At 62.0% G+C, this 137,995-nt stretch overlaps 9 protein-coding genes across 9 annotated transcripts; all 9 read right to left on the bottom strand.

The window, feature by feature from the left end:
* Nucleotides 1-35,167: 35,167 nt before the first annotated feature.
* On the bottom strand, nt 35,168-59,575 carry LOC139241002 (gametocyte-specific factor 1-like). The gene is made up of 8 exons (XM_070869674.1): nt 59,502-59,575; nt 58,891-58,993; nt 48,300-48,426; nt 45,730-45,810; nt 44,265-44,334; nt 43,196-43,323; nt 39,090-39,136; nt 35,168-35,642 (listed from the first exon to the last, which is right to left on the bottom strand). The coding sequence occupies exons 2-8, from the start codon at nt 58,990-58,992 to the stop codon at nt 35,604-35,606; spliced, it is 594 nt and encodes a 197-aa protein (XP_070725775.1). The 5' UTR covers nt 58,993; nt 59,502-59,575; the 3' UTR covers nt 35,168-35,603.
* Nucleotides 59,576-68,577: 9,002 nt separating this feature from the next.
* Nucleotides 68,578-79,005, bottom strand: LOC139240798 (uncharacterized). The gene is made up of 9 exons (XM_070869276.1): nt 78,858-79,005; nt 77,051-77,203; nt 76,614-77,003; nt 76,282-76,307; nt 74,984-75,151; nt 70,542-71,049; nt 70,259-70,484; nt 68,818-69,050; nt 68,578-68,753 (listed from the first exon to the last, which is right to left on the bottom strand). Exons 1-9 carry the CDS (start codon nt 79,003-79,005, stop codon nt 68,578-68,580), a joined length of 2,028 nt encoding a protein of 675 aa, XP_070725377.1.
* Nucleotides 79,006-90,829: 11,824 nt separating this feature from the next.
* On the bottom strand, nt 90,830-91,267 carry LOC139240797 (isoniazid-induced protein IniB-like). Its single transcript, XM_070869275.1, has one exon. It carries the CDS (start codon nt 91,265-91,267, stop codon nt 90,830-90,832), a length of 438 nt encoding a protein of 145 aa, XP_070725376.1.
* Nucleotides 91,268-92,787: 1,520 nt separating this feature from the next.
* On the bottom strand, nt 92,788-93,225 carry LOC139240796 (isoniazid-induced protein IniB-like). The gene has a single exon (XM_070869274.1). It carries the CDS (start codon nt 93,223-93,225, stop codon nt 92,788-92,790), a length of 438 nt encoding a protein of 145 aa, XP_070725375.1.
* Nucleotides 93,226-96,288: 3,063 nt separating this feature from the next.
* Nucleotides 96,289-96,726, bottom strand: LOC139240795 (isoniazid-induced protein IniB-like). Its single transcript, XM_070869273.1, has one exon. It carries the CDS (start codon nt 96,724-96,726, stop codon nt 96,289-96,291), a length of 438 nt encoding a protein of 145 aa, XP_070725374.1.
* Nucleotides 96,727-98,666: 1,940 nt separating this feature from the next.
* On the bottom strand, nt 98,667-99,080 carry LOC139240794 (uncharacterized). The gene has a single exon (XM_070869271.1). The coding sequence runs from the start codon at nt 99,078-99,080 to the stop codon at nt 98,667-98,669; it is 414 nt and encodes a 137-aa protein (XP_070725372.1).
* Nucleotides 99,081-107,752: 8,672 nt separating this feature from the next.
* LOC139240793 (uncharacterized) lies at nt 107,753-108,166 on the bottom strand. Its single transcript, XM_070869270.1, has one exon. It carries the CDS (start codon nt 108,164-108,166, stop codon nt 107,753-107,755), a length of 414 nt encoding a protein of 137 aa, XP_070725371.1.
* Nucleotides 108,167-115,174: 7,008 nt separating this feature from the next.
* LOC139240792 (isoniazid-induced protein IniB-like) lies at nt 115,175-115,660 on the bottom strand. Its single transcript, XM_070869269.1, has one exon. It carries the CDS (start codon nt 115,658-115,660, stop codon nt 115,175-115,177), a length of 486 nt encoding a protein of 161 aa, XP_070725370.1.
* A 3,834-nt stretch (nt 115,661-119,494) lies between these two features.
* Nucleotides 119,495-120,004, bottom strand: LOC139240791 (uncharacterized). The gene has a single exon (XM_070869268.1). It carries the CDS (start codon nt 120,002-120,004, stop codon nt 119,495-119,497), a length of 510 nt encoding a protein of 169 aa, XP_070725369.1.
* Nucleotides 120,005-137,995: the final 17,991 nt, after the last annotated feature.

Raw genomic sequence — 137,995 nt, 5'->3', positions numbered from 1 at the left:
GAGCGGGGCAGTGGGATCAGTTTGGGGATTGATACAGGGCTGTGGGCAGGGAGTGGGGCAGTGGAATTAGTTTGGGGATTGATACAGGACTATGGGGAGAGAGTGGGGCAGTGGGATTAGTTTGCGATTGATACAGGACCAAAGGGAGAGAGTGGGGCTGTGGGATTAGTTTGGGATTGATACAGGTCTATGGGAAGAGAGCGGGGCAGTGGGATTAGTTTGGGGATTGATACAGGGCTATGGGGAGAGAGCGGGGCGGTGGGATTAGTTTGGGGATTGATACAGGGCTATGGGGAGTGCGGGGATTGATACAACTATTTTAGTTGAACCTATAAATCAAATGCCCCCTTATTAAAGGCGCAGTAAAACCGACAAATTAAAGAAATTAAACTTTTGACTTTTGCAGAGAGCAAAATTTACAAGAAACCCCCCCCCCTCCCCCTCCTTCTCTCCCACCCCCCCTCCTCCCCCTCCCCCCCCCCCTTCCCCCGCCCTGCTGTGTTTGGGCTCATTCAAAAGGAAATTTAATTTGGGACTATCTACTGAAAAGTTTGGAACTATAAAGTGCTTATGGAAGAAACTATGAACTTTAATAGAATTATGAACTTGTACAAGACAAAATCAAGCCTGTGGGCGGACCTAGGGAACAAAAGAAGCCCATTTGATTATTGGAACTGTCTGGGTGTGAGGACTGAGTTAACCTCTCTGGAAGATTGAGTATTTGGAAATCTTCCTCCACAAGAGACATTACCATCACAAATCACCCAGAGATAGCTCCCCATCAACATGGGTCTGGACAAACCATTTTCAGCATATACATCACAAAGAGGCCCAATCCAGCCTGTATGCGAAAGACTAAGCACAAAAGGACATTGCAATTACCAAACTAATATTTCCATCAGGAAACAGTTTTTCGAAGATCAACCCACCCAAGACATATCAACTTTAACGAGTCCGACAAAATATTACAAAGAAGAACCAAGCCCGCCAAAATTATACAAAGGATTGTGAACAGATTGGGCGGCAAGATTAGAACACTGAAATCATATAACTGGCCACTGTTTTCAACAGAGGTTTGACGAGGTTAGACGAGAAGACAAAGAGAGACAAGGAGAGAAACCAACGTGACAGTTGTAAAACTAACTTCTCCAGCCTCGAAGTCCTGAAGGAAGGAAGAACATCACCATCTACCATTAACTATCAAAAGGATTGGTAAGCAGAAGTCCCTGCCTGCCCTGGAGCCTAACTTAGCTAGAATTAGGTATTGGGAGGTGCAACCCCCTTTGAATGTGTAGTGTATGGTACTTTATTAGAGTGATTATAAGTTTGACCTTGTGCCTTTCCTTGTCTTATTCTTTATTAGAGTGATTGTAAGTTTGGCCGTGTATTTTCTTACTAGAGTAATACGCCTGTATTTCCTTGACTGTAATAAAACCAAAGTTCTTTGCATCAAACCTGTGTCCTCTGCACTTTTGTCACACCCCCCCAAATAAATCTAGAGTACAGAATCCAAGGGAGGGGGAGCGATTCAAAACCGCTCAAGTTGGTCAGAAAGGAACCTGACCCCCTCATAGAGACCACACAAACACCACTAACACCCCCCCTTACAAAATGATGACCGTGGCACGACTCTGGTACATGGCGTGTGATGTAAAGAGTGCTGGTTTGTGGCAAAGAATCAAAATGGAAGAGAGGATTTCCTCCGATGTGTATAACATAGAAACATAGAAACATAGAAAATAGGTGCAGGAGTAGGCCATTCAGCCCTTCTAGCCTGCACCGCCATTCAATGAGTTCATGGCTGAACATGCAACTTCAGTACCCCATTCCTGCTTTCTCGCCATACCCCTTGATCCCCCTATTAGTAAGGACTACATCTAACTCCTTTTTGAATATATTTAGTGAATTGGCCTCAACAACTTTCTGTGGTCGAGAATTCCACAGGTTCACCACTCTCTGGGTGAAGAAGTTTCTCCTCATCTCGGTCCTAAATGGCTTACCCCTTAGCCTTAGACTGTGACCCCTGGTTCTGGACTTCCCCAACATTGGGAACATTCTTCCTGCATCTAACCTGTCTAAACCCGTCAGAATTTTAAATGTTTCTATGAGGTCCCCTCTCATTCTTCTTAACTCCAGTGAATACAAGCCCAGTTGATCCAATCTTTCTTGATATGTCAGTCCCGCAATCCCGGGAATCAGTCCGGTGAACCTTCGCTGCACTCCCTCAATAGCAAGAATGTCCTTCCTCAAGTTAGGAGATCATAACTGTACACAATACTCCAGGTGTGGCCTCACCAATGCCCTGTACAACTGTAGCAACACCTCCCTGCCCCTGTACTCAAATCCCCTCGCTATGAAGGCTAACATGCCATTTGCTTTCTTAACCGCCTGCTGCACCTGCATGCCAACCTTCAATGACTGATGTACCATGACACCCAGGTCTCGTTGCACCTCCCCTTTTCCTAATCTGTCACCATTCAGATAATAGTCTGTCTCTCTGTTTTTACCACCAAAGTGGATAACCTCACATTTATCCACATTATACTTCATCTGCCATGCATTTGCCCACTCACCTAACCTATCCAAGTCGCTCTGCAGCCTCATAGCATCCTCCTCGCAGCTCACACTGCCACCCAACTTAGTGTCATCCGCAAATTTGGAGATACTACATTTAATCCCCTCGTCTAAATCATTAATGTACAATGTAAACAGCTGGGGCCCCAGCACAGAACCTTGCGGTACCCCACTAGTCACTGCCTGCCATTCTGAAAAGTACCCATTTACTCCTACTCTTTGCTTCCTGTCTGACAACCATTCTCAATCCATGTCAGCACACTACCCCCAATCCCATGTGCTTTAATTTTGCACATTAATCTCTTGTGTGGGACCTTGTCGAAAGCCTTCTGAAAGTCCAAATATACCACATCAACTGGTTCTCCCTTGTCCACTCTACTGGAAACATCCTCAAAAAATTCCAGAAGATTTGTCAAGCATGATTTCCCTTTCACAAATCCATGCTGACTTTGACCTATCATGTCACCTCTTTCCAAATGCGCTGCTATGACATCCTTAATAATTGATTCCATCATTTTACCCACTACTGAGGTCAGGCTGACCGGTCTATAATTCCCTGTTTTCTCTCTCCCTCCTTTTTTAAAAAGTGGGGTTACATTGGCTACCCTCCACTCGATAGGAACTGATCCAGAGTCTATGGAATGTTGGAAAATGACTGTCAATGCATCCGCTATTTCGAAGGCCACCTCCTTAAGTACTCTGGGATGCAGTCCATCAGGCCCTGGGGATTTATTGGCCTTCAATCCCATCAATTTACCCAACACAATTTCCCGACCAATAAGGATTTCCCTCAGTTCCTCCTTCTTACTAGACCCTCTGATCCCTTTTATATCCGGAAGGTTGTTTGTGTCCTCCTTAGTGAATACCAAACTTGTTCAATTGGTCTGCCATTTCTTTGTTCCCCATTATGACTTCCCCTGATTCTGACTGCAGAGGACCTATGTTTGTCTTTACTAACCTTTTTCTCTTTACATATCTATAGAAACTTTTGCAGTCTGTCTTAATGTTACCTACAAGCTTCCTCTCGTACTCGATTTTCCCTGCCCTAATCAAACCCTTTGTCCTTCTCTGCTGAGTTCTAAATTTCTCCCAGTCCCCAGGTTCACTGCTATTTCTGGCCAATTTGTATGCCACTTCCTTGGCTTTAATAATATCCCTGATTTCCCTTGATAGCCACGGTTGAGCCATCTTCCCTTTTTTATTTTTACGCCAGACACGGATGTACAATTGTTGTAGTTCATCCATGCGGTCTTTAAATGTCTACCATTGCCCATCCACAGTCAACCCCTTCACTATCATTCGCCAATCTGTCCTAGCCAATTCACGCCTCATACCTTCAAAGTTACCCTTCTTTAAGTTCTGGACCATGGTCTCTGAATTAACTGTTTCATTCTCCATCCTAATGTAGAATTCCACCATATTATGGTCACTCTGCCCCAAGGGGCCTCGCACAACGAGATTACTAATTAATCCTCTCTCATTACACAGCATCCAGTCTAAGATGGCCTCCCCCCTAGTTGGTTCCTCGACATATTGGTCTAGAAAACCATCCCTTATGCACTCCAGGAAATCCTCCTACACCGTATTGCTTCCAATTTGGTTAGCCTAATCTATATGCATATTAAAGTCACCCATTATAACTGCTGCACCTTTATTGCATGCACCCGTAATTTCCTGTTTGATGCCCTCCCCAACATCGCTACTACTGTTTGGAGGTCTGTACACAACTCCCACTAACGTTTTTTGCCCTTTGGTGCTCTGCAGCTCTACCCATATGGATTCCACATCATCCAAGCTAATGTCCTTCCTAACTATTGCATTAATCTCCTCTTTAACCAGCAATGCTACCCCACCTCCTTTTCCTTTTATTCTATCCTTCCTGAATATTGAATACCCATGGATGTTGAGTTCCCAGCCCTGATCATCCTGGAGCCACGTCTCCGTAATCCCAATCACATCATATCCGTTAACATCTATTTGCACAGTTAATTTATCCACCTTATTACGGATACTCCTTGTATTAAGACACAAAGCCTTCAGGCTTGTTTTTTTAACACCCTTTGTCCGTTTAGAATTATGATGTAGTGTGGCCCTTTTTGTTTCTTGCCTTTGTTTATTCAGCCTTCCACTGTTGCTTTTTACCTTTCTACCATCTGTTTCTGACTCCATATTACTTCGCCCTATCTCGCTGCATAGATTCCCATCCCCCTGCCATATTAGTTTAAACACTCCCGAACTGCATTAGCAAATGTTACCCCGAGGACATCAGTTCCAGTCCTGCCCAAGTGCAGACCGTCCCTTTTGTACAGGTCCCACTTCCCCCAGAACTGGTTCCAATGTCCCAGAAATTTGAATAAGAATAAGAAAGTGAATGTAACTAAGGAATGGGTGCTTCGTCTATTGCGCGCTGAGCATCCGGCTGACGCTGCAGCCCAGTGGACAGCAAGTAAAGATCACAAAGAAGCAGTAGAGAAAGCAATTTGGTTGGTCCGTCTACAGCGACAGGTCCAACTGCTGGACAGAATGAATGAAACATTGTAGGCAGAGTTATGGGAATGCGCAGAGAACTATCAGGAAAGGGTTATGTCAGAAGAAAGATTATCAGGAGAACTCCGTAAGCTAAAACAGGAAAGGACCCAAATAATGGAAAGGTTTAAAACCAGTCAGGACTATTTTCAATGTCAGGTTACCGAGGCCAAAAGTAATGCAAAGTCACTGAGGGAGGAAAGCACTCGCCTGACCCGACAAGTAAAAGAGCTCCAGGAAAGATTAAAAGATGTGCAAGCAGCGTATAAAGTAGCTAGCACTAATGGGTTTGAATCGGGAGACCACGGTACCTGCCAGCAACAAATCAAAAGTTTAAACCTTGCTCTGTCCAAGGCAAAAGGCATGGTACGCCTAATAAGCCCGGGTACGCCCCAGGTAAACCTGCAAAAGAAGGAGGAAACTACCTAGCCACTACCTGTGGCACCGGTGACTGCACCGGTTCAGAACCAGGAGGGGCAAATCAGTTGCGGGACGGACAGGGATAGTGAACCATCACCACCTGTAGCACCGAGTTTCAGCTCGGCTTGGCCGCAGGGAGGAGAGGGAGGCGAGCCAGGACAGGGAGAGCCAGAACCAGGGGCAATGTGCCCGGTACGGCAACAGAAGTTTGGCCCGCCCACCCTTAACGGGGGTCCAGGGCCCCTGGAAAGTCAGTTTGTGGTCCCCCACACTCCCCACCAGCTTAGGGCTATGATAAGCCACCTGGGAAAGCTAACTCCAAAGGAAGACTCCTCGGTTCACTTAGTGGAGGTGGAACAGGCAGGGGATATTAATGGGTGCGATGATGCAGAAATGGCAAAGATGCTTCTCCTATCCCTGGACTGCAAACTGTACCAGTGCCTCTCTACTGAGAGCAAAAGAGGACAGAAAACACTTGCTGCCGTCCAGAAAGACATTTTAGAAGCTATGGGCTGCAATGGCGGGAGTCCCTTCTCTAGAGTAGAGAAAACGGTGCAGCTCACAGGAGAAACCCCACAGGCTTTCGCAGACCGACTATGGCCGATGTACAAAAGTGTCTGTAGTGGGAACATAGACAGAGATCAATTAAACCCTGACGAGTTCGCACACTGGCTCCGAAGCCTAGTAGCTAACAGTTTACCCAGAATAAGAACCAAGGCTGAGGCCTGGTTCGACCCCAGAGATCCCCAAGCCACAGAACAGGGACTGCTTAGGCAGCTGACCCTAGCTTACAGAAAGGGCAGAGGGACAGAAGAGCACCCACAAAAGGGAAGGGTTCACGAAATCCGACCTAACCAAGACAAGAGGGAATAGCGCCACGAGGGGGGCAACTCCTCCGATACAAAACATACCTGCTTCGGGTGCGGAAAGAGTGGGCACTGGAGAAGGGATTGTAAAAATCCTTGGAAGAATAGCGCAGGAAAGAATTCTCCAGCCCCTGCCCAAAAGACCGAGACAGATAAGCCAGTCCCTCTCCACTCGTTTGATACCTTTTTAACTGCCCTCCGAACCATGTTAGATGGCCCTGAGAAGGTAGCCACCGCCATTGGTACCGAGATCCCATCTGCCCCCTCCCAACCAAAACTGTGACTCGGACAAGCGCAGCCTGTCCACCTGTATTCCCTCGAGTATGATGCGTGGGGGAGACCGACCGTACAGGGGGAAGTGGAAAAGGTGAAAGGGACTTACCTGCTGGACACCGGTGCCTCAAGCACCCTTGTCTATGCAGCTAACCCCGCCGCCTCACCTCTGTCTAACGGGGTCCCCTACAGATTGGTGGGTTTCACAGGCACTGAACAGACTGGCTCATTCTCCGTTCCGCTATCCATTCATTTAGGTACACTCCACACTAAGTGGACTTGTGTCCTGATGAAGTGGGAGCAGGAAGGGAGAGGGATCCTGGGGGCTGACTTCATCCTAGGCCACGGGATCCGAGTGGATTTAAGAAACCACTGCCTTTGGGGATCAGTCTGTATGGGACAGGAGAGTGAGGTGATGGTTATTCCGGGGAAACAGCGAAAAGGGATGGTGTGCACCATGAAATCAAAGGAGTGTTACAACTAATATGTCCTCACTATACAGTATAAATGCACACAAGGCCCATACTTGAGAGAAGGTCACTCTGTGACCAGTAATCTTTATTAGCCAGCACTGAAGTGGAGAAGGTGGGTGGAGTTTCCCCTTTTAGACCTGAAAGTCCAGGTTAGGAGTATCTCCCACAAGTTCACCCCTTGTGGTCAATGTTCTCAAGGTGTACAACTTAGGTCAGCTTATACATGGGTTGCAATGACAGTAGAATACATGACATCACCTCCCCCCCAAAGTCTTATTGGGATCACAGTTTAAGTCTCTCTGGTGGTTTATGCTCCCTTGTAGAGCGCCTGAGTTGGGGCTCTGGTTGTTGGGTGCTGGCCTGAGTATCTGCTGTTTGCGGTGCCTCAGGCCTGTCCGGACTGCCCACAGTGACTGGGCTCTCCTCCACTTGGTTCCGGTGTTCGGTCACCAGTGGTGGAGTGAACTCTACATCGTGTTCTTCCTCTGCTTCTTCTATGGGGTTGCTGAACCTCCTTTTAGTTTGATCCACGTGTTTGCAGCAGATTTGTCCATTGGTAAGTTTAACTACCAGAATCCTATTCCCCTCTTTGGCAATCACAGTGTCTGCGAGCCATTTCGGCCCTGCAGCGTAGTTGAGGACAAAGACAGGGTCATTTACATCAATACATCGTGCCCTCGCATTCCTGTCATGGTAGTCATATTGTGACTGGCGCCTGCTCTCGGACAATTTCTTTCATGGTGGGGTGTATAAGGGATAACCTAATTTTGAGCATCCTTTTCATTAGCAGCTCTGCGGGTGGAACCCCTGTGAGCGAGTGTGGTCGGGATCTGTAGGCCAACAGGAGGCGTGATAAGCGGCTTTGTAGGGAACCCCCTTGGATTCTGAGCATCCCCTGTTTGATTATCTGCACTGCTCGTTCCGCCTGGCCGTTTGAGGCCGGCTTGAACGGTGCCGTTCTGACATGGTTAATTCCATTGCCTGCCATGATGTCCTGAAATTCAATGCTTGTAAAGCACGGGCCATTGTCGCTGACCAAGACATCCGGTAGACCATTGCCCATAGACTTTCTACCGTGGCAGAGGATGTGCTTGAATTGAGAATGTCATCCTCGATCCATTTGGAGTAGGCGTCTACTACAACCAAAAACATTTTTCCCATGAAAGGACCTGCATAGTCCACATGGATGCGTGACCATGGGTTGGCGGGCCAGGACCAGGGGCAAAGAGGGGCTTCCCTGGGCGCATTGCCCACCTGGGCACATGTGTTGCACCTGCGAACACAAAGTTCCAGGTCTGCATCTATCCCTGGCCACCAAACGTGTGACCTGGCAATTGTCTTCATCATGACAATGCCCGGGTGCTCATTGTGGAGATCTCGGATGAACATCTCTCTGCCCATCTGGGGCATGACTACTCAGTTTCCCCACAGTAGGCAATCGGCCTGAATCGAGAGTTCATCCTTGCGCCTGTGAAATGGTTTAAATTCCTCAGGGCATGCCCCATACGTGGCTGCCCAGTCCCCATTCAGGACACATTTCTTGACTAAAGACAGTAGCGGGTCTTTATTTGTCCAGACTTTGATCTGAACGGGCTGTCACAGGTGAGCCTTTACTTTCAAAAGCTTCAACAGCCATGACCATCTCAGCATCATGCTCAGTTGTCCCCTCAGTGGTGGCTAGTGGGAGCCTGCTGAGTACATCGGCGCAGTTTTCGCTGCCCGGTCTGTGCCGAATTGTGTAGTCATAGGCAGCTAACGTGAGTGCCCACCTCTGTATGCGGGCCGATGCGTTTGCATTTATGGCCTTGTTGTCGGCCAAAAGGGACGTGAGGGGTTTGTGATCTGTCTCCAGCTCAAATTTCCTGCCAAACAGGTACTGGTGCATTTTTTTTTTACTGCATATACACATGCAAGCGCTTCCTTTTCTACCATCCCGTAGCCCCTTTCTGCCTGGGACAGACTTCTGGAGGCATAAGCTACCGGCTGTAACTGACCCTTGACATTGACATGCTGCAACACACACCCGACACCATAGGACGACGCATCACATGTTAACACAAGTTTCTTACATGGGTCATATAGCGTTAACAGAGTGTTGGAACATAACAAATTGCGTGCTCTATCAAAAGCCCTTTCCTGGCTGTCCCCCCAGACCCATTCGTGACCTTTGCGCAGGAGCACGTGTAGCAGCTCTAACAGCGTGCTCAATTTGGGAAGAAAGTTACCAAAATAGTTCAGGAGCCCGAGGAACGAACGCAGCTCCGTCGTGTTATGGGGTCTGGGTGCTCTCTGGATCGCTTCCGTTTTGGACACAGTAGGTCTGATCCCGTCTGCTACTACCCTCATCCCCAGGAATTCTACCTCTGGAGCTAGGAAGACGCACTTCGCCTTTTTCAGTCGCAGACCTACCCGGTCCAGTCTGCGTAGCACCTCCTCCATGTTGTGGAGGTGTTCTTCAGTATCGCGACCCGTGATGAGGATGTCGTCTTGAAAAACCACCGTCCTTGGAATCGACTTGAGGAGACTTTCCATATTTCGCTGAAAGATCGTGGTGGCCGAACAAATCCCGAATGGACATCTGTTGTACTCAAACAACCCCTTGTGTGTCGTGATGGTAGTCAGCTTCTTCAACTCACTCGCCAGCTCCTGAGTCATGTAAGCTGAGGTCAGGTCTAATTTTGAAAAAAGTTTGCCACCGGATAGTGTTGCAAAGAGGTCCTCCGCTCTCGGTAATGGGTACTGGTCTTGGAGTGACACCCAATTGATGGTGGCCTTGTAATCGCCACATATCCTGACTGACCCATCCGCCTTGAGCACCGGCACAATCGGGCTCGCCCAGTCACTGAATTCGACTGGCAAGATGACGCCTTCCCTCAGCAGGCAGTCCAATTCGCCTTCTATCTTTTCCCGCAGCACGTACGGCACTGATCTGGCCTTTTGGTGTACTGGCCTGGCATCCGGGTTTATGTGAATCATTACCTTGGTCCCCATGAAAGTGCCAATGCCGGGTTGAAATAGTGAGTCAAATTTGTCCAGGACCTGTGAGCATGATGTTCGCTCCACAGAAGAAATTGTATTGACATCGCCCCATTTCCAGTTCATGACAGCAAGCCAACTCCTCCCCAGTAGTGCGGGACTGTCCCCCGGGATAATCCAGAGTGGCAACCTGTTCTTCGAATCTTTGTGAGTCAAGACTACCGTGGCGCTGCCTAGCACCGGAATGATCTCCTTTGTATATGTCCGTACCTGTGCGTCAATCGGCAATAATTTTGGCCTCCTGCCCTTGGACGCCCACAACCTTTCGAACTGTTTGATACTCATCAGGGACTGGCTAGCCCCCGTGTCTAGCTCCATTAATACTGGGGTGCCATTGAGGAGCACTTTCATCATTATCTGTGGCGTCCTGGTGTATGAACTGTATACGTGCTTCACATGAACTCGCTGAACTTCAGCTTCCAGTGATTTCCCCCAGTATTCATTTGGCCTCGTAGGGCTTACATCGGGCCCGTCCTCCTCGTACATCAACCTGGCTGCAGGCTTCCTGCACATACGCGCCAAGTGACCACTGACGTTGTAGTTTCTGCAGGTATATTGCTGATACCTGCAAGCTCTGGCTGTGTGTTTGCCTCCACACCTCCAGCATGAGCCGTTGTTGGAAACAAAAGGTCCATTACCAGTCAATCGTCTCTGACTGTCTCTGTAACTGTCCTTAAATGCACTATTGACAGGTGTTGATGGCCCCATTACTGGCCGCATTGTCCATTGCGATGGCATGAATCGCCATTCAGTTAGCCATTGTCTCTGTTGAATTCCCCCTTTGGGTTCAACTACATGCTCGGGCAGATCCGATTGCCCTTGTCGGCCTGGAGAACTGTGTGCCGCGTTAACAATGTTGACTCCCTGTCCATTTGTTGCAGTTAAACCAAGATTTTTGTCAAACATCATTCTGGTCTCTTCCTCCCCTGAGATAAATTGTTAGATCTCTTAATTTCCAATGAAATACGAACTCCGATTGTAGTTTTAATGTCACTTTATTTTTTGGCAGCACGAAGAAGCTCTTGGCTTTAAGCCAGGTCTTTGTCCTTCTGAGACCACATGGTCAAAATGGCTGTACTTATACCTGGATCAATTTACAGAAAAGAACTCGCCTTCTTTGACCTTATTGGCTCAATTAATCGTCTTTTAACCTTTGAATTGGCTCGTTACCCAAAGGTCCTAAAATGTCAAGGTGATTGATGACTTAATGCAACATGCTCCCACTCACGTAGCATCTCTGACTTGGTTTCTGTGAATTTTCACAGCCTGTCTAAATGCAGCCTGTTTGAATTCTCTATCAATCCCCACTTTGATTCTTTCACAAACTGAATCATAAAACATCAGGTATCACTGGTTAAACATTCTACAAAATAATTTCATACATGTTAATAGAGTTTCCTTCGAAAATTTGTTGATGTGTTTCGCCACATGTCCGGACTCGTAGCTTCCACACAAATTTACACCAACCCGAGTTCCATCGTGGCCACAATGGAAGTCTGGTTTTAGTAGGTTAATTAACCTTATTCCAATTTAATCCAAATCAATATCTTAATTCAACCAGAAAACAACCTTCCCTTTAGCATAACATACCCCTGTGCCACGTACAGACGGTCTGCTGGGACCTGCAAGGTGTCTCACCTGCGGGACAGCAGCTACAGCCGCCTGATCGCAACAACATTTAATCAACATAAACAAACAATATAAAAGTAAAATAATTACAACAAATAGAATTAAACCTTCCACCAATGAAGTTCCTATTGAACCTAGCCATTCAGTGGCTCCGCTCCACAAAGTGAATGATGGGGGTTGCTTAAGTTTTTCTACCTCCTTTTGGATATGGGTAATTTCTTCGGAGCTATCTGGGATATACGTGCAACACTCAGTTCCGAGTAGGGTGCAAGTACCTCCCTTTTCAGCCAGATGTAATCAAGGGCCAGTCTATTCTACAGGGCTACTGTGCGGATTGCTACCATTTCTGCATTGATTTTAACTAGGGTCTCTGAGGTATCATTGGCTACCCGTTCCACAACGGATGCCATGTTAATCGATTCCCTTGCCAGTCTGGCGGTCCCATACCTGGGGATCAGAATGGCAAAGAACCTCTCTGTTTCTGTGATAGCTCTCTTAGGACGGTGTAAATGTTCCGACAGTGACTTTATATGATACATATAAGGCACAATGTAGGTTAAATAGCAGGATCCTGTCCAATTCTGGGGCAGCCAAGGGTAGGCCTTGTGGCCACACACCCAATAGGTGCCATTATAGGCAATGAAGGTTAGCTGTTTCTTTGTCAGCAACACTCCGGGGCCTGTCCAGGCTTTTCCATCTGTTTTATTCAGAATCCCCGTTACGTTAAGAATTCCCACATCGGCCCAGTTTGGACGGTTCCGTGGCTTGATTATATTATAATTCCGGGAGCAGTTACTATACCCCATATTTTGGCCTCCTTTGATGATTTCCCCCGGTCTTCCTATTCCCGTTGTATTAGTGATAACAAAAAATGGGGGCCGTTTGGAATTATTGTTGCACGATTGGTATCCCCCTTCAAAGGTAGTCAGATTGTAACCTGCTGACTTCCATTTACGTGCCCAGTTTTCCGTATCCTGAAACGCATTGCCTGTTTTGTTTTGATTAATTATCCACTCAGCCATTTCCGAGATATTCAAGGGAACTGGCCTCAAGGGAATCCCTCCCTTTGAGTGAATAGGAATATGCGCACACCCCCAACAACTGGAAATGTTACCTTGTTTGGCATAAATGTATGACATATATAAAAAGGTATTTACATGTAATTCTCTTGCTACCCTACTATTTCCCTTTGGTGCTAGTAAGAAGTAGGCAAATACCTAGAATACCTACAGTCAGTAATACAGTAAATTTATACATTTTGGCAAAAAGTAATTGTCCTTATTAGATTTCAGCTTTAGTTATGGGTGCTCGTTTAACGTGTGAAGCGTGGATCCAGGCTTTCTTTCCTTGGACTTTAACAGCTGCCTGGGTGGTCAATAACACTTGATAAGGTCCCTCCCACTTGGCACCCAAAGGTTTTTTATGCAACTTTTTCACATACACCCAGACTCCCGGGATGATGTCATGTCCTCCTTCGGGTGGATTACCCGAAGCTGCCGATACCTGTCTGGAAACAGAACTAATAGCATTGGCTAAGTTCTGACAGTATGGTAACAAAGTGTCACTCATTAAGTGAACATCAGCTTTCCGTAAATCGATAGTTCCTGGCAGCGACATGGGTCTTCCTGTCATAATTTCAAATGGGCTAAGACCTGTAGTTCTGTTCGGGGTTGCCCTAATGCTACATTGGTAGTGCCTGGGGCCATGGTGTTCCTTCTTGGTGATATTTGGCAAGCTGTTGTTTCAGAGTTCGATTCATTCGTTCTACTTGTCCTGATGATTGTGGATGATAAGGACAATGTAAATCCCACGTAATGTTCAGTAACCTACAGACTTCTTGGCAGACAGCACCTGTGAAGTGTGTTCCCTGATCTGAGTCAATGCTACTCGGGACTCCCCATCGGGGAATGTAATCCTTACACAAGACCTTTGCAGTGTGATTGGCTGTGGCTCTTTTAGTTGGGACAGCTTCTACCCATCTGGAGAATCTGTCGACCATGACAAGAATGTTAGTGTATCCTTGGCATGAAGGAAGAGATATATAATCAACCTGCAGATGCTGGAATGGTCCGACAGGGGCAGGGGGCTTCAGTTGGGGCATTAGCGTGATGAGTCCAGAATTATTTTTCTGGCAGACCACACAGCAGTCTGTTACCAGCTGGGCATGTTTTTTTAAATCCCCGACCCCACCAGCTTTTCTGGAACCGTGCCGTCATCTGTTGTGAGGCCAAGTGTCCCCACGAGTGGATCTGTTGGGCTAAAAAAGGCATAAGCGCTTGTGGCGCGACTGGCTTGTCGGTAACTCTTTGTCTCCAGACACCATCTTCACATAGCTTAATTCCTGCCTCAATCCATGTCCATTTTTCCTCTCGGGAGCACTCGCCTTGCATTGTTTGAAGGTCTCGTGTCAGAGCCTGAGTGCTTTCAATCTGCACATCTGTGTTGGTTCTTCTGGAGGAATGCCCTGTGAGGCGGCATCTTTAGCTGCCTGGTCGGCTAGGGCATTTCCCTGAGCTTCCGTGGTATTTTCCTTGATATGGGCCTTACACTTCAGGATGGACACTTCCTGAGGTAATTGTATGGCCTCCAGTAAGTCTCGGACTTCTTTTCCATTTCGGATAGGTGTACCAGCAGCAGTGAGGAATCCTCTTTTACGCCATAACATACCAAAGTCGTGAACGACTCCAAAAGCATAACGTGAATCTGTGTAGACATTGGCTGTCTGTCCTTCTGCTATTCGACATGCTTCTGACAGGGCCCGTAACTCGGCCTGTTGTGCTGACGTTCCTGAGGGTAAACATCCTTTTGCCACTACCTCATCTAAGGTTGTAACTGCCCATCCTGCTTTTCTGGTACCATTGTCAACAAAGGAGGAACCATCTGTAAACAGGATGAGGTCTGGGTTGTGCAGAGGCTCCTCTGCTGCTAAGGCTGCTTCTTCTGTTTCTTTTAAAATCTCCACGCAGTCATGCTCTTCACATTCTCCCCCCTCTTGCTCCCTCGATTCTGACATCGGGAGAATAGTTGCGGGATTAACCGGGCTGGCCCGGACGATATGGAGATGAGGAGCTTCCAAAACTGCTGTTCAGCAGGTCCATCTTGCTGCCGTCACCTGAGACATTCTATTCATAGACAGCAAAGCGTATACGGTATGGGGACACTTGACAATCAGCTTTTGGTCGAAGACTAGACCCGCAGTGATCATTACCGCTCGACATGTAACTTCCATGGCCCTTAGGCAACTTCCCCATCCGAGGGCTACCGCATCCAGTTTTGCCAAATAATAGCCAATAGGTCTTTGCCGATCCCCATGTTCTTGTGTCAGTATAGCTGTCATATATCCTTCTTTCTCATGGACAAACAGGGTAAATGGCTTACCACTGTCGGGGATTCCCAGAGCCGGTGCCGAACACAAAGCCTTTTTCAAACTCAGGAAGGCCTCTTGCTGTTCCTTAGTGAGGGTGATGGCTTCTTTAGAGGCACGTTTCCCCTTTAAAATATCATTCAGTTGCTGAGCAAGCTGTGTGAAGGAGTCAATCCAATTTCTGTTAAAGTTACACAATCCCAAAAAAGACCTTAGTTCCTGAATAGTGGTGGGGTTTTTAGCAGCCCGAATGGCTGCAGTTCTATCCTGGGTAAGTTCTCTCTTTCCTTGTGAAATCTTTTGTCCCAGGTATACAACCTCTTCTTGGGACATTTGTGCTTTGTCGATGCTGGCTTTATGTCCTTTCAGCCGAAGGTGGTCCAGCAAAGCTCGTAAATCTTGTTCATGCTGTTCTTCCGTGTTTGAAGCTAGCAGGATATCGTCTACATATTGGATGACTGTGGATGACAGGGGAGGTAATTCTCGCAAATGGCTTTGTAAAGCCATGTGGAATACCGTAGGGCTGTTGTGGAAACCCTGCGGTAACCGGGTCCAAGTATACTGTTGTCCTTGGACAGTGAAAGCAAACCACTGTCGAACCTCCGGTGCCAGAGGCACCGACCAAAATCCGTTGGCCATATCTATAACCGAGAAATATTTATGTTCCGGTTTGAGGGCATTAAAAATGGTGGAGGGATCTGCGACCAAAGGAGCTTGTGGATCAATACACTGGTTAGCTTTCCTATAATCGACAGTCAAACGCCAAGTCTCATTAGATTTCTGTACCGGCCACACGGGGCTATTGGAGGAGCTATGTGTTTTAATAAGCACCCCTTGTTTATCCAATTGCTGAATAACCGGTAAGATTCCCGCGATGGCAGTTGGACTGATGGGATACTGTTTAGTGCATGGAGGCTTGGTCCCGGTAAATGACGCAGGCTCCATCCGGAGTCGGCCACAATCGTTCTTATCTTTAGCCCATATCGGGTGTTCCTTCAATTCTTCTTTCTTCAAAGTTCTAATTGACCATGTCACCCGACCATTCTCGAAATGCAATGATGAATCTATTTGGATTAGAACGTCCATTCCCAAAAGGGATTGATCTACTGGGCCTATCCAGACCAGCGTGGTTAGTTCATGTGGACCCAGCCCTATAAGTACCGGTGTTGTCCTTTTAATTTCCATTTTATGGCCCCCAACTCCATAGGCTGTATGTGCCCTACCATCCAACGACAAAAAGTCTCCATATTGTAGGGGTAAGCATGTTAATTCCGCCCCTGTGTCTAAAAGACAGTCCACATCCTTATCGCCCACCCTCACAGTTATATATAGCCCATCTCCCCTTTGTTATATTAGTGCGAGGAGGGGGGCCAGGGAGGGCTCTAATCGTTTTTTGCTATCCCAAGTAACTCCTTCTGTTGTTGTATTGTCAGTCGCTTAAATGCTTCTATGAGGTCGTTATCTTGTGACAAGCCTGGCTTGTTGGCTGAATTGTATCCCTGGCTGCGTCCTCTTCCCCAGCCACGACCTTGCTGTTTTGCCCTGCACGTCTTGGCCCAGTGACCTTCTTTCCCACAATAATGACATTTTCCGGGTAATTTTCCTAATAACTGTTTATCGGAATCCTGGGATTTCCATCCCATAGCCTGTACAGCTCGGACTTTAGCTCCCATATCCCGATCTAATTGGTTACATCGATCCTCCAATGCTGCAAAGGTAGTTCCTCTACCTTCCCAGTCCGGTAACACTACCTTTAGCATTTTGGACAGTTCTGGCTTTAGACCTGCCACGAAAGCTGCTTTCAGGGATCCAAACACTTGTTCATCCATTTCCTCATCCGTATTATTCATACCCGAATGTTCTAGCCACGTGCATCTAAACCGCTCGTCATACTCCAGGACCTCATCTGTTCCTTTCTGTTGGCAGGCTGCAATTTTTCCCCAGTCTGTCTTAGCTGGACTGAAGGCTTGCAGCCAGTGTTTAATCGTCTCCCATCCTGCGTCTAATTCTTGCTCGTCCTGCCCCAAAGCTTCTTCTACCTTGTCGTACAATTTTCTTCCTTGTGTTTTTGGCACCATTATGGTCAAAATTTGCACTCCGTCCCAGGGATGAAGTTGATATATATTTCTAAAGCGGTCCAATTGGTCCCACGTTTTCACTCCCCCTTTCTTTGGATTGGGCAATTCCTTGGACCATTTATCAATTTTCTCTGGGTCTGCCAGATCATGAAATAAGTTTTCTGCATACACCCTTTTCCTCATTTTTTTGGTTCCGCCCTCATCCGCAGTCTCTTCTGATTTGACTACAACTCGTCTTTTTTTTTTTAAACCGGGGCAAAGCGCACCCCTAATTCATCATCCTCCGACCCTGTATTGTCAGAGGATTCAAAATTCGTATCTATTCCTCAGCCGTGTCTTCGGGTTTGCGCTTTTAATTTATCCAAACATGGGTACCCTGGGATTTGACCGATACATTTTCCTTTTCCTATTACTGTCTCTTGAACTAATGATTTTTTCCTTTCTTTAATTTCACCTTTAAGATCTTTAACTTCCGCTTCCAGCTTTTCAAGTTCAAGTTTTTTCTGTCGCAGCTGTGCACAAACAGCTTGCAATTGATCCTTTGTACTGGTCAGTTCTCGATCATGTTGGGAACGCATTATAATTTCATTCCGCTTTCGAATCTGTCCCATAACGGCTAGGGACCATCTGGTTCGCTCTTTATTTTTCATACGGGTCGTTTTTCCCCAGACCCTTTTAATCTCGTCCAAGGACCATTGTCCTTTGGAGGTTCCGTACTTTTGTTCGATCTTAATACAGGTTTTAGATAAGTTGAATTGTTGCTCTATGTATTCTTTCAACTGTTCGAGAATTTCATCTATCGAAACCTCAGGTGGTGCCTGCCCGCCTTTAACAGTTGTCGGCAATTCTTTGCTCTTATCTCCTGCTGCCATAATACTGATTTCTTTACTGGGGTCTCGAGTTGTAGGCTTTCTAGCTGATCAATAGGTCGGTGATTAATTAATTAACACACTGCCGAAGTTTAGACGTCTATGGGACCTTGAGCCGACTACCAACCGGAGGCTTTCGGAATCGTGTCGAAGGAGAGGCGAATTTAGACTTTTGACCGAGGACCTTTATAAAGAGGAATCCTTACCTCAATATGTAGGTCCAATGTCCAAAATTCAGTTTCTTTCCTCAGCGATCGTGTTCGTGGTGCCAAAATTGTTGATCTCTTAATTTCCAATGAAATACGAACTGCGATTGTAGTTTTAATGTCACTTTATTTTTTGGCAGCAGTAAGAAGCTCTTGGCTTTAAGCCAGGTCTTTGTCCTTCTGAGACCACATGGTCAAAATGGCTGTACTTCTACCTGGATCAATTTACAGAAAAGAACTCTCCTTCTTTGACCTTATTGGCTCAATTAATCGTCTTTTAATCTTTTAATTGGCTCGCTACCCAAAGGTCCTAAAATGTCAAGTTGATTGATGACTTAATGCAACATGCTCCCACTCACGTAGTATCTCTCACTTGGTGTCTGTGAATTTTCACAGCCTGTCTAAATGCAGCCTGTTTGAATTCTCTATTCTAAATGTCTGGGCCATCAAAGCCGCCGTTTCCAGGGTCAAGTCTTTGGTCTCAATCAGTTTCCTGAAAACCCCAGCGTGCCCGATGCCCTCAATAAAAAAGTCTCGCAGCATCTCCGCTCTGCATGCATCTGGGAACTCGCTAGTCGCCGGAGGTCTGCCACAAAATCGGAAACGCTTTGCCCTTCTCGCCGTGCCTGCTGCTCGCCGGTTTAAAGTGTTCCCCGATCAACATACTGAGCTCTTCAAAAGTCTTGTCCGCCGGCTTCTCTGGCACTAGAAGGTCCTTCATCAGGGAGTACATCCTGGATCCACAAACCGTCAGGAGATGAGCCCTGCGTTTGTCGGCCGAATCCTGTCCCAGCCATTCCTTAGTGACGAAACTTTGCTGTAGTCTCTCAATAAAATGATCCCAATCATCACCAACACAGTACCTCTCGTCTGTGCTGCTAGTGGCCATGCTCGCGTGGTTTAAATCCCAGTTCCTCGTCGCCAATAATATATCCTTACTATACAGTACAGATGCACACGAGGCCCATACTAGAGAGAAGGTCACTCTGTGACCAGTAACCTTTATTAGCCAGCACTGAAGTGGAGAAGATGGGTGGAGCTTCCCCTTTTATACCTGAAAGTCCAGGTTAGGAGTGTCTCCCACAAGTTCACCACCTAGTGGTCAGTGTTCTCACGGTGTACAACTTAGGTCAGTTTGTACATGGGTTACAATGACAGTCGAATACATGACAATGACTGGTCAGTAACACCTCGATAGAATACCAAGATTATGTGAGGAAAAACTTTGCAGCTTTTGCCACTCACAAACACGACTGTGGGAGAATAAACGGGGTAGAGGTTAGTATAGATGGGGACCCCATGACCCGACCACAGAAACAGTACAACTTCCCCAGGGAGGCGGAGGCAGACATGGAAACAGCCTTGGGTTCTCTGGTTAAACAGGGGGCATTGAGACCAATAGCTACCCATGTGAACTCTCCATTGTGGCCGGTTAAGAAACCAGACAACTCCTGGAGAGCCACTGTGGACTATCGAGTGCTTAACCTTAACATCCCCGCCTGTGCACCCACTGTTGCTGCTGTCGCAGAGCCTCATTGGAAGTATCCCAGCCTCCGCGACCACCTTCACGGTGCTGGATATTTCCAACGGGTTCTGGTCCATGCCTTTAAGAAGGGAAGATCAGTACAAGTTTGCTTTTACCTTTAAAGGACAGCAATACACTTGGAACGGTCTCCCTCAGGGCTTCCACAACAGCCCCAGTATTTTCCATCAGTGTCTGGCCGACTGTTTAAAGAGTTTCAGCAGACCCCAGCAGCTCGTACAGTATGTGGATGACCTGCTCCTGTTCACCGATGATGGGGAGGAGCATGGCCCACTGCTGGCTGAACTGCTGGAGCTGCTAAAAGAAGAAGGATTTAAAGTAAACCCCTAGAAGGCACAGATCAGCCTGAAGGAAGTAAAATTCCTGGGGCTGGCTGTGCGCACTGGGGAGAGAGCCATAGACAAAGCTAGAAGGGAAGCAGTGCAGAAGTTACCTGCCCCCAACACTGTGACAGGAGTAAGGGGCTAGACTTTCCACTTCGCATCGCCCATCTAAGGCCCATCTATGGCCCAAAACGGACCTCTATCGCCCATTTTGAGCAAAAAGTGGTAACTAGGCCCAAAATATCGCCCGAAAAACAGGCCCCTAAGTTTCCACTTTGATTGCCAAGATGATCACCCAAATGATCGCCCACACAAGGCCCATCCAAAGTTTCAGCACCTAGCATCACTTTGCTGGGCCGATGCAAGGCCCAAAAGAGTGCTCAAAAATAGTTGCTTTTTCAGGGCCTTACAGAGGGAAATGGGCACTACGGACGCCATGTTTAACTTCGGAGGAAGGGTGGAGAATTAATTCTGAGTTATTTAGAGAGTAAAATTGAAGAAAATTGTACTCAGAAATTTTGGACAGGGAATATAAATAGGTATTATCAACTTATTTATTCTAAATAGATTTCATATATTGGAATAATTTAGTAAATAGCTTTTACATAGTGAAGTTATTTAATGATATTGTTGGGGCCTATCAAACTGACGAGTACAGAGAGGGCAGAGTACAGTGATTAGAGAGTATAGAGTAGAGAGATTATTAAAATTAGTGAAAGTAATTATTGATAGTGATTATGGGGCCCATGCTTTCCCTGCGTTTAATTGCAACTGCTCACACACTGGTTACTGAAAGGATCAATCGAAGAGGTGGCACAGTAATGCGTAGACAGAGACGAAGACAGAGGAGGAGACCGTACAGCTAACAAAGGTATTTGGAGAAGCAATCCTACCTGAACTTGTCTGAAAATGCTTGTCTTAGGAGGCTGCGATTCCAGAAGGAGGTCATCGATGAGATATGTCAACTCGTCAAGGATGATCTGGAGCCTTCCAGCACCATCAGAACCGCACTGTCCGTTGAGGTGAAGGTTACTGCTGCCCTAGCCTTCTACGCATCGGGATCTATTCAGGCTTCAGCTGGCGACATCTGCCATATCTCTCAGCACGCTACACACTGCTGCATTCGACAAGTGACTGAAGCACTTTATGCTCGCAGGATGGACTTCATAAGCTTCCCAATGACCAGGGAGGCACAGACCGAGAGGGCTTTGGGTTTCTCGAGAATAGCAGACTTCCCCAAGGTGCAGGGAACAATAGACTGCACACACATTGCCCTGAAAGCACCCTTAAAGAACGTGGAGGTGTTTCGTAACAGAAAGGGGTTCCACTCACTAAATGTACAGCTTGTTGTCAACCACAATCAAACAATTCTGACAGTAAATCCATGATGCGCACATTCCATGTGAAACTGTTATCCCTGACCTGTTTGCCAATCAGCCAGAAGGTCACGGTTGGATGCTGGGGGATAAAGGATAGGGCCTTGCCAGTTGGCTCATGACCCCTCTGCGTAACCTTATCACTGAAGCACAGAGACAGTATAATGAAAGTCACATAGCGACTCGCAACATCGTTGAAAAGACAATTGGAGTCCTAAAGCAGTGCTTCAGATGCCTGGATCATTCGGGAGGCAGCCTCCAGTAGCACCCTGTCGCAGAATTTATTGTGGTGTGTTGTATGCTGCATAACCTAGCTATAAGGAGAGGGCAAGTAATGCCAGATCATGCTGCAGGTCCGCCTCCAGAAGGAGATGAGACAGAAGAGGCAGCCAGTGAGGATGAAGAGGAGAAACAGGTGGGAGAGGATGCGGGCGAGGACATAGGGGAGCTTAATCAGCCTGGCGATCGAGCACCGGTACCACCATACCTCTCCCGAAGACCAGTAGCCAGTGGCAGTTACATGGCTGCTAAGCTGTTGCGTCAGCAGCTCATTAATGAACGCTTCGCATGAACTATTATTGTTGATATTCAAACATTCAATTACAGTTAGTTAATCAAAAGTTTCATTTGCGTGGGGAAACTGAATAAACAAACAAATATGCATGAAAAACTGTACATTGTAAAATTTATCTAACTAAGAGAAGGTACAAAAGTTGTAGAACTTTTTTTTTATTAAGAAACAACATTTTTTTTAAAGAACGATGTGACCACATCGGCAATCTCTGCCCAAATCCTGCGATATGCACGGGGTGGAGGTTTCCCATGTCCACCCCGTGTCAGACCCTCCCACCTGGTGCTCACTACATTCACCAGGGCCTCATTGGCCTCCTCGCTGAAAGGCTTGGCCCAACTCCTTTCAAATGATGCCTCCATTATCGATTAATACCACCAGATTAGTTCGAACAATAAATGCTTTCTCCTCTCTCTCTCTCCCCGACCCTCACAGAGCTTCTAAGCATGTGTGACGACCCCTGACCTCCCAAAACATGGGAAAGAACATCAACGTAAAAAAAAAAAATCAACCTGCACATGCGCAGTAATGCGTTGCTAGGGAAGCTTTTTTTTTTCATTCACTTCCGTTTTCTTTGAGTGATCGTGAGATCGCCGAGAAATCACATCGCCCATTTGAATCGCTGGGGTAAGGCCGAGTGGAAAATCGCAAAAAAAAAAAATGGGCCTTGAGCCGGCGATCAGCACGGGCGATAGGGCCCACATCGCTGAAACAAGGCCCATTTTTTTCGGCCTTAGCCTGAAAGTGGAAAGTCTAGCCCAAGATCTTTTCTAGGGCTGACCGGGTACTGCAGAGATTTCATTGAGGATTATGCAGCCACAGCAGCCCCTCTGCTCCGACTCCTACACAAGGGAGTGGAGTGGGAATGGGACAAAGTTTGCAAGGCAGCATTTATCCAACTCAAGAAAGACCTACAGACCGCGCCAGCTCTAGGGGCCATAGATGGGGGTAAAGAGTTTTTCCTGGAGGTAGCAGCCAGTGGGGACAGCCTGAGCGCAGTACTGCTCCAAGAGCGGCACGGCCGGCTGAGGCCAATGGTCTACTCCTCCAGGATACTCACGGATGTGGAGAAGGAATACTCCAACTGTGAGCGGCACCTCCTAGCCACTCACTGGGCTGTGAAAAGATCACTAATCTTCACAGGGGGGGTCCCCTATTGTCGAGGAAATTTAGCTTAAATTAACTCAGGCGGAGACTTTCAGAATTTGCTTCGAGAGAAGTTTATTACTAAAGCTAACAAGATACCTTGGAGAGCTTGCTTGGACCGTACCAAGGCAAAAACTCTGCCGTACAGGCAAATTGTCCCTATCTTTATACAGAAATTGAATACAGAAATATAAAAGGAATCTTATTCATTAGTCCCGCGAGTACAAAGGTCGTCTCGGGAGGTACACACTCTATCTTTCCTTGCATAGTTTCTCTCTGTTCACAGTCTGATAAGCAGAATAAAAGGAGACTCCCTTTTAATACCAGATGGTCATTTAATTGCATCTCTAAGTTTCAAGTCTAAAAAAGCGTGGCTATTTTTCTAGTCCTATTATTTCTTTAAGCATAGCAAAAACAGAATTTAACCCTTCCATCTAAATTAAGCCAGTTGTTCATAGATTCTTTCTTCCACACCTATCACACTCCTTACCCACCATACGCCCACCCAAATGCTCCTGGATGGGAGAATCAAGGACGGGACAGTGAGCACTGCCCGCATTGCTCGCTGGACCCTGCTCCTCTCCCAAATGGACCTCAGAGTAAAGGGTCTCTGCAAAGCCAAGACTCGCAGCCAACATGATTTATCCAGGGACAACCCACCGATGTTCCGTAAAAAGGGTATGGGAAATTAACATAGGGTTTCGGGCCGGGTTACACCCCAGAGGCCGAGAGATCTATGTGGACGGTTCAAACACGGTATCTGCGGGTGAACGACTCACAGGCTGCGGAGTTTATGACCCCGAGGCAGGCATTTCTCTGGCGATTAAACTCCCCAGTACTATGAGCACCCAGCACACTGAACTGTCTGCAGTGGTGTACGTGGTCTCACACCCCGAAGAATTCCCGATCTCATACACGATTTGCTCGGACAGTATGTTCACATGCAATTCATGTACGGAGTACCTGGCTATCTGGTCCCGCCGCGGATACACATCCGCAGACGGGAAACCCCTGGCAATTAAGTCCCAACTGGAAAAGATCATGAAAGCCGTAGGGGAGGAAGGGAATATTTACATACATAAGGTGAAGGCACATTCCACCACCAAGCCCCATAGCGAGGGAAACCAGCAGGCTGACATGTTGGCCAAGCAGGGGGCTCGCACGGGCAAGCTCTGGGATCCGTACAACCCAGGACCCATCGCAGAAGTCAGGGGCAGGATAGGGACGGCAGGGAAGGCAGGGATAGCTTTGCCTCCGGACCTAAAAACGGTTCAGACCCAAGACCCTGTCCTGAACACGCTAGCAAAAGGGGAAAGGATAGACGGCCCGTACGGCACCGCAGCAATTGCCATTAAAGAAGGCATGCTGTTCAGGGGGGAGCAATGGGTAGTACTGCAACAACACCGGAGAGAATTCCTCCAGCTGGCCCACGAGGGTCCAGGAGCAGGACACCCCGGACCTGAGACCACTTGGCAACGAGTGGAACAGGCAGGGTGGTGGCCAGGACTCAGGGAAGATGTCCGCGAGTTCTGCGCCAGTTGTCTGGTGTGCGCGGCCAACAACCCCGACCCCCAGAAAAGAAAGGTGTCTATGGGACATATCAGGGGGGCAGAGGGACCCTGGCAGTCGATCCAAATCGATTACATCGGGCCCCTACCCACTGCCCAGGGATGCTACAAGTACTGCCTAGTATTGGTGGATGTATTCACCAAATGGGTGGAAGCCTTCCCATGCCGAACAGCCACTGCCCTGCGAACAGCTAGGATCCTGGTCAGGGAGGTGTTCTCTCGATGGGGACTACTGCAATACGTGGAGTCCGACCAAGGGAGTCACTTCACCGGGCAGGTGATGCAGGGGACCCTTAAGGTACTCGGCATCAAAGGGAAATGGCATGTCGCCCACAAACCGCAGTCATCCGGGCCTGTGGAGCGTTTAAACCGCACCAAAGAAAAGCTGCGCAAAGAGACAGGGGACTCACCCAAAGGGTGGGTAGAGGTCCTACCACTGGTCCTCGTGGGGATCCGGGCCAGCCAGTCAAAGAGCACGGGGTACTCCCGGTACGAGCTCATGACCGGCAGAGCCATGCGAACCCCCACACATGTGTTAGCCCCGGTACTCACGGAAGGTCAGGTTAGGGAAGCGAACTGGGACAGCTTTGTCAGGAGTCTGTTTGAACACCTGAGACAGATTCACTGGCAGGCTGCTAACAACATGGGAAAACAGCATCGGAGCAACCGACTGCTGCTAGAACCCCACAAACACGAGTGGGAGATGGGGGACTAGGTTATAGTGAGGAACTACGCTAGAGTAGGGGTCTTTGAGGCACTGTACATGGGACCATACCACATTGTCGATAAGGCAAGCCCCATGGTCTATGCCATAAAACTGCCCCGCCGAACAAAGTGGTTCCACATAAACCAGTGCAAACTTTTCAACCCAGGGGCAGCAGCTAAACGCAAGGGACAGCCAAAAACTGTAAACTGTACTAAAGACAGGGATCCTCAGCCAGCAGCCCCCGACTGTGGAAATCCCACAGGGGACGTGACAGACCCACAGACTGTACCTCGAGGGGCGATGGACTGTGTTACTGGAGGGGCTATCCCCGCAATCATTTGGGACTCGGACATGCCCCCAGCAGCCGGAGCCTTAAGAAGGACTCCCCGCACACCACGGCCAAAGACACCGTGGTCACCAGTGCTCCAATTTAAATGGTTCAGCCCCGGGAAAGGGACCAGCCGCAAAAGGGCACCTAAGGGCAGAGACCAGCCCGCGAGCAGGGACACCCAGCCGGTAGCCTCGGGCAACAAGGGACCCCCAGAAGAGATAGCAGTGGAACAGCCACCAAGTGAGAGTCCCCAGCCCATAGCCCTCGACCAGGCAGAACAACTCCCAGGGGAAGAATTTTTTTTTTTTTTTTTAATTTTTCGTTGCCAATCTTTCCAATTCTTTGTCAAATCACAAACACCAGAGGTCACCTTGCACACATCAAGGATCACTCTGCGCCAATGCTCTTAGCCAAAAGGCCTAGAGCCACTGCACCGTTCCTGGAAGTACTGCAATACCAGGTTCGTGCCATGGAGGTGGATGGGTCAGGCCCCCCACACACCTCCGTGGAGGTGGATGGGTCAATCCACCCCACCCACCTAACAGGCAGCCACCCCCAGATGAGCGGTGTGCTGCAGCACCGGAGAGGACGTTTCCCCGATAGTGTTGGACTCAAACCCACGTCCGGTCAGGGTACTTAGGGTTAGACGGTGCAGACTGACCTATCATCTACCTCGCTGGACACCCAGCGGGAGAAGAAGAAAGAGAGAAGGCAGGAATTAACCTGGCCACCCGGAGACGGGTGGCAGATGTACATATATAGCGATGTGAATTTAAGGATGTTTAGTGAATAAGTTTAGAGTAGTGTAAGATTTATCTGTATAATGATAAGTATATATGTATTAGTTAACTGAGGTAAGGAAAAGAATCTACCTGTGCAGATGTTAAAAGAAGCACAGGCCGGGTAATACCCGGGAGTAAGAAGAATCTACCGGTATGGCTATTAAGGAAGCACCGGGGAGATAACAAGCAAAACGACTGTGAGATAAAGTTAAAAGCAAACATCAATGCACAAGGAACTGAATAAGACAGCCAGTCAATTAGACACTATGAGCCCAACTTGGAACCTCAGTCACCTTTGTCAAGCCAGAGAGCTTTCTCAGGGCTAGACAATCTGTTTTATGTGCCCTGACAGAAAAGAGAGCAGTATGAGAAGGATCCTGTTCCTGCTCGCCCTGATAAGGATGAGCAGCAGCGACCGAGGAGATGTGGAAGAATCCCTCATTTACGGGTGTTCAGGAGGGAGAGCACCGATCGTAACCGCCGGGGGTGGCCCCCGAGACGTGGAAGAACTCGCCGTTCACGCCCACGAGGGAAGGTGGCCAGGATGGCTGGGATCTAATTCTACCCGCTACTCCAGGAAGGTTTTACCTATGGGGAGGCCTCACTTCCATGCCCCTGGATACGGATCATCGCTGCCCGAGTCAGTGTTATAGAAGGAAAACGTGTATGTTTGACTTGCAACGGGAACACTCCCCTGGGAAGATGGTGGTGGCTCAGAAAACTCAGCAAGGACACATGGGACCAAGAATCGGACTGAGAAAGACTCGGTAATGATACGTACCACACCATCACGGGGAGGAGTAAAAGTGTGTTGGGACAAATGGTGGGAATCCGAACAAGGAATTTATGTTTACATGTGGGGATCAGAGAGTATTTGTCCCGCAGGCATATCGATCGCCTTCGCCAGGCAATGGCAAGATGAAGGGGAAGGGATGGGGTGGGATTCTCGCCTACACGGATGCGCGGTCCCGACTCCCCACTCCCAATTAACGCCACTGAACTAAGATCACACATCAAGAAACCCCTGCCCACAACCCCGCCAATACGCACGGTAATAGAAAGGTGTTCTACCACCACCAAGGGACCAGGGAATGGATAAGTATTGGTACCGACCGAAAAGGTGTTATATCAGGAGGTACATTATGCAGTAGCTTCAGTAATATTAAACCTTACCGAGGTACACCTGCCTGCATGGTGTCCGAAGGAAACAGAGGTGCTATACCAGGCCCTACTTAGAGACATGTTCAAGAAATGTTATGAGTTAGACTTTGTGAATGTAGACAAAGCAGACCTATACACCCTAAATGCTAGGGACACCGTGAGCTCGGGGAGACCTAGAAGGGGAATCATAAACGACGTTTTAATTACCTACAGTACAGCATCCTCTGTAATAAATAGCCTAGATGACATAGAGCTGCAAACACAGATAAACAGTTTAAAGACCCAATTGAGAAAAATCCTGAAACAGGAGAATACCGTCGTAGGTTCAGAACTACACGAGGATCAGGCTATGACTGTTCATTTAAAAGAAATAGTGGCAGAGCTGGAAAAACATGCACAGACAGTGAATGCATTCATACAGGAGGATAGAAACGCTTCGGACCAGGCTGCACACTAAGCCCGTGCCAGCTCCGCTAGTCTCTGAAGCCTACCCTGTCCCAGTAGACAGTGGGAAATCTAACCACACTATTATGGGAATAGTATTAAGGATGCCGGTCATGGATGGGACAGCCCGACCCGCACCGGTATACCGGGTGGAGAACACTGGCGTTATTCAGAGAGGTGCACACATTCATTTCGCAGCGGTCCCACCCTATGTCATAAAGTGGGAGCACGCTGTAACGGGTACTGACCTCTCCGGGTGCCGGAGCTGGGGTGCACACGTAATACTGTGTCCCCAGTACTTGAGTGCCCATTAAAAGTCACAGTGTGGGTTTAAAGCTGCTGCAGCACAGCCTATTAACTGCACCATGGAGGTAATGGCACAAGACTATGTCCCTCCACAGGTAGCATACATAGGGGCTGGGACATAGTGTGTCATCACCAGTGCACCCCACTACCAACATGGACACTTCTGGTGTCCGGTAAGTGACAGCAGTTTTTGCTTCAAACCTGAGGCATCAGTTCAAGTGGCCCAGGAACAGATTGTTCCCATTCCTGAACCCTCCATTGTCCACCTCAATGTGAAGGAAAACATTACAAACCTGCAGGATTATGTTGTACATTTTGGCTATGCAATTCCCCCTCTACCCAAACATCTTACCGCTCTGCTAAAAGCAGTAATTATCTCATAAAAACACTCCTATACTCTAGAACAGAAAACCATCGAGATAGAGAAAAAGATTCTTGAGATCACCATTCCGCCTTGGTGCGACCTTTTCAGAAATATTGAGGTCCTATTCTGGATCCGAATCGCTTCCCACACTTTAGTTATTTGTCAACTCGCGATTATACTTTACTTATGGTGTCTCACTTGCCGAGTGAAATGCAAAGGCCGTCAGGTCAGGCACCAAAGGGTGCTGTACGCTCCTTGACCGAATTTGGGAATCACGCAGGGAGGGGTGACACCATACTACCATGTTTAATTTGTGTTTGATTTTACCTGCCGTAAACCGCAACATCGCGAGTGTTGTAAGAGTGTTACTTAAATGTTTTGACTATGTACCTTTATTTTACTGAACTTAAAACGTGTTTGACTATGGACCTTTATGCTATTTGAGAATGTGTTACTGTGTGTTTTTATTTTACTTTACTTAAAGTTGCGTATGACTGCATACCGTCATTTTACTGTGAAAACCGAGTAAAAGAGGGACATCATACTCCCTCTATGCTATAACCGAATTGTAATGACTGTATTCGCCTGTATATTGCATTGCCTTTCAACAGGGAATGCAGGGTAATGTTTAGCTAGTATAAATGCAGGGAAGGTTGACTCTCGGGAGCAGGAATTTTGCTTACCTTGATTGACACTCAAGGAGTGTAGAGTGTCAACAGGGGGGACTGCAGAGAGCAAAATTCACAAGAACCCCCACCCCCCCCCCCGCCCGCCCTGTGTTTGGGCTCATTCGAAAGGAAATTTAATTTGGGACTATCTACCGAAAAGTTTGGAACTCTAAAGTGCTTATGGAAGAAACTATGAACTTGTACAAGACAAACTCAAGCCTGTGGGCAGACCTAGGGAACAAAAGAAGCCCATTTGATTATTGGAACTGTCTGGGTGTGAGGACTGAGTTAACCTCTCTGGAAGATTGAGTATTTGGAAATCTTCCTCCACAAGAGACATTACCATCACAAATCACCCAGAGATAGCTCCCCATCAACATGGGTCTGGACAAACCATTTTCAGCATATACATCACAAAGAGGCACAATCCAGCCTGTATGCGAAAGACTAAGCACAAAAGGACATTGCAATTACCAAACTAATATTTCCATCAGGAAACAGTTTTTCGAAGATCAACCCACCCAAGACATAGCAACTTTAATGAGCCCGACAAAATATTACAAAGAAGCACCAAGCCTGCCAAAATTATACAAAGGATTGTGAACAGATTGGGCGGCAAGATTAGAACACTGAAATCATATAACTGGCCACTGTTTTCAACAGAGGTTAGACGAGAGGGAGAGACGAGAAGACAAAGAGAGACAAGGAGAGAAACCAACGTGACAATTGTAAAACTAACTTCTCCAGCCTTGAAGTCTTGAAGGAAGGAAGAACATCACCATCTACCATTAACTATCAAAAGGATTGGTAAGCAGAAGTCCCTGCCTGCCCTGGAGTCTAACCGAGCTAGAATTAGGTATTGGGAGGTGGGAGGTATAATTTACTGTGACCCCCTTTGAATGTGTAGTGTATGGTACTTTATTAGTGTGATTATAAGTTTGACCTTGTGCCTTTCCTTGTATTGTTCTTTATTAGAGTGATTGCAAGTTTGGCCGTGTATTTTCTTACTAGAGTAATAAGCCTGTATTACCCTGACAGTAATAAAACCAAAGTTCTTTGCATTAAACCTGTGTCCTCTGCACTTTTATCACATTCCCCCAAATAAATCCAGAGTACAGAACCCAAGGGAGGGAGAGCGATTCGAAACCGCTCAAGTTGGTCAGAAAGGAATCTGACCCCCTCATGGAGACCACACAAACACCCCCCCCGCCCTTACACTTTATACGGTCAAATTAAAATTTGGTTGCCGGGGGTGATGATGCACTCCAGTCCCTTCGGTGCCCACTTCTCGCGGAAGTCCGGGAGCGTACCGGTGGACACCGCGTGCTCCATCTCCAGGGACACCCTGGCTTGATCGTACCCGCGGAAGAGAGGCAGGCAGTCGGGCTGAACGATCCCCTCGACCGCCCGCTGCCTGGACCTGTTAATGGATGCCTTGGCCAGGCCCAGTCCTACGAGGAGGCAGCAATCATTCATAACAGCAAGCATCATGAATTTAACGTGCTGCTTGTATTGTGATTAAAGGGCGTGGGTTAATCACACACCGCGGTCCCTACGCCCATTTGCATGTCATATCCAATTGAAACCCCATTAACTCTTCTACTGGCAGGCCCCAGCAGAAAATACGTGGAGAATAGCCAGGGGCTGAAAGTGCCTGGACAGCTGGAGTAATGGCTCTCTACCCTGACTTTCAGTCACTCTTGCCAAGTTTAGTCCTGTTTTTGGACAACACCGATGGAATATTCTGGGCTGGCAGGTCTGGGCTTTGAACTAGTGATGACCTCCACGTTGATTGCACCAATCCGCCTCTGTAATAAATGACACTGATGGAATTCATTTTCTCATCCCACATTTGTTCACAGTATGTGCAGAACTTTGACTGCCTCTGCTTCATGAGTCAGTGGAGTTAGTCCCAAAGGCTGGGACCTCTCTGCTCGCTGTGATGTAGCGTGCAGCTGGTTCGTCCTCGAAGAGGGTGATAAATCAACAATTAGGGAATTTGTTCCACAATGTTTAAACGTGGTTCAAATCTTCCCAGAAAAACATTGGCGAGTAAGCGCTACAATTACTAACATCCCTTGTTGCCCTCTCCTGCACACATCTCTTGGCTGACTACTTGGCTGAGTTTTCGGGGCTCTCCCAGGTCAATGCACGAGGACACATGCAGACTCTTCACATCGGCTCACGGAGTACATGCTCAAGATGCATGGGCTGTCATTTTGCGGTTTAACATGCAATTCCAGTCGCTTAATGGCAACTTCTTCTGAGCCGAGCACGTTGCTGAGGAGGGGAAGCAAGGGCAGACAGGAGGCAGAGTAAGCATCTCCCGAGAGTGTTAAATTGACCCTGTCAGCAACTCCAAGTAACACCAGGGTAAAGAGGCACAAGGTGTTGCCAAGCTCAGTGAGGGGAGTGAAGTGCAGAGGCACAGTCTGAATAGTGGGTTCCGCATTCAGGACAATCGATTAACGCTGAATGGTGGAGCAGGCTCGAGGAGCTGAATGGCCGACTCCTGCTCCTATTTGTGATGTACTTGGGACTTCTCAGCTGCAGTCACATTCAATAAGATCATGGCTGATCATCGACCCAGCTCCACTTCCCTGCACTGTTTCCAGGAACCAAGGCAAGAGCTGGCAATGGCCTGCTGGAAAGGATTCGGGGGGGGAAAGAAATCATGGTTCATGTTGAGGAGGATGTGGGGCAGGAGGAGAGGGATGAGGAGAGGCAGGAGGAGGAGGGGCAAGAGGAGCGGGAGGGGCAGGAGGAGGAGGAAGGGGAGGAAGAGAAGGAGGGGGAGGAAGAGGTGGAGGCAGATGGGCAGCAGGAGGAGAATAGGAGGGGCAGGAGGAGGAGCGGACAAGAGGAGGAGGGGGCAGGAGGGGGACAAGGACGAGGAGGTGGGCTACGAGGAGGGGGGCGGCAGGAGGAGGAAGAAGAGAAGGGGCAGTAGGAGGGTACAAGAAGGAGGACAAGAAGGAGGGGGACGAGGAGGAGGAGGAAGAGAAGGGGCAGTAGGAGGGTACAAGAAGGAGGGGCAGGAGGAGGAGAGGGAGGGGCAGGAGGAGGACAAGGAGGAGGAGGAGGGGGTGTCTCTGAGCCGGTGCCTGCAACTGAGAGATGCTGTGATAGTGCTTGGCTCCTCCTGCTCTCCATCCACAATCTGCTGGGGGGGGGGGGGGGGGGGGGTGCGGCTCAGTTACAGGTGACATGGCTTCTGATTGGATATCTGAAAGCGTAAATGGCACAAGACCCATATTAAGGTGAGGGCAGGGCAGGAACGGAGCAAGGAATGCAGACAGTATCAGGAGCTGGAACATGATAAAGCCTTCTGGTGGGGGGCAGGGAGGAGTGGTGTGAGAGGAGAGGGGATAAAGATACCATTGTTGCCCCCCAGTGGGGTCGATGTCTCCGCCGACCATGGCGCCCACCACCTGCGGGCCAATAAGCCGCAGCACTCGCTCCTGCCATGGTTGAATAGCTGTGAATGTACGCAAGGCACGAGAGGAGGATGTGAGTATTTGCAGATGTTTGGTGGGGGAGGTGGGCAGTGGGGGTTTGCACAGACACAGGTTCAGAGACTGGGTGGGGGAGTGATGGGGCAGTGGGGGTTTGCACAGTGTGCGCACAGACACAGGTTCAGAGACTGGATGGAGGAGGTGGGGGAAGCTTGTACTCACCTCCACCCGACATCGGTCGTTGAATTCCTTGCGGCACTGGGTGAGGCTTCTCTGCACCTCAGTGCTGGCTGATACCTCCCGTGCAACCTCTTGCCACACGGCCCGGGACACCTGCGGGATCGCCACCCTCCTGAGGCAGGGAACAGGGAGGCCCTCCTGGTCTCTCGTGCCACCAATGCCTCCAGAGCAGCTGGCCCTTGCCCTTGAAGGGGGATTTACAGCAGCCATTCCCCCTCCTTCCTGTAATTCCCGTATTGAACTGTTCAGTCACCTAAGAACTCACTTTTAGAGTGGAAGCAAGTCTTGCTCGATTTCGAGGGACTGCCTATGATGATGCAGGAGTAATACTGAGAGAGGGTATATGCAATGAAGTTATACTGAGAGCTCATATATGGATTGCAGTTATACTGAGAGCGGGTAAATGGATTGGAGTGATACGGATAGCTGGGCATGGATTGGTGTTATAGTCCGACCAGGTACATGGGTTTGGCTTACACGGAGAGCGGGTACATTGGTTTGGCTTACACGGAGAGCGGGTACATGGGTTTGGCTTACACGGAGAGCGGGTACATGGGTTTGGCTTACACGGAGAGCGGGTACATGGGTTTGGTTTACACCGAGAGCGGTTACATGGGTTTGGCTTACACCGAGAGCGGGTACATGGGTTTGGCTTACACCGAGAACGGGTACATGGGTTTGGCTTACACCAAGAGCGGATACATGGGTTTGGCTTACACGGAGAGCGGGTATATGGGGTTTGGCTTACACGGAGAGCGGGTACATGGAGTTTGGCTTACGCGGAGAGCGGGTACATGGGGTTTGGCTTACACGGAGAGCGGGTACATGGGGTTTGGCTTACACGGAGAGCGGGTACATGGGGTTTGGCTTACACGGAGAGCCCATTAAACCCGAGGCTTTTCAAGAAATATTCTTTTTTTATTGACCCAATTAAAAAAAAAATTGGAACATTTGAAAGCGGCAAATCCGTCAGTTGAATTATAGGATGGCGGAGGTGTGATCTGCAGACCCGTGGTCAGCACCTTTTCCCATCCTGATTTAGAACCTGTGCTGGAAAGTGGGTTGGGTTTGGCTGCAATGCCGCTTGAAGTTGAATAGTCACTCGGGCAATCTACCCAAGGAAGGCTGGCACGTGTACCCCAACCAGCGAGCAGTAACTGTACAGGTCTGGGTCAGCTCATATTCTCCAACAGCAGGCTCAGGGGAACAAGTGTGTGCTGGTGTTGGATGATAAGCAGCACAGCATAATCCACTCATGTTCCATTGCCTGCAGGAATGAGAGTCTTTCCATCTGTCAGAGTGACAAACTCACCTGCGCAACCTCTACCCCACCATTCCCTGTAACGGACCAATGCTTTGAATCAGAACGGTAACGATGGGCCGAATGGCCTCCTTCGGCGCTTCTCGCACTTCCCCAGCAAAGTCCGATTGTTGCGAGCGTGCATCTGCTCAATCCCTGGTCTCTGCTGAGATCGGGTGTTGTGGACAAGTGACATTTGGAATCGGTGTAAAGGTCCAGAGTTTGTGATACATGATGCAGTGACCCTACTGGATAGTGCAGGTGGAGATAACACCCACTGAGTGGATTCAAGTGGGGAGAAACCGCTGCTCAGCGAGAACTGATGTTCCCGGGGAGGGGGGGGGGCAAGGCGAGAGGGGGGGGCGAGGCGAGAGGCGGAGGGGGGGCGAGGCGAGAGGGGGCGACAGCCAGCTTTCTATTCCCCCCCCCCGACCCGCTTCCTCTATCTTCCCCCCCCCCCCCCATGCTCTCTCTATCTCCCCCCACCTGGGGCTCTCTCTAACCTCCCCTCTCTATCTATCTTTCTATCCCTCCCTTCCTTCCCCCTCCACCCCACCCTCCCCCCGGCATGCTGCAGTATGGAGCTGCACTAGGGACAAAAAAAGGAGGTAATATGAAGTCATCTGGCTCCTGACTTCAAATGTTTCTATTTTGTGGAGTATCAAAAAAAGACTTGTATTTCTATAGCGCCTTTCACCATTTCAGGACGTTGTAAAGCGCTTTACAGCCAATGTAGTACTTGTGAAGTGTAGTCGTGATTATACTGTGTTGTAACATTTACATACGACAACAGATGCTGTTGCAAAGCGGCCTGAATGAGCATCAGGCTGGGTCCAGCAAGACAATTACAAAGTGAGTCCGTTAATTGGTAACACACACATGGCATCGACTGGCCGTTTACAGTCCCACGCCCTGTGACCATTTTAGCCAGTGCTTCCTGCTGCAATAAAACCGGTGACAGAAATTCAGCTGCAGCTCTGACCCTTTAAATCAATGTCGTCTTCTTTAGGTCCTCTTCTCAATTGTCTCAACACAGGAAACGGGCTGAAATATAATCATCAACAGGTGAATGAGCATTTGGAGAACGGAGATTGGCTGTCAGCTTGCACAACTGATCTTTCGGCACTGTACTTCCTCAAGTTCCCAAGTGGCAGAAGTGGACACAAACTGTAGCCGCTTACACAGGCAGCAGCTTGCCAATACTCCAAGCTCCATCCCACAGCTCCGTGTGGACAGTGGTCGCACAGTGATGATGTCACTAGACCAGGAATCCCGAGGCCTGGACTAACAATCCAGAGACGCAAGTTCAAATCCCACCCCGGCAGCTGGGGAATTTAAATTCAGTTAATTCAATGAATCTGGAATTAAAAGGCTGGTACCAGTAATGACTTAAAAAAACCCAACTGAAACCTGCCGTCCTTACCCGGTCTGGCCGATATGTGACTCTAGACCCACAGCAATGTGGTCGACTCTTCACTGCCCTCTGAAATGGCCCAACGAGAACTCAGTTGTACCAAAGCACTACGATGAAGTCACATGTGGGAACACCTTCACCACACGGACTGCAGTGGTTCAAGAACCACCTTCTCAAGGGCGATTAGGGATGGGCAATAAATGCTGGCCCGGCCAGCGACCCCCACATCCTGTGAATGAATAAGTGAACAAATATGTGCTCCACCTCTTCATAATACCAGTCTTACTCTGATGCAGTTAGGGCATCTTGAGGAGACGGAGTTTTACCCTGAAAGTGCCCGGCACAACTGATGCAGAGATAGTTTGTCTGCTGTGCCTGAATGCACCCCACAGCCAGATTCTCAGTTTTGAATTAAACACTCCAGTCTTCATTTTGCCCCCCACATGGAGCTGGCTATTTGAAAGAGGGGAGGGGAAAGATGACGCAAGTGCGCTTAATGTAGTCTGCATGGATATTAGTGAGGCTTTTGACAAGGTCCCACATGGCAGACTGGTCACAAAGGTAAAAGCCCATGGGATCCTGGGGAAAGTGACAAGTTGGATCCAAAATTGGTTCAGTGATGGACGTTTGTGTGACGAGGAGGCTGTTCAATACTAGATCTTTTGCTTTTTGTGATACAGGCACGACTTCACAAATCCAGAGTTCCAAAACCCGCAATGTTCCGAAATCCGGACATATTTTTTTCACAACAGTAAATAATCTCTCCCATCCCAAAGTCACACACCCCAAAAATAAAATTGCAAATTCACCCCCCCCCCCCGAAAACATTCACAAGACACTTAAAAAATTAAAAAATAAAGACTTGAACTTACCTTTTTTGCAGGTCTTCACACCAACCACTGTCCCATGGCTGCAACGCAGGTTTTTCCTGGGCAGTTTTTTTCTTACTAACTACGGGTCACCACTGAGCCAAATAGGTTTCCGGATTCCGTCTCCGAAATCCGGAAATACCCGAACCTCGGCCCAGGCGTTTCCAGATTCAGGACGTGGGAAATATGTTCCGAAATCCGGAACGGGCTCGGTACTGAGGTTTCCCGATTTGGGAGGTCGTACCTGTATACATCAATGATTTATAATTCTATGGAGGGGGTATGATTAAGAAGTTTGTAGATGACACTAAAATAGGCTGTGTGGTTGATAATGAAGAAGAAAGCTGCGGACTGCAGGAAGATATCAATGAACTGGTCAGGTGGGCAGAACAGTGACAAATATAATTCAATCCGGATAAGTGTGAGGTAATGCATCTGGGGAAGTCTAACAATAAATAGTAGGGTACTAGAAACATAGAAAATAGGTGCAGGAATAGGCTATTCGGCCCTTCGAGCCTGCACCGCCATTCAATGAGTTCATGGCTGAACATGCAACTTTCGTACCCCATTCCTGCTTTCTCTCCATACCCCTTGATCCCCCTAGTAGTAAGGACTACATCTAACTCCTTTTTGAATATATTTAGTGAATTGGCCTCAACAACTTTCTGTGGCAGAGAATTCCACAGGTTCACCACTCTCGGTGAAGAAGTTCCTCCTCATCTCGGTCCTAAATGGCTTACCCCTTATTCTTAGATTGTGACCCCTGGTTCTGGACTTCCCCAACATTGGGAACATTCTTCCTGCATCTAACCTGTCTAAACCCGTCAGAATTTTAAACGTTTCTATGAGGTCCCCTCTCATTCTTCTGAACTCCGGTGAATACAAGCCCAGTTGATCCAGTCTTTCTTGATAGGTCAGTCCCGCCATCCCGGGAATCAGTCTGGTGAACCTTCGCTGCACTCCCTCAATAGCAAGAACGTCCTTCCTCAAGTTAGGAGACCAAAACTGCACACAATACTCCAGGTGTGGCCTCACCAAGGCCCTATACAACTGTAGTAACACCTCCCTGCCCCTGTACTCAAATCCCCTCGCTATGAAGGCCAACATGCCATTTGCTTTCTTAACCGCCTGCTGCACCTGCATGCCAACCATCAATGACTGATGTACCATGACACCCAGATCTCGTTGCACCTCCCCTTTTCCTAATCTGTCACCATTCAGATAATAGTCGGTTTCTCTGTTTTTACCAGCAAAGTGGATAACCTCACATTTATCCACATTATACTTCATCTGCCATGCATTTGTCCACTCACCTAACCTATCCAAGTCACTCTGCAGCCTCATAGCATCCTCCTCGCAGCTCACACTGCCACCCAACTTAGTGTCATCCGAAAATTTGGAGATGCTATATTTAATCCCCTCGTCTAAATCATTAATGTCACTAATTTCAGAGGAACAGAGGGACCTTGGAGTGCAGGTCCACAGATCCCTGAAGGTAGCAGGCCAGGTAGCTAAGGTGGCTAAGAAGGCTTATGGGATACTTGCCTTTATTAGCCGAGGCATAAAATACAAGAGCAGGGAGGTTATACTTGAACTGTATAAAACTCTGGTTAGGCCACAGCTGGAGTACTGTGTTCAGTTCTGGCCACCACATTACAGGAAGGATGTGATTACACTGGAAAAGGTGCAGAGGACATTTACAAGAATGTTGCCTGGACTGGAGAATTTTGGCTATGAGGAAAGATTGGAGATGCTGGGTCTGTTTTCTTTGGAACAGAGGAGGCTGAGGGGAGACCTGATTGAGGTGTATAACATTATGAGGGGCCTGGTTAGAGTGGGTTGTTTCCCTTGGCAGAGGGGCCAACAACCAGGGGGCATAGATTTAAAGTAATGGTGGGAGGTATAGAGGAGATACAAGGAGACATTTCTCCAGAGGGTGGTGGGGGTCTGGAACTCACTGCCTGAAAGGGTGGTAGAGGCAGAAACCCTCACCACATTTAAACAGTACTTGGATGTACACTTGAAGTGCCGTAATCTACAGGGCTACGGACTGAGAGTGGGAAAGTGGGATTAGGCTGGGTAGCTCTTGGTTAGCCTACACGGACATGACGGGCTGAAATGGCCTCTTTCTGTGCCGTAAATTTCTATGATTCTATCCGGACTTCAGCCTTTTTCTTTCCAGATTTAACTTATCATCCTGACACTCACAGACTGCAGTGGGAGTCCAGACATCTCTTTCACTTTCGACGTAATATCTGAAACAGAAGCACAGAGGTTAGTGGTACAAACGTACTTGCTGTAACATTTGTGTGATCATGGAATTAATGATACAGCACACAAGCAGGCTATTCGGCCCGTCGTGCCTGCGCCGGCTCTGTGACAGAGCGATCCAATTAGTCCCCCTCCCCCGCTCTTTCCCCGTAGCCCTGAAAATGTTTTCCCTTTAACTATTTATTAAATTCTCTTCCACCGCCCTTTCAGGCATCGCGTTCCAGATCATAACTCACTGCGGAAAACAATTCTATTCTCCCCCTCTGGTTCTTTTCTCAATCATCTTCAATCTGTGTCCCTCTGGTTCCAGCTTCTTATTTATTCGATCAAAACCCTTCATCATTTTCAACACCTCTATCAAATCTCTTTTTAAGAAAGGAGGGAGACAGAAAACGGGTAATTATAGACCGGTTAGGCTGACATCAGTAGTGGGGAAAATGTTGGAATCAATCATTAAAGATGAAATAGCAGCACAGAGGTTAGTGGAAATAGCAGTGACAGGATCGGTCCATGTCAGCATGGATTTATGAAAGGGAAATCATGCTTGACAAATCTTCTGAAATTTTTTTTGAGGATGTAACTAGTAGAGTGGACAAGGGAGAACCAGTGAATGTGGTGTATTTGGACTTTCAAAAGGCTTTTGACAAGGTCCCACACAAGAGATTGGTGTGCAAAATTAAAGCACATGGTATTGGGGGTAATGTACTGATGTGGATAGAGAACTGGTTGGCAGACAGGAAGCAGAGAGTCGGGATAAACGGGTCCTTATCAGAATGGCAGGCAGTGACTAGTGGAGTGCTGCAGGGCTCAGTGCTGGGACCCCAGCTATTTACAATATACATTAATGATTTGGATGAAGGAATTGAGTGTAATATCTCCAAGTTTGCAGATGACACTAAACTGGGTGGCAGTGTGAGCTGTGAGGAGGACGCTAAGAGGCTGCAGGGTGATTTGGACAGGTTAGGTGAGTGGGCAAACGCCTGGCAGATACAGTATAACGTGGATAAATGTGAGGTTATCCACTTTCGTGGCAAAAACATGAAGGCAGAATATTATCTGAATGGCAGCAGATTAGGAAAAGGAGAGGTGCAATGAGACCTGGGTGTCATGGTTCATCAGTCATTGAAAGTTGACATGCAGGTACAGCAGGCGGTAAAGGCGGCAAATGGTATGTTGGCCTTCATAGCTAGGGGATTTAAGTATTGGAGCAGGGAGGTCTTACTGCAGTTGTACAGGGCCTTGGTGAGGCCTCACCTGGAATATTGTGTTCAGTTTGGTCTCCTAATCTGAGAAAGGACGTTCTTGCTATTGAGGGAGTGCAGCGAAGGTTCACCAGACTGATTCCCGGGATGGCTGGACTATCATATGAGAGAGACTGGATCGACTGGGCCTGTATTCACTGGAGTTTAGAAGGATGAGAGGAGATCTCATAGAAATATATAAGATTCTGACGGGACTGGACAGGTTAGATGCGGGAAGAATGTTCCTGATGTTGGGGAAGTCCAGAACGAGGGGACATAGTCTTAGGATAAGGGGTAGGCCATTTAGGACTGAGATGAGGAGAAACTTCTTCACTCAGAGAGTTGTTAACCTGTGGAATTCCCTACCGCAGAGAGTTGTTGATGCCAGTTCATTGGATATATTCAAGAGGAGTTAGATATGGCCCTTACGGCTAAAGGGATCAAGGGGTATGGAGAGAAAGCAGGAAAGGGGTACTGAGGTGAATGATCAGCCATGATCTTATTGAATGGTGGTGCAGGCTCGAAGGGCCGAATGGCCTACTCCTGCACCTATTTTCTATGTTTGTATGTTTCTCCTCTTAACCTTCTCTGCTCTAAGGAGAACAATCCCAGCTTCTTCACATAACAAGTCCCACATCCTGGTACCATTCTGGTCAATCTCCTCTGCACCCTCTTCCAGGCCTCTACATCTTCCTAAAGTGCGGTGCCTAGTATTGAGCCCAATACTCCAGCTAAAGCCGAACCAGTGTTTTATAAAGGTTCAACATAACCTACTTGCTTTTATACTCTATGCACCTGTTAATAAAGACAAGGTTCCCATATGATTTATTAACTGCCTTCTCATCCTGTCATGCCACCTTCAAAGGTTTGTGTAGATGACCCCCCGGGTCTCTCGGTTCCAGCACCATGTAGATTATATTGCCTCTCCTCATTCTCTTCCTACCAAAAAGTATCACTTCACCAGGGGGGGGGGGGGGGGGGGGGGCGGGAAGAGGGGCCAGGACAAGGGGAGGGGCCGGGACAAGGGAGGGGAAAGAGATGTCACACACAAAAGAGAAACATGGGTAGAGATTGAGTGACAGACGTGGGCGAGATAGGGAAAAGGCAGGGAGGCAAGGAGTGTTTCTCTAAAATCAGGGGAGACACTAATGGGCTGACTGCATCACACAGACACAAAGATGGGTCAACCGTTCAGGGCACGGAAACGCAAAGGAAGGCAAATCAGATATCATAGAAATTTACAGCGCGGGAGGAGGCCATTTCGGCCCATCGTGTCCGTGCCGGCCGACCAAGAGCTACCCAGCCTAATCCCACTTTCCAGCTCTCGGTCTGTAACCCTGCAGGTTACAGCACTTTAAATGCACATCCAGGTACTGTTTAAATGTGGTGAGGGTTTCTGCCTCTACCACCCTTTCAGGCAGAGAGTTCCAGACCCCCACCACCCACTGGGTAAAGACATTTCCCCTCAAATCCCCTCTAAACCTCCCCCCAATTACTTTCAATCTATGCCTCCTGGTTGTTGACCCCTCTGCCCAGGGAAACAGGTCCTTCCTATCCACTCTATCCAGGACCCTCATAATTTTATACACCTCAATCAGGTCTCCCCTCAGCCTCCTCTGTTCCAAAGAAAACAAACCCCAGCCTATCCAATCTTTCCTCATAGCTAAAATTTTCCAGTCCTGGCAACATCCTGGTAAATCTCCTCTGTACCCGTTCCAGTGTAATCACATCTTTCCTGTAATATGGTGACCAGAACTGAACACAGTACTCCAGCTGTGGCCTAACCGGTGTTTTATACAGTTCAAGCATAACCTTCCCTGCTCTTGTATTCTATGCCTCGACTAATAAAGGCAAGTATCCCGTATGCCTTCTTCACCACCTTATCCACCTGGCCTGCTACCTTCAGTGATCTGTGGACCTGCCCTCCCAGGTCCCTTTGTTCCTCTACACTTCTCAGTGTCCTACCATTTAATGTGTATTCCCTTGCCTTGTTAGCCCTCCCCAAATTCTCCGGAGATGGGAGAAAGTCAGTGAGACAGCACCACAGATCAGAGGAAGGAAAGATAGAGTGGGGGACCAAGAGCAAGCAGCTGAAGACTCACCGAGAACGGAACAGGCAGGACTTGAAGTAGTAATAATAGCATTTATATATTGAAACAATCGACAGATCTGGGACTGTTTCAGGGATGGAGATTAGCGAAATGTGATTGATGACAATGTGGATTATTCCAGATTCCAGCATCCGCACTATTTTGCTTTTGTTTTAAAGTCCTGTGTCTGACTGCCGCCCCTCCCCATCGAAGGCCAGCTTTGGTGCCAGTGAGGGACACAGTGGAGGGATCGGACCGTCTACCTCTCCACCTCTCCCCACACCCGGCAGCTGGGGGGGGGGGGGGGGGGGGGGGAAGAAGGGCCGGATCCAGCACTGCCTGTGGGCCAGGAGGACTGGTGCTTCCCCCCCGCCACCCCCAGCCTGACCTGCTCCCCTCTCCATGTTCCCAAGTCACCCCGACCCTCGATCCAAACATCCCCACAATCTGCCCCACTACCCCAGCGATCTATTCCAACCCCCTCCCCCCCCACCTGACAGCAACAAACACTTAATCTGGCCATCAGGTAATCGGCGAAATGAGGCCCTGCTGTTAAATTCGGCAACACACCCACGGGGCCTGGCGGCTTTTAACTTCCTTGGTTTGTGAACAGGCTGATCAATAACAAACCAATTCACACACGAGCAGGCAGACACTACACTGGCCCAGCCAGTACCATGTCCTTTCCACTGACTGTACCACTCGCCCTTACCAACTCTCCAAGGCGGAACAAATGGAATTGATCCCACACGCGTACTGGAGGACGAGAGCTGCTCCGGAAAAGACTTGGGAGCTCTGATCCCAGCTGTGATTATGTTCGTTTCATAGGCTGAAATAGAACTAGAGAAGGGGAACAGTGTAATTCCTGCAGCTCCTGTAACAAAGGCTCAGCTGTTAAACTTCAACACAACAATAGCTACATTCATACTAGTTCAATTAAAAACATGTGTTGAATTTAGCACGATCCACGAGGAGGGAGCTACTGCTGGCAATTAGAACAAGTACCCATTTCAGGCACCCACTGTCCCATCAAACACTCCCAGGGCCGGTACAGCATGGGGTTAGATACAGAGTAAAGCTCCCTCTACACTGTCCCATCAAACACTCCCAGGGCAGGTACAGCACGGGGTTAGATACAGAGTAAAGCTCCCTCTACACTGTCCCATCAAACACTCCCAGGGCAGGTACAGCACGGGGTTAGATACAGAGTAAAGCTCCCTCTACACTGTCCCATCAAACACTCCCAGGGCAGGTACAGCACGGGTTAGATACAGAGTAAAGCTCTCTCTACACTGTCCCATCAAACACTCCCTGGGCAGGTACAGCACGGGTTAGATACAGAGTAAAGCTCCCTCTACACTGTCCCATCAAACACTCCCAGGGCATGTACAGCACGGGTTAGATACAGAGTAAAGCTCCCTCTACACTGTCCCATTAAACACTCCCAGGGCAGAACTGTGTGAACAGTTCGAGGTGGAGTGGGAGATGTGGTCATTCCAGACCTACAGAATCCTGGAGACACAGACTTTACTCTGTGGTTCGGTTTGCCAATGTGAATTTTGGTTTGAAAATGGTGACGAGTGAGACATGTACTTATGTGTTGGCCTGTCTTGCAGACTATTGCGAAGTTTGTATGTAAGCACGGGAACCATGTGCGGCTGCTGACACTGCATGTAAAATACACAGCTTGCGGAAGTAGCAGAGCGTCCCAACGGGCGCAGGTCAGACACACACTTCCAGCAAAACTCTCAATCCTTTGTCTATTTTATAAGGATAGCTACCTGGCTTTGATGCAATTTCGGCTCAGATTGGAGTAGCCGTAGATGAAAGTGCCAGAAGACTCATCGTCATCTGCAGAACATCAGTAACAAGGGTAAAATAAAGTGTAACAAGGTTAGCAAGAGAATCCAAACTGCAGTAATAGCTTGAAGATCAATACTTTATGCTCAACTGTACTATGTAGTACATGAGATTGATGATCACAGTGCACAGGGCAATATAAAGTGACATATTTATCCCTGCTGATTCGCCACGGTGAAAGCACTTTGCAACCGGAGTACCGGCAAGGTACACAATGAGCTGCCAAGTGTGTGGGCTCGGAACTCCCTGTCCACTCACCCCTTGGTCACCGACACGAGTGAATGGTGCTGGACTGTGGCCTCGGGCAGCGAGGGGCAGCGCAGAAACCGGCACAACGCTCTCCATTTTCGGGGAGTAAAACTCGGAGGTTTAACCTCTTGCAAATTTTTAGTGAGCGGTTCCTGTCGCGTGATGTGTGGAGTGCTTGCTTTCTCCCTTCTCCTCAATCTGGCCAACCCCAATAGCATTTGGACATGGTCAGATGTGTTCCCCCCCCACCCCAGGCACAGAGAATAATATTGCAGGTGGCTCTGTTCAGGGCTCGGAGTCAGTTCAGGTCAGGGGTACACGGGATGCACAATATCCTGGGGGTTGGGGTTCGCGTAGGATCAAAAGGAAATTCACACACAAGCAGTACAGCGGGACCTGGGGGTCCTTGTGCATGAAACACAAAAGGTTAGTATGCAGGTACAGCAAGTGATCAGGAAGGCCAATGGAATCTTGGTCTTTATTGTAAGGGGGTTGGAGTATAAAAGCAGGGAAGTTTTACTACAGGGTATTGGTGAGGCCACACTTGGAGTGCTGCGTGCAGTTTTGGTCTCTGTATTTACGAAAGGATATACTTGCATTGGAGGCTGTTCAGAGAAGGTTCACTCGGTTGATTCCGGAGATGAGGGGATGACTTATGAAGATAGGTTGAGTAGGTTAGGACTATACTCATTGGAATTCAGAAGAATGAGAGGTGATCTTATCGAGAATATAAGATTATGAGGGGGCTTGACAAGGTGGATGCAGAGAGGATGTTTCCACTGATGGGGGAGACTAGAATTAGAGGGCATGATCTTAGAATAAGTGGTCGCCCTTTTAAAACTGAGATGAGGAGGAATTTCTTGTCTGAGGGTTGTAAATCTGTGGAATTCGCTGCCTCAGAGAACTGTGGAAGCCAGGACATTGAATATATTTAAGGCGGAGATAGACAGTTTCTTAAACGATAAGGGGATAAGGGGTCATGGGGAGCGGGCGGGGAAGTGGAGCTGAGTCCATGATCGAATCAGCCATGATCTTATTAAATGGTGGAGCAGGCTCGAGGGGCCATATGGCCTGCTCCTGCTCCTATTTCTTATGTTCTTATGTAAGCAAAGGCATTGAAATAAACTGCACACGGACCTTTCTCCCAGTCTTCCTCGGGCGGAGGACACGTCCAAGTGCTTAGAGGGATTTCACAGGGTTTTCTCTGAGCATTGCTGACTGTGAAATAAGGCAGATGATTACTGGCAGGTGCAAAGTGAAAAGTGTGAAGATAACTGTACCACAATTTTTACAAAACAGTCTCCTGTCACATCCGACATGAATAAGCAGGCTGCCAGATCACTGGGGAAAGGCACAAGGGCACTTCAGCAGTCCCACATTGTTTGGTGTTAGCTGGTCTCATCCAGGCCAGTGACCAATCGCCTCGGTCCCCCCAGCAACCAACCAGGGTTCCTGTTCCCAATGACCTCTGCTGAAAATGGTGGACATTGGCTGAGTACAGGATCTGATTGGCTGAAATGCCCTTGATGGTTACACAGCCCCGTGGAACTTGAGTGAATTAGTGGTGGCTTCGCTTTACCCATTGAACTGCACCCCAGGAAGAGCCAGGCACACAGGCACCATCATTTGGGCCACTGCCCTGACCCACATACCCAACACACTGCTTCATCGACACTCAACGCTACTTCATTCAAATCAACTCGTAAGACAATTTGTATTAAATGACCTGGGGCTACTTATGTTGTTTAATTCAAATATAAGATAATGCTAAACAAAAACAGAAAATGCTGAGAATACTCAACAGGTCAGCATCTGTGGAGAGAGAAACAGAGTTAATGTTTCAGGTCGATAACGCTTTGTCAGAACTATAAAAAGTTAGCGATGCGACAGGTTTTAAGCAAGTGTAGGGGCAGGGAAAGGTGGGGGGGGGGGGGGGGGGGGAGGGAACTATAAAAGGGAAGGTCTGTGATAGGGTGGGAGGTAGGAGTGAATAAATGACAAAAGGTAGTGCAAGACAAAAGGAGATAGGGTGTAAATGGGCATGGCAGATTCATCAACAGCTGGCTTCTGAAAAAAAAAGGGCAGCGGTTACGCTCTGAAATTGTTGAACTCGATGTTGAGTCCAGAGGCTGTAAAGTGCCTAACCGAAAGATGGGGTGCTGTTCCTCGAGCTTGTGTTGAGCTTCAATGGAACAGTGCAGGAGGCTGAGGACGGAGAGGTCAAAGTGGGAGTGGAGCGGAGAATTAAAGTGACAGGCGGTCGGAAGCTCAGGGTCACACTTACAGACTGAACGGAGGTGCTCCGCAAAGCGGTCGCCCAATCTACGCTCAGTCTTCCCAATGTAGAGGAGAACGCATCGTGAGCAGTGAATACGGTATACTACATTGAAAGAAGTACAAGTAAATCGCTGTTTCACCTGGAAGGAGTGTTTGGGGGCCTGGACAGTGGGAAGGGAGGGGGTAAAAGGGCAGGTGTTGCATCTCCTGCGCTTGCACGGGAAGGTGCCGTGGGAAGGGGAGGGGGTGCTTGCAGAATGGACCAGGGGGTCGCGGAGGAAGCGGTCCCATCGGAATGCCGAGAGGGGAGGGGAGGAATTCCAACTGAAATTCCACCTTCCATGTTTTGGATCCACCCAGGATTATAGGTATCTCCCAGATATTCAGCGTTCCTCCAAACACAGCTCTCGCCGCATGCACAACGCTATGCACTGCCACATGCACACTCTCGCCCTCTATCTTCAGCAGCACCGACTCACTCTGTCTCGAAGCAGTCCTCGTCCACAGTTCCATTTCATCCTTCACCTCATCCGAAGCTTTAACAACTTTTTTCCTTCCTCTCAGGTGTCAAGGATAGTAAACTTCAACAACTCTTGGACACCAATGCCGCTTCGGAACCTTCTTCCCCCACACTTCCCTCTGATCCCATCCCTTCTTCCAATCTCAACCCTGCCGTGTTTTCACTATCCCCTCTGATCTTCCCTCTCTGACCCCGAACGATCAGTCCTCAGCAAAGGCCTGAGCTTCAGCCCCTTACGCACCCCCGCACCTCAATGAATTTCGAGCTCGGCACGATGCTGAGCTCTTTTTCCACCGCCTTCGCGCACATGTCTTCAGCCAGGAGTCTTCCCCCCAACACAGCTGACCCTTTCTCCCGTGTTCAGAATTCTCGCTCTACCTGGACCCCTCCCTCTGTGGCCTCTTACCCTCTCTCGACCTCTTCATTGCAAACTGCCGATGGGACATCGGCCATCTCAATGTCTCTGCTCCCCTCACTCACTCCAACCTCCCTCCCTCTGAACGTGCAGCACTCCGCTCGCTCAGATCCAACCCCAACATTGTCATCAAACCTGCTGACCAGGGTAGCGCTGTTGTTGTTTGGCGAACTGACCTCCACCTTGCAGAGGCTGATCGCCAACTCTCCAACACCTCCTCCTACCTCCCCCCTGGACCATGACCCCACTACTGAACACCAAGCCATCATCTCCAACCACCTTACAGCACAGTGACGTGATCGGGGCCCAGGAGAGGCGTGAGTTCGGGGCCCAGCAGAGGAGAGGGCCCAGGGGCAGCACGGGCCAGCCCACACTGCGATATGTGCACGCACTCGGTCAAGCACCTCCCAACCTTCAAGATGTAGAAGTAGCAGTAGAAGCAGCAGCAGCAGCAGCAGAAGAGCACAGTATGTAGAACAACATCTCTTTCCTTACCAAAATCTCCCTCAATAGTTTTCTTGTCCACACAATTCGTGATATGGTGCTTCATCTCTGCTTTAGGGATCCGGTGTCTTGCGTTGAAAGGGCAGGACTCCAAATTCCGAGCTTTATCTGGATAATTCTGACGGTAAAGTCATAGCAGAAATACCATGTTCATTTGGGACCATTTTTCAATCATATACATTATTCAAAACCTCACATGCACTTCCCACCCACAAACCTTCCTTGGTGAAAAGAAAGACTCGCATTTCTATCGCGCCTTTCACGACAACCGGACGTCCCAAAGCGCTTTACAGCCAATGAGGAAAAGCAGCAGCCAATTTGCGCACAGCAAGCTCCCACAAACAGCAATCTGATAAATGACTAGATAATTTGTTTCTGTTATGCTGCTAAATATCGGCCAGGACACCGGGGAGAACTCCCCTGCTCTTCTTTGAAATAGTGCCCTGGTATCTTTTACATCCTCTTCATAGAGTAGACGGGGCCTCGGTTTAACACCTCATCTGAAAGACGGCATCTCCGACAGTGCAGCACTCCCTCAGCACTGCACTGGAGTGTCAACCTAGATTTTTGTTTCAAGTTTCTGGAGTGGGTCACTATTTTGTCAACATTTAAGATTGAAATGGCCAAAATCAACATTTATACTGGAAATCCTGACGTCAAGTCTTGCCATCATGGTTTGATGATGAACTAATCCAATCACGCAAATGCTTTTCAATTCAAATTTCAGCTGCCATTTTTTCCCCTCTGGAACTGAAATTTCTGATGTCCAAAATAAGCTTTAACAAAATAAAAAACGACATCTTCCATAGTAACATAATTAAGTTCACCCACTCAATTATATCTTAAGGTACTCCTGAGGTTTTTTTTTAAAACTGAGGCCCAGCTCTCCCAAAAGCCTGGGTTTGGATTTGATACGCTTAGACAGATGCTCCAGCAGCACTTAGCAAGCCGATTCAGAGAATCTGACAGAAGCACGGGAATAGAATCTGTTTTTTTTTTCAACAGAATGATTCGAAGAAATGCTGGAGTGCAAATTTTTCAAGTTTTATTCATTTTAAATTATGTTGCGTGAAGTTCCAACAGAGAGCGAGGGCGCGAGGGGGACAGGCAGGGGGCGAGGGGGACGGGCAGGGCGCGAGGGGGACGGGCAGGGCGCGAGGGGGACGGGCAGGGCGCGAGGGCGCGAGGCGGACGGGCAGGGCGCGAGGGCGCGAGGCGGACGGGCAGGGCGCGAGGGCGCGAGGCGGACGGGCAGGGCGCGAGGCGGACGGGCAGGGCGCGAGGGCGCGAGGCGGACGGGCAGGGCGCGAGGGCGCGAGGCGGACGGGCAGGGCGCGAGGGCGCGAGGCGGACGGGCAGGGCGCGAGGCGGACGGGCAGGGCGCGAGGCGGACGGGCAGGGCGCGAGGGCGCGAGGCGGACGGGCAGGGCGCGAGGGCGCGAGGCGGACGGGCAGGGCGCGAGGGCGCGAGGCGGACGGGCAGGGCGCGAGGGCGCGAGGCGGACGGGCAGGGCGCGAGGGCGCGAGGCGGACGGGCAGGGCGCGAGGGCGCGAGGCGGACGGGCAGGGCGCGAGGGCGCGAGGCGGACGGGCAGGGGGCGAGGCGGACGGGCAGGGGGCGAGGGCGCGAGGCGGACGGGCAGGGGGCGAGGGGGACAGGCAGGGCGCGAGGGCGCGAGGCGGACAGGCAGGGCGCGAGGGCGCGAGGCGGACAGGCAGGGCGCGAGGGCGCGAGGCGGACAGGCAGGGCGCGAGGGCGCGAGGCGGACAGGCAGGGCGCGAGGCGGACAGGCAGGGCGCGAGGGCGCGAGGCAGGGCGCGAGGGCGCGAGGCGGACAGGCAGGGCGCGAGGGCGCGAGGCGGACAGGCAGGGCGCGAGGCAGGGCACGAGGCGGACAGGCAGGGCGCGAGGCGGACAGGCAGGGCGCGAGGCGGACAGGCAGGGCGCGAGGCGGACAGGCAGGGCGCGAGGCGGACAGGCAGGGCGCGAGGCGGACAGGCAGGGCGCGAGGCGGACAGGCAGGGCGCGAGGCGGACAGGCAGGGCGCGAGGCGGACAGGCAGGGCGCGAGGCGGACAGGCAGGGCGCGAGGCGGACAGGCAGGGCGCGAGGCGGACAGGCAGGGCGCGAGGCGGACAGGCAGGGCGCGAGGCGGACAGGCAGGGCGCGAGGCGGACAGGCAGGGCGCGAGGCGGACAGGCAGGGCGCGAGGGGGCGAGGCGGACAGGCAGGGCGCGAGGGGGCGAGGCGGACAGGCAGGGCGCGAGGGGGCGAGGCGGACAGGCAGGGCGCGAGGGGGCGAGGCGGACAGGCAGGGCGCGAGGGGGCGAGGCGGACAGGCAGGGCGCGAGGGGGCGAGGCGGACAGGCAGGGCGCGAGGCGGACAGGCAGGGGGCGAGGACGCGAGGCGGACAGGCAGGGGGCGAGGGCGCGAGGCGGACAGGCAGGGCGCGAGGCGGACAGGCAGGGCGCGAGGCGGACAGGCAGGGCGCGAGGGGGCGAGGCGGACAGGCAGGGCGCGAGGGCGCGAGGCAGGGCGCGAGGGGGACAGGCAGGGCGCGAGGGGGACAGGCAGGGCGCGAGGGGGACAGGCAGGGCGCGAGGGGGACAGGCAGGGCGCGAGGGGGACAGGCAGGGCGCGAGGGGGACAGGCAGGGCGCGAGGGGGACAGGCAGGGCGCGAGGGGGACAGGCAGGGCGCGAGGGGGACAGGCAGGGCGCGAGGGGGACAGGCAGGGCGCGAGGGGGACAGGCAGGGCGCGAGGGGGACAGGCAGGGCGCGAGGGGGACAGGCAGGGCGCGAGGGGGACAGGCAGGGCGCGAGGGGGACAGGCAGGGCGCGAGGGGGACAGGCAGGGCGCGAGGGGGACAGGCAGGGCGCGAGGGGGACAGGCAGGGCGCGAGGGGGACAGGCAGGGCGCGAGGGGGACAGGCAGGGCGCGAGGGGGACAGGCAGGGCGCGAGGGGGACAGGCAGGGCGCGAGGGGGACAGGCAGGGCGCGAGGGGGACAGGCAGGGCGCGAGGGGGACAGGCAGGGCGCGAGGGGGACAGGCAGGGCGCGAGGGGGACAGGCAGGGCGCGAGGGGGACAGGCAGGGCGCGAGGGGGACAGGCAGGGCGCGAGGGGGACAGGCAGGGCGCGAGGGGGACAGGCAGGGCGCGAGGGGGACAGGCAGGGCGCGAGGGGGACAGGCAGGGCGCGAGGGGGACAGGCAGGGCGCGAGGGGGACAGGCAGGGCGCGAGGGGGACAGGCAGGGCGCGAGGGGGACAGGCAGGGCGCGAGGGGGACAGGCAGGGCGCGAGGGGGACAGGCAGGGCGCGAGGGGGACAGGCAGGGCGCGAGGGGGACAGGCAGGGCGCGAGGGGGACAGGCAGGGCGCGAGGGGGACAGGCAGGGCGCGAGGGGGACAGGCAGGGCGCGAGGGGGACAGGCAGGGCGCGAGGGGGACAGGCAGGGCGCGAGGGGGACAGGCAGGGCGCGAGGGGGACAGGCAGGGCGCGAGGGGGACAGGCAGGGCGCGAGGGGGACAGGCAGGGCGCGAGGGGGACAGGCAGGGCGCGAGGGGGACAGGCAGGGCGCGAGGGGGACAGGCAGGGCGCGAGGGGGACAGGCAGGGCGCGAGGGGGACAGGCAGGGCGCGAGGGGGACAGGCAGGGCGCGAGGGGGACAGGCAGGGCGCGAGGGGGACAGGCAGGGCGCGAGGGGGACAGGCAGGGCGCGAGGGGGACAGGCAGGGCGCGAGGGGGACAGGCAGGGCGCGAGGGGGACAGGCAGGGCGCGAGGGGGACAGGCAGGGCGCGAGGGGGACAGGCAGGGCGCGAGGGGGACAGGCAGGGCGCGAGGGGGACAGGCAGGGCGCGAGGGGGACAGGCAGGGCGCGAGGGGGACAGGCAGGGCGCGAGGGGGACAGGCAGGGCGCGAGGGGGACAGGCAGGGCGCGAGGGGGACAGGCAGGGCGCGAGGGGGACAGGCAGGGCGCGAGGGGGACAGGCAGGGCGCGAGGGGGACAGGCAGGGCGCGAGGGGGACAGGCAGGGCGCGAGGGGGACAGGCAGGGCGCGAGGGGGACAGGCAGGGCGCGAGGGGGACAGGCAGGGCGCGAGGGGGACAGGCAGGGCGCGAGGGGGACAGGCAGGGCGCGAGGGGGACAGGCAGGGCGCGAGGGGGACAGGCAGGGCGCGAGGGGGACAGGCAGGGCGCGAGGGGGACAGGCAGGGCGCGAGGGGGACAGGCAGGGCGCGAGGGGGACAGGCAGGGCGCGAGGGGGACAGGCAGGGCGCGAGGGGGACAGGCAGGGCGCGAGGGCGCGAGGGGGACAGGCAGGGCGCGAGGGCGCGAAGCAGGGCTCGAGGGCGCGAGGGGGACAGGCAGGGCAGGCAGGGCGCGAAGCAGGGCTCGAGGGCGCGAGGGCGCGAGGCGGACAGGCAGGGCGCGAGGGGGACAGGCAGGGCGCGAGGCGGACAGGCAGGGCGCGAGAGAGAGAGAGAGACGGACAAACAGAGCGAGAGAGAGAGAGACGGACAGACAGAGCGAGAGAGAGAGAGACGGACAGACAGAGCGAGAGAGAGAGAGAGGGAGAGAGAGACGGACAAACAGAGCGAGAGAGAGAGAGAGATGGACAGACAGCGAGAGAGAGAGAGAGACGGACAAACAGAGCGAGAGAGAGAGACGGACAGACAGAGCGAGAGAGAGAGAGACGGACAGACAGAGCGAGAGAGAGAGAGACGGACAGACAGAGCGAGAGAGAGAGAGAGAGAGAGAGAGAGACGGACAAACAGAGCGAGAGAGAGAGAGACGGACAGACAGAGCGAGAGAGAGAGACAGAGACGGACAAACAGAGCGAGAGAGAGAGAGAGAGAGACGGACAGACAGAGCGAGAGAGAGAGAGAGAGAGACGGACAGACAGAGCGAGAGAGAGAGAGAGAGAGACGGACAGACAGAGCGAGAGAGAGAGAGAGAGAGACGGACAGACAGAGCGAGAGAGAGAGAGAGAGAGACGGACAGACAGAGCGAGAGAGAGAGAGAGAGACGGACAGACAGAGCGAGAGAGAGAAGAGAGAGACGGACAGACAGAGAGAGAGAGAGACGGACAGACAGAGAGAGAGAGAGAGACGGACAGACAGACAGAGAGACGGACAGACAGACAGAGAGACGGACAGACAGAGAGAGAAACATAGAAAATAGGTACAGGAGTAGGCAATTCGATCCTTCGAGCCTGCACCACCATTCAATAAGATCATGGCTGAACTTTCACCTCAGTACCCCTTTCCTGCCTTCTCTCCATACCCCTTGAACCCGTTAGCCAGAAGGGCCACCATCTAACTCCCTCTTCAATATATCCAATGAACTGGCATCAACAACTCTCTGCGGTCGGGCAGTCCACAGGTTAACAACTCTCTGAGTGAAGAAGTTTCTCCTCATCTCAGTCCTAAATGGCTTCCCCCTTCTCCTCAGACTATGTCCCCTGGTTCTGGACTTCCCCAACAGCGGGATCATTCTTCCTGCATCTAACCTGTCCAGTCCTGTCAGAATCTTATACGTTTCTGAGATCCCCTCTCATCCTTCTAAACTCCAGTGAATAGAGGCCCAGTTGATCCAGTCTCTCCTCATATGACAGTCCAGCCATCCCAGGAATCAGTCTGGTGAACCTTTGCTGCACTCCCTCAATAGCAAGAACGTCCTTCCTCAGATTAGGAGACCAAAACTGAACACAATATTCCAGGTGAGGCCTCACCAAGGCCCTGTACAACTGCAGTAAGACCTCCCTGCTCCTCTACTTAAATCCCCTAGCTATGAAGGCCAACATACCATTTGCCTTCTTCACCACCTGCTGTACCTGCATGCCAACTTTCAATGACTGATGTACAATGAGACCCAGGTCTTGTTGCATCTCCCCTTTTCATAATCTGCCGCCATTCAGATAATATTCTGCCTTCGTGTTTTTGCCCCCAAAATGGATAACCTCACATTTATCCACAGTATACTGCATCTGCCATGCATTTGCCCACTCAACTAACCTGTTCAAGTCACCCTGCAGCCTCTTTGCATCCCCCTCACAGCTCACACCGCCACCCACAGTTTAGTGTCATCTGCAAACTTGGAGATATTACATTAATGATTTAAATGAAGGAATTGAGTGTATGTTGTAAATAGCTGGGGTCCCAGCACTGAGCCCTGTTGCACTCCACTAGTCACTGCCTGCCATTCTGAAAAGGACCCATTTATCCCGACTCTCTGCTTCCTGTCTGCCAACCAGTTCTCTATCCACGTGCATTACCCCCAATACGATGTGCTTTAATTTTGCACACCAATCTCGTGTGGGACTTTGTCAAAAGCCTTTTGAAAGTCCAAATACACCACATCCACTGGTTCTCCCTTGTCCACTCTACTAGTTACATCCTCAAAAAATTCCAGAAGATTTGTCAAGCATGATTTCCCTTTCATAAATCCATGCTGACTTGGACCGATCCTGTCACTGCTTTCCAAATGTGCTGCTATTTCATCCTTAATGATTGATTCCAACATTTTCCCCACTACCGATGTCAGGCTAACCGGTCTATAATTACCCGTTTTCTCTCTCCCTCCTTTATTTAAAAAGTGGTGTTACATTAGCTACTCTCCAGTCCATAGGAACTGATCCAGAGTTGATAGACTGTTGGAAAATGATCACCATTGCATCCACTATTTCTAGGGCCACTTCCTCAAGTACTCTGGGATGCAGACTATCAAGCCCCGGGGATTTATCGGCCTTCAATCCCATCAATTTCCCGAACACAATTTCCCGCTTTATAAGGATTTCCTTCAGTTCCTCCTTCTCACCAGACCCTCAGTCCTCTAGTATTTCCGGAAGGTTATTTGTGTCTTCCTTCGAAGACAGAACCAAAGTATTTGTTCAATTGGTCTGCCATTTCTTTGTTCCCCATTATAAATTCACCTGAATCTGACTGCAAGGGGCGAGCGAGTGGGGGGAGGGGGCGGGAAGAGGGCGAGCCCGGGGGGGGGGGGGGGGGAAAGAGGGCGAGCTGGGGAGGGGAGGGGGCGATCCGGGGGGGGGGGGGAGGGGGTGCGGTGAGCGAGGGGGAGAGCGAGTGTGAATAAAATGACCGACAGTATTGATAACACAGCTGCTGCGGCTTTGGTCGTGTTTTTTGTGAGTTATTAAAGCTCTATAAATTTCAGAAGCTGCGATAAGCAGAGACAGCAGGAGAGAGAGAGGCACTCCTCTATTCGCAGTCTTTAAAACAAGTTGACTTTTGAAAGAAATTCAGATGCCTCAGATTATCAACTGCTTTGTTGATTGTTAAATATGTGACCGTTTTAATCAGTGATGAGGGAGAGCGAGATCGAGCCAATTACAAAACTCCAACACTGATATCTGCAGAGATCTCGAAGTTACAAATGTCCTCCAATCATTATTGCCCTCCCAGCTCCTCTCCCCCACCCACCCCCCACCAACTCTCTACCCCTTCTCCCTCCCCTCCCCACCTTCCCCCATTCTAGTTACTAAGCATCCACAGGCCACTAAATTCAAATTATAGCTGCTGAGAAGCCCCAGGCAGACAATGTCTCTCAGCTCCAGCATATCAGAGTTGGATTATAATGGAAAATGCATCACGCTCCCCTTCGCCAACATCTCTGTTAACCTTTGATCAAGAGTTTAATCTTGTCCAATCCAACCTCTAGCCATACCTACAGGCCAAGCCAACACCCCTGCTACTCAAATGATTTTGATTAGTACAGCACAGCTTGGAGAACAGTTGCCGTTCTTTGCCAGCCAAGTCTCTCGGTGATGGGCTGGGCTGGGCTGACCAGTGCAATGCAAGTGAGTGCACCATTGCCTGGGGCCAATGTACCCGCAAATGTTAGTGCTTTCCTCAAAACCACTTCATCCAGCAAATTTATCCCAAATGGACACTACAGGATCGTGCTCTTCCAGGTTCATTCTCAAACTCACGAGCGAATTCATTAATGAGATCTCACATCATATGGTAATATGACTGAAACAACAGAACAGCAGACAGATTGGGGCCTTTCGGTGTATTGGTCATTAAAACCATTGATTTAGTGTGTTCATAGACAGTCAAGGAAGCAAACATTCGGGTGTATAACCCGCGGTGCAAGTTATAAAGCAAACGGGATGATGATAAATCTGGTGCATTGTGTTCAGTTTTGGTCTCGTATTACAGGAAGTAAGTCAGTCACAGCTCAGGGAGCGCCGCGCTGTCGGAGGGGCGGCGCTAAGGGAGCGCCGCGCTGTCGGAGGGGCGGCGCTGAGGGAGTGCTGTAATGTTGGAGGGTTAGTACTGTAAATCTAGGCTGACACTCCAGTGCAGTACTGAGGGAGTGCTGCACTGTCGGAGGTGCCGTCTTTCGAATGAGACGTTAAACCGAGGCCCCGCCTGCTCTCTCAGGTGGATGTAAAAGATTGCATGGCACTATTTCGAAGAAGAGCAGGGGAATTATCCCCGGTATCCTGGCCAATATTTATCCCTTGATCAACATCACTAAAAAGCATTTATCACATTGCTGTTTGTGGGAGCTTGCTGTGCCACGTTTCCTTCATTACAACAGTGACTACACTCCAAAAAGTACTTCATTGGCCGGAAAATCGCTTTGGGACATCCTGAGGTCATGAAAGGTGTTGTAGAAATGCAAGTCTGTCTTTTCAAAGGAAAGTAGGAAATTTCATTTTTTTTTTATAAAGAGGGCGATAGAATTGTTGAACAGACCCAGCAGGGGCAGCTTGGTTTAAGAAAGGACGAGATAAATCCCTGTTTGGAAAAAGCAGACAGGGCTATTGGTTCTGGATTCCAGTGAGGAACCCGATGGAAGGTTTGGAAGGGTTCCTCACCCTTTCCTCAGATTCCCAGGGTTCCTCAAACTGGCAGAGTGGGCCAGACCGATTCCGATCCCAAATTAGCCTCAGAAACCATGATTCCCACATACCCCAGAGATCAACAGTGCTCAAAGCTCACTCATCGTACCAGCCACCTCTAGTAGTGTACAGAAGGTTTCTTCGAAGCAAAATTCTCTCTATTTTGGGCTCTTTATCCCATGCTTATCTACTATAGAATCATAGAATGATACAGTACAGGAGGCCACTCGGCCCATCACACCCGTGCCAGCTCTTTGAAAGAGCTGTCCATTAGTCCCACTCCCCTGTTCTTTCGCCACAGCCCTGTAAGTATTTCTCCAATTCCCGGTTTGAAAGTTACGATTGAATCTGCTCCCACCGCCCTTTCAGGCAGCGCGTTCCCGATCACAACAACTCACTGCGTAACCACATTCTCCCCATCTCCCCCTCTGGTTCTTTTGCCAATCAACCTAAATACATATCCTCTGGTTCACGACCCGTCTGCCACTGGAAACAATTTCTCCTTATTTACTCAATCAAAACCCTTCATCATTTTGCATATCTCCATCAAATCTCCTCTTAATCTTGTCTGCTTCAAGGAGAACAAGCCCGGCTTCTCCACGTAACTGAAGCCCCACATCCCAGGTACCATTCTAGTAAATCTCCTCTGCACCGTCTCCAAGGCCTCGGCATCCTCCTTAAAGTGCCTCAGTTTATAAAACTCAGGATCCCATGTGCTTTTCTATCCAAACAGCCTTCTCAGCCTGTCCTGCCACCTTCAATGATGTGTACATACACCCGCAGGTCACTCTGTCCCTGCACCCTTTAGTTTTTATTGCTTCTCCTCATTCTTCCTACCAAAATGCATCACTTCACACTTCTCGGTGTTAAATTTCATCCGCCATGTTTCTGCCCATCTTTCCAGTCTGTCTATGTCCTCTTCACTGTTTGCTACATTTCCGAGTTTTGTGTCATCTGCAAACACTGTATACCCAGGTCCACCATTCGGGGCCCAGGAGAGGCGAGGGCCCCAGGGCAGCATGGGCCAGCCCACACTGCGATATGTGCGCACTAGGTCCGTGCAGCAGAGCTGGTCTCCAGGTGTCCAGGTTAATCCTTGCCACTGGACCAAGACCTAGCTCTGTCAAGCTCGTGTGGTGGCTGGTGTGCAACGGTCACCACACGTTAAAAAAATCCACCCACAGGCATCTTCCACCCTTCAACACGTAGTTCAGGACCTGGAATATTAGGTCCTTCATTGAAACATCTGTGAACTCATCCCTTTTGGCATGGAAGCAAGTCATCCTCACTTTGAGGGACCGCCTATGATGATAAAATATCAAAAATAGCAGTGGTCCAAATACTGACCCCTGGGGAACACCACAGTATCCTTCCCAACAACCATTCACCACAACTCTCTACCACCTGCCCTCGAGCCCATTTCGTATCCATGCTTGGGTCTCATCGCCGAGAGCATGCAGAAATCAAGTGCAGGCAGGGGAAGGAGCGTGTGGCAAACCAGACTCCCCACCCACCCCTTCCCTCAACCATTGTCTGTCCCACCTGTGACAGAGACTGTGGCTCTCGTATTGGATTATTCAGTCACCTGAGAACTCATTTTTAGATTGGAAGCAAGTCTTCCTCGATTCCGAGGGACTGCCGATGATGATGATGAAGCAAAGGTGCGATATAATTTCCAGGATGATGTGTGTAAACCTGCCATCTTACCTTCCTACATTTCACCAGGTGGTAGGGAAATCTGCAAGCTCGAATGTGATGATTTTTGTCATAGGGACACTGCAGAAGATCCTCAGGAACAATGAAACTCATTCTGAAAAGCGGCAAAGCACAATTACCAGGGCGGAAGCAAAGAAAAGTAACTTGGTGTATTCATGGTTAATCTGTGTACAATCACAGCATCCGATCATTAGCCCACTCACACCTCCTTCTCCAAAGGCAATACTTCATGTACAAGGGCAAGCCCACACTAGATTTAAAACAAAGTGCAGCTGTTACAATGGCTCAAGGTTTTTTAAAGCAGATAAGGACCCGAGTTTAATTGGGCAGGATTGGATTGGGCTGGACTGGCCAGGACCGGTGGGTGGCCAAGACTGTGGCCTAGTCAAGGGCACAGACCTGTTCACACTGGGGAAAGGAAGCAGCGGAAATAAAGACCGTGGTGCACAGAGCGGGGTCTCCCGTGGCTGATGGAGGGGCTATGGAAGAGGAACTGCGGCAGGTGAGGAGAGCCCATCACCAGACTCGGTCAAGTTACACAAGGGGCGGCTGGGCCTCGCCTTTGAGGCTGCAAAGTGCACGCCGCTGATTCTGATGCTCACCTACAGCCTCACTCCTCCGCCCGTTCAACTGACCCGCTCCTTTCGCACATGCGCCCCACCGCATAAAGACAAGCCCCGCCCACCAACGTCCAAGCTCCACCCACAGCCCCTCTCTCAGCTCCGCCACCAGCCCCTCTCCCAGCTCCGCCCGCAGCCCCTCTCCCAGCTCTGCCACCAGCACCTCTCTCACCTCCGCCACCAGCCCCTCTCTCACCTCCGTCACCAGCCCCTCTGCCAGCTCCGCCACCAGTCCCTCTCCCAGTTCCACCCGCAGATCCTCCCAGCTCCACCCGCAGATCCTCGCCCAGCTACGCCACCAGCCCCTCTCTCAGCTCCGCCCGCAGACCCTCTCCCAGCTCGACCCGCAGAACCTCTCCCAGCTCCGCCACCAGCCCCTCCCTCAGCTCCGCCACCAGCCCCTCTCCCAGCTCCACCCACAGACCCTCTCCCAGCTCCGCCACCAGAACCTCTCCCAGCTCCGCCACCAGTCCCTCTCCCAGCTCCACCCGCAGACCCTCTCCCAGCTCCACCTCCAGCCTCTCTCTCAGCTCCGCCACCAGCCCCTCTCTTAGCTCCGCCACCAGCCCCTCTCCCAGCTCCGCCACCAGCCCCTCTCCCAGCTCTGCCACCAGCACCTCTCTCACCTCCGCCACCAGCCCCTCTCTCACCTCCGTCACCAGCCCCTCTGCCAGCTCCGCCACCAGTCCCTCTCCCAGTTCCACCCGCAGATCCTCCCAGCTCCACCCGCAGATCCTCGCCCAGCTCCGCCACCAGCTCCTCTCTCAGCTCCGCCCGCAGACCCTCTCCCAGCTCGACCCGCAGAACCTCTCCCAGCTCCGCCACCAGCCCCTCTCTCAGCTCCGCCACAAGCCCCTTTGCCAGCTCTGCCACCAGCCCTTCTCTCAGCTCCGCCACCAGCCCCTCTCTCAGCTCCGCCACCAGCCCCTCTCTCAGCTCCGCCCGCAGACCCTCTCTCAGCTCCGCCCGCAAACCCTCTCCCAGCTCCACCCAGTGACCCTCTCCCAGCTCCGCCACCAGCCCCTCTCCCAGCTCCGCCCGCAGACCCTCTGCCAGCTCCGCCACCAGCCCCTCTCTCAGCTCCGCCACCAGCACCTCTCCCAGCTCCACCCGCAGACCCTCTCCCAGCTCCGACCGCAGACCCTCTCCCAGCTCCGCCACCAGCCCCTCTCTCAGCTCCGCCACCAGCCCCTCTCCCAGCACCACCCACAGCCCCTCTCCCAGCTCCGCCACCAGCCCCTCTCTCAGCTCCGCCACAAGCCCCTCTGCCAGCTCTGCCACCAGCCCTTCTCTCAGCTCCGCCACCAGCCCCTCTCTCAGCTCCGCCCGCAGACCCTCTCTCAGCTCCGCCCGCAGACCCTCTCCCAGCTCCACCCAGAGACCCTCTCCCAGCTCCGCCACCAGCCCCTCTCCCAGCTCCGCCCGCAGACCCTCTCCCAGCTCCGCCACCAGCCCCTCTCTCAGCTCCGCCACCAGCCCCTCTCTCAGCTCCGCCCGCAGACCCTCTCTCAGCTCCGCCCGCAAACCCTCTCCCAGCTCCACCCAGTGACCCTCTCCCAGCTCCGCCACCAGCCCCTCTCCCAGCTCCGCCCGCAGACCCTCTGCCAGCTCCGCCACCAGCCCCTCTCTCAGCTCCGCCACCAGCACCTCTCCCAGCTCCACCCGCAGACCCTCTCCCAGCTCCGACCGCAGACCCTCTGCCAGCTCTGCCACCAGCCCTTCTCTCAGCTCCGCCACCAGCCCCTCTCTCAGCTCCGCCACCAGAACCTCTCCCAGCTCCGCCACCAGTCCCTCTCCCAGCTCCACCCGCAGACCCTCTCCCAGCTCCACCTCCAGCCTCTCTCTCAGCTCCGCCACCAGCCCCTCTCTTAGCTCCGCCACCAGCCCCTCTCCCAGCTCCGCCACCAGCCCCTCTCCCAGCTCTGCCACCAGCACCTCTCTCACCTCCGCCACCAGCCCCTCTCTCACCTCCGTCACCAGCCCCTCTGCCAGCTCCGCCACCAGTCCCTCTCCCAGTTCCACCCGCAGATCCTCCCAGCTCCACCCGCAGATCCTCGCCCAGCTCCGCCACCAGCCCCTCTCTCAGCTCCGCCCGCAGACCCTCTCCCAGCTCGACCCGCAGAACCTCTCCCAGCTCCGCCACCAGCCCCTCCCTCAGCTCCGCCACCAGCCCCTCTCCCAGCTCCACCCACGGACCCTCTCCCAGTTCCGCCACTAGCCCCTCTCTCAGCTCCGCCACAAGCCCCTTTGCCAGCTCTGCCACCAGCCCTTCTCTCAGCTCCGCCACCAGCCCCTCTCTCAGCTCCGCCACCAGCCCCTCTCTCAGCTCCGCCCGCAGACCCTCTCTCAGCTCCGCCCGCAAACCCTCTCCCAGCTCCACCCAGTGACCCTCTCCCAGCTCCGCCACCAGCCCCTCTCCCAGCTCCGCCCGCAGACCCTCTGCCAGCTCCGCCACCAGCCCCTCTCTCAGCTCCGCCACCAGCACCTCTCCCAGCTCCACCCGCAGACCCTCTCCCAGCTCCGACCGCAGACCCTCTCCCAGCTCCGCCACCAGCCCCTCTCTCAGCTCCGCCACCAGCCCCTCTCCCAGCACCACCCACAGCCCCTCTCCCAGCTCCGCCACCAGCCCCTCTCTCAGCTCCGCCACAAGCCCCTCTGCCAGCTCTGCCACCAGCCCTTCTCTCAGCTCCGCCACCAGCCCCTCTCTCAGCTCCGCCCGCAGACCCTCTCTCAGCTCCGCCCGCAGACCCTCTCCCAGCTCCACCCAGAGACCCTCTCCCAGCTCCGCCACCAGCCCCTCTCCCAGCTCCGCCCGCAGACCCTCTCCCAGCTCCGCCACCAGCCCCTCTCTCAGCTCCGCCATCAGCCCCTCTCTCAGCTCCGCCCGCAGACCCTCTCTCAGCTCCGCCCGCAAACCCTCTCCCAGCTCCACCCAGTGACCCTCTCCCAGCTCCGCCACCAGCCCCTCTCCCAGCTCCGCCCGCAGACCCTCTGCCAGCTCCGCCACCAGCCCCTCTCTCAGCTCCGCCACCAGCACCTCTCCCAGCTCCACCCGCAGACCCTCTCCCAGCTCCGACCGCAGACCCTCTCCCAGCTCCGCCACCAGCCCCTCTCTCAGCTCCGCCACCAGCCCCTCTCCCAGCACCACCCACAGCCCCTCTCCCAGCTCCGCCACCAGCCCCTCTCTCAGCTCCGCCACAAGCCCCTCTGCCAGCTCTGCCACCAGCCCTTCTCTCAGCTCCGCCACCAGCCCCTCTCTCAGCTCCGCCCGCAGACCCTCTCTCAGCTCCGCCACCAGCACCTCTCCCAGCTCCACCCGCAGACCCTCTCCCAGCTCCACCCGCAGAACCTCTGCCAGCTCTGCCACCAGCCCTTCTCTCAGCTCCGCCACCAGCCCCTCTCTCAGCTCCGCCACCAGCCCCTCTCTCAGCTCCGCCCGCAGACACTCTCTCAGCTCCGCCCGCAGACCCTATCCCAGCTCCACCCAGAGACCCTCTCCCAGCTCCGCCACCAGCCCCTTTCTCAGCTCCGCCACCAGCCCCTCTCCCAGTTCCGCCACCAGCCCCTCTCCCAGCTCCACCCACAGACCCTCTCCCAGCTCCGCCACCAGCCCCTCTCTCAGCTCCGCCACCAGCCCCTCTCTCAGCTCCGCCACCAGCCCCTCTGCCAGCTCTGCCACCAGCCCTTCTCTCAGCTCCGCTACCAGCCCCTCTCTCAGCTCTGCCACCAGCCCCTCTCTCATCTCCGCCCGCAGACCCTCTCCCAGCTCCGCGCGCAAACCCTCTCCCAGCTCCGCCTCCAGCCTCTCTCTCAGCTCCGCCACCAGCCCCTCTTTTAGCTCCGCCACCAGCCCCTCTCCCAGCTCCGCCACCAGCCCCTCTCCCAGCTCCGCCACATGGCCCCCTCCCAAATTTACCCGCAGACCCTCTCCCAGCTCCACCCGCAGACCCTTTCCCAGCTCTGCCACCAGCACCTCTCTCACCTCCGCCACCAGCCCCTCTCTCACCTCCGTCACCAGCCCCTCTGCCAGCTCCGCCACCAGTCCCTCTCGCAGTTCCACCCGCAGATCCTCCCAGCTCCACGCGCAGATCCTCGCCCAGCTCCGACACCAGCCCCTCTCTCAGCTCCGCCCGCAGACCCTCTCCCAGCTCCACCCGCAGAACCTCTCCCAGCTCCAAACACCAGCCCCTCTCTCAGCTCCGCCACCAGCCCCTCTCCCAGCTCCACCCACAGACCCTCTCCCAACTCCGCCCGCAGACCCTCTCCCAGCTCCGCCACCAGCCCCTCTCTCAGCTCCGCCACCAGCCCCTCTCCCAGCTCCACCCACAGCCCCTCTCCCAGCTCCGCCACCAGCCCCTCTCTCAGCTCCGCCACAAGCCCCTCTGCCAGCTCTGCCACCAGCCCTTCTCTCAGCTCCGCCACCAGCCCCTCTCTCAGCTCCGCCACCAGCCCCTCTCTCAGCTCCGCCCGCAGACCCTCTCTCAGCTCCGCCCGCAGACCCTCTCCCAGCTCCACCCAGAGACCCTCTCCCAGCTCCGCCACCAGCCCCTCTCCCAGCTCCGCCCGCAGACCCTCTCCCAGCTCCGCCACCAGCCCCTCTCTCAGCTCCGCCACCAGCACCTCTCCCAGCTCCACCCGCAGACCCTCTCCCAGCTCCACCCGCAGAACCTCTGCCAGCTCTGCCACCAGCCCTTCTCTCAGCTCCGCCACCAGCCCCTCTCTCAGCTCCGCCACCAGCCCCTCTCTCAGCTCCGCCCGCAGACCCTCTCTCAGCTCCGCCCGCAGACCCTCTCCCAGCTCCACCCGCAGAACCTCTGCCAGCTCTGCCACCAGCCCTTCTCTCAGCTCCGCCACCAGCCCCTCTCTCAGCTCGGCCACCAGCCCCTCTCTCAGCTCCGCCCGCAGACACTCTCTCAGCTCCGCCCGCAGACCCTATCCCAGCTCCACCCAGAGACCCTCTCCCAGCTCCGCCACCAGCCCCTTTCTCAGCTCCGCCACCAGCCTCTCCCAGTTCCGCCACCAGCCCCTCTCCCAGCTCCACCCACAGACCCTCTCCCAGCTCCGCCACCAGCCCCTCTCTCAGCTCCGCCACCAGCCCCTCTCTCAGCTCCGCCACCAGCCCCTCTGCCAGCTCTGCCACCAGCCCTTCTCTCAGCTCCGCCACCAGCCCCTCTCTCAGCTCTGCCACCAGCCCCTCTCTCATCTCCGCCCGCAGACCCTCTCCCAGCTCCGCGCGCAAACCCTCTCCCAGCTCCGCCTCCAGCCTCTCTCTCAGCTCCGCCACCAGCCCCTCTTTTAGCTCCGCCACCAGCCCCTCTCCCAGCTCCGCCACCAGCCCCTCTCCCAGCTCCGCCACATGGCCCCCTCCCAAATTTACCCGCAGACCCTCTCCCAGCTCCACCCGCAGACCCTTTCCCAGCTCTGCCACCAGCACCTCTCTCACCTCCGCCACCAGCCCCTCTCTCACCTCCGTCACCAGCCCCTCTGCCAGCTCCGCCACCAGTCCCTCTCGCAGTTCCACCCGCAGATCCTCCCAGCTCCACGCGCAGATCCTCGCCCAGCTCCGACACCAGCCCCTCTCTCAGCTCCGCCCGCAGACCCTCTCCCAGCTCCACCCGCAGAACCTCTCCCAGCTCCGCCACCAGCCCCTCTCTCAGCTCCGCCACCAGCCCCTCTCCCAGCTCCACCCACAGACCCTCTCCCAACTCCGCCCGCAGACCCTCTCCCAGCTCCGCCACCAGCCCCTCACTCAGCTCCGCCACCAGCCCCTCTCCCAGCTCCACCCACAGCCCCTCTCCCAGCTCCGCCACCAGCCCCTCTCTCAGCTCCGCCACAAGCCCCTCTGCCAGCTCTGCCACCAGCCCTTCTCTCAGCTCCGCCACCAGCCCCTCTCTCAGCTCCGCCACCAGCCCCTCTCTCAGCTCCGCCCGCAGACCCTCTCTCAGCTCCGCCCGCAGACCCTCTCCCAGCTCCACCCAGAGACCCTCTCCCAGCTCCGCCACCAGCCCCTCTCCCAGCTCCGCCCGCAGACCCTCTCCCAGCTCCGCCACCAGCCCCTCTCTCAGCTCCGCCACCAGCACCTCTCCCAGCTCCACCCGCAGACCCTCTCCCAGCTCCACCCGCAGAACCTCTGCCAGCTCTGCCACCAGCCCTTCTCTCAGCTCCGCCACCAGCCCCTCTCTCAGCTCCGCCACCAGCCCCTCTCTCAGCTCCGCCCGCAGACCCTCTCTCAGCTCCGCCCGCAGACCCTCTCCCAGCTCCACCCAGAGACTCTCTCCCAGCTCCGCCACCAGCCCCTTTCTCAGCTCCGCCACCAGCCCCTCTCCCAGTTCCGCCACCAGCCCCTCTCCCAGCTCCACCCACAGACCCTCTCCCAGCTCCGCCACCAGCCCCTCTCTCAGCTCCGCCACCAGCCCCTCTCTCAGCTCCGCCACCAGCCCCTCTGCCAGCTCTGCCACCAGCCCTTCTCTCAGCTCCGCCACCAGCCCCTCTCTCAGCTATGCCACCAGCCCCTCTCTCAGCTCCGCCCGCAGACCCTCTCCCAGCTCCGCGCGCAAACCCTCTCCCAGCTCCGCCTCCAGCCTCTCTCTCAGCTCCGCCACCAGCCCCTCTCTTAGCTCCGCCACCAGCCCCTCTCCCAGCACCGCCACCAGCACCTCTCCCAGCTCCGCCACATGGCCCCCTCCCAAATTTACCCGCAGACCCTCTCCCAGCTCCACCCGCAGACCCTTTCCCAGCTCCGCCACCAGCCCCTCTCCCAGCTCTGCCACCAGCCCCTCTGCCAGCTCCGCCACCAGTCCCTCTCCCAGTTCCACCCGCAGATCCTCCCAGCTCCACGCGCAGATCCTCGCCCAGCTCCGCCACCAGCCCCTCTCTCAGCTCCGCCCGCAGACCCTCTCCCAGCTCCACCCGCAGAATCTCTCCCAGCTCCGCCACCAGCCCCTCTCTCAGCTCCGCCACCAGCTCCTCTCCCAGCTCCACCCACAGACCCTCTCCCAGCTCCGCCCGCAGACCCTCTCCCAGCTCCGCCACCAGCCCCTCTCTCAGCTCCGCCACCAGCCCCTCTCCCAGCTCCACCCACAGCCCGTCTCCCAGCTCCGCCACCAGCCCCTCTCTCAGCTCCGCCACAAGCCCCTCTGCCAGCTCCGCCACCAGCCCCTCTCTCAGCTCCGCCCTCTCAGCTCCGCCCGCAGACCCTCTCTCAGCTCCGCCCGCAGACCCTCTCCCAGCTCCACCCAGAGACCCTCTCCCAGCTCCGCCACCAGCCCCTCTCTCAGCTCCGCCACAAGCCCCTCTGCCAGCTCCGTCACCAGCCCCTCTCTCAGCTCCGCCACCAGCACCTCTCCCAGCTCCACCCACAGACCCTCTCCCAGCTCCACCCGCAGAACCTCTCCCAGCTCCGCCACCAGCCCCTCGATCAGCTCCGCCACCAGTCCCTCTCCCAGCTCCACCCGCAGACCCTCTCCCAGCTCCACGCGCAAACCCTCTCCCAGCTCCGCCTCCAGCTGCTCTCTCAGCTCCGCCACCAGCCCCTCTCTTAGCTCCGCCACCAGCCCCTCTCCCAGCTCCGCCACCAGCCCCTCTCCCAGCTCCGCCACATGTCCCCCTCCCAAATTTACCCGCAGACCCTCTCCCAGCTCCACCCGCAGACCCTTTCCTAGCTCCGCCACCAGCCCCTCTCCCAGCTCTGCCACCAGCACATCTCTCACCTCCGCCACCAGCCCCTCTCTCACCTCCGTCACCAGCCCCTCTGCCAGCTCCGCCACCAGTCCCTCTCCCAGCTCCACCCACAGCCCCTCTCCCAGCTCCGCCACCAGCCCCTCTCTCAGCTCCGCCACAAGCCCCTCTGCCAGCTCTGCCACCAGCCCTTCTCTCAGCTCCGCCACCAGCCCCTCTCTCAGCTCCGCCCACAGACCCTCTCTCAGCTCCGCCCTCAGACCCTATCCCAGCTCCACCCAGAGACCCTCTCCCAGCTCCGCCACCAGCCCCTTTCTCAGCTCCGCCACCAGCCCCTCTCCCAGTTCCGCCACCAGCCCCTCTCCCAGCTCCACCCACAGACCCTCTCCCAGCTCCGCCACCAGCCCCTCTCTCAGCTCCGCCACCAGCCCCTCTCTCAGCTCCGCCATCAGCCCCTCTGCTAGCTCTGCCACCAGCCCTTCTCTCAGCTCCGCCACCAGCCCCTCTCTCAGCTCTGCCACCAGCCCCTCTCTCAGCTCCGCCCGCAGACCCTCTCCCAGCTCCGCGCGCAAACCCTCTCCCAGCTCCGCCTCCAGCCTCTCTCTCAGCTCCGCCACCAGCCCCTCTCCCAGCTCCGCCACCAGCCCCTCTCCCAGCTCCGCCACCAGCCCCTCTCCCAGCTCCGCCACATGGCCCCCTCCCAAATTTACCCGCAGACCCTCTCCCAGCTCCACCCGCAGACCCTTTCCCAGCTCCGCCACCAGCCCCTCTCCCAGCTCTGCCACCAGCACCTCTCTCACCTCCGCCACCAGCCCCTCTCTCACCTCCGCCCGCAGGCCCTCTCTCAGCTCCGCCCGCAAACCCTCTCCCAGCTCCACCCAGAGACCCTCTCCCAGCTCCGCCACCAGCCCCTCTCCCAGCTCCGCCCGCAGACCCTCTCCCAGCTCCACCACCAGCCCCTCTCTCAGCTCCGCCACCAGCACCTCTCCCAGCTCCACCCGCAGACCCTCTCCCAGCTCCACCCGCAGAACCTCTCCCAGCTCCGCCACCAGCCACTCGATCAGCTCCGCCACCAGTCCCTCTCCCAGCTCCACCCGCAGACCCTCTCCCAGCTCCACCCGCAAACCCTCTCCCAGCTCCGCCTCCAGCCTCTCTCTCAGCTCCGCCACCAGCCCCTCTCCTGGCTCCGCCACCAGCCCCTCTCCCAGCTCCGCCACCAGCCCCTCTCCCAGCTCCGCCACATGTCCCCCTCCCAAATTTACCCGCAGACCCTCTCCCAGCTCCACCCGCAGACCCTTTCCCAGCTCCGCCACCAGCCCCTCTCCCAGCTCTGCCACCAGCACCTCTCTCACCTCCGCCACCAGCCCCTCTCTCACCTCCGTCACCAGCCCCTCTGCCAGCTCCGCCACCAGTCCCTCTCCCACTTCCACCCGCAGATCCTCCCAGCTCCACGCGCAGACCCTCGCCCAGCTCCGCCACCAGCCCCACTCCCAGCTCCGCCACCAGCCCCTCTCCCAGCTCCACCCGCAGACCCTCTGCCAGCTCCGCCACCAGTCCCTCTCCCAGTTCCACCCGCAGATCCTCCCAGCTCCACGCGCAGATCCTCCCCCAGCTCCGCCACCAGCCCCTCTCTCAGCTCCGCCCGCAGACCCTCTCCCAGCTCCGCCCGCAGACCCTCTCCCAGCTCCGCCACCAGCCCCTTTCTCAGCTCCGCCACCAGCCCCTCTCCCAGTTCCGCCACCAGCCCCTCTCCCAGCTCCACCCACAGACCCTCTCCCAGCTCCGCCACCAGCCCCTCTCTCAGCTCCGCCACCAGCCCCTCTCTCAGCTCCGCCACCAGCCCCTCTGCCAGCTCTGCCACCAGCCCTTCTCTCAGCTCCGCCACCAGCCACTCTCTCAGCTCTGCCACCAGCCCCTCTCTCAGCTCCGCCCGCAGACCCTCTCCCAGCTCCGCGCGCAAACCCTCTCCCAGCTCCGCCACCAGCCTCTCTTTCAGCTCCGCCACCAGCCCCTCTCTTAGCTCCGCCACCAGCCCCTCTCCCAGCTCCGCCACCAGCCCCTCTCCCAGCTCCGCCACATGGACCCCTGCCAAATTTACCCGCAGACCCTCTCCCAGCTCCACCCGCAGACCCTTTCCCAGCTCCGCCACCAGCCCCTCTCCCAGCTCTGCCACCAGCACCTCTCTCACCTCCGCCACCAGCCCCTCTCTCACCTCCGTCACCAGCCCCTCTGCCAGCTCCGCCACCAGTCCCTCTCCCAGTTCCACCCGCAGATCCTCCCAGCTCCACCCGCAGATCCTCGCCCAGCTCCGCCACCAGCCCCTCTCTCAGCTCCGCCCGCAGACCCTCTCCCAGCTCGACCCGCAGAACCTCTCCCAGCTCCGCCACCAGCTCCTCCCTCAGCTCCGCCACCAGCCCCTCTCCCAGCTCCACCCACAGACCCTCTCCCAGCTCCGCCACCAGAACCTCTCCCAGCTCCGCCACCAGTCCCTCTCCCAGCTGCACCCGCAGACCCTCTCGCAGCTCCACCTCCAGCCTCTCTCTCAGCTCCGCCACCAGCCCCTCTCTTAGCTCCGCCACCAGCCCCTCTCCCAGCTCCGCCACCAGCCCCTCTCCCAGCTCTGCCACCAGCCCCTCTCTCACCTCCGTCACCAGCCCCTCTGCCAGCTCCGCCACCAGTCCCGCTCCCAGTTCCACCCGCAGATCCTCCCAGCTCCACCCGCAGATCCTCGCCCAGCTCCGCCACCAGCCCCTCTCTCAGCTCCGCCCGCAGACCCTCTCCCAGCTCGACCCGCTGAACCTCTCCCAGCTCCGCCACCAGCCCCTCCCTCAGCTCCGCCACCAGCCCCTCTCCCAGCTCCACCCACAGACCCTCTCCCAGCTCCGCCACTAGCCCCTCTCTTAGCTCCGCCACAAGCCCCTTTGCCAGCTCTGCCACCAGCCCTTCTCTCAGCTCCGCCACCAGCCCCTCTCTCAGCTCCGCCACCAGCCCCTCTCTCAGCTCCGCCACCAGACCCTCTCTCAGCTCCGCCCGCAAACCCTCTCCCAGCTCCACCCAGAGACCCTCTCCCAGCTCCGCCACCAGCCCCTCTCCCAGCTCCGCCCGCAGACCCTCTCCCAGCTCCGCCACCAGCTCCTCTCTCAGCTCCGCCACCAGCACCTCTCCCAGCTCCACCCGCAGACCCTCTCCCAGCTCCACCCGCAGAACCTCTCCCAGCTCCGCCACCAGCCCCTCGATCAGCTCCGCCACCAGTCCCTCTCCCAGCTCCACCCGCAGACCCTCTCCCAGCTCCACCCGCAAACCCTCTCCCAGCTCCGCCTCCAGCCTCTCTCTCAGCTCCGCCACCAGCCCCTCTCCCAGCTCCGCCACCAGCCCCTCTCCCAGCTCCGCCACATGTCCCCCTCCCAAATTTACCCGCAGACCCTCTCCCAGCTCCACCCGCAGACCCTTTCCCAGCTCCGCCACCAGCCCCTCTCCCAGCTCTGCCACCAGCACCTCTCTCACCTCCGCCACCAGCCCCTCTCTCACCTCCGTCACCAGCCCCTCTGCCAGCTCCGCCACCAGTCCCTCTCCCAGTTCCACCCGCAGATCCTCCCAGCTCCACGCGCAGATCCTCGCCCAGCTCCGCCACCAGCCCCTCTCTCAGCTCCGCCCACAGACCCTCTCCCAGCTCGACCCGCAGAACCTCTCCCAGCTCCGCCACCAGCCCCTCTCTCAGCTGCGCCACCAGCCGCTCTCTCAGCTGCGCCACCAGCCCCTCTCCCAGCTCCACCACCAGCCCCACTCCCAGCTCCGCCACCAGCCCCTCTCCCAGCTCCACCCGCAGACCCTCTGCCAGCTCCGCCACCAGTCCCTCTCCCAGTTCCACCCGCAGATCCTCCCAGCTCCACGCGCAGATCCTCCACCAGCCCCTCTCTCAGCTCCGCCCGCAGACCCTCTCCCAGCTCCGCCCGCAGACCCTCTCCCAGCTCCGCCACCAGCCCCTTTCTCAGCTCCGCCACCAGCCCCTCTCCCAGTTCCGCCACCAGCCCCTCTCCCAGCTCCACCCACAGACCCTCTCCCAGCTCCGCCACCAGCCCCTCTCTCAGCTCCGCCACCAGCCCCTCTCTCAGCTCCGCCACCAGCCCCTCTGCCAGCTCTGCCACCAGCCCTTCTCTCAGCTCCGCCACCAGCCCCTCTCTCAGCTCTGCCACCAGCCCCTCTCTCAGCTCCGCCCGCAGACCCTCTCCCAGCTCCGCGCGCAAACCCTCTCCCAGCTCCGCCTCCAGCCTCTCTCTCAGCTCCGCCACCAGCCCCTCTCTTAGCTCCGCCACCAGCCCCTCTCCCAGCTCCGCCACCAGCCCCTCTCCCAGCTCCGCCACATGGCCCCCTCCCAAATTTACCCGCAGACCCTCTCCCAGCTCCACCCGCAGACCCTTTCCCAGCTCCGCCACCAGCCCCTCTCCCAGCTCTGCCACCAGCACCTCTCTCACCTCCGCCACCAGCCCCTCTCTCACCTCCGTCACCAGCCCCTCTGCCAGCTCCGCCACCAGTCCCTCTCCCAGTTCCACCCGCAGATCCTCCCAGCTCCACGCGCAAATCCTCGCCCAGCTCCGCCACCAGCCCTTCTCTCAGCTCCGCCCGCAGACCCTCTCCCAGCTCCACCGCAGAACCTCTCCCAGCTCCGCCACCAGCCCCTCTCTCAGCTCCGCCACCAGCCCCACTCCCAGCTCCACCCACAGACCCTCTCCCAGCTCCGCCCGCAGACCCTCTCCCAGCTCCGCCACCAGCCCCTCTCTCAGCTCCGCCACCAGCCCCTCTCCCAGCTCCACCCACAGCCCCTCTCCCAGCTCCGCCACCAGCCCCTCTCTCAGCTCCGCCACAAGCCCCTCTGCCAGCTCTGCCACCAGCCCTTCTCTCAGCTCCGCCACCAGCCCCTCTCTCAGCTCCGCCCACAGACCCTCTCTCAGCTCCGCCCGCAGACCCTATCCCAGCTCCACCCAGAGACCCTCTCCCAGCTCCGCCACCAGCCCCTTTCTCAGCTCCGCCACCAGCCCCTCTCCCAGTTCCGCCACCAGCCCCTCTCCCAGCTCCACCCACAGACCCTCTCCCAGCTTCGCCACCAGCCCCTCTCTCAGCTCCGCCACCAGCCCCTCTCTCAGCTCCGCCACCAGCCCCTCTGCCAGCTCTGCCACCAGCCCTTCTCTCAGCTCCGCCACCAGCCCCTCTCTCAGCTCTGCCACCAGCCCCTCTCTCAGCTCCGCCCGCAGACCCTCTCCCAGCTCCGCGCGCAAACCCTCTCCCAGCTCCGCCTCCAGCCTCTCTCTCAGCTCCGCCACCAGCCCCTCTTTTAGCTCCGCCACCAGCCCCTCTCCCAGCTCCGCCACCAGCCCCTCTCCCAGCTCCGCCACATGGCCCCCTCCCAAATTTACCCGCAGACCCTCTCCCAGCTCCACCCGCAGAACCTCTCCCAGCTCCGCCACCAGCCCCTCTCTCAGCTCCGCCACCAGCCCCTCTCCCAGCTCCACCCACAGCCCGTCTCCCAGCTCCGCCACCAGCCCCTCTCTCAGCTCCGCCACAAGCCCCTCTGCCAGCTCCGCCACCAGCCCCTCTCTCAGCTCCGCCACCAGCCCCTCTCTCAGCTCCGCCCGCAGACCCTCTCTCAGCTCCGCCCGCAGACCCTCTCCCAGCTCCACCCAGAGACCCTCTCCCAGCTCCGCCACCAGCCCCTCTCTCAGCTCCGCCACAAGCCCCTCTGCCAGCTCCGCCACCAGCCCCTCTCTCAGCTCCGCCACCAGCACCTCTCCCAGCTCCACCCACAGACCCTCTCCCAGCTCCACCCGCAGAACCTCTCCCAGCTCCGCCACCAGCCCCTCGATCAGCTCCGCCACCAGTCCTTCTCCCAGCTCCACCCGCAGACCCTCTCCCAGCTCCACGCACAAACCCTCTCCCAGCTCCGCCTCCAGCCTCTCTCTCAGCTCCGCCACCAGCCCCTCTCTTAGCTCCGCCACCAGCCCCTCTCCCAGCTCCGCCACCAGCCCCTCTGCCAGCTCTGCCACCAGCCCTTCTCTCAGCTCCGCCACCAGCCCCTCTCTCAGCTCTGCCACCAGCCCCTCTCTCAGCTCCGCCCGCAGACCCTCTCCCAGCTCCGCGCGCAAACCCTCTCCCAGCTCCGCCTCCAGCCTCTCTCTCAGCTCCGCCACCAGCCCCTCTTTTAGCTCCGCCACCAGCCCCTCTCCCAGCTCCGCCACCAGCCCCTCTCCCAGCTCCGCCACATGGCCCCCTCCCAAATTTACCCGCAGACCCTCTCCCAGCTCCACCCGCAGAACCTCTCCCAGCTCCGCCACCAGCCCCTCTCTCAGCTCCGCCACCAGCCCCTCTCCCAGCTCCACCCACAGCCCGTCTCCCAGCTCCGCCACCAGCCCCTCTCTCAGCTCCGCCACAAGCCCCTCTGCCAGCTCCGCCACCAGCCCCTCTCTCAGCTCCGCCACCAGCCCCTCTCTCAGCTCCGCCCGCAGACCCTCTCTCAGCTCCGCCCGCAGACCCTCTCCCAGCTCCACCCAGAGACCCTCTCCCAGCTCCGCCACCAGCCCCTCTCTCAGCTCCGCCACAAGCCCCTCTGCCAGCTCCGCCACCAGCCCCTCTCTCAGCTCCGCCACCAGCACCTCTCCCAGCTCCACCCACAGACCCTCTCCCAGCTCCACCCGCAGAACCTCTCCCAGCTCCGCCACCAGCCCCTCGATCAGCTCCGCCACCAGTCCTTCTCCCAGCTCCACCCGCAGACCCTCTCCCAGCTCCACGCACAAACCCTCTCCCAGCTCCGCCTCCAGCCTCTCTCTCAGCTCCGCCACCAGCCCCTCTCTTAGCTCCGCCACCAGCCCCTCTCTCAGCTCCGCCACCAGCCCCTCTGCCAGCTCTGCCACCAGCCCTTCTCTCAGCTCCGCCACCAGCCCCTCTCTCAGCTCTGCCACCAGCCCCTCTCTCAGCTCCGCCCGCAGACCCTCTCCCAGCTCCGCGCGCAAACCCTCTCCCAGCTCCGCCTCCAGCCTCTCTCTCAGCTCCGCCACCAGCCCCTCTTTTAGCTCCGCCACCAGCCCCTCTCCCAGCTCCGCCACCAGCCCCTCTCCCAGCTCCGCCACATGGCCCCCTCCCAAATTTACCCGCAGACCCTCTCCCAGCTCCACCCGCAGAACCTCTCCCAGCTCCGCCACCAGCCCCTCTCTCAGCTCCGCCACCAGCCCCTCTCCCAGCTCCACCCACAGCCCGTCTCCCAGCTCCGCCACCAGCCCCTCTCTCAGCTCCGCCACAAGCCCCTCTGCCAGCTCCGCCACCAGCCCCTCTCTCAGCTCCGCCACCAGCCCCTCTCTCAGCTCCGCCCGCAGACCCTCTCTCAGCTCCGCCCGCAGACCCTCTCCCAGCTCCACCCAGAGACCCTCTCCCAGCTCCGCCACCAGCCCCTCTCTCAGCTCCGCCACAAGCCCCTCTGCCAGCTCCGCCACCAGCCCCTCTCTCAGCTCCGCCACCAGCACCTCTCCCAGCTCCACCCACAGACCCTCTCCCAGCTCCACCCGCAGAACCTCTCCCAGCTCCGCCACCAGCCCCTCGATCAGCTCCGCCACCAGTCCTTCTCCCAGCTCCACCCGCAGACCCTCTCCCAGCTCCACGCACAAACCCTCTCCCAGCTCCGCCTCCAGCCTCTCTCTCAGCTCCGCCACCAGCCCCTCTCTTAGCTCCGCCACCAGCCCCTCTCCCAGCTCCGCCACCAGCCCCTCTCCCAGCTCCGCCACATGTCCCCCTCCCAAATTTACCCGCAGACCCTCTCCCAGCTCCACCCGCAGACCCTTTCCTAGCTCCGCCACCAGCCCCTCTCCCAGCTCTGCCACCAGCACATCTCTCACCTCCGCCACCAGCCCCTCTCTCACCTCCGTCACCAGCCCCTCTGCCAGCTCCGCCACCAGTCCCTCTCCCAGTTCCACCTGCAGATCCTCCCAGCTCCACGCGCAGATCCTCGCCCAGCTCCGCCACCAGCCCCTCTCTCAGCTCCGCCCGCAGACCCTCTACCAGCTCGACCCGCAGACCCTCTCCCAGCTCCGCCAACAGCCCCTCTCTCAGCTCCGCCACCAGCCCCTCTCCCAGCTCCACCCGCAGACCCTCTCCCAGCTCCGCCACCAGCCCCTCTCTCAGCTCCGCCACCAGCCCCTCTCCCAGCTCCACCCGCAGACCCTCTCCCAGCTCCGCCACCAGCCCCTCTCTCAGTTCCGCCACCAACCCCTCTCCCAGCTCCACCCGCAGACCCTCTCCCAGCTCCGCCACCAGCCCCTCTCTCAGCTCCGCCACCAGCACCTCTCCCAGCTCCACCCGCAGACCCTCTCCCAGCTCCACCCGCAGAACCTCTCCCAGCTCCGCCAGCAGCCTCTCTCCCAGCTCCGCCAGCAGCCCCTCTCCCAGCTCCGCCAGCAGCCCCTCTCTCAGGCCGCCAGCAGCCCCTCTCTCAGCTCCGCCAGCAGCCCCTCTATCAGCTCCGCCCGCAGACCCTCTCCCAGCTCGACCCGCAGAACCTCTCCCAGCTCCGCCACCAGCCCCTCTCTCAGCTGCGCCACCAGCCCCTCTCTCAGCTGCGCCACCAGCCCCTCTCCCAGCTCCACCACCAGCCCCACTCCCAGCTCCGCCACCAGCCCCTCTCCCAGCTCCACCCGCAGACCCTCTCCCAGCTCCGCCACCAGTCCCTCTCCCAGTTCCACCTGCAGATCCTCCCAGCTCCACGCGCAGATCCTCGCCCAGCTCCGCCACCAGCCCCTCTCTCAGCTCCGCCCGCAGACCCTCTCCCAGCTCCGCCCGCAGACCCTCTCCCAGCTCCGCCCGCAGACACTCTCCCAGCTCCGCCACTAGCCCCTCTCTCAGGTCCGCCACCAGCCCCTCTCCCAGCTCCACCCGCAGATCCTCTCCCAGCTCAGCCACCAGCCCCTCTCCCAGCTCCACCCGCAGACCCTCTCCCAGCTCCGCCACCAACCGCTCTCTCAGTTCCGCCACCAGCCCCTCTCCCAGCTCCACCCGCAGATCCTCTCCCAGCTCCGCCACCAGCCCCTCTCTCAGCTCCGCCACCAGCCCCTCTGCCAGCTCCGCCACCAGCCCCTCTCTCAGCTCCGCCACCAGCCCCTCTCTCAGCTCCGCCCGCAGACCCTCTCTCAGCTCCGCCCGCAGACCCTCTCCCAGCTCCTCCCGGAGACCCTCTCCCAGCTCCGCCACCAGCCCCTTTCTCAGCTCCGCCACCAGCCCCTCTCCCAGCTCCACCCGCAGACCCTCTCTCAGCTCCGCCAGCAGCCCCTCTCTCAGCTCCGCGCGCAGACCCTCTCCCTGCTCCTCCAGCAGCCCCTCTCTCAGCTCCGCCAGCAGCCCCTCTCTCAGCTCCGCCAGCAGCCCCTCTCCCAGCTCCGCCACCAGCCCCTCTCCCAGCTCCACCCGCAGATCCTCTCCCAGCTCCGCCACCAACCCCTCTCTCAGTTCCGCCACCAGCCCCTCTCCCAGCTCCACCCGCAGACCCTCTCCCAGCTCCGCCACCAGCCCCTCTCTCAGTTCCGCCACCAGCCCCTCTCCCAGCTCCGACCGCAGACCCTCTCCCAGCTCCTCCTGCAGACCCTCTCCCAGCTCCACCCGCAGAACCTCTCCCAGCTCCGCCACCAGCCCCTCTCTCAGCTCCGCCACCAGCCCCTCTCCCAGCTCCACCCACAGACCCTCTCCCAGCTCCGCCCGCAGACCCTCTCCCAGCTCCGCCACCAGCCCCTCTCCCAGCTCCACGCGCAAATCCTCGCCCAGCTCCGCCACCAGCCCCTCTCTCAGCTCCGCCCGCAGACCCTCTCCCAGCTCCACCGCAGAACCTCTCCCAGCTCCGCCACCAGCCCCTCTCTCAGCTCCGCCACCAGCCCCTCTCCCAGCTCCACCCACAGACCCTCTCCCAGCTCCGCCCGCAGACCCTCTCCCAGCTCCGCCACCAGCCCCTCTCTCAGCTCCGCCACCAGCCCCTCTCCCAGCTCCACCCACAGCCCCTCTCCCAGCTCCGCCACCAGCCCCTCTCTCAGCTCCGCCACAAGCCCCTCTGCCAGCTCTGCCACCAGCCCTTCTCTCAGCTCCGCCACCAGCCCCTCTCTCAGCTCCGCCACCAGCCCCTCTCTCAGCTCCGCCCGCAGACCCTCTCTCAGCTCCGCCCGCAGACCCTATCCCAGCTCCACCCAGAGACCCTCTCCCAGCTCCGCCACCAGCCCCTTTCTCAGCTCCGCCACCAGCCCCTCTCCCAGTTCCGCCACCAGCCCCTCTCCCAGCTCCACCCACAGACCCTCTCCCAGCTCCGCCACCAGCCCCTCTCTCAGCTCCGCCACCAGCCCCTCTCTCAGCTCCGCCACCAGCCCCTCTGCCAGCTCTGCCACCAGCCCTTCTCTCAGCTCCGCCACCAGCCCCTCTCTCAGCTCTGCCACCAGCCCCTCTCTCAGCTCCGCCCGCAGACCCTCTCCCAGCTCCGCGCGCAAACCCTCTCCCAGCTCCGCCTCCAGCCTCTCTCTCAGCTCCGCCACCAGCCCCTCTTTTAGCTCCGCCACCAGCCCCTCTCCCAGCTCCGCCACCAGCCCCTCTCCCAGCTCCGCCACATGGCCCCCTCCCAAATTTACCCGCAGACCCTCTCCCAGCTCCACCCGCAGACCCTTTCCCAGCTCCGCCACCAGCCCCTCTCCCAGCTCTGCCACCAGCACCTCTCTCACCTCCGCCACCAGCCCCTCTCTCACCTCCGTCACCAGCCCCTCTGCCAGCTCCGCCACCAGTCCCTCTCCCAGTTCCACCCGCAGATCCACCCAGCTCCACGCGCAGATCCTCGCCCAGCTCCGCCACCAGCCCCTCTCTCAGCTCCGCCCGCAGACCCTCTCCCAGCTCCACCCGCAGAACCTCTCCCAGCTCCGCCACCAGCCCCTCTCTCAGCTCCGCCACCAGCCCCTCTCCCAGCTCCACCCACAGACCCTCTCCCAACTCCGCCCGCAGACCCTCTCCCAGCTCCGCCACCAGCCCCTCTCTCAGCTCCGCCACCAGCCCCTCTCCCAGCTCCACCCACAGCCCCTCTCCCAGCTCCGCCACCAGCCCCTCTCTCAGCTCCGCCACAAGCCCCTCTGCCAGCTCTGCCACCAGCCCTTCTCTCAGCTCCGCCACCAGCCCCTCTCTCAGCTCCGCCACCAGCCCCTCTCTCAGCTCCGCCCGCAGACCCTCTCTCAGCTCCGCCCGCAGACCCTCTCCCAGCTCCACCCAGAGACCCTCTCCCAGCTCCGCCACCAGCCCCTCTCCCAGCTCCGCCCGCAGACCCTCTCCCAGCTCCGCCACCAGCCCATCTCTCAGCTCCGCCACCAGCACCTCTCCCAGCTCCGCCCGCAGACCCTCTCCCAGCTCCGCGCGCAAACCCTCTCCCAGCTCCGCCTCCAGCCTCTCTCTCAGCTCCGCCACCAGCCCCTCTCTTAGCTCCGCCACCAGCCCCTCTCCCAGCACCGCCACCAGCACCTCTCCCAGCTCCGCCACATGGCCCCCTCCCAAATTTACCCGCAGACCCTCTCCCAGCTCCACCCGCAGACCCTTTCCCAGCTCTGCCACCAGCACCTCTCTCACCTCCGCCACCAGCACCTCTCTCACCTCCGCCACCAGCCCCTCTCTCACCTCCGTCACCAGCCCCTCTGCCGGCTCCGCCACCAGTCCCTCTCCCAGTTCCACCCGCAGATCCTCCCAGCTCCACGCGCAGATCCTCGCCCAGCTCCGCCACCAGCCCGTCTCTCAGCTCCGCCCGCAGACCCTCTCCCAGCTCCATCCGCAGAACCTCTCCCAGCTCCGCCACCAGCCCCTCTCTCAGCTTCGCCACCAGCCCCTCTCCCAGCTCCACCCACAGACCCTCTCCCAGCTCCGCCCGCAGACCCTCTCCCAGCTCCGCCACCAGCCCCTCTCTCAGCTCCGCCACCAGCCCCTCTCCCAGCTCCACCCACAGCCCGTCTCCCAGCTCCGCCACCAGCCCTTCTCTCAGCTCCGCCACAAGCCCCTCTGCCAGCTCCGCCACCAGCCCCTCTCTCAGCTCCGCCACCAGCCCCTCTCTCAGCTCCGCCCGCAGACCCTCTCTCAGCTCCGCCCGCAGACCCTCTCCCAGCTCCACCCAGAGACCCTCTCCCAGCTCCGCCACCAGCCCCTCTCTCAGCTCCGCCACAAGCCCCTCTGCCAGCTCCGCCACCAGCCCCTCTCTCAGCTCCGCCACCAGTCCCTCTCCCAGCTCCACCCGCAGACCCTCTCCCAGCTCCACGCGCAAACCCTCTCCCAGCTCCGCCTCCAGCCTCTCTCTCAGCTCCGCCACCAGCCCCTCTCTTAGCTCCGCCACCAGCCCCTCTCCCAGCTCCGCCACCAGCCCCTCTCCCAGCTCCGCCACATGTCCCCCTCCCAAATTTACCCGCAGACCCTCTCCCAGCTCCACCCGCAGACCCTTTCCTAGCTCCGCCACCAGCCCCTCTCCCAGCTCTGCCACCAGCCCCTCTCTCACCTCCGCCACCAGCCCCTCTCTCACCTCCGTCACCAGCCCCTCTGCCAGCTCCGCCACCAGTCCCTCTCCCAGTTCCACCTGCAGATCCTCCCAGCTCCACGCGCAGATCCTCGCCCAGCTCCGCCACCAGCCCCTCTCTCAGCTCCGCCCGCAGACCCTCTACCAGCTCGACCCGCAGACCCTCTCCCAGCTCCGCCAACAGCCCCTCTCTCAGCTCCGCCACCAGCCCCTCTCCCAGCTCCACCCGCAGACCCTCTCCCAGCTCCGCCACCAGCCCCTCTCTCAGCTCCGCCACCAGCCCCTCTCCCAGCTCCACCCGCAGACCCTCTCCCAGCTCCGCCACCAGCCCCTCTCTCAGTTCCGCCACCAACCCCTCTCCCAGCTCCACCCGCAGACCCTCTCCCAGCTCCGCCACCAGCCCCTCTCTCAGCTCCGCCACCAGCACCTCTCCCAGCTCCACCCGCAGACCCTCTCCCAGCTCCACCCGCAGAACCTCTCCCAGCTCCGCCAGCAGCCCCTCTCCCAGCTCCGCCACCAGCCCCTCTCCCAGCTCCACCCGCAGATCCTCTCCCAGCTCAGCCACCAGCCCCTCTCTCAGCTCCGCCGCCAGCCCCTCTCTCAGCTCCGCCACCAGCCCCTCTCCCAGCTCCGCCACCAGCCCCTCTCTCAGGCCGCCAGCAGCCCCTCTCTCAGCTCCGCCAGCAGCCCCTCTATCAGCTCCGCCACCAGTCCCTCTCCCAGCTCCACCCGCAGACCCTCTCCCAGCTCCACGTGCAGACCCTCTCCCTGCTCCGCCAGCAGCCCCTCTCTCAGCTCCGCCACCAGCCCATCTCTCAGCTCCGCTCGCAGACCCTCTCCCAGCTCGACCCGCAGAACCTCTCCCAGCTCCGCCACCAGCCCCTCTCTCAGCTCCGCCACCAACCCCTCTCTCAGCTGCGCCACCAGCCCCTCTCCCAGCTCCACCACCAGCCCCACTCCCAGCTCCGCCACCAGCCCCTCTCCCAGCTCCACCCGCAGACCCTCTCCCAGCTCCGCCACCAGTCCCTCTCCCAGTTCCACCTGCAGATCCTCCCAGCTCCACGCGCAGATCCTCGCCCAGCTCCGCCACCAGCCCCTCTCTCAGCTCCGCCCGCAGACCCTCTCCCAGCTCCGCCCGCAGACACTCTCCCAGCTCCGCCACCAACCGCTCTCTCAGTTCCGCCACCAGCCCCTCTCCCAGCTCCACCCGCAGACCCTCTCCCAGCTCCGCCACCAGCCCCTCTCTCAGGTCCGCCACCAGCCCCTCTGCCAGCTCCGCCACCAGCCCCTCTCTCAGCTCCGCCACCAGCCCCTCTCTCAGCTCCGCCCGCAGACCCTCTCTCAGCTCCGCCCGCAGACTCTCTCCCAGCTCCTCCCGGAGACCCTCTCCCAGCTCCGCCACCAGCCCCTTTCTCAGCTCCGCCACCAGCCCCTCTCCCAGCTCCACCCGCAGACCCTCTCTCAGCTCCGCCAGCAGCCCCTCTCTTAGCTCCGCGCGCAGACCCTCTCCCTGCTCCTCCAGCAGCCCCTCTCTCAGCTCCGCCAGCAGCCCCTCTCTCAGCTCCGCCAGCAGCCCCTCTCCCAGCTCCGCCACCAGCCCCTCTCCCAGCTCCACCCGCAGATCCTCTCCCAGCTCAGCCACCAGCCCCTCTCCCAGCTCCGCCACCAGCCCCTCTCCCAGCTCCGCCACCAGCACCTCTCTCACCTCCGCCACCAGCCCCTCTCTCACCTCCGTCACCAGCCCCTCTGCCAGCTCCGCCACGAGTCCCTCTCCCAGTTCCACCCGCAGATCCTCCCAGCTCCACGCGCAGATCCTCGCCCAGCTCCGCCACCAGCCCCTCTCTCAGCTCCGCCCGCAGACCCTCTCCCAGCTCCACCCGCAGAACCTCTCCCAGCTCCGCCACCAGCCCCTCTCTCAGCTCCGCCACCAGCCCCTCTCCCAGCTCCACCCACAGACCCTCTCCCAACTCCGCCCGCAGACCCTCTCCCAGCTCCGCCACCAGCCCCTCTCTCAGCTCCGCCACCAGCCACTCTCCCAGCTCCACCCACAGCCCCTCTCCCAGCTCCGCCACCAGCCCCTCTCTCAGCTCCGCCAGAAGCCCCTCTGCCAGCTCTGCCACCAGCCCCTCTCTCAGCTCCGCCACCAGCCCCACTCGCAGCTCCGCCCCCAGCCCTCTCCCAGCTCCGGCCCCGGCCCCACTCCCAGCTGAGCCCCCAGCCCATCTACCAGATCTGACCCCAGCCCCACTGCCAGCTCCGCCCCCAGCCCCTCTCCCAGCTCCGCCCCCAGGCTCACTCCCAGCTCCGCCCCCAGGCTCACTTCCAGCTCCGCCCCCAGCCCTTCTCCCAGCTCCGCCCCCAGGCTCACTCCTTGCTCCTCCCCTAGCTCACTCCCAGCTCCGCCCCCAACCCTTCTCCCAGCTCCACCCCCAGACTCACTCCCAGTTCCGCCCCCAACCCCTCTCCCAGTTCCTCTCCCAGCTCCGCCCCCAGCCCTTCTCCCAGCTCCGCCCCCAGGCTCACTCCCAGCTCCGCCCCCAGGCTCACTCCCAGCTCCACCCCCAGGCTCACTCCCAGCTCTGCCCCAACCCCTCTCTCAGCTCCGCCCCCAGCCCCACTTCCAGCTCCGCCCCCCAACCCCACTACCAACTCCATCCCCAGCCCCTCTCACAGCTGCCCCACCAGACACAATCCCAGCTCCGCCCCCAGCCCCACACCCAGCTCCCCCCACAGCCCTTCTCACTTCCGCGCCCTCAGCCCCTCTCCCAGATCCGCCCTGCGCCCCCCTCGCAGCTCCGCCACCAGCCCCACTCCCAGCTCCGCCCACAGCCCCTCTCACAGCTCCACCCCCAGCCCCTCTCACAGCTCCACCCCCAACCCCTCTCCCAGCTCCGCCCAGAGCCCCACTACGATCTCCGCACCCGCCCCACTCACAGCTCCGCACCCAGGCACGCTCCCAGCTCAGCCCACAGCCCCACTACCAGCTCCGCCTGCAGCCCCACTCCCAGCTGAGCCCCCAGCCCCTCTCCCAGCTGAGCCCCCAGCCCCTCTCCCAGCTCTGCCCCCAGCCATACTCCCAGCTCCGCGCCTAGGCTCACGCCCAGCTCCGCCCCCAGCCCCTCTCCCACCTCCGCCCCCAGACCAACTCCCAGCTCCTCACCCAGCCTCACTACCAGCTCCGGCCTCAGGCTCAGTCCCAGCTCCGCCCCCAGCCCCTCTCCCAGCCCCGCTCCAAGGCTCACTTCCAACTCCGCCCCCAAACCCTCTTGCAGCTCCGCACCCAGGCACACTCCCAGCTCCGCCTCCAGCCCCTCTCCCAGCTCCGCCACCAGCCCATCTCTCAGCTCCGCCACCAGCACCTCTCCCAGCTCCGCCCGCAGACCCTCTCCCAGCTCCGCGCGCAAACCCTCTCCCAGCTCCGCCTCCAGCCTCTCTCTCAGCTCCGCCACCAGCCCCTCTCTTAGCTCCGCCACCAGCCCCTCTCCCAGCACCGCCACCAGCACCTCTCCCAGCTCCGCCACATGGCCCCCTCCCAAATTTACCCGCAGACCCTCTCCCAGCTCCACCCGCAGACCCTTTCCCAGCTCTGCCACCAGCACCTCTCTCACCTCCGCCACCAGCACCTCTCTCACCTCCGCCACCAGCCCCTCTCTCACCTCCGTCACCAGCCCCTCTGCCGGCTCCGCCACCAGTCCCTCTCCCAGTTCCACCCGCAGATCCTCCCAGCTCCACGCGCAGATCCTCGCCCAGCTCCGCCACCAGCCCGTCTCTCAGCTCCGCCCGCAGACCCTCTCCCAGCTCCATCCGCAGAACCTCTCCCAGCTCCGCCACCAGCCCCTCTCTCAGCTTCGCCACCAGCCCCTCTCCCAGCTCCACCCACAGACCCTCTCCCAGCTCCGCCCGCAGACCCTCTCCCAGCTCCGCCACCAGCCCCTCTCTCAGCTCCGCCACCAGCCCCTCTCCCAGCTCCACCCACAGCCCGTCTCCCAGCTCCGCCACCAGCCCTTCTCTCAGCTCCGCCACAAGCCCCTCTGCCAGCTCCGCCACCAGCCCCTCTCTCAGCTCCGCCACCAGCCCCTCTCTCAGCTCCGCCCGCAGACCCTCTCTCAGCTCCGCCCGCAGACCCTCTCCCAGCTCCACCCAGAGACCCTCTCCCAGCTCCGCCACCAGCCCCTCTCTCAGCTCCGCCACAAGCCCCTCTGCCAGCTCCGCCACCAGCCCCTCTCTCAGCTCCGCCACCAGTCCCTCTCCCAGCTCCACCCGCAGACCCTCTCCCAGCTCCACGCGCAAACCCTCTCCCAGCTCCGCCTCCAGCCTCTCTCTCAGCTCCGCCACCAGCCCCTCTCTTAGCTCCGCCACCAGCCCCTCTCCCAGCTCCGCCACCAGCCCCTCTCCCAGCTCCGCCACATGTCCCCCTCCCAAATTTACCCGCAGACCCTCTCCCAGCTCCACCCGCAGACCCTTTCCTAGCTCCGCCACCAGCCCCTCTCCCAGCTCTGCCACCAGCCCCTCTCTCACCTCCGCCACCAGCCCCTCTCTCACCTCCGTCACCAGCCCCTCTGCCAGCTCCGCCACCAGTCCCTCTCCCAGTTCCACCTGCAGATCCTCCCAGCTCCACGCGCAGATCCTCGCCCAGCTCCGCCACCAGCCCCTCTCTCAGCTCCGCCCGCAGACCCTCTACCAGCTCGACCCGCAGACCCTCTCCCAGCTCCGCCAACAGCCCCTCTCTCAGCTCCGCCACCAGCCCCTCTCCCAGCTCCACCCGCAGACCCTCTCCCAGCTCCGCCACCAGCCCCTCTCTCAGCTCCGCCACCAGCCCCTCTCCCAGCTCCACCCGCAGACCCTCTCCCAGCTCCGCCACCAGCCCCTCTCTCAGTTCCGCCACCAACCCCTCTCCCAGCTCCACCCGCAGACCCTCTCCCAGCTCCGCCACCAGCCCCTCTCTCAGCTCCGCCACCAGCACCTCTCCCAGCTCCACCCGCAGACCCTCTCCCAGCTCCACCCGCAGAACCTCTCCCAGCTCCGCCAGCAGCCCCTCTCCCAGCTCCGCCACCAGCCCCTCTCCCAGCTCCACCCGCAGATCCTCTCCCAGCTCAGCCACCAGCCCCTCTCTCAGCTCCGCCGCCAGCCCCTCTCTCAGCTCCGCCACCAGCCCCTCTCCCAGCTCCGCCACCAGCCCCTCTCTCAGGCCGCCAGCAGCCCCTCTCTCAGCTCCGCCAGCAGCCCCTCTATCAGCTCCGCCACCAGTCCCTCTCCCAGCTCCACCCGCAGACCCTCTCCCAGCTCCACGTGCAGACCCTCTCCCTGCTCCGCCAGCAGCCCCTCTCTCAGCTCCGCCACCAGCCCATCTCTCAGCTCCGCTCGCAGACCCTCTCCCAGCTCGACCCGCAGAACCTCTCCCAGCTCCGCCACCAGCCCCTCTCTCAGCTCCGCCACCAACCCCTCTCTCAGCTGCGCCACCAGCCCCTCTCCCAGCTCCACCACCAGCCCCACTCCCAGCTCCGCCACCAGCCCCTCTCCCAGCTCCACCCGCAGACCCTCTCCCAGCTCCGCCACCAGTCCCTCTCCCAGTTCCACCTGCAGATCCTCCCAGCTCCACGCGCAGATCCTCGCCCAGCTCCGCCACCAGCCCCTCTCTCAGCTCCGCCCGCAGACCCTCTCCCAGCTCCGCCCGCAGACACTCTCCCAGCTCCGCCACCAACCGCTCTCTCAGTTCCGCCACCAGCCCCTCTCCCAGCTCCACCCGCAGACCCTCTCCCAGCTCCGCCACCAGCCCCTCTCTCAGGTCCGCCACCAGCCCCTCTGCCAGCTCCGCCACCAGCCCCTCTCTCAGCTCCGCCACCAGCCCCTCTCTCAGCTCCGCCCGCAGACCCTCTCTCAGCTCCGCCCGCAGACCCTCTCCCAGCTCCTCCCGGAGACCCTCTCCCAGCTCCGCCACCAGCCCCTTTCTCAGCTCCGCCACCAGCCCCTCTCCCAGCTCCACCCGCAGACCCTCTCTCAGCTCCGCCAGCAGCCCCTCTCTTAGCTCCGCGCGCAGACCCTCTCCCTGCTCCTCCAGCAGCCCCTCTCTCAGCTCCGCCAGCAGCCCCTCTCTCAGCTCCGCCAGCAGCCCCTCTCCCAGCTCCGCCACCAGCCCCTCTCCCAGCTCCACCCGCAGATCCTCTCCCAGCTCAGCCACCAGCCCCTCTCCCAGCTCCGCCACCAGCCCCTCTCCCAGCTCCGCCACCAGCACCTCTCTCACCTCCGCCACCAGCCCCTCTCTCACCTCCGTCACCAGCCCCTCTGCCAGCTCCGCCACGAGTCCCTCTCCCAGTTCCACCCGCAGATCCTCCCAGCTCCACGCGCAGATCCTCGCCCAGCTCCGCCACCAGCCCCTCTCTCAGCTCCGCCCGCAGACCCTCTCCCAGCTCCACCCGCAGAACCTCTCCCAGCTCCGCCACCAGCCCCTCTCTCAGCTCCGCCACCAGCCCCTCTCCCAGCTCCACCCACAGACCCTCTCCCAACTCCGCCCGCAGACCCTCTCCCAGCTCCGCCACCAGCCCCTCTCTCAGCTCCGCCACCAGCCACTCTCCCAGCTCCACCCACAGCCCCTCTCCCAGCTCCGCCACCAGCCCCTCTCTCAGCTCCGCCAGAAGCCCCTCTGCCAGCTCTGCCACCAGCCCCTCTCTCAGCTCCGCCACCAGCCCCACTCGCAGCTCCGCCCCCAGCCCTCTCCCAGCTCCGGCCCCGGCCCCACTCCCAGCTGAGCCCCCAGCCCATCTACCAGATCTGACCCCAGCCCCACTGCCAGCTCCGCCCCCAGCCCCTCTCCCAGCTCCGCCCCCAGGCTCACTCCCAGCTCCGCCCCCAGGCTCACTTCCAGCTCCGCCCCCAGCCCTTCTCCCAGCTCCGCCCCCAGGCTCACTCCTTGCTCCTCCCCTAGCTCACTCCCAGCTCCGCCCCCAACCCTTCTCCCAGCTCCACCCCCAGACTCACTCCCAGTTCCGCCCCCAACCCCTCTCCCAGTTCCTCTCCCAGCTCCGCCCCCAGCCCTTCTCCCAGCTCCGCCCCCAGGCTCACTCCCAGCTCCGCCCCCAGGCTCACTCCCAGCTCCACCCCCAGGCTCACTCCCAGCTCTGCCCCAACCCCTCTCTCAGCTCCGCCCCCAGCCCCACTTCCAGCTCCGCCCCCCAACCCCACTACCAACTCCATCCCCAGCCCCTCTCACAGCTGCCCCACCAGACACAATCCCAGCTCCGCCCCCAGCCCCACACCCAGCTCCCCCCACAGCCCTTCTCACTTCCGCGCCCTCAGCCCCTCTCCCAGATCCGCCCTGCGCCCCCCTCGCAGCTCCGCCACCAGCCCCACTCCCAGCTCCGCCCACAGCCCCTCTCACAGCTCCACCCCCAGCCCCTCTCACAGCTCCACCCCCAACCCCTCTCCCAGCTCCGCCCAGAGCCCCACTACGATCTCCGCACCCGCCCCACTCACAGCTCCGCACCCAGGCACGCTCCCAGCTCAGCCCACAGCCCCACTACCAGCTCCGCCTGCAGCCCCACTCCCAGCTGAGCCCCCAGCCCCTCTCCCAGCTGAGCCCCCAGCCCCTCTCCCAGCTCTGCCCCCAGCCATACTCCCAGCTCCGCGCCTAGGCTCACGCCCAGCTCCGCCCCCAGCCCCTCTCCCACCTCCGCCCCCAGACCAACTCCCAGCTCCTCACCCAGCCTCACTACCAGCTCCGGCCTCAGGCTCAGTCCCAGCTCCGCCCCCAGCCCCTCTCCCAGCCCCGCTCCAAGGCTCACTTCCAACTCCGCCCCCAAACCCTCTTGCAGCTCCGCACCCAGGCACACTCCCAGCTCCGCCTCCAGCCCCTCTCCCAGCTCCGCCACCAGCCCCACTCCCAGCTCTGTCCTCAGCCCCTCTCCCAGCTCCGCCCCCAGGCGCACTCCCAGCTCCGCTCCCAGACCCACTCCCAGCTCCGCCCTCAGCCCCACTCCCAGCTCCGCCCCCAGCCCCACTCCCAGCTCAGCCCCAGGCAACTCTCCCAGCTCCGCCCCCAGGCTCACTCCCAGCCCCTCTCCCAGCTCCGCCCCCAGGCTCACTCCCAGCTCCGCCCCCAGGCTCACTCCCAGCTCCGCCCCCAGCCCTTCTCCCAGCTCCGCCCCCAGGCTCACTCCCTGCTCCTCCCCTAGCTCACTCCCAGCTCCGCCCCCAACCCTTCTCCCAGCTCCACCCCCAGACTCACTCCCAGTTCCGCCCCCAACCCCTCTCCCAGTTCCTCTCCCAGCTCCGCCCCCAGCCCTTCTCCCAGCTCCGCCCCCCAGGCTCACTCCCAGCTCCGCCCCCAGGCTCACTCCCAGCTCCACCCCCAGGCTCACTCCCAGCTCTGCCCCAACCCCTCTCTCAGCTCCGCCCCCAGCCCCACTTCCAGCTCCGCCCCCCAACCCCACTACCAACTCCATCCCCAGCCCCTCTCACAGCTGCCCCACCAGACACAATCCCAGCTCCGCCCCCAGCCCCACACCCAGCTCCCCCCACAGCCCTTCTCACTTCCGCGCCCTCAGCCCCTCTCCCAGATCCGCCCTGCGCCCCCCTCGCAGCTCCGCCACCAGCCCCACTCCCAGCTCCGCCCACAGCCCCTCTCACAGCTCCACCCCCAGCCCCTCTCACAGCTCCACCCCCAACCCCTCTCCCAGCTCCGCCCAGAGCCCCACTACGATCTCCGCACCCGCCCCACTCACAGCTCCGCACCCAGGCACGCTCCCAGCTCAGCCCACAGCCCCACTACCAGCTCCGCCTGCAGCCCCACTCCCAGCTGAGCCCCCAGCCCCTCTCCCAGCTGAGCCCCCAGCCCCTCTCCCAGCTCTGCCCCCAGCCATACTCCCAGCTCCGCGCCTAGGCTCACGCCCAGCTCCGCCCCCAGCCCCTCTCCCACCTCCGCCCCCAGGCCAACTCCCAGCTCCTCACCCAGCCTCACTACCAGCTCCGGCCTCAGGCTCAGTCCCAGCTCCGCCCCCAGCTCCACCCCCAAGCCCTCGCCCAGCTCCGCTCCCAGCCCCACTCGCAGCTCCGCCCCCAGCCCCTCTCCCAGCTCCGGCCGCAGCCCCACTCCCAGCTCCGCCCCCAGGCTCACTCCCATCTCCGCCCCCAACCCCTCTCCCAGCCCCGCTCCAAGGCTCACTTCCAACTCCGCCCCCAAACCCTCTTGCAGCTCCGCACCCAGGCACACTCCCAGCTCCGCCTCCAGCCCCTCTCCCAGCTCCGCCACCAGCCCCACTACCAGCTCCGCCCCCTGCCCCACTACCAGCTCCGCCCCCAGCCCCACTCCCAGCTCTGTCCTCAGCCCCTCTCCCAGCTCCGCCCCCAGGCGCACTCCCAGCTCCGCTCCCAGACCCACTCCCAGCTCCGCCCTCAGCCCCACTCCCAGCTCCGCCACCAGCCCCACTCCCAGCTCAGCCCCTGGCAACTCTCCCAGCTCCGCCCCCAGGCTCACTCCCAGCCCCTCTCCCAGCTCCGCCCCCCAGGCTCACTCCCAGCTCCACCTAACCCCTCTCTCAGCTCCACCCGCAGCCCCACTCCCAGCTACGCCACCAGCCCCACTACCAGCTCCGCCCCCAGCCCCTCTCACAGCTGCCCCACCAGACACAATCCCAGCTCCGCCCCAAGGCTCACTCCCAGCTCCGCCCCCAGCCCCTCTCACTTCCCCGCCTCCAGCCCCTCCCAGCTCCGCCCTGAGCCCCACTCCCAGCTCCGCCCCCAGCCCCACTCCCAGCTCCGTCCACAGCCCCTCTCACAGCTCCACCCCCAGCCCCTCTCCCAGCTCCGCAGAGAGCCCCACTACGAGCTCTGCACCCGCCCCTCTCACAGCTCCGCACCCAGGCACACTCCCAGCTCAGCCCCCAGGCTCACTCCCATCTCCGCCCCAACCCCTCTCCCAGCTCCGCTCCAAGGCTCACTCCCAGCTCCGCCCCCAACCCTTCTCCTAGCTCCGCCCCCAGGCTCACTCCCAGCTCCGCCCCCAGCACCACTCCCATCTCCGCCGCCAGCCCCTCTCCCAGCTCCGCCCAGAGCCCCACTCCCAGCTCCGCCCCCAGCCCCACTCCCAGCTCCGCCCCAGCCCCTCTCACAGCTCCGCCCCCAGGCTCACTCCCAGCTCCGCCCCCAGCCCCTCTCCCAGCTGAGCCCCCAGCCCCTCTCCCAGCTCCGCCCCCAGCCCCTCTCCCAGCTGAGCCCCCAGCCCCTCTCCCAGCTGAGCCCCCAGCCCCTCTCCCAGCTCCGCCCCCAGCCCCTCTCCCACCTCCGACCCCAGGCCAACTCCCAGCTCCTCACCCAGCCTCACTCCCAGGTCCGGCCTCAGGCTCAGTCCCAGCTCCGCCCCCAGCCCCACTCCCAGATCCGCCCCTTGGCTCACTCCCAGCTCCGCCCCCATCCCCTCGCCCAGCTCCGCTCGCAGCTCCGCCCCCAGCCCCACTCCCAGCTCCGGCCTCAGGCTCAGACCCAGCTCCGCTCCCAGGCTCACTCCCAGCTCCGCCCCCAACCCCTCTCCCAGCTCCGCCCCCAACCCATCTCCCAGCTCCACCCCCAGGCTCACTCCCAGCTCCGCCCCCAGCCCCACGACCAGCTCCGCCCCCAGCCCCTCTCACAGCTGCCCCCCCAGTCACAATTCCAGCTTCGCCCCAAGGCTCACTCCCAGCTCCACCCACAGCCCCTCTCCCAGCTCCGCCCCCAACCCATCTCCCAGCTCCACCCCCAGGCTCACTCCAAGCTCCAGCCCAAACCCTCTCTCAGCTCCACCCCCAGCCCCACTCCCAGCTCCGCCCCCAGCCCCACTACCAGCTCCGACCCCAGCCCCTCTCACAGCTGCCCCACCAGACACAATCCCAGCTCCGCCCCCAGCCCCACACCCAGCTCCCCCCACACCCTTCTCACTTCCGCGCCCTCAGCCCCTCTCCCAGATCCGCCCTGCGCCCCCCTCGCAGCTCCGCCACCAGCCCCACTCCCAGCTCCGCCCACAGCCCCTCTCACAGCTCCACCCCCAGCCCCTCTCACAGCTCCACCCCCAACCCCTCTCCCAGCTCCGCCCAGAGCCCCACTACGATCTCCGCACCCGCCCCACTCACAGCTCCGCACCCAGGCACGCTCCCAGCTCAGCCCACAGCCCCACTACCAGCTCCGCCTGCAGCCCCACTCCCAGCTGAGCCCCCAGCCCCTCTCCCAGCTGAGCCCCCAGCCCCTCTCCCAGCTCTGCCCCCAGCCATACTCCCAGCTCCGCGCCTAGGCTCACGCCCAGCTCCGCCCCCAGCCCCTCTCCCACCTCCGCCCCCAGGCCAACTCCCAGCTCCTCACCCAGCCTCACTACCAGCTCCGGCCTCAGGCTCAGTCCCAGCTCCGCCCCCAGCCCCACTCCCAGATCCGCCCCTTGGCTCACTCCCAGCTCCGCCCCCAAGCCCTCGCCCAGCTCCGCTCCCAGCCCCACTCGCAGCTCCGCCCCCAGCCCCTCTCCCAGCTCCGGCCGCAGCCCCACTCCCAGCTCCGCCCCCAGGCTCACTCCCATCTCCGCCCCCAACCCCTCTCCCAGCCCCGCTCCAAGGCTCACTCCCAGCTCCGCCGCCAGCCCCTCTCCCAGCTCCGGCCCCAGCCCCACTCGCAGCTCCGCCCCAGCCCGTCTCACAGCTGCCCCCCCAGACACAATTCCAGCTTCGCCCCAAGGCTCACTCCCAGCTCCGACCCAGACCGACTCCCAGCTCCGCCCACAGCCCCTCTCCCAGCTCTGTCCGCAGACCGACTCCCAGCTCCACCCCAACCTATCTCCCAGCTCCGCCCCAAACCCTCTCTCAGCTCCACCCCCAGCCCCACTCCCAGCTCCGCCCCCAGCCCCACTACCAGCTCCACCCCCATCCACTTTCACACCTGCTCCACCAGACACAATCCCAGCTCCGCCCCAAGGCTCACTCCCAGCCCCACTCCCAGCTCCGCCCACAGCCCCTCTCACTTCCCCGCCTCCAGCCCCTCTCCCAGCTCCACCCGTAGCCCCACTCCCAGCTCCGCCCAGAGCCCCACTGCGAGCTCCGCACCCGCCCCACTCACAGCTCCGCACCCAGGCACACTCCCAGCTCCGCCTCCAGCCCCTCTCCCAGCTCCGCCACCAGCCCCACTACCAGCTCCGCCCCCAGCCCCACTATCAGCTCCGCCCCCAGCCCCACTCCAAGCTCTGTCCTCAGCCCCTCTCCCAGCTCCGCCCCCAGGCTCACTCCCAGCTCCGCTCCCAGACCCACTCCCAGCTCCGCCCTCAGCCCCACTCCCAGCTCCGCCCCCAGCCCCACTCCCAGCTCAGCCCCTGGCACATCTCCCAGCTCCGCCCCCAGGCTCACTCCCAGCCCCTCTCCCAGCTCCGCCCCCCAGGCTCACTCCCAGCTCCACCCCAACCCCTCTCTCAGCTCCACCCGCAGCCCGACTCCCAGCTCCGCCACCAGCCCCTCTCGCAGCTCCGCCACCAGACCCTCTCTCATCTCCGCCACCAGGCCCTCTCCCAGCTCCGCCCGCAGACCCTCTCCCAGCTCCACCCGCAGACCCTCTCCCAGCTCCGCCACCAGCCCCTCTCTCAGCTCCGCCACCAGCCCCTCTCACAGCTGCCCCACCAGACACAATCCCAGCTCCGCCCCAAGGCTCACTCCCAGCTCCGCCCCCAGCCCCTCTCACTTCCCCGCCTCCAGCCCCTCCCAGCTCCGCCCTGAGCCCCACTCCCAGCTCCGCCCCCAGCCCCACTCCCAGCTCCGTCCACAGCCCCTCTCACAGCTCCACCCCCAGCCCCTCTCCCAGCTCCGCAGAGAGCCCCACTACGAGCTCTGCACCCGCCCCTCTCACAGCTCCGCACCCAGGCACACTCCCAGCTCAGCCCCCAGGCTCACTCCCATCTCCGCCCCAACCCCTCTCCCAGCTCCGCTCCAAGGCTCACTCCCAGCTCCGCCCCCAACCCTTCTCCTAGCTCCGCCCCCAGCCCCTCTCACAGCTCCACCCCCAACCCCTCTCCCAGCTCCGCCCAGAGCCCCACTACGATCTCCGCACCCGCCCCACTCACAGCTCCGCACCCAGGCACGCTCCCAGCTCAGCCCACAGCCCCACTACCAGCTCCGCCTGCAGCCCCACTCCCAGCTGAGCCCCCAGCCCCTCTCCCAGCTGAGCCCCCAGCCCCTCTCCCAGCTCTGCCCCCAGCCATACTCCCAGCTCCGCGCCTAGGCTCACGCCCAGCTCCGCCCCCAGCCCCTCTCCCACCTCCGCCCCCAGGCCAACTCCCAGCTCCTCACCCAGCCTCACTACCAGCTCCGGCCTCAGGCTCAGTCCCAGCTCCGCCCCCAGCCCCACTCCCAGATCCGCCCCTTGGCTCACTCCCAGCTCCACCCCCAAGCCCTCGCCCAGCTCCGCTCCCAGCCCCACTCGCAGCTCCGCCCCCAGCCCCTCTCCCAGCTCCGGCCGCAGCCCCACTCCCAGCTCCGCCCCCAGGCTCACTCCCATCTCCGCCCCCAACCCCTCTCCCAGCCCCGCTCCAAGGCTCACTTCCAACTCCGCCCCCAAACCCTCTTGCAGCTCCGCACCCAGGCACACTCCCAGCTCCGCCTCCAGCCCCTCTCCCAGCTCCGCCACCAGCCCCACTACCAGCTCCGCCCCCTGCCCCACTACCAGCTCCGCCCCCAGCCCCACTCCCAGCTCTGTCCTCAGCCCCTCTCCCAGCTCCGCCCCCAGGCGCACTCCCAGCTCCGCTCCCAGACCCACTCCCAGCTCCGCCCTCAGCCCCACTCCCAGCTCCGCCCCCCAGCCCCACTCCCAGCTCAGCCCCTGGCAACTCTCCCAGTTCCGCCCCCAGGCTCACTCCCAGCCCCTCTCCCAGCTCCGCCCCCCAGGCTCACTCCCAGCTCCACCCCAACCCCTCTCTCAGCTCCACCCGCAGCCCCACTCCCAGCTACGCCACCAGCCCCACTACCAGCTCCGCCCCCAGCCCCTCTCACAGCTGCCCCACCAGACACAATCCCAGCTCCGCCCCAAGGCTCACTCCCAGCTCCGCCCCCAGCCCCTCTCACTTCCCCGCCTCCAGCCCCTCCCAGCTCCGCCCTGAGCCCCACTCCCAGCTCCGCCCCCAGCCCCACTCCCAGCTCCGTCCACAGCCCCTCTCACAGCTCCACCCCCAGCCCCTCTCCCAGCTCCGCAGAGAGCCCCACTACGAGCTCTGCACCCGCCCCTCTCACAGCTCCGCACCCAGGCACACTCCCAGCTCAGCCCCCAGGCTCACTCCCATCTCCGCCCCAACCCCTCTCCCAGCTCCGCTCCAAGGCTCACTCCCAGCTCCGCCCCCAACCCTTCTCCTAGCTCCGCCCCCAGGCTCACTCCCAGCTCCGCCCCCAGCACCACTCCCATCTCCGCCGCCAGCCCCTCTCCCAGCTCCGCCCAGAGCCCCACTCCCAGCTCCCCCCCCAGCCACACACCCAGCTCCGCCCCCAGCCCCACTCCCAGCTCCGCCCCAGCCCCTCTCACAGCTCCGCCCCCAGGCTCACTCCCAGCTCCGCCCCCAGCCCCTCTCCCAGCTGAGCCCCCAGCCCCTCTCCCAGCTGAGCCCCCAGCCCCTCTCCCAGCTGAGCCCCCAGCCCCTCTCCCAGCTCTGCCCCCAGCCATACTCCCAGCTCCGCCCCTAGGCTCACGCCCAGCTCCGCCCCCAGCCCCTCTCCCACCTCCGACCCCAGGCCAACTACCAGCTCCTCACCCAGCCTCACTCCCAGGTCCGGCCTCAGGCTCAGTCCCAGCTCCGCCCCCAGCCCCACTCCCAGATCCGCCCCTTGGCTCACTCCCAGCTCCGCCCCCATCCCCTCGCCCAGCTCCGCTCCCAGCCCCACTCGCAGCTCCGCCCCCAGCCCCTCTCCCAGCTCCGGCCCCAGCCCCACTCCCAGCTCCGCCCCCAGGCTCACTCCCATCTCCGCCCCCAACCCCTCTCCCAGCCCCGCTCCAAGGCTCACTTCCAACTCCGCCCCCAAACCCTCTTGCAGCTCCGCCGCCAGGCTCACTCCCAGCTCCGCCGCCAGCCCCTCTCCCAGCTCCGGCCCCAGCCCCACTCGCAGCTCAGCCCCCAGCCCCACTCCCAGCTCCGCCCCCCAGCCCCACAACCAGCTCCGGCCCCAGCCCCACTCCCAGCTCCGCCCCCAGCCACACTCCCAGCTCTGCCCCAAGGCTCACTCCCAGCTCCGCCACCAGCCCCTCTCACAGCTCCACCCCCAGCCCATCTCCCAGCTCCACCCAGAGCCCCACTACGAGCTCCGCACCCGCCCCACTCACAGCTCCGCACCCAGGCACACTCCCAGCTCAGCCCACAGCCCCTCTCCCAGCTCCGCCCCCAGGCTCACTCCCATCTCCGCCCCCAACCCTTCTCCCAGCTCCAGCCCCAGGCTCACTCCCAGCCCCACTCCCAGCTCCGCCCACAGCCCCTCTCACTTCCCCGCCTCCAGCCCCTCTCCCAGCTCCACCCGTAGCCCCACTCCCAGCTCCGCCCAGAGCCCCACTGCGAGCTCCGCACCCGCCCCACTCACAGCTCCGCACCCAGGCACACTCCCAGCTCCGCCTCCAGCCCCTCTCCCAGCTTCGCCACCAGCCCCACTACCAGCTCCGCCCCCAGCCCCACTATCAGCTCCGCCCCCAGCCCCACTCCCAGCTCTGTCCTCAGCCCCTCTCCCAGCTCCGCCCCCAGGCTCACTCCCAGCTCCGCTCCCAGACCCACTCCCAGCACCGGCCTCCGGCTCAGACCCAGCTCCGCCCCCAGGCTCACTCCCAGCTCCGCCCCCAACCCTTCTCCCAGCTCCACCCCCAGACTCACTCCCAGCTCCGCCCCCAACCCCTCTCCCAGCTCCACCCCCTGGCTCACTCCCAGCTCCACCCCCAGGCTCACTACCAGCTCCGCTCACAGCTGCCCCCCCACACACAATTCCAGCTTCGCCCCAAGGCTCACTCCCAGCTCCGCCCCCAACCCATCTCCCAGCTCCACCCCCAGGCTCACTCCCAGCTCCGCCCCAAACCCGCTCTCAGCTCCACCCCCAGCCCCACTCCCAGCTCCACCCCCAGCCCCTCTCCCAGCTCCTGCCCCAGCCCCACTTGCAGCTCTGCCCCCAACCCCTCTCCCAGCTCTGACCCCAGGCTTACGCCCAGCTCCCCCCACAGCACTTCTCACTTCCCCGCCCCTCTCCCAGCTCCGCCCTGCGCCCCACTCCCAGTTCCGCCACCAGCCCCACTCCCAGCTCCGCCCACAGCCCCTCTCCCAGCTCCGCCCCCAACCCATCTCCCAGCTGCCCCACCAGACACAATCCCAGCTCCGCCCCCAGCCCCACACCCAGCTCCCCCCACACCCTTCTCACTTCCGCGCCCTCAGCCCCTCTCCCAGATCCGCCCTGCGCCCCCCTCGCAGCTCCGCCACCAGCCCCACTCCCAGCTCCGCCCACAGCCCCTCTCACAGCTCCACCCTCAGCCCCTCTCACAGCTCCACCCCCAACCCCTCTCCCAGCTCCGCCCAGAGCCCCACTACGATCTCCGCACCCGCCCCACTCACAGCTCCGCACCCAGGCACGCTCCCAGCTCAGCCCACAGCCCCACTACCAGCTCCGCCTGCAGCCCCACTCCCAGCTGAGCCCCCAGCCCCTCTCCCAGCTGAGCCCCCAGCCCCTCTCCCAGCTCTGCCCCCAGCCATACTCCCAGCTCCGCGCCTAGGCTCACGCCCAGCTCCGCCCCCAGCCCCTCTCCCACCTCCGCCCCCAGGCCAACTCCCAGCTCCTCACCCAGCCTCACTACCAGCTCCGGCCTCAGGCTCAGTCCCAGCTCCGCCCCCAGCCCCACTCCCAGATCCACCCCTTGGCTCACTCCCAGCTCCGCCCCCAAGCCCTCGCCCAGCTCCGCTCCCAGCCCCACTCGCAGCTCCGCCCCCAGCCCCTCTCCCAGCTCCGGCCCCAGCCCCACTCCCAGCTCCGCCCCCAGGCTCACTCCCATCTCCGCCCCCAACCCCTCTCCCAGCCCCGCTCCAAGGCTCACTCCCAGCTCCGCCGCCAGCCCCTCTCCCAGCTCCGGCCCCAGCCCCACTCGCAGCTCCGCCCCCAGCCCCACTCCCAGCTCCGCCCCCCAGCCCCACTACCAGCTCCGGCCCCAGCCCCACTCGCAGCTCCGTCCCCAGCCCCACTCCCAGCTCCGCCCCCAGCCACACTCCCAGCTCTGCCCCAAGGCTCACTCCCAGCTCCGCCACCAGCCCCTCTCACAGCTCCACCCCCAGCCCATCTCCCAGCTCCGCCCAGAGCCCCACTACGAGCTCCGCACCCGCCCCACTCACAGCTCCGCACCCAGGCACACTCCCAGCTCAGCCCACAGCCCCTCTCCGAGCTCCGCCACCAGACCCACTACCAGCTCCACCCCCAGCCCCACTCCCAGCCCCACTCCCAGCTCCGCCCCCAGGCTCACTCCCATTTCCGCCCCCAACCCTTCTCCCAGCTCCAGCCCCAGGCTCACTCCCAGCTCCACCCCCAGGCTCACTCCCAGCTCCGCCCCAGCCCGTCTCACAGCTGCCCCCCCAGACACAATTCCAGCTTCGCCCCAAGGCTCACTCCCAGCTCCGACCCAGACCGACTCCCAGCTCCGCCCCAACCTATCTCCCAGCTCCGCCCCAAACCCTCTCTCAGCTCCACCCCCAGCCCCACTCCCAGCTCCGCCCCCAGCCCCACTACCAGCTCCACCCCCATCCCCTTTCACACCTGCCCCACCAGACACAATCCCAGCTCCGCCCCAAGGCTCACTCCCAGCCCCACTCCCAGCTCCGCCCACAGCCCCTCTCACTTCCCCGCCTCCAGCCCCTCTCCCAGCTCCACCCGTAGCCCCACTCCCAGCTCCGCCCAGAGCCCCACTGCGAGCTCCGCACCCGCCCCACTCACAGCTCCGCACCGAGGCACACTCCCAGCTCCGCCTCCAGCCCCTCTCCCAGCTCCGCCACCAGCCCCACTACCAGCTCCGCCCCCAGCCCCACTATCAGCTCCGCCCCCAGCCCCACTCCAAGCTCTGTCCTCAGCCCCTCTCCCAGCTCCGCCCCCAGGCTCACTCCCAGCTCCGCTCCCAGACCCACTCCCAGCTCCGCCCTCAGCCCCACTCCCAGCTCCGCCCCCAGCCCCACTCCCAGCTCAGCCCCTGGCACCTCTCCCAGCTCCGCCCCCAGGCTCACTCCCAGCCCCTCTCCCAGCTCCGCCCCCCAGGCTCACTCCCAGCTCCACCCCAACCCCTCTCTCAGCTCCACCCGCAGCCCGACTCCCAGCTCCGCCACCAGCCCCTCTCGCAGCTCCGCCACCAGACCCTCTCTCATCTCCGCCACCAGGCCCTCTCCCAGCTCCGCCCGCAGACCCTCTCCCAGCTCCACCCGCAGACCCTCTCCCAGCTCCGCCACCAGCCCCTCTCTCAGCTCCGCCACCAGCCCCTCTCACAGCTGCCCCACCAGACACAATCCCAGCTCCGCCCCAAGGCTCACTCCCAGCTCCGCCCCCAGCCCCTCTCACTTCCCCGCCTCCAGCCCCTCCCAGCTCCGCCCTGAGCCCCACTCCCAGCTCCGCCCCCAGCACCACTCCCAGCTCCGTCCACAGCCCCTCTCACAGCTCCACCCCCAGCCCCTCTCCCAGCTCCGCAGAGAGCCCCACTACGAGCTCTGCACCCGCCCCTCTCACAGCTCCGCACCCAGGCACACTCCCAGCTCAGCCCCCAGGCTCACTCCCATCTCCGCCCCAACCCCTCTCCCAGCTCCGCTCCAAGGCTCACTCCCAGCTCCGCCCCCAACCCTTCTCCTAGCTCCGCCCCCAGCCCCTCTCACAGCTCCACCCCCAACCCCTCTCCCAGCTCCGCCCAGAGCCCCACTACGATCTCCGCACCCGCCCCACTCACAGCTCCGCACCCAGGCACGCTCACAGCTCAGCCCACAGCCCCACTACCAGCTCCGCCTGCAGCCCCACTCCCAGCTGAGCCCCCAGCCCCTCTCCCAGCTGAGCCCCCAGCCCCTCTCCCAGCTCTGCCCCCAGCCATACTCCCAGCTCCGCGCCTAGGCTCACGCCCAGCTCCGCCCCCAGCCCCTCTCCCACCTCCGCCCCCAGGCCAACTCCCAGCTCCTCACCCAGCCTCACTACCAGCTCCGGCCTCAGGCTCAGTCCCAGCTCCGCCCCCAGCCCCACTCCCAGATCCGCCCCTTGGCTCACTCCCAGCTCCACCCCCAAGCCCTCGCCCAGCTCCGCTCCCAGCCCCACTCGCAGCTCCGCCCCCAGCCCCTCTCCCAGCTCCGGCCGCAGCCCCACTCCCAGCTCCGCCCCCAGGCTCACTCCCATCTCCGCCCCCAACCCCTCTCCCAGCCCCGCTCCAAGGCTCACTTCCAACTCCGCCCCCAAACCCTCTTGCAGCTCCGCACCCAGGCACACTCCCAGCTCCGCCTCCAGCCCCTCTCCCAGCTCCGCCACCAGCCCCACTACCAGCTCCGCCCCCTGCCCCACTACCAGCTCCGCCCCCAGCCCCACTCCCAGCTCTGTCCTCAGCCCCTCTCCCAGCTCCGCCCCCAGGCGCACTCCCAGCTCCGCTCCCAGACCCACTCCCAGCTCCGCCCTCAGCCCCACTCCCAGCTCCGCCCCCAGCCCCACTCCCAGCTCAGCCCCTGGCAACTCTCCCAGCTCCGCCCCCAGGCTCACTCCCAGCCCCTCTCCCAGCTCCGCCCCCCAGGCTCACTCCCAGCTCCACCTAACCCCTCTCTCAGCTCCACCCGCAGCCCCACTCCCAGCTACGCCACCAGCCCCACGACCAGCTCCGCCCCCAGCCCCTCTCACAGCTGCCCCACCAGACACAATCCCAGCTCCGCCCCAAGGCTCACTCCCAGCTCCGCCCCCAGCCCCTCTCACTTCCCCGCCTCCAGCCCCTCCCAGCTCCGCCCTGAGCCCCACTCCCAGCTCCGCCCCCAGCCCCACTCCCAGCTCCGTCCACAGCCCCTCTCACAGCTCCACCCCCAGCCCCTCTCCCAGCTCCGCAGAGAGCCCCACTACGAGCTCTGCACCCGCCCCTCTCACAGCTCCGCACCCAGGCACACTCCCAGCTCAGCCCCCAGGCTCACTCCCATCTCCGCCCCAACCCCTCTCCCAGCTCCGCTCCAAGGCTCACTCCCAGCTCCGCCCCCAACCCTTCTCCTAGCTCCGCCCCCAGGCTCACTCCCAGCTCCGCCCCCAGCACCACTCCCATCTCCGCCGCCAGCCCCTCTCCCAGCTCCGCCCAGAGCCCCACTCCCAGCTCCCCCCCAGCCACACACCCAGCTCCGCCCCCAGCCCCACTCCCAGCTCCGCCCCAGCCCCTCTCACAGCTCCGCCCCCAGGCTCACTCCCAGCTCCGCCCCCAGCCCCTCTCCCAGCTGAGCCCCCAGCCCCTCTCCCAGCTGAGCCCCCAGCCCCTCTCCCAGCTGAGCCCCCAGCCCCTCTCCCAGCTCTGCCCCCAGCCATACTCCCAGCTCCGCCCCTAGGCTCACGCCCAGGTCCGGCCTCAGGCTCAGTCCCAGCTCCGCCCCCAGCCCCACTCCCAGATCCGCCCCTTGGCTCACTCCCAGCTCCGCCCCCATCCCCTCGCCCAGCTCCGCTCCCAGCCCCACTCGCAGCTCCGCCCCCAGCCCCTCTCCCAGCTCCGGCCCCAGCCCCACTCCCAGCTCCGCCCCCAGGCTCACTCCCATCTCCGCCCCCAACCCCTCTCCCAGCCCCGCTCCAAGGCTCACTTCCAACTCCGCCCCCAAACCCTCTTGCAGCTCCGCCGCCAGGCTCACTCCCAGCTCCGCCGCGAGCCCCTCTCACAGCTCCACCCCCAGCCCATCTCCCAGCTCCACCCAGAGCCCCACTACGAGCTCCGCACCCGCCCCACTCACAGCTCCGCACCCAGGCACACTCCCAGCTCAGCCCACAGCCCCTCGCCCAGCTACGCCCCCAGGCTCACTCCCATCTCCGCCCCCAACCCTTCTCCCAGCTCCAGCCCCAGGCTCACTCCCAGCCCCACTCCCAGCTCCGCCCACAGCCCCTCTCACTTCCCCGCCTCCAGCCCCTCTCCCAGCTCCACCCGTAGCCCCACTCCCAGCTCCGCCCAGAGCCCCACTGCGAGCTCCGCACCCGCCCCACTCACAGCTCCGCACCCAGGCACACTCCCAGCTCCGCCTCCAGCCCCTCTCCCAGCTCCGCCACCAGCCCCACTACCAGCTCCGCCCCCAGCCCCACTATCAGCTCCGCCCCCAGCCCCACTCCCAGCTCTGTCCTCAGCCCCTCTCCCAGCTCCGCCCCCAGGCTCACTCCCAGCTCCGCTCCCAGACCCACTCCCAGCTCCACCCTCAGCCCCACTCCCAGCTCCGCCCCCAGCCCCACTCCCAGCTCAGCCCCTGGCACCTCTCCCAGCTCCGCCCCCAGGCTCACTCCCAGCTCCGCCCCCCAGGCTCACTCCCAGCTCCACCCCAACCCCTCTCTCAGCTCCACCCGCAGCCCCACTCCCAGCTTCACCACCAGCCCCTCTCGAAGCTCCGCCACCAGACCCTCTCTCATCTCCGCCACCAGGCCCTCTCCCAGCTCCGCCCGCAGACCCTCTCCCAGCTCCACCCGCAGACCCTCTCCCAGCTCCGCCACCAGCCCCTCTCTCAGCTCCGCCACCAGCCCCTCTCCAAGCTCCATCACAAGCCCCTCTCCCAGCTCCGCCCCCAGGCTCACTCCCAGCTCCGCCCCCAGCCCTTCTCCCAGCTCCGCCCCCAGGCTCACTCCCAGCTCCTCTCCTAGCTCACTCCCAGCTCCGCCCCCAGCACCACTCCCAGCACCGGCCTCCGGCTCAGACCCAGCTCCGCCCCCAGGCTCACTCCCAGCTCCGCCCCCAACCCTTCTCCCAGCTCCACCCCCAGGCTCACTACCAGCTCCGCTCACAGCTGCCCCCCCAGACACAATTCCAGCTTCGCCCCAAGGCTCACTCCCAGCTCCGCCCCCAACCCATCTCCCAGCTCCACCCCCAGCCCCACTCCCAGCTCCACCCCCAGCCCCTCTCCCAGCTCCTGCCCCAGCCCCACTCGCAGCTCTGCCCCCAACCCCTCTCCCAGCTCTGACCCCAGGCTCACGCCCAGCTCCGCCCTCAGGCTCACTCCCAGCTCCTCCCCTAGCTCACTCCCAGCTCCGCCTCCAGCCCCATTCCCAGCTCCACCCCCAGCCCCACTCCCAGCTCCGCCCCCAGCCCCACTCCCAGCTCCCCCCACAGCACTTCTCACTTCCCCGCCCCTCTCCCAGCTCCGCCCTGCGCCCCACTCCCAGCTCCGCCACCAGCCCCACGCCCAGCTCCGCCCACAGCCCCTCGCACAACTCCATCTCCCAGTTCCGCCCAGAGCCCCACTACGAGCTCCACACCCGCCCCAATCACAGCTCCGCACCCAGGCACACTCCCAGCTCAGCCCACAGCCCCTCTCCAAGCTCCGCCACCAGCCCCACTCCCAGCTCCGCCACCAGCCCCTCTCTCAGTTCCGCCACCAACCCCTCTCTCAGTTCTGCCACCAGCCCCTTTCTCAGCTCCGCCACCAGCCCCTCTCTCAGCTCAGCCACCAGCCCAACTCCCAGCTCCACCCGCAGGCCCTCTCCCAGCTCCGCCACCAGCCCCTCTCTCAGCTCCGCCACCAGCCCCTCTCTCAGCGCCGCCACAAGTCCCTCTCCCAGCTCCACCCGCAGACCCTCTCCCAGCTCCGCCACCAGCCCCTCTCTCAGCTCCGCCACCAGCCCCTCTCTCAGCTCGACCACCAGCCCCTCTCCCAGCTCCACCCGCAGACCCTCTCCCAGCTCCACCCGCAGCCCCTCTCCCAGCTCCGCCACCAGCCCCTCTCTCAGCTCCGCCACCAGTCCCTCTCCCAGCTCCACCCGCAGACCCTCTCCCAGCTCCACCCCCAAACCCTCTCTCAGCTCCACCCCCAGCCCCTTTCTCAGCTCCGCCAACAGCCCCTCTCTCAGCGCCGCCACAAGTCCCTCTCCCAGCTCCACCCGCAGACCCTCTCCCAGCTCTGTCACCAGCCCCTCTCTCAGCTCCGCCACCAGCCCCACTCTCGGCTCGACCAGCAGCCCCTCTCCCAGCTCCACCCGCAGACACTCTCCCAGCTCCACCCGCAGCCCCTCTCTCAGCTCCGCCACCAGTCCCCCTCCCAGCACTGCCCGCAGACCCCCTCCCAGCTCCGCCCGCAGACCCTCTCCCAGCTCCACCCGCAGACCCTCTCCCAGCTCCGCCACCAGCCCCTCTCTCAGCTCCGCCACCAGCCCCACTCTCAGCTCCGCCACCAGCCCCTCTCCCAGCTCCACCCGCAGACCCTCTCCCAGCACCACCCGCAGACCCTCTCCCAGCTCCGCCACCAGACCCTCTCCCAGCTCCGCCACCAGCCCCTCTCTCAGCTCCGCCACCAGATCCTCTCCCAGCTCCGCCACCAGACCCTCTCCCAGCTCCGCCACCAGCCCCTCTCTCAGCTCCGACACCAGCACCTCTCTCAGCTCCGCCACCAGCCCCTCTCCCAGCTCCACCACCAGCCCCTCTCGCAGCTCCACCACCAGACCCTCTCTCATCTCCGCCTCAAGGCCCTCTCCCAGCTCCGCCCGCAGACCCTCTCCCAGCTCCACCCGCAGACCCTCTCCCAGCTCCGCCACCAGCCCCTCTCTCAGCTCCGCCACCAGCCCCTCTCCCAGCTCCATCACCAGCCCCTCTCCCAGCTCCGCCCCCAGGCTCACTCCCAGCTCCGCCCCCAGCCCTTCTCCCAGCTCCGCCCCCAGGCTCACTCCCAGCTCCTCTCCTAGCTCACTCCCAGCTCCACCCCCAGCACCACTCCCAGCACCGGCCTCCGGCTCAGACCCAGCTCCGCCCCCAGGCTCACTCCCAGCTCCGCCCCCAACCCTTCTCCCAGCTCCAGCCCCAGACTCACTCCCAGCTCCGCCCCCAACCCCTCTCCCAGTTCCTCTCCCAGCTCCACCCCCAGGCTCACTCTCAGCTCCACCCCCAGGCTCACTACCAGCTCCGCTCACAGCTGCCCCCCCAGACACAATTCCAGCTTCGCCCCAAGGCTCACTCCCAGCTCCGCCCCCAACCCATCTCCCAGCTCCACCCCCAAACTCACTCCCAGCTCCGCCCCAAACCCTCTCTCAGCTCCACCCCCAGCCCCACTCCCAGCTCCACCCCCAGCCCCTCTCCCAGCTCCTGCCCCAGCCCCACTCGCAGCTCTGCCCCCAACCCCTCTCCCAGCTCTGACCCCAGGCTCACGCCCAGCTCCGCCCCCAACCCTTCTCCCAGCTCCACCCCCAGACTCACTCACAGCTCCGCCCCCAACCCCTCTCCCAGTTCCTCTCCCAGCTCCACCCCCAGGCTCACTCCCAGCTCCACCACCAGGCTCACTACCAGCTCCGCTCACAGCTGCCCCCCCAGACACAATTCCAGCTTCGCCCCAAGGCTCACTCCCAGCTCCGACCCAGACCGACTCCCAGCTCCGCCCCCAGGCTCACTCCCAGCTCCGCCCCAACCCCTCTCTCAGCTCCGCCCCCATCCTCACTACCAGCTCCGCCCCCAGCCCCTCTGACAGCTACCCCCCCAGACACAATTCCAGCTTCACCCCAAGGCTCACTCCCAGCTCCGACCCAGACCGACTCCCAGCTCCGCCCCCAGGCTCACTCCCAGCTCCGCCCCAAACCCTCTCTCAGCTCCACCCCCAGCCTCACTCTCAGCTCCGCCCCCAGCCCCACTACCAGCTCCATCCCCAGCCCCTCTCCCAGCTCCGGCCCAAGCCCCACTCGCAGCTCAGCCCCCAACCCCTCTCCCAGCTCTGACCCCAGGCTCCCTCCCAGCTCCTCCCCTAGCTCACTCCCAGCTCCGCCTCCAGCCCCTCTCCCAGCTCCGCCCCCAGGCTCACTCCCAGCTCCGCCCCCAACCCCTCTCCCAGCTCCGGCCCCGGCCCCACTCCCAGCACCGCCTCCAGCCCATCTACCAGATCTGACCCCAGCCCCACTGCAAGCTCCGCCCCCAGCACCTCTCCCAGCTCCGCCCCCAGCCCCTCTCCCAGCTCCGCCCCCAGGCTCACTCCCAGCTCCGCCCCCAGGCTCACTCCCAGCTCCGCCCCCAGCCCTTCTCCCAGCTCCGCCCCCAGGCTCACTCCCTGCTCCTCCCCTAGCTCACTCCCAGCTCCGCCCCCAACCCTTCTCCCAGCTCCACCCCCAGACTCACTCCCAGTTCCGCCCCCAACCCCTCTCCCAGTTCCTCTCCCAGCTCCGCCCCCAGCCCTTCTCCCAGCTCCGCCCCCAGGCTCACTCCCAGCTCCGCCCCCAGGCTCACTCCCAGCTCCACCCCCAGGCTCACTCCCAGCTCTGCCCCAACCCTTCTCCCAGTTCCTCTCCCAGCTCCGCCCCCAGGCTCACTCGCAGCTCCGCCCCCAGCCCTTCTCCCAGCTCCGCCCCCAGGCACACTCCCAGCTCAGCCCCCAGGCTCACTCCCAGCTCTGCCCCAACCTCTCTCACAGCTCCGCTCCAAGGCTCACTCCCAGCTCCGCCCCCAACCCTTCTCCTAGCTCCGCCCCCAGGCTCACTCCCAGCTCCGCCCCCAGCACCACTCCCATCTCCGCCGCCAGCCCCTCTCCCAGCTCCGCCCAGAGCCCCACTCCCAGCTCCCCCCCCAGCCACACACCCAGCTCCGCCCCCAGCCCCACTCCCAGCTCCGCCCCAGCCCCTCTCACAGCTCCGCCCCCAGGCTCACTCCCAGCTCCGCCCCCAGCCCCTCTCCCAGCTGAGCCCCCAGCCCCTCTCCCAGCTCCGCCCCCAGCCCCTCTCCCAGCTGAGCCCCCAGCCCCTCTCCCAGCTGAGCCCCCAGCCCCTCTCACAGCTCTGCCCCCAGCCATACTCCCAGCTCCGCCCCTAGGCTCACGCCCAGCTCCGCCCCCAGCCCCTCTCCCACCTCCGACCCCAGGCCAACTCCCAGCACCTCACCCAGCCTCACTCCCAGGTCCGGCCTCAGGCTCAGTCCCAGCTCCGCCCCCAGCCCCACTCCCAGATCCGCCCCTTGGCTCACTCCCAGCTCCGCCCCCATCCCCTCGCCCAGCTCCGCTCCCAGCCCCACTCGCAGCTCCGCCCCCAGCCCCACTCCCAGCTCCGGCCTCAGGCTCAGACCCAGCTCCGCTCCCAGGCTCACTCCCAGCTCCGCCCCCAACCCCTCTCCCAGCTCCGCCCCCAACCCATCTCCCAGCTCCACCCCCAGGCTCACTCCCAGCTCCGCCCCCAGCCCCACGACCAGCTCCGCCCCCAGCCCCTCTCACAGCTGCCCCCCCAGTCACAATTCCAGCTTCGCCCCAAGGCTCACTCCCAGCTCCACCCACAGCCCCTCTCCCAGCTCCGCCCCCAACCCATCTCCCAGCTCCACCCCCAGGCTCACTCCAAGCTCCAGCCCAAACCCTCTCTCAGCTCCACCCCCAGCCCCACTCCCAGCTCCGCCCCCAGCCCCACTATCAGCTCCGTCCCCAGCCCCTCTCACAGCTGCCCCACCAGACACAATCCCAGCTCCGCCCCCAGCCCCACACCCAGCTCCCCCCACACCCTTCTCACTTCCGCGCCCTCAGCCCCTCTCCCAGATCCGCCCTGCGCCCCCCTCGCAGCTCCGCCACCAGCCCCACTCCCAGCTCCGCCCACAGCCCCTCTCACAGCTCCACCCCCAGCCCCTCTCACAGCTCCACCCCCAACCCCTCTCCCAGCTCCGCCCAGAGCCCCACTACGATCTCCGCACCCAGGCACGCTCCCAGCTCAGCCCACAGCCCCACTACCAGCTCCGCCTGCAGCCCCACTCCCAGCTGAGCCCCCAGCCCCTCTCCCAGCTGAGCCCCCAGCCCCTCTCCCAGCTCTGCCCCCAGCCATACTCCCAGCTCCTCACCCAGCCTCACTACCAGCTCCGGCCTCAGGCTCAGTCCCAGCTCCGCCCCCAGCCCCACTCCCAGATCCGCACCTTGGCTCACTCCCAGCTCCGCCCCAGCCCCTCTCACAGCTCCGCCCCCAGGCTCACTCCCAGCTCCGCCCCCAGCCCCTCTCCCAGCTGAGCCCCCAGCCCCTCTCCCAGCTCCGCCCCCAGCCCCTCTCCCAGCTGAGCCCCCAGCCCCTCTCCCAGCTGAGCCCCCAGCCCCTCTCACAGCTCTGCCCCCAGCCATACTCCCAGCTCCGCCCCTAGGCTCACGCCCAGCTCCGCCCCCAGCCCCTCTCCCACCTCCGACCCCAGGCCAACTCCCAGCACCTCACCCAGCCTCACTCCCAGGTCCGGCCTCAGGCTCAGTCCCAGCTCCGCCCCCAGCCCCACTCCCAGATCCGCCCCTTGGCTCACTCCCAGCTCCGCCCCCATCCCCTCGCCCAGCTCCGCTCCCAGCCCCACTCGCAGCTCCGCCCCCAGCCCCACTCCCAGCTCCGGCCTCAGGCTCAGACCCAGCTCCGCTCCCAGGCTCACTCCCAGCTCCGCCCCCAACCCCTCTCCCAGCTCCGCCCCCAACCCATCTCCCAGCTCCACCCCCAGGCTCACTCCCAGCTCCGCCCCCAGCCCCACGACCAGCTCCGCCCCCAGCCCCTCTCACAGCTGCCCCCCCAGTCACAATTCCAGCTTCGCCCCAAGGCTCACTCCCAGCTCCACCCACAGCCCCTCTCCCAGCTCCGCCCCCAACCCATCTCCCAGCTCCACCCCCAGGCTCACTCCAAGCTCCAGCCCAAACCCTCTCTCAGCTCCACCCCCAGCCCCACTCCCAGCTCCGCCCCCAGCCCCACTATCAGCTCCGTCCCCAGCCCCTCTCACAGCTGCCCCACCAGACACAATCCCAGCTCCGCCCCCAGCCCCACACCCAGCTCCCCCCACACCCTTCTCACTTCCGCGCCCTCAGCCCCTCTCCCAGATCCGCCCTGCGCCCCCCTCGCAGCTCCGCCACCAGCCCCACTCCCAGCTCCGCCCACAGCCCCTCTCACAGCTCCACCCCCAGCCCCTCTCACAGCTCCACCCCCAACCCCTCTCCCAGCTCCGCCCAGAGCCCCACTACGATCTCCGCACCCAGGCACGCTCCCAGCTCAGCCCACAGCCCCACTACCAGCTCCGCCTGCAGCCCCACTCCCAGCTGAGCCCCCAGCCCCTCTCCCAGCTGAGCCCCCAGCCCCTCTCCCAGCTCTGCCCCCAGCCATACTCCCAGCTCCTCACCCAGCCTCACTACCAGCTCCGGCCTCAGGCTCAGTCCCAGCTCCGCCCCCAGCCCCACTCCCAGATCCGCACCTTGGCTCACTCCCAGCTCCGCCCCCAAGCCCTCGCCCAGCTCCGCTCCCAGCCCCACTCGCAGCTCCGCCCCCAGCCCCTCTCCCAGCTCCGGCCCCAGCCCCACTCCCAGCTCCGCCCCCAGGCTCACTCCCATCTCCGCCCCCAACCCCTCTCCCAGCCCCGCTCCAAGGCTCACTCCCAGCTCCGCCGCCAGCCCCTCTCCCAGCTCCGGCCCCAGCCCCACTCGCAGCTCTGCCCCCAGCCCCACTCCCAGCTCCGCCCCCCAGCCCCACTACCAGCTCCGGCCCCAGCCCCACTCGCAGCTCCGTCCCCAGCCCCACTCCCAGCTCCGCCCCCAGCCACACTCCCAGCTCTGCCCCAAGGCTCACTCCCAGCTCCGCCACCAGCCCCTCTCACAGCTCCACCCCCAGCCCATCTCCCAGCTCCGCCCAGAGCCCCACTACGAGCTCCGCACCCGCCCCACTCACAGCTCCGCACCCAGGCACACTCCCAGCTCAGCCCACAGCCCCTCTCCGAGCTCCGCCACCAGACCCACTACCAGCTCCACCCGCAGCCCCACTCCCAGCCCCACTCCCAGCTCCGCCCCCAGGCTCACTCCCATCTCCGCCCCCAACCCCTCTCCCAGCTCCACCCCCTGGCTCACTCCCAGCTCCACCCCCAGGCTCACTACCAGCTCCGCTCACAGCTGCCCCCCCAGACACAATTCCAGCTTCGCCCCAAGGCTCACTCCCAGCTCCGCCCCCAACCCATCTCCCAGCTCCACCCCCAGGCTCATTCCCAGCTCCGCCCCAAACCCGCTCTCAGCTCCACCCCCAGCCCCACTCCCAGCTCCACCCCCAGCCCCTCTCCCAGCTCCTGCCCCAGCCCCACTCGCAGCTCTGCCCCCAACCCCTCTCCCAGCTCTGACCCCAGGCTCACGCCCAGCTCCGCCCTCAGGCTCACTCCCAGCTCCTCCCCTAGCTCACTCCCAGCTCCGCCTCCAGCCCCATTCCCAGCTCCACCCCCAGCCCCACTCCCAGCTCCGCCCCCAGCCCCACTCCCAGCTCCCCCCACAGCACTTCTCACTTCCCCGCCCCTCTCCCAGCTCCGCCCTGCGCCCCACTCCCAGCTCCGTCACCAGCCCCACGCCCAGCTCCGCCCACAGCCCCTCGCACAACTCCATCTCCCAGTTCCGCCCAGAGCCCCACTACGAGCTCCACACCCGCCCCAATCACAGCTCCGCACCCAGGCACACTCCCAGCTCAGCCCACAGCCCCTCTCCAAGCTCCGCCACCAGCCCCACTCCCAGCTCCGCCACCAGCCCCTCTCTCAGCTCCGCCACCAGCCCCTCTCTCAGCTCAGCCACCAGCCCAACTCCCAGCTCCACCCGCAGGCCCTCTCCCAGCTCCGCCACCAGTCCCTCTCTCAGCTCCGCCACCAGTCCCTCTCTCAGCTCCGCCACCAGCCCCTCTCCCAGCTCCACCCGCAGACCCTCTCCCAGCTCCACCCGCAGACCCTCTCCCAGCTCCACCCCCAAACCCTCTCTCAGCTCCACCCCCAGCCCCTTTCTCAGCTGCGCCAACAGCCCCTCTCTCAGCGCCGCCACAAGTCCCTCTCCCAGCTCCACCCGCAGACCCTCTCCCAGCTCCGCCACCAGCCCCTCTCTCAGCTCCGCCACCAGCCCCTCTCTCAGCTCGACCACCAGCCCCTCTCCCAGCTCCACCCGCAGACCCTCTCCCAGCTCCACCCGCAGCCCCTCTCCCAGCTCCGCCACCAGCCCCTCTCTCAGCTCCGCCACCAGTCCCTCTCCCAGCTCCACCCGCAGACCCTCTCCCAGCTCCACCCCCAAACCCTCTCTCAGCTCCACCCCCAGCCCCTTTCTCAGCTCCGCCAACAGCCCCTCTCTCAGCGCCGCCACAAGTCCCTCTCCCAGCTCCACCCGCAGACCCTCTCCCAGCTCCGTCACCAGCCCCTCTCTCAGCTCCGCCACCAGCCCCACTCTCGGCTCGACCAGCAGCCCCTCTCCCAGCTCCACCCGCAGACACTCTCCCAGCTCCACCCGCAGCCCCTCTCTCAGCTCCGCCACCAGTCCCCCTCCCAGCACTGCCCGCAGACCCCCTCCCAGCTCCGCCCGCAGACCCTCTCCCAGCTCCACCCGCAGACCCTCTCCCAGCTCCGCCACCAGCCCCTCTCTCAGCTCCGCCACCAGCCCCACTCTCAGCTCCGCCACCAGCCCCTCTCCCAGCTCCACCCGCAGACCCTCTCCCAGCACCACCCGCAGACCCTCTCCCAGCTCCGCCACCAGACCCTCTCCCAGCTCCGCCACCAGCCCCTCTCTCAGCTCCGCCACCAGATCCTCTCCCAGCTCCGCCACCAGACCCTCTCCCAGCTCCGCCACCAGCCCCTCTCTCAGCTCCGACACCAGCACCTCTCTCAGCTCCGCCACCAGCCCCTCTCCCAGCTCCACCACCAGCCCCTCTCGCAGCTCCACCACCAGACCCTCTCTCATCTCCGCCTCCAGGCCCTCTCCCAGCTCCGCCCGCAGACCCTATCCCAGCTCCACCCGCAGACCCTCTCCCAGCTCCGCCACCAGCCCCTCTCTCAGCTCCGCCACCAGCCCCTCTCCCAGCTCCATCACCAGCCCCTCTCCCAGCTCCGCCCCCAGGCTCACTCCCAGCTCCGCCCCCAGCCCTTCTCCCAGCTCCGGCCTCCGGCTCAGACCCAGCTCCGCCCCCAGGCTCACTCCCAGCTCCGCCCCCAACCCTTCTCCCAGCTCCACCCCCAGACTCACTCCCAGCTCCGCCCCCAACCCCTCTCCCAGTTCCTCTCCCAGCTCCACCCCCAGGCTCACTCTCAGCTCCACCCCCAGGCTCACTACCAGCTCCGCTCACAGCTGCCCCCCCAGACACAATTCCAGCTTCGCCCCAAGGCTCACTCCCAGCTCCGCCCCCAACCCATCTCCCAGCTCCACCCCCAAACTCACTCCCAGCTCCGCCCCAAACCCTCTCTCAGCTCCACCCCCAGCCCCACTCCCAGCTCCTGCCCCAGCCCCTCTCCCAGCTCCTGCCCCAGCCCCACTCGCAGCTCTGCCCCCAACCCCTCTCCCAGCTCTGACCCCAGGCTCACGCCCAGCTCCGCCCCCAACCCTTCTCCCAGCTCCACCCCCAGCCCCACTCCCAGCTCCACCCCCAGCCCCTCTCCCAGCTCCTGCCCCAGCCCCACTCGCAGCTCTGCCCCCAACCCCTCTCCCAGCTCTGACCCCAGGCTCACGCCCAGCTCCGCCCTCAGGCTCACTCCCAGCTCCACCCCCAGCCCCACTCCCAGCTCTGCCCCCAGCCCCACTCCCAGCTCCCCCCACAGCCCTTCTCACTTCCCCGCCCCTCTCCCAGCTCCGCCCTGCGCCCCACTCCCAGCTCCGCCACCAGCCCCACTCCCAGCTCCGCCCACAGCCCCTCGCACAACTCCACCCCCAGCCCATCTCCCAGTTCTGCCCAGAGCCCCACTTCGAGCTCCGCACCCGCCCCAATCACAGCTCCGCACCCAGGCAGACTCCCAGCTCAGCCCACAGCCCCTCTCCAAGCTCCGCCACCAGCCCCACTCCCAGCTCCGCCACCAGCCCCTCTCTCAGTTCCGCCACCAGCCCCTCTCTCAGTTCCGCCACCAGCCCCTTTCTCAGCTCCGCCACCAGCCCCTCTCTCAGCTCAGCCACCAGCCCAACTCCCAGCTCCACCCGCAGGCCCTCTCCCAGCTCCGCCACCAGCCCCTCTCTCAGCTCCGCCACCAGTCCCTCTCTCAGCTCCGCCACCAGCCCCTCTCCCAGCTCCACCCGCAGACCCTCTTCCAGCTCCACCCGCAGACCCTCTCCCAACTCCACCCCCCAAACCCTCTCTCAGCTCCACCCCCAGCCCCTTTCTCAGCTCCGCCAACAGCCCCTCTCTCAGCGCCGCCACAAGTCCCTCTCCCAGCTCCACCCGCAGACCCTCTCTCAGCTCCGCCACCAGCCCTTCTCTCAGCTCCGCCACCAGTCCCTCTCCCAGCTCCACCCGCAGACCCTCTCCCAGCTCCACCCCCAAACCCTTTCTCAGCTCCACCCCCAGCCCCTTTCTCAGCTCCGCCAACAGCCCCTCTCTCAGCGCCGCTACAAGTCCCTCTCCCAGCTCCACCCGCAGACCCTCTCCCAGCTCTGCCACCAGCCCCTCTCTCAGCTCCGCCACCAGCCCCACTCTCAGCTCGACCACCAGCCCCTCTCCTAGCTCCACCCGCAGACCCTCTCCCAGCTCCACCCGCAGCCCCTCTCTCAACTCCGCCACCAGTCCCTCTCCCAGCACTGCCCGCAGACCGTCTCTCAGCTCCGCCACCAGCCCCTCACTCAGCTCCGCCACAAGCCCCTCTCTCAGCTCCACCACCAGCCCCACTCTCAGCTCCGCCACCAGCCCCTCTCCCAGCTCCACCTGCAGACCCTCTCCCAGCTCCGCCACCAGCACCTCTCTCAGCTCCGCCACCAGCCTCTCTCCCAGCTCCATCACCAGCCCCTCTCCCAGCTCCGCCCCAGGCTCACTCCCAGCTCCGCCCCCAGCCCTTCTCCCAGCTCCGGCCTCCGGCTCAGACCCTGCTCCGCCCCCAGGCTCACTCACAGCTCCGCCCCCAACCCTTCTCCCAGCTCCACCCCCAGACTCACTCACAGCTCCGCCCCCAACCCCTCTCCCAGTTCCTCTCCCAGCTCCACCCCCAGGCTCACTCCCAGCTCCACCCCCAGGCTCACTACCAGCTCCGCTCACAGCTGCCCCCCCAGACACAATTCCAGCTTCGCCCCAAGGCTCACTCCCAGCTCCGACCCAGACCGACTCCCAGCTCCGCCCCCAGGCTCACTCCCAGCTCCGCCCCAACCCCTCTCTCAGCTCCGCCCCCATCCTCACTACCAGCTCCGCCCCCAGCCCCTCTGACAGCTACCCCCCCAGACACAATTCCAGCTTCGCCCCAAGGCTCACTCCCAGCTCCGACCCAGACCGACTCCCAGCTCCGCCCCCAGGCTCACTCCCAGCTCCGCCCCAAACCCTCTCTCAGCTCCACCCCCAGCCCCACTCTCAGCTCCGCCCCCAGCCCCACTACCAGCTCCATCCCCAGCCCCTCTCCCAGCTCCGGCCCAAGCCCCACTCGCAGCTCAGCCCCCAACCCCTCTCCCAGCTCTGACCCCAGGCTCCCTCCCAGCTCCTCCCCTAGCTCACTCCCAGCTCCGCCTCCAGCCCCTCTCCCAGCTCCGCCCCCAGGCTCACTCCCAGCTCCGCCCCCAACCCCTCTCCCAGCTCCGGCCCCGGCCCCACTCCCAGCACCGCCTCCAGCCCATCTACCAGATCTGACCCCAGCCCCACTGCAAGCTCCGCCCCCAGCACCTCTCCCAGCTCCGCCCCCAGCCCCTCTCCCAGCTCCGCCCCCAGGCTCACTCCCAGCTCCGCCCCCAGGCTCACTCCCAGCTCCGCCCCCAGCCCTTCTCCCAGCTCCGCCGCCAGGCTCACTCCCTGCTCCTCCCCTAGCTCACTCCCAGCTCCGCCCCCAACCCTTCTCCCAGCTCCACCCCCAGGCTCACTCCCAGTTCCGCCCCCAACCCCTCTCCCAGTTCCTCTCCCAGCTCCGCCCCCAGCCCTTCTCCCAGCTCCGCCCCCAGGCTCACTCCCAGCTCCGCCCCCAGGCTCACTCCCAGCTCCACCCCCAGGCTCACTCCCAGCTCTGCCCCAACCCTTCTCCCAGCTCCACCCCCAGACTCACTCCCAGTTCCGCCCCCAACCCCTCTCCCAGTTCCTCTCCCAGCTCCGCCCCCAGGCTCACTCCCAGCTCCGCCCCCAGCCCTTCTCCCAGCTCCGCCCCCAGGCTCACTCCCAGCTCCACCCTCAGGCTCACTCCCAGCTCTGCCCCAACCTCTCTCACAGCTCCGCACCCAGGCACACTCCCAGCTCAGCCCCCAGGCTCACTCCCATCTCCGCCCCAACCCCTCTCCCAGCTCCGCTCCAAGGCTCACTCCCAGCTCCGCCCCCAACCCTTCTCCTAGCTCCGCCCCCAGGCTCACTCCCAGCTCCGCCCCCAGCACCACTCCCATCTCCGCCGCTAGCCCCTCTCCCAGCTCCGCCCAGAGCCCCACTCCCAGCTCCCCCCCCAGCCATACACCCAGCTCCGCCCCCAGCCCCACTCCCAGCTCCGCCCCAGCCCCTCTCACAGCTCCGCCCCCAGACTCACTCCCAGCTCCGCCCCCAGCCCCTCTCCCAGCTGAGCCCCCAGCCCCTCTCCCAGCTCCGCCCCCAGCCCCTCTCCCAGCTGAGCCCCCAGCCCCTCTCCCAGCTGAGCCCCCAGCCCCTCTCACAGCTCTGCCCCCAGCCATACTCCCAGCTCCGCCCCCAGCCCCTCTCCCACCTCCGACCCCAGGCCAACTCCCAGCTCCTCACCCAGCCTCACTCCCAGGTCCGGCCTCAGGCTCAGTCCCAGCTCCGCCCCCAGCCCCACTCCCAGATCCGCCCCTTGGCTCACTCCCAGCTCCGTCCCCATCCCCTCGCCCAGCTCCGCTCCCAGCCCCACTCGCAGCTCCGCCCCCAGCCCCACTCCCAGCTCCGGCCTCAGGCTCAGACCCAGCTCCACTCCCAGGCTCACTCCCAGCTCCGCCCCCAACCTCTCTCCCAGCTCCGCCCCCAACCCATCTCCCAGCTCCACCCCCAGGCTCACTCCCAGCTCCGCCCCCAGCCCCACGACCAGCTCCGCCCCCAGCCCCTCTCACAGCTGCTCCCCCAGTCACAATTCCAGCTTCGCCCCAAGGCTCACTCCCAGCTCCACCCACAGCCCCTCTCCCAGCTCCGCCCCCAACCCATCTCCCATCTCCACCCCCAGGCTCACTCCAAGCTCCAGCCCAAACCCTCTCTCAGCTCCACCCCCAGCCCCACTCCCAGCTCCGCCCCCAGCCCCACTACCAGCTCCGTCCCCAGCCCCTCTCACAGCTGCCCCACCAGACACAATCCCAGCTCCGCCCCCAGCCCCACACCCAGCTCCCCCCACACCCTTCTCACTTCCGCGCCCTCAGCCCCTCTCCCAGATCCGCCCTGCGCCCCCCTCGCAGCTCCGCCACCAGCCCCACTCCCAGCTCCGCCCACAGCCCCTCTCACAGCTCCACCCCCAGCCTCTCTCACAGCTCCACCCCCAACCCCTCTCCCAGCTCCGCCCAGAGCCCCACTACGATCTCCGCACCCAGGCACGCTCCCAGCTCAGCCCACAGCCCCACTACCAGCTCCGCCTGCAGCCCCACTCCCAGCTGAGCCCCCAGCCCCTCTCCCAGCTGAGCCCCCAGCCCCTCTCCCAGCTCTGCCCCCAGCCATACTCCCAGCTCCGCGCCTAGGCTCACGCCCAGCTCCGCCCCCAGCCCCTCTCCCACCTCCGCCCCCAGGCCAACTCCAAGCTCCTCACCCAGCCTCACTACCAGCTCCGGCCTCAGGCTCAGTCCCAGCTCCGCCCCCAGCCCCACTCCCAGATCCGACCCTTGGCTCACTCCCAGCTCCGCCCCCAAGCCCTCGCCCAGCTCCGCTCCCAGCCCCACTCGCAGCTCCGCCCCTAGCCCCTCTCCCAGCTCCGGCCCCAGCCCCACTCCCAGCTCCGCACCCAGGCTCACTCCCATCTCCGCCCCCAACCCCTCTCCCAGCCCCGCTCCAAGGCTCACTTCCAACTCCGCCCCCAAACACTCTTGCAGCTCCGCCGCCAGGCTCACTCCCAGCTCCGCCGCCAGCCCCTCTCCCAGCTCCGGCCCCAGCCCCACTCGCAGCTCCGCCCCCAGCCCCACTCCCAGCTCCACCCCCCAGCCCCACTACCAGCTCCGGCCCCAGCCCCACTCGCAGCTCCGTCCCCAGCCACACTTCCAGCTCTGCCCCAAGGCTCACTCCCAGCTCCGCCACCAGCCCCTCTCACAGCTCCACCCCCAGCCCATCTCCCAGCTCCGCCCAGAGCCCCACTACGAGCTCCGCACCCGCCCCACTCACAGCTCCGCACCCAGGCACACTCCCAGCTCAGCCCACAGCCCCTCTCCCAGCTCCGCCACCAGACCCACTACCAGCTCCGCCACCAGACCCACTACCAGCTCCACCCCCAGCCCCACTCCCAGCCCCACTCCCAGCTCCGCCCCCAGGCTCACTCCCATCTCCGCCCCCAACCCTTCTCCCAGCTCCAGCCCCAGGCTCACTCCCAGCTCCACCCCCAGGCTCACTCCCAGCTCCGACCCAGACCGACTCCCAGCTCCGCCCACAGCCCCTCTCCCAGCTCTGTCCCCAGACCGACTCCCAGCTCCGCCCCAACCTATCTCCCAGCTCCGCCCCAAACCCTCTCTCAGCTCCACCCCCAGCCCCACTCCCAGCTCCGCCCCCAGCCCCACTACCAGCTCCACCCCCATCCCCTTTCACACCTGCCCCACCAGACACAATCCCAGCTCCGCCCCAAGGCTCACTCCCAGCCCCACTCCCAGCTCCGCCCACAGCCCCTCTCACTTCCCCGCCTCCAGCCCCTCTCCCAGCTCCACCCGTAGCCCCACTCCCAGCTCCGCCCAGAGCCCCACTGCGAGCTCCGCACCCGCCCCACTCACAGCTCCGCACCCAGGCACACTCCCAGCTCCGCCTCCAGCCCCTCTCCCAGCTCCGCCACCAGCCCCACTACCAGCTCCGCCCCCAGCCCCACTATCAGCTCCGCCCCCAGGCTCACTCCCAGCTCCGCTCCCAGACCCACTCCCAGCTCCGCCCTCAGCCCCACTCCCAGCTCCGCCCCCAGCCCCACTCCCAGCTCAGCCCCTGGCACCTCTCCCAGCTCCGCCCCCAGGCTCACTCCCAGCCCCTCTCCCAGCTCCGCCCCCCAGGCTCACTCCCAGCTCCACCCCAACCCGTCTCTCAGCTCCACCCGCAGCCCCACTACCAGCTCCGCCCCCAGCCCCTCTCACAGCTGCCCCACCAGACACAATCCCAGCTCCGCCCCAAGGCTCGCTCCCAGCTCCGCCCCCAGCCCCTCTCACTTCCCAGCCCCCAGCCCTTCTCCCAGCTCCGCCCCCAGGCTCACTCCCAGCTCCACCCCCAGGCTCACTCCCAGCTCTGCCCCAACCCCTCTCTCAGCTCCGCCCCCAGCCCCACTCCCAGCTCCGCCCCCAGCCCCACTCCCAGCTCCGCCCCCCAGCCCCACTACCAACTCCATCCCCAGCCCCTCTCACAGCTGCCCCACCAGACACAATCCCAGCTCTGCCCCAAGGCTCACTCCCAGCTCCGCCCCCAGCCACACTCACAGCTCTGCCCCAAGGCTCACTCCCAGCTCCGCCACCAGCCCCTCTCACAGCTCCACCCCCAGCCCATCTCCCAGCTCCGCCCAGAGCCCCACTACGAGCTCCGCACCCGCCCCACTCACAGCTCCGCACCCAGGCACACTCCCAGCTCAGCCCACAGCGCCTCTCCCAGCTCCGCCACCAGACCCACTACCAGCTCCACCCCCAGCCCCACTCCCAGCTCTGCCCCCAGGCTCACTCCCATCTCCGACCCCAACCCCTCTCCCAGCTCCGCCGCCAGGCTCACTCGCAGCTCCGCCCCCAACCGCTCTTCCAGCTGCACCTCCAGGCCCAATCCCAGCTCCGCCGCCAACCCCTCTCCCACCTCCGGCCTCAGCCCCACTCGCAGCTCCACCCCCAGCCCCTCTCCCAGCTCCTCCCCTAGCTCACTCCCAGCTCCGCCTGCAGCCCCACTCCCAGCTCCTCCCTTAGCTCACTCCCAGCTCCGCCTCCAGCCCCTCTCCCAGCTCCGCCCCCAGGCTCACTCCCAGCTCCGCCCCCAGGCTCACTCCCAGCTCCTCCCCTAGCTCACTCCCAGCTCCGCCTGCAGCCCCACTCCCAGCTCCGCCCCCAGTCCCTCTCCCAGCTGAGCCCCCAGCCCCTCTCCCAGCTGAGCCCCCAGCCCATCTACCAGCTCCGCCCCCAGCCCCACTGCCAGCTACGCCCCCAGCCCCTCTCCCAGCTCCACCCCCAGGCTCACTCCCAGCTCCGCCTTCAGCCCCATGACCAGCTCCGCCCCCAGCCCCTCTCACAGCTGCCCCCCCAGACACAATTCCAGCTTCGCCCCAAGGCTCACTCCCAGCTCCACCCACAGCCCCTCTCCCAGCTCCGCCCCCAACCCATCTCCCAGCTCCACCCCCAGGCTCACTCCAAGCTCCAGCCCAAACCCTCTCTCAGCTCCACCCCCAGCCCCACTCCCAGCTCCGCCCCCAGCCCCACTACCAGCTCCGGCCCCAGCCCCTCTCACAGCTGCCCCACCAGACACAATCCCAGCTCCGCCCCCAGCCCCACACCCAGCTCCCCCCACAGCCCCTCTCACTTCCGCGCCCTCAGCCCCTCTCCCAGATCCGCCCTGCGCCCCCCTCGCAGCTCCGCCACCAGCCCCACTCCCAGCTCCGCCCACAGCCCCTCTCACAGCTCCACCCCCAGCCCCTCTCACAGCTCCACCCCCAACCCCTCTCCCAGCTCCGCCCAGAGCCCCACTACGATCTCCGCACCCGCCCCACTCACAGCTCCGCACCCAGGCACGCTCCCAGCTCAGCCCACAGCCCCACTACCAGCTCCGCCTGCAGCCCCACTCCCAGCTGAGCCCCCAGCCCCTCTCCCAGCTGAGCCCCCAGCCCCTCTCCCAGCTCTGCCCCCAGCCATACTCCCAGCTCCGCGCCTAGGCTCACGCCCAGCTCCGCCCCCAGCCCCTCTCCCACCTCCGCCCCCAGGCCAACTCCCAGCTCCTCACCCAGCCTCACTACCAGCTCCGGCCTCAGGCTCAGTCCCAGCTCCGCCCCCAGCCCCACTCCCAGATCCGCCCCTTGGCTCACTCCCAGCTCCGCCCCCAACCCCTCGCCCAGCTCCGCTCCCAGCCCCACTCGCAGCTCCGCCCTCAGCCCCTCTCCCAGCTCCGGCCCCAGCCCCACTCCCAGCTCCAGCCCCAGCCCCACTCGCAGCTCTGCCCCCAACCCCTCTCCCAGCTCTGACCCCAGGCTCACGCCCAGCTTCTCACCCAGCCTCACTACCAGCTCCGGCCTCAGGCTCAGTCCCAGCTCCGCCCTCAGGCTCACTCCCAGCTCCTCCGCTAGCTCACTCCCAGCTCCGCCTCCAGCCCCACTCCCTGCTCCACCCCCAGCCCCACTCCCAGCTCCGCCCCCAGCCCCACTCCCAGCTCCCCCCACAGCCCTTCTCACTTCCCCGTCCCCAGCCCCTCTCCCAGCTCCGCCCTGCGCCCCACTTCCAGCTCCGCCACCAGCCCCACTCCCAGCTCCGCCCACAGCCCCTCGCACAACTCCACCCCCAGCCCATCTCCCAGTTCCGCCCTGCGCCCCACTTCCAGCTCCGCCACCAGCCCCACTCCCAGCTCCGCCCACAGCCCCTCGCACAACTCCACCCCCAGCCCATCTCCCAGCTCCGCCCAGAGCCCCACTACAAGCTCCGCACCCGCCCCACTCACAGCTCCGCACCCAGGCACACTCCCAGCTCAGCCCACAGCCCCACTCCCAGCTCCGCCACCAGCCCCTCTCTCATTTCCGCCACCAGCCCCTCTCTCAGCTCCGCCACAAGTCCCTCTCCCAGCTCCACCCGCAGACCCTCTCCCAGCTCTGACCCCAGCCATACTCCCAGCTCCGCGCCTAGGCTCACGCCCAGCTCCGCCCCCAGCCCCTCTCCCACCTCCGCCCCCAGGCCAACTCCCAGCTCCTCACCCAGCCTCACTACCAGCTCCGGCCTCAGGCTCAGTCCCAGCTCCGCCCCCAGCCCCACTCCCAGATCCGCCCCTTGGCTCACTCCCAGCTCCGCCCCCAGCCCCACTCCCAGATCCGCCCCTTGGCTCACTCCCAGCTCCGCCCCCAAGCCCTCGCCCAGCTCCGCTCCCAGCCCCACTCGCAGCTCCGCCCCCAGCCCCTCTCCCAGCTCCGGCCCCAGCCCCACTCCCAGCTCCGCACCCAGGCTCACTCCCATCTCCGCCCCCAACCCCTCTCCCAGCCCCGCTCCAAGGCTCACTTCCAACTCCGCCCCCAAACCCTCTTGCAGCTCCGCCGCCAGGCTCACTCCCAGCTCCGCCGCCAGCCCCTCTCCCAGCTCCGGCCCCAGCCCCACTCGCAGCTCCGCCCCCAGCCCCACTCCCAGCTCCGCCCCCCAGCCCCACTACCAGCTCCGGCCCCAGCCCCACTCGCAGCTCCGTCCCCAGCTCCACTCCCAGCTCCGCCACCAGCCCCTCTCACAGCTCCACCCCCAGCCCATCTCCCAGCTCCGCCCAGAGCCCCACTACGAGCTCCGCACCCGCCCCACTCACAGCTCCGCACCCAGGCACACTCCCAGCTCAGCCCACAGCCCCTCTCCCAGCTCCGCCACCAGACCCACTACCAGCTCCACCCCCAGCCCCACTCCCAGCTCCGCCCCCAGGCTCACTCTCATCTCCGCCCCCAACCCTTCTCCCAGCTCCAGCCCCAGGCTCACTCCCAGCTCCACCCCCAGGCTCACTCCCAGCTCCGCCCCAGCCCGTCTCACAGCTGCCCCCCCAGACACAATTCCAGCTTCGCCCCAAGGCTCACTCCCAGCTTCGACCCAGACCGACTCCCAGCTCCGCCCACAGCCCCTCTCCCAGCTCTGTCCCCAGACCGACTCCCAGCTCCGCCCCAACCTATCTCCCAGCTCCGCCCCAAACCCTCTCTCAGCTCCACCCCCAGCCCCACTCCCAGCTCCGCCCCCAGCCCCACTACCAGCTCCACCCCCATCCCCCTTCACACCTGCCCCACCAGACACAATCCCAGCTCCGCCCCAAGGCTCATTCCCAGCCCCACTCCCAGCTCCGCCCACAGCCCCTCTCACTTCCCCGCCTCCAGCCCCTCTCCCAGCTCCACCCGTAGCCCCACTCCCAGCTCCGCCCAGAGCCCCAATGCGAGCTCCGCACCCGCCCCACTCACAGCTCCGCACCCAGGCACACTCCCAGCTCCGCCTCCAGCCCCTCTCCCAGCTCCGCCACCAGCCCCACTACCAGCTCCGCCCCCAGCCCCACTATCAGCTCCGCCCCCAGCCCCACTCCCAGCTCCACCCCAGCCCCTCTCTCAGCTCCACCCGCAGCCCCACTCCCAGCTACGCCACCAGCCCCACTACCAGCTCCGCCCCCAGCCCCTCTCACAGCTGCCCCACCAGACACAATCCCAGCTCCGCCCCAAGGCTCGCTCCCAGCTCCGCCCCCAGCCCCTCTCACTTCCCCGCCCCCAGCCCTTCTCCCAGCTCCGCCCCCAGGCTCACTCCCAGCTCCACCCCCAGGCTCACTCCCAGCTCTGCCCCAACCCCTCTCTCAGCTCCGCCCCCAGCCCCACTCCCAGCTCCGCCCCCCAGCCCCACTACCAACTCCATCCCCAGCCCCTCTCACAGCTGCCCCACCAGACACAATCCTAGCTCTGCCCCAAGGCTCACTCCCAGCTCCGCCCCCAGCCACACTCACAGCTCTGCCCCAAGGCTCACTCCCAGCTCCGCCACCAGCCCCTCTCACAGCTCCACCCCCAGCCCATCTCCCAGCTCCGCCCAGAGCCCCACTACGAGCTCCGCACCCGCCCCACTCACAGCTCCGCACCCAGGCACACTCCCAGCTCAGCCCACAGCCCCTCTCCCAGCTCCGCCACCAGACCCACTACCAGCTCCACCCCCAGCCCCACTCCCAGCTCTGCCCCCAGGCTCACTCCTATCTCCGACCCCAACCCCTCTCCCAGCTCCGCCGCCAGGCTCACTCGCAGCTCCGCCACCAACCGCTCTTCCAGCTGCACCTCCAGGCCCAATCCCAGCTCCGCCGCCAACCCCTCTCCCACCTCCGGCCTCAGCCCCACTCGCAGCTCCACCCCCAGCCCCTCTCCCAGCTCCTCCCCTAGCTCACTCCCAGCTCCGCCTGCAGCCCCACTCCCAGCTCCTCCCTTAGCTCACTCCCAGCTCCGCCTCCAGCCCCTCTCCCAGCTCCGCCCCCAGGCTCACTCCCAGCTCCGCCCCCAGGCTCACTCCCAGCTCCTCCCCTAGCTCACTCCCAGCTCCGCCTGCAGCCCCACTCCCAGCTCCGCCCCCAGTCCCTCTCCCAGCTGAGCCCCCAGCCCCTCTCCCAGCTGAGCCCCCAGCCCATCTACCAGCTCCGCCCCCAGCCCCACTGCCAGCTACGCCCCCAGCCCCTCTCCCAGCTCCGCCCCCAGGCTCACTCCCAGCTCCGCTCCCAGGCTCACTCCCAGCTCCGCCCCCAGCCCTTCTTCCAGCTCCGCCCCCAGGCTCGCTCCCAGCTCCTCCCCTAGCTCACTCCCAGCTCCACCCCCAGCCTACTCCCAGCTCCGTCCCCAGGCCCAGTCCCAGCTCCGGCCTCAGGCTCAGACCCAGCTCCGCTCCCAGGCTCACTCCCAGCTCCGCCCCCAACCCCTCTCCCAGCTCCGCCCCCAACCCATCTCCCAGCTCCACCCCAGGCTCACTCCCAGCTCCGCCCCCAGCCCCATGACCAGCTCCGCCCCCAGCCCCTCTCACAGCTGCCCCCCCAGACACAATTCCAGCTTCGCCCCAAGGCTCACTCCCAGCTCCACCCATAGCCCCTCTCCCAGCTCCGCCCCCAACCCATCTCCCAGCTCCACCCCCAGGCTCACTCCAAGCTCCAGCCCAAACCCTTTCTCAGCTCCACCCCCAGCCCCACTCCCAGCTCCGCCCCCAGCCCCACTTCCAGCTCCGTCCCCAGCCCCTCTCACAGCTGCCCCACCAGACACAATCCCAGCTCCGCCCCCAGCCCCACACCCAGCTCCCCCCACAGCCCTTCTCACTTCCGCGCCCTCAGCCCCTCTCCCAGCTCCGCCCTGCGCCCCCCTCGCAGCTCCGCCACCAGCCCCACTCCCAGCTCCGCCCACAGCCCCTCTCACAGCTCCACCCCCAGCCCCTCTCACAGCTCCACCCCCAACCCCTCTCCCAGCTCCGCCCAGAGCCCCACTACGATCTCCGCACCCGCCCCACTCACAGCTCCGCACCCAGGCACGCTCCCAGCTCAGCCCACAGCCCCACTACCAGCTCCGCCTGCAGCCCCACTCCCAGCTGAGCCCCCAGCCCCTCTCCCAGCTCTGCCCCCAGCCATACTCCCAGCTCCGCGCCTAGGCTCACGCCCAGCTCCGCCCCCAGCCCCTCTCCCACCTCCGCCACCAGGCCAACTCCCAGCTCCTCACCCAGCCTCACTACCAGCTCCGGCCTCAGGCTCAGTCCCAGCTCCGCCCCCAGCCCCACTCCCAGATCCGCCCCTTGGCTCACTCCCAGCTCCGCCCCCAACCTCTCGCCCAGCTCCGCTCCCAGCCCCACTCGCAGCTCCGCCCTCAGCCCCTCTCCCAGCTCCGGCCCCAGCCCCACTCCCAGCTCCGGCCCCAGCCCCACTCGCAGCTCTGCCCCCAACCCCTCTCCCAGCTCTGACCCCAGGCTCACGCCCAGCTCCTCACCCAGCCTCACGACCAGCTCCGGCCTCAGGCTCAGTCCCAGCTCCGCCCTCAGGCTCACTCCCAGCTCCTCCGCTAGCTCACTCCCAGCTCCGCCTCCAGCCCCACTCCCAGCTCCACCTCCAGCCCCACTCCCAGCTCCGCCCCCAGCCCCACTCCCAGCTCCCCCCACAGCCCTTCTCACTTCCCCGTCCCCAGCCCCTCTCCCAGCTCCGCCCTGCGCCCCACTTCCAGCTCCGCCACCAGCCCCACTCCCAGCTCCGCCCACAGCCCCTCGCACAACTCCACCCCCAGCCCATCTCCCAGCTCCGCCCTGCGCCCCACTTCCAGCTCCGCCACCAGCCCCACTCCCAGCTCCGCCCACAGCCTCTCGCACAACTCCACCCCCAGCCCATCTCCCAGCTCCGCCCAGAGCCCCACGACAAGCTCCGCACCCGCCCCACTCACAGCTCCGCACCCAGGCACACTCCCAGCTCAGCCCACAGCCCCTCTCCCATCTCCGCCACCAGCCCCACTCCCAGCTCCGCCACCAGCCCCTCTCTCAGTTCCGCCACCAGCCCCTCTCTCAGTTCCGCCACGAGCCCCTTTCTCAGCTCCGCCACCAGCCCCTCTCTCAGCTCCGCCACAAGTCCCTCTCCCAGCTCCACCCGCAGACCCTCTCCCAGCTCCACCCGCAGACCCTCTCCCAGCTCCTCCACCAGCCCCTCTCTCAGTTCCGCCACCAGCCCCTTTCTCAGCTCCGCCAACAGCCCCTCTCTCAGCTCCGCCACAAGCCCCTCTCCCAGCTCCACCCGCAGACCCTCTCCCAGCTCCACCCGCAGACCCTCTCCCAGCTCCGCCACCAGCCCCTCTCTCAGCTCCGCCACCAGTCCCTCTCCCAGCTCCACCCGCAGACCCTCTCCCAGCTCCGCCACCAGCCCCTCTCTCAGCTCCGCCACCAGTCCCTCTCAGCTCCGCCACCAGTCCCCCTCCCAGCTCCGCCTGCAGACCCCCTCCCAGCTCCGCCCGCAGACCCTCTCCCAGCTCCGCCACCAGACCCTCTCCGAGCTCCGCCACCAGCCCCTCTCTCAGCTCCGCCACCAGCCCCTCTCTCAGCTCCGCCACCAGCCCCTCTCTCAGCTCCGCCACCAGCCCCTCACTCAGCTCCGCCACAAGCCCCTCTCTCAGCTCCACCACCAGCCCCACTCTCAGTTCCGCCACCAGCCCCTCTCCCAGCGCCACCCGCAGACCCTCTCCCAGCTCCGCCACCAGCACCACTCTCAGCTCCGCCACCAGCCCCTCTCCCAGCTCCGCCACCAGCCCCTCTCGCAGCTCCACCACCAGCCCCTCTCTCAGCTCCGCCACCAGGCCCTCTCTCAGCTCCGCCACCAGACCCTCTCCCAGCTCCACCCGCAGACCCTCTCCCAGCTCCACCCGCAGACCCTCTCCCAACTCCACCCCCACGCTCACTCCCAGCTCCACCCCCAGGCTCACTCCCAGATTCGCCCCAAACCCTCTCTCAGCTCCAACCCAGCCCCACTACCAGCTCCGTCCCAAGCCCCTCTCACAGCTGTCCCACCAGACACAATCCCAGCTCCGCCCCAAGGCTCACTCCCAGCTCCACCCCCAGCCCCACTCCCAGCTCGCCCCACAGCCCTTCTCACTTCCCCGCCACCAGCCCCACTCCCAGCTCCGCCCACAGCCCCACTCCCAGCTCCGCCCACAGCCCCTCTCTCAGCTCCACCCACAGCCCATCTCCCAGCTCCGCACCCGCCCCACTCACAGCTCTGCACCCCGGCACATTCCCAGCTCAGCCCACAGCCCCTCTCCCAGCTCCGCCACCAGCCCCACTCCCAGCTCCGCCCCCAGGCTCACTCCCATCTCCGCCCCCAACCACTCTCCCAGCTCCGCTCCAAGGCTCACTTCGAGCTCCGCCCCCAACCCTTCTCCCAGCTCCGTCTCCAGCCCCAATCCCAGCTCCGCCGCCAGCCCCTCTCCTAGCTCCGGCCTCAGCCCCACTCGCAGCTCCACCCCCAGCCCCTCTCCCAGCTCCGGCCCCAGCCCCACTCGAAGCTCTGCCCCCAACCCCTCTCCTAGCTCTGACCCCAGGCTTACGCCCAGCTCCGCCCCCAGCCCCTCTCCCAGCTCCGCCTCCAGCCCCTCTCCCAGCTCCGCCCCCAGGCTCACTCCTAGCTCCGCCCCAAGCCCCTCTCCCAGCTGAGCCCCCAGCCCATCTACCAGCTCTGCCCCCAGGCTCACTCCCAGCTCCGCCCCCAGGCTCACTCCCAGCTCCGCCTCCATCCCTTCTCCCAGCTCCGCCCCCAGGCTCACTCCCAGCTCCTCCCCTAGCTCACTCCCAGCTCCGCCCCCAGCACCACTCCCAGCTCCGGCCTCCGACTCAGACCCAGCTCCGCCCCCAGGCTCACTCCCAGCTCCGCCCCCAACCCTTGTCCCAGCTCCACCCCCAGACTCACTCCCAGCTCCGCCCCCAACTCCTCTCTAAGTTCCTCTCCCAGCTCCACCCCCAGGCTCACTCCTAGCTCCGCCCCCAGCCCCTCTCCCAGCTGAGCCCCCAGCCCATCTACCAGCTCTACCCCCAGGCTTACTCCCAGCTCCGCCCACAGACTCACTCCCATCTCTGCCCCCAGGCTCACTCCCAGCGCCGCCCGCAGCCCCTCTCGCAGCTCCGCCTCCAGCCCCTCTCGCAGCTCCGCCTCCAGCCCCACTCCCATCTCCGGCCCCAGCCCCTCTTCCAGCTCAGCCCACAGCCCCTCTCCCTGCTCCGGCCCCAGCTCCAACCCGGCAGACTCCCAGCTCCGCCCCCAGGCGCATTTCCAGCTCCGCCCCCAGCCCCACTCCCAGCTCCGCCCCCAGCCTCACTCCCAGCTCCGGCCCAGCCCCTCTCCCACCTCCGCCCCCAGGCTGACTCCCAGCCCCACTCCCAGCTCTGGCCTCAGGCTCAGTCCCAGCTCCTCCCCCAGGCTCACTCCCATCTCCGCCCACAACCCCTCTCCCAGCTCCGCTCCAAGGCTCACTCCCAGCTCCGCCTCCAACCGCTCTCCCAGCTCCGCCTCCAGCCCCAAACCCAGCTCTGCCCGCAGACCCTCTCCCAGCACCACCCGCAGACCCTCTCCCAGCTCCGCTCCAAGGCTCACTCCCAGCTCCGCCACCAGCCCCTCTCTCAGCTCCACCACCAGCCCCTCTCTCAGCTCCGCCACCAGACCCTCTCCCAGCTCCACCCGCAGACCCTCTCCCAGCTCCGCCACTAGCCCCTCTCTCAGCTCCGCCACCAGCCCCTCTCCCAGCTGCACCCGCAGACCCTCTCCCAGCTCCGCCACCAGCCCCTCTCTCAGCTCCGCCACCAGCCCCTCTCCCAGCTCCGCCACCAGCCCCTCTCCCATCTGAGCCCCCAGCCCCTCTCCCAGCTCTGCCCCCAGCCATACTCCCAGCTCCGCCCCCAACCCCTCTCCCAGCTCCGCCCCCAGCCCCTCTCCCACCTCCGCCCCCAGGCCAACTCCCAGCTCCTCACCCAGCCTCACTCCCAGCTCCGGCCTCAGGCTCAGTCCCAGCTCCGCCCCCAGCCCCACTCCCAGATCCGCCCCTAGGCTCACTCCCAGCTCCGCCGCCAGCCCCTCTCCCAGCTCCGGCCTCAGCCCCACTCGCAGCTCCACCCCCAGCCCCTCTCCCAGCTCCGGCCCCAGTCCCACTCGCAGCTCCGCCCCCAACCCCACTCCCAGCTCCGCCCCCAGCCCATCTACCAGCTCTGCCCCCAGGCTCACTCCCAACTCCGCCCCCAGGCTCACTCCCAGCTCTGCCCCCAGCCCCTCTCCCAGCTCCGCCCCCAGGCTCAATCCCAGCTCCTCCCCTAGCTTACTCCCAGCTCTGCCTCCAGCCACTCTCACAGCTGCCCCCCCCAGACACAATTCCAGCTTCGCCCCAAGGCTCACTCCCAGCTCCGACCCAGACCGACTCCCAGCTCCGCCCACAGCCCCTCTCACTTCCCCGCCTCCAGCCCCTCTCCCAGCTCCACCCGAAGCCCCACTCCTAGCTCCGCCCTGAACCCCACTCCCAGCTCCGCCTCCAGCCCCACTCCCAGCTCTGTCCCCAGCCCCACTCCCAGCTCTGTCCCCAGCCCCTCTCCCAGCTCCGCCCCCAACCCATCTCCCAGCTCCACCCCCAGGCTCACTCCCAGCTCCACCCGCAGACCCTCTCCCAGCTCCGCCCGCAGACCCTCTCCCAACTCCGCCCCCAGCCCCTCTCCCACCTCCGCCCACAGCCACACTCAGAGCTCCGTCCCCAGCCCCTCTCCCAGCTCCGCCCCCAGGCTCACGACCAGCTCCACCCCCACGCTCACTCCCAGCTCCACCCCCAGCCCCGACCCAGATCCTCTCACAGCTCCGCCCCCAACCCCGCTCGCAGCTCCACCCCCAGCCCATCTCCCAGCTCCGCCCAGAGCCCCACTACGAGCTCCGCACCCGCCCCACTCACAGCTCCGCACCCAGGCACACTCCCAGCTCAGCCCACAGCCCCTCTCCCAGCTCCGCCACCAGACCCACTACCAGCTCCACCCCCAGCCCCACTCCCAGCTCTGCCCCCAGGCTCACTCCCATCTCCGACCCCAACCCCTCTCCCAGCTCCGCCGCCAGGCTCACTCGCAGCTCCGCCACCAACCGCTCTTCCAGCTGCACCTCCAGGCCCAATCCCAGCTCCGCCGCCAACCCCTCTCCCACCTCCGGCCTCAGCCCCACTCGCAGCTCCACCTCCAGCCCCTCTCCCAGCTCCTCCCCTAGCTCACTCCCAGCTCCGCCTGCAGCCCCACTCCCAGCTCCTCCCTTAGCTCACTCCCAGCTCCGCCTCCAGCCCCTCTCCCAGCTCCGCCCCCAGGCTCACTCCCAGCTCCGCCCCCAGGCTCACTCCCAGCTCCTCCCCTAGCTCACTCCCAGCTCCGCCTGCAGCCCCACTCCCAGCTCCGCCCCCAGTCCCTCTCCCAGCTGAGCCCCCAGCCCCTCTCCCAGCTGAGCCCCCAGCCCATCTACCAGCTCCGCCCCCAGCCCCACTGCCAGCTACGCCCCCAGCCCCTCTCCCAGCTCCGCCCCCAGGCTCACTCCCAGCTCCGCTCCCAGGCTCACTCCCAGCTCCGCCCCCAGCCCTTCTTCCAGCTCCGCCCCCAGGCTCGCTCCCAGCTCCTCCCCTAGCTCACTCCCAGCTCCACCCCCAGCCCACTCCCAGCTCCGTCCCCAGGCCCAGTCCCAGCTCCGGCCTCAGGCTCAGACCCAGCTCCGCTCCCAGGCTCACTCCCAGCTCCGCCCCCAACCCCTCTCCCAGCTCCGCCCCCAACCCATCTCCCAGCTCCACCCCAGGCTCACTCCCAGCTCCGCCCCCAGCCCCATGACCAGCTCCGCCCCCAGCCCCTCTCACAGCTGCCCCCCCAGACATAATTCCAGCTTCGCCCCAAGGCTCACTCCCAGCTCCACCCACAGCCCCTCTCCCAGCTCCGCCCCCAACCCATCTCCCAGCTCCACCCCCAGGCTCACTCCAAGCTCCAGCCCAAACCCTTTCTCAGCTCCACCCCCAGCCCCACTCCCAGCTCCGCCCCCAGCCCCACTTCCAGCTCCGTCCCCAGCCCCTCTCACAGCTGCCCCACCAGACACAATCCCAGCTCCGCCCCCAGCCCCACACCCAGCTCCCCCCACAGCCCTTCTCACTTCCGCGCCCTCAGCCCCTCTCCCAGCTCCGCCCTGCGCCCCCCTCGCAGCTCCGCCACCAGCCCCACTCCCAGCTCCGCCCACAGCCCCTCTCACAGCTCCACCCCCAGCCCCTCTCACAGCTCCACCCCCAACCCCTCTCCCAGCTCCGCCCAGAGCCCCACTACGATCTCCGCACCCGCCCCACTCACAGCTCCGCACCCAGGCACGCTCCCAGCTCAGCCCACAGCCCCACTACCAGCTCCGCCTGCAGCCCCACTCCCAGCTGAGCCCCCAGCCCCTCTCCCAGCTCTGCCCCCAGCCATACTCCCAGCTCCGCGCCTAGGCTCACGCCCAGCTCCGCCCCCAGCCCCTCTCCCACCTCCGCCACCAGGCCAACTCCCAGCTCCTCACCCAGCCTCACTACCAGCTCCGGCCTCAGGCTCAGTCCCAGCTCCGCCCCCAGCCCCACTCCCAGATCCGCCCCTTGGCTCACTCCCAGCTCCGCCCCCAACCTCTCGCCCAGCTCCGCTCCCAGCCCCACTCGCAGCTCCGCCCTCAGCCCCTCTCCCAGCTCCGGCCCCAGCCCCACTCCCAGCTCCGGCCCCAGCCCCACTCGCAGCTCTGCCCCCAACCCCTCTCCCAGCTCTGACCCCAGGCTCACGCCCAGCTCCTCACCCAGCCTCACGACCAGCTCCGGCCTCAGGCTCAGTCCCAGCTCCGCCCTCAGGCTCACTCCCAGCTCCTCCGCTAGCTCACTCCAAGCTCCGCCTCCAGCCCCACTCCCAGCTCCACCTCCAGCCCCACTCCCAGCTCCGCCCCCAGCCCCACTCCCAGCTCCCCCCACAGCCCTTCTCACTTCCCCGTCCCCAGCCCCTCTCCCAGCTCCGCCCTGCGCCCCACTTCCAGCTCCGCCACCAGCCCCACTCCCAGCTCCGCCCACAGCCCCTCGCACAACTCCACCCCCAGCCCATCTCCCAGCTCCGCCCTGCGCCCCACTTCCAGCTCCGCCACCAGCCCCACTCCCAGCTCCGCCCACAGCCTCTCGCACAACTCCACCCCCAGCCCATCTCCCAGCTCCGCCCAGAGCCCCACGACAAGCTCCGCACCCGCCCCACTCACAGCTCCGCACCCAGGCTCACTCCCAGCTCCGCCCCCAGCCCTTCTTCCAGCTCCGCCCCCAGGCTCGCTCCCAGCTCCTCCCCTAGCTCACTCCCAGCTCCACCCCCAGCCCACTCCCAGCTCCGTCCCCAGGCCCAGTCCCAGCTCCGGCCTCAGGCTCAGACCCAGCTCCGCTCCCAGGCTCACTCCCAGCTCCGCCCCCAACCCCTCTCCCAGCTCCGCCCCCAACCCATCTCCCAGCTCCACCCCAGGCTCACTCCCAGCTCCGCCCCCAGCCCCATGACCAGCTCCGCCCCCAGCCCCTCTCACAGCTGCCCCCCCAGACATAATTCCAGCTTCGCCCCAAGGCTCACTCCCAGCTCCACCCACAGCCCCTCTCCCAGCTCCGCCCCCAACCCATCTCCCAGCTCCACCCCCAGGCTCACTCCAAGCTCCAGCCCAAACCCTTTCTCAGCTCCACCCCCAGCCCCACTCCCAGCTCCGCCCCCAGCCCCACTTCCAGCTCCGTCCCCAGCCCCTCTCACAGCTGCCCCACCAGACACAATCCCAGCTCCGCCCCCAGCCCCACACCCAGCTCCCCCCACAGCCCTTCTCACTTCCGCGCCCTCAGCCCCTCTCCCAGCTCCGCCCTGCGCCCCCCTCGCAGCTCCGCCACCAGCCCCACTCCCAGCTCCGCCCACAGCCCCTCTCACAGCTCCACCCCCAGCCCCTCTCACAGCTCCACCCCCAACCCCTCTCCCAGCTCCGCCCAGAGCCCCACTACGATCTCCGCACCCGCCCCACTCACAGCTCCGCACCCAGGCACGCTCCCAGCTCAGCCCACAGCCCCACTACCAGCTCCGCCTGCAGCCCCACTCCCAGCTGAGCCCCCAGCCCCTCTCCCAGCTCTGCCCCCAGCCATACTCCCAGCTCCGCGCCTAGGCTCACGCCCAGCTCCGCCCCCAGCCCCTCTCCCACCTCCGCCACCAGGCCAACTCCCAGCTCCTCACCCAGCCTCACTACCAGCTCCGGCCTCAGGCTCAGTCCCAGCTCCGCCCCCAGCCCCACTCCCAGATCCGCCCCTTGGCTCACTCCCAGCTCCGCCCCCAACCTCTCGCCCAGCTCCGCTCCCAGCCCCACTCGCAGCTCCGCCCTCAGCCCCTCTCCCAGCTCCGGCCCCAGCCCCACTCCCAGCTCCGGCCCCAGCCCCACTCGCAGCTCTGCCCCCAACCCCTCTCCCAGCTCTGACCCCAGGCTCACGCCCAGCTCCTCACCCAGCCTCACGACCAGCTCCGGCCTCAGGCTCAGTCCCAGCTCCGCCCTCAGGCTCACTCCCAGCTCCTCCGCTAGCTCACTCCAAGCTCCGCCTCCAGCCCCACTCCCAGCTCCACCTCCAGCCCCACTCCCAGCTCCGCCCCCAGCCCCACTCCCAGCTCCCCCCACAGCCCTTCTCACTTCCCCGTCCCCAGCCCCTCTCCCAGCTCCGCCCTGCGCCCCACTTCCAGCTCCGCCACCAGCCCCACTCCCAGCTCCGCCCACAGCCCCTCGCACAACTCCACCCCCAGCCCATCTCCCAGCTCCGCCCTGCGCCCCACTTCCAGCTCCGCCACCAGCCCCACTCCCAGCTCCGCCCACAGCCTCTCGCACAACTCCACCCCCAGCCCATCTCCCAGCTCCGCCCAGAGCCCCACGACAAGCTCCGCACCCGCCCCACTCACAGCTCCGCACCCAGGCACACTCCCAGCTCAGCCCACAGCCCCTCTCCCATCTCCGCCACCAGCCCCACTCCCAGCTCCGCCACCAGCCCCTCTCTCAGTTCCGCCACCAGCCCCTCTCTCAGTTCCGCCACGAGCCCCTTTCTCAGCTCCGCCACCAGCCCCTCTCTCAGCTCCGCCACAAGTCCCTCTCCCAGCTCCACCCGCAGACCCTCTCCCAGCTCCACCCGCAGACCCTCTCCCAGCTCCTCCACCAGCCCCTCTCTCAGTTCCGCCACCAGCCCCTTTCTCAGCTCCGCCAACAGCCCCTCTCTCAGCTCCGCCACAAGCCCCTCTCCCAGCTCCACCCGCAGACCCTCTCCCAGCTCCACCCGCAGACCCTCTCCCAGCTCCGCCACCAGCCCCTCTCTCAGCTCCGCCACCAGTCCCTCTCCCAGCTCCACCCGCAGACCCTCTCCCAGCTCCGCCACCAGCCCCTCTCTCAGCTCCGCCACCAGTCCCTCTCAGCTCCGCCACCAGTCCCCCTCCCAGCTCCGCCTGCAGACCCCCTCCCAGCTCCGCCCGCAGACCCTCTCCCAGCTCCGCCACCAGACCCTCTCCGAGCTCCGCCACCAGCCCCTCTCTCAGCTCCGCCACCAGCCCCTCTCTCAGCTCCGCCACCAGCCCCTCTCTCAGCTCCGCCACCAGCCCCTCACTCAGCTCCGCCACAAGCCCCTCTCTCAGCTCCACCACCAGCCCCACTCTCAGTTCCGCCACCAGCCCCTCTCCCAGCACCACCCGCAGACCCTCTCCCAGCTCCGCCACCAGCACCACTCTCAGCTCCGCCACCAGCCCCTCTCCCAGCTCCGCCACCAGCCCCTCTCGCAGCTCCACCACCAGCCCCTCTCTCAGCTCCGCCACCAGGCCCTCTCTCAGCTCCGCCACCAGACCCTCTCCCAGCTCCACCCGCAGACCCTCTCCCAGCTCCACCCGCAGACCCTCTCCCAACTCCACCCCCACGCTCACTCCCAGCTCCACCCCCAGGCTCACTCCCAGATTCGCCCCAAACCCTCTCTCAGCTCCAACCCAGCCCCACTACCAGCTCCGTCCCAAGCCCCTCTCACAGCTGTCCCACCAGACACAATCCCAGCTCCGCCCCAAGGCTCACTCCCAGCTCCACCCCCAGCCCCACTCCCAGCTCGCCCCACAGCCCTTCTCACTTCCCCGCCACCAGCCCCACTCCCAGCTCCGCCCACAGCCCCTCGCACAACTCCACCCCCAGCCCATCTCCCAGCTCCGCCCTGCGCCCCACTTCCAGCTCCGCCACCAGCCCCACTCCCAGCTCCGCCCACAGCCTCTCGCACAACTCCACCCCCAGCCCATCTCCCAGCTCCGCCCAGAGCCCCACGACAAGCTCCGCACCCGCCCCACTCACAGCTCCGCACCCAGGCACACTCCCAGCTCAGCCCACAGCCCCTCTCCCATCTCCGCCACCAGCCCCACTCCCAGCTCCGCCACCAGCCCCTCTCTCAGTTCCGCCACCAGCCCCTCTCTCAGTTCCGCCACGAGCCCCTTTCTCAGCTCCGCCACCAGCCCCTCTCTCAGCTCCGCCACAAGTCCCTCTCCCAGCTCCACCCGCAGACCCTCTCCCAGCTCCACCCGCAGACCCTCTCCCAGCTCCTCCACCAGCCCCTCTCTCAGTTCCGCCACCAGCCCCTTTCTCAGCTCCGCCAACAGCCCCTCTCTCAGCTCCGCCACAAGCCCCTCTCCCAGCTCCACCCGCAGACCCTCTCCCAGCTCCACCCGCAGACCCTCTCCCAGCTCCGCCACCAGCCCCTCTCTCAGCTCCGCCACCAGTCCCTCTCCCAGCTCCACCCGCAGACCCTCTCCCAGCTCCGCCACCAGCCCCTCTCTCAGCTCCGCCACCAGTCCCTCTCAGCTCCGCCACCAGTCCCCCTCCCAGCTCCGCCTGCAGACCCCCTCCCAGCTCCGCCCGCAGACCCTCTCCCAGCTCCGCCACCAGACCCTCTCCGAGCTCCGCCACCAGCCCCTCTCTCAGCTCCGCCACCAGCCCCTCTCTCAGCTCCGCCACCAGCCCCTCTCTCAGCTCCGCCACCAGCCCCTCACTCAGCTCCGCCACAAGCCCCTCTCTCAGCTCCACCACCAGCCCCACTCTCAGTTCCGCCACCAGCCCCTCTCCCAGCGCCACCCGCAGACCCTCTCCCAGCTCCGCCACCAGCACCACTCTCAGCTCCGCCACCAGCCCCTCTCCCAGCTCCGCCACCAGCCCCTCTCGCAGCTCCACCACCAGCCCCTCTCTCAGCTCCGCCACCAGGCCCTCTCTCAGCTCCGCCACCAGACCCTCTCCCAGCTCCACCCGCAGACCCTCTCCCAGCTCCACCCGCAGACCCTCTCCCAACTCCACCCCCACGCTCACTCCCAGCTCCACCCCCAGGCTCACTCCCAGATTCGCCCCAAACCCTCTCTCAGCTCCAACCCAGCCCCACTACCAGCTCCGTCCCAAGCCCCTCTCACAGCTGTCCCACCAGACACAATCCCAGCTCCGCCCCAAGGCTCACTCCCAGCTCCACCCCCAGCCCCACTCCCAGCTCGCCCCACAGCCCTTCTCACTTCCCCGCCACCAGCCCCACTCCCAGCTCCGCCCACAGCCCCACTCCCAGCTCCGCCCACAGCCCCTCTCTCAGCTCCACCCACAGCCCATCTCCCAGCTCCGCACCCGCCCCACTCACAGCTCTGCACCCCGGCACATTCCCAGCTCAGCCCACAGCCCCTCTCCCAGCTCCGCCACCAGCCCCACTCCCAGCTCCGCCCCCAGGCTCACTCCCATCTCCGCCCCCAACCACTCTCCCAGCTCCGCTCCAAGGCTCACTTCGAGCTCCGCCCCCAACCCTTCTCCCAGCTCCGTCTCCAGCCCCAATCCCAGCTCCGCCGCCAGCCCCTCTCCTAGCTCCGGCCTCAGCCCCACTCGCAGCTCCACCCCCAGCCCCTCTCCCAGCTCCGGCCCCAGCCCCACTCGAAGCTCTGCCCCCAACCCCTCTCCTAGCTCTGACCCCAGGCTTACGCCCAGCTCCGCCCCCAGCCCCTCTCCCAGCTCCGCCTCCAGCCCCTCTCCCAGCTCCGCCCCCAGGCTCACTCCTAGCTCCGCCCCAAGCCCCTCTCCCAGCTGAGCCCCCAGCCCATCTACCAGCTCTGCCCCCAGGCTCACTCCCAGCTCCGCCCCCAGGCTCACTCCCAGCTCCGCCTCCATCCCTTCTCCCAGCTCCGCCCCCAGGCTCACTCCCAGCTCCTCCCCTAGCTCACTCCCAGCTCCGCCCCCAGCACCACTCCCAGCTCCGGCCTCCGACTCAGACCCAGCTCCGCCCCCAGGCTCACTCCCAGCTCCGCCCCCAACCCTTGTCCCAGCTCCACCCCCAGACTCACTCCCAGCTCCGCCCCCAACTCCTCTCTAAGTTCCTCTCCCAGCTCCACCCCCAGGCTCACTCCTAGCTCCGCCCCCAGCCCCTCTCCCAGCTGAGCCCCCAGCCCATCTACCAGCTCTACCCCCAGGCTTACTCCCAGCTCCGCCCACAGACTCACTCCCATCTCTGCCCCCAGGCTCACTCCCAGCGCCGCCCGCAGCCCCTCTCGCAGCTCCGCCTCCAGCCCCTCTCGCAGCTCCGCCTCCAGCCCCACTCCCATCTCCGGCCCCAGCCCCTCTTCCAGCTCAGCCCACAGCCCCTCTCCCTGCTCCGGCCCCAGCTCCAACCCGGCAGACTCCCAGCTCCGCCCCCAGGCGCATTTCCAGCTCCGCCCCCAGCCCCACTCCCAGCTCCGCCCCCAGCCTCACTCCCAGCTCCGGCCCAGCCCCTCTCCCACCTCCGCCCCCAGGCTGACTCCCAGCCCCACTCCCAGCTCTGGCCTCAGGCTCAGTCCCAGCTCCTCCCCCAGGCTCACTCCCATCTCCGCCCACAACCCCTCTCCCAGCTCCGCTCCAAGGCTCACTCCCAGCTCCGCCTCCAACCGCTCTCCCAGCTCCGCCTCCAGCCCCAAACCCAGCTCTGCCCGCAGACCCTCTCCCAGCACCACCCGCAGACCCTCTCCCAGCTCCGCTCCAAGGCTCACTCCCAGCTCCGCCACCAGCCCCTCTCTCAGCTCCACCACCAGCCCCTCTCTCAGCTCCGCCACCAGACCCTCTCCCAGCTCCACCCGCAGACCCTCTCCCAGCTCCGCCACTAGCCCCTCTCTCAGCTCCGCCACCAGCCCCTCTCCCAGCTGCACCCGCAGACCCTCTCCCAGCTCCGCCACCAGCCCCTCTCTCAGCTCCGCCACCAGCCCCTCTCCCAGCTCCGCCACCAGCCCCTCTCCCATCTGAGCCCCCAGCCCCTCTCCCAGCTCTGCCCCCAGCCATACTCCCAGCTCCGCCCCCAACCCCTCTCCCAGCTCCGCCCCCAGCCCCTCTCCCACCTCCGCCCCCAGGCCAACTCCCAGCTCCTCACCCAGCCTCACTCCCAGCTCCGGCCTCAGGCTCAGTCCCAGCTCCGCCCCCAGCCCCACTCCCAGATCCGCCCCTAGGCTCACTCCCAGCTCCGCCGCCAGCCCCTCTCCCAGCTCCGGCCTCAGCCCCACTCGCAGCTCCACCCCCAGCCCCTCTCCCAGCTCCGGCCCCAGTCCCACTCGCAGCTCCGCCCCCAACCCCACTCCCAGCTCCGCCCCCAGCCCATCTACCAGCTCTGCCCCCAGGCTCACTCCCAACTCCGCCCCCAGGCTCACTCCCAGCTCTGCCCCCAGCCCCTCTCCCAGCTCCGCCCCCAGGCTCAATCCCAGCTCCTCCCCTAGCTTACTCCCAGCTCTGCCTCCAGCCACTCTCACAGCTGCCCCCCCCAGACACAATTCCAGCTTCGCCCCAAGGCTCACTCCCAGCTCCGACCCAGACCGACTCCCAGCTCCGCCCACAGCCCCTCTCACTTCCCCGCCTCCAGCCCCTCTCCCAGCTCCACCCGAAGCCCCACTCCTAGCTCCGCCCTGAACCCCACTCCCAGCTCCGCCTCCAGCCCCACTCCCAGCTCTGTCCCCAGCCCCACTCCCAGCTCTGTCCCCAGCCCCTCTCCCAGCTCCGCCCCCAACCCATCTCCCAGCTCCACCCCCAGGCTCACTCCCAGCTCCACCCGCAGACCCTCTCCCAGCTCCGCCCGCAGACCCTCTCCCAACTCCGCCCCCAGCCCCTCTCCCACCTCCGCCCACAGCCACACTCAGAGCTCCGTCCCCAGCCCCTCTCCCAGCTCCGCCCCCAGGCTCACGACCAGCTCCACCCCCACGCTCACTCCCAGCTCCACCCCCAGCCCCGACCCAGATCCTCTCACAGCTCCGCCCCCAACCCCGCTCGCAGCTCCACCCCCAGCCCATCTCCCAGCTCCGCCCAGAGCCCCACTACGAGCTCCGCACCCGCCCCACTCACAGCTCCGCACCCAGGCACACTCCCAGCTCAGCCCACAGCCCCTCTCCCAGCTCCGCCACCAGACCCACTACCAGCTCCACCCCCAGCCCCACTCCCAGCTCTGCCCCCAGGCTCACTCCCATCTCCGACCCCAACCCCTCTCCCAGCTCCGCCGCCAGGCTCACTCGCAGCTCCGCCACCAACCGCTCTTCCAGCTGCACCTCCAGGCCCAATCCCAGCTCCGCCGCCAACCCCTCTCCCACCTCCGGCCTCAGCCCCCACTCGCAGCTCCACCTCCAGCCCCTCTCCCAGCTCCTCCCCTAGCTCACTCCCAGCTCCGCCTGCAGCCCCACTCCCAGCTCCTCCCTTAGCTCACTCCCAGCTCCGCCTCCAGCCCCTCTCCCAGCTCCGCCCCCAGGCTCACTCCCAGCTCCGCCCAGGCTCACTCCCAGCTCCTCCCCTAGCTCACTCCCAGCTCCGCCTGCAGCCCCACTCCCAGCTCCGCCCCCAGTCCCTCTCCCAGCTGAGCCCCCAGCCCCTCTCCCAGCTGAGCCCCCAGCCCATCTACCAGCTCCGCCCCCAGCCCCACTGCCAGCTACGCCCCCAGCCCCTCTCCC

Source organism: Pristiophorus japonicus, chromosome X (assembly GCF_044704955.1).
Source record: "Pristiophorus japonicus isolate sPriJap1 chromosome X, sPriJap1.hap1, whole genome shotgun sequence".
In the NCBI taxonomy this organism is placed as follows: Eukaryota; Metazoa; Chordata; class Chondrichthyes; family Pristiophoridae; genus Pristiophorus; species Pristiophorus japonicus.
This window is presented reverse-complemented; position numbering and strand designations above follow the sequence as displayed.

Bases quoted from the DNA above. Each gene is read 5' to 3' on its own strand.
- LOC139240798 (XM_070869276.1), bottom strand. From the start codon at position 79,005: ATGGAGCTGGGAGAGGGTCTGCGGGCGGAGCTGAGAGACGGGCTGGTG. The intron at 77,004-77,050 runs GTTCTGCGGTGG...GAGCTGAGAGAG, and splicing joins TGGTGGCGGAGCTGGGAGAG to GGGCTGGTGGCGGAGCTGGG. The intron at 68,754-68,817 runs GTGGCGGAGCTG...GAACTGGGAGAG, and splicing joins CGGAGCTGAGAGAGGGGCTG to GGACTGGTGGCGGAGCTGGC.
- LOC139240792 (XM_070869269.1), bottom strand. From the start codon at position 115,660: ATGGGAGTGAGCCTGGGTGCGGAGCTGGGAGTGGGGCTGGGGCCGGAG.
- LOC139240797 (XM_070869275.1), bottom strand. From the start codon at position 91,267: ATGGGAGTGAGCCTGGGGGCGGAGCTGGGAGTGGGGCTGCGGCCGGAG.
- LOC139240791 (XM_070869268.1), bottom strand. From the start codon at position 120,004: ATGGGAGTGAGCCTGGGTGCGGAGCTGGGAGTGGGGCTGGGGCCGGAG.
- LOC139240794 (XM_070869271.1), bottom strand. From the start codon at position 99,080: ATGGGAGTGAGCCTGGGGGCGGAGCTGGGAGTGGGGCTGCGGCCGGAG.
- LOC139241002 (XM_070869674.1), bottom strand. From the start codon at position 58,992: ATGAGTTTCATTGTTCCTGAGGATCTTCTGCAGTGTCCCTATGACAAA. The intron at 48,427-58,890 runs GTAAGATGGCAG...CTTTACCGTCAG, and splicing joins ACCTGGTGAAATGTAGGAAG to AATTATCCAGATAAAGCTCG. The intron at 35,643-39,089 runs GTGAGTGTCAGG...ATTATATTTCAG, and splicing joins CTGGACTCCCACTGCAGTCT to CCCGTTTCCTGTGTTGAGAC.
- LOC139240793 (XM_070869270.1), bottom strand. From the start codon at position 108,166: ATGGGAGTGAGCCTGGGGGCGGAGCTGGGAGTGGGGCTGGGGCCGGAG.
- LOC139240796 (XM_070869274.1), bottom strand. From the start codon at position 93,225: ATGGGAGTGAGCCTGGGGGCGGAGCTGGGAGTGGGGCTGCGGCCGGAG.
- LOC139240795 (XM_070869273.1), bottom strand. From the start codon at position 96,726: ATGGGAGTGAGCCTGGGGGCGGAGCTGGGAGTGGGGCTGGGGCCGGAG.